The sequence below is a fragment of the Atractosteus spatula genome, chromosome 9 (assembly GCF_055471065.1).
Source record: "Atractosteus spatula isolate fAtrSpa1 chromosome 9, fAtrSpa1.hap1, whole genome shotgun sequence".
Classification (NCBI taxonomy): domain Eukaryota; kingdom Metazoa; phylum Chordata; class Actinopteri; order Semionotiformes; family Lepisosteidae; genus Atractosteus; species Atractosteus spatula.
The window spans coordinates 638,755-782,933 of record NC_142714.1 but is presented as its reverse complement, the minus strand read 5'-3'; the positions used below and the strand labels follow the sequence as shown (position 1 = coordinate 782,933).

At 37.8% G+C, this 144,179-nt stretch overlaps 4 protein-coding genes, 1 long non-coding RNA gene and 1 other non-coding gene across 8 annotated transcripts; 1 reads left to right on the top strand and 5 right to left on the bottom strand.

Moving 5' to 3' along the window:
* Window positions 1-25,821: 25,821 nt before the first annotated feature.
* On the bottom strand, window positions 25,822-56,987 carry dicer1 (dicer 1, ribonuclease III). Of its 2 annotated transcripts, XM_088925830.1 has the most exons (29): window positions 56,868-56,987; window positions 50,392-50,449; window positions 50,030-50,138; window positions 49,565-49,751; window positions 48,563-48,725; window positions 47,872-48,002; window positions 47,561-47,695; window positions 46,546-46,706; window positions 46,046-46,214; window positions 45,267-45,739; window positions 44,871-45,003; window positions 44,534-44,776; window positions 44,263-44,417; window positions 42,314-42,446; window positions 41,768-41,843; window positions 40,929-41,068; window positions 40,544-40,723; window positions 39,157-39,370; window positions 38,685-38,838; window positions 37,540-37,722; window positions 37,306-37,411; window positions 36,984-37,159; window positions 36,063-36,861; window positions 34,910-35,062; window positions 33,430-34,279; window positions 32,698-32,966; window positions 32,049-32,211; window positions 31,754-31,829; window positions 25,822-30,351 (listed from the first exon to the last, which is right to left on the bottom strand). In XM_088925830.1, exons 4-29 carry the CDS (start codon window positions 49,676-49,678, stop codon window positions 30,186-30,188), a joined length of 5,715 nt encoding a protein of 1,904 aa, XP_088781956.1. In that variant the 5' UTR covers window positions 49,679-49,751; window positions 50,030-50,138; window positions 50,392-50,449; window positions 56,868-56,987; the 3' UTR covers window positions 25,822-30,185. The 2 variants fall into 2 exon arrangements, with proteins under 2 accessions (XP_088781956.1, XP_088781957.1); XM_088925831.1 differs by lacking the exon at window positions 50,030-50,138.
* Window positions 56,988-60,020: 3,033 nt separating this feature from the next.
* Window positions 60,021-83,523, bottom strand: LOC148827912 (uncharacterized). The gene is made up of 13 exons (XM_088925473.1): window positions 83,181-83,523; window positions 71,800-71,861; window positions 70,346-70,441; window positions 70,069-70,152; window positions 69,826-69,918; window positions 69,012-69,205; window positions 67,041-67,234; window positions 66,676-66,758; window positions 64,871-66,316; window positions 64,038-64,219; window positions 63,473-63,563; window positions 63,086-63,150; window positions 60,021-61,615 (listed from the first exon to the last, which is right to left on the bottom strand). Exons 1-13 carry the CDS (start codon window positions 83,263-83,265, stop codon window positions 61,450-61,452), a joined length of 2,841 nt encoding a protein of 946 aa, XP_088781599.1. The 5' UTR covers window positions 83,266-83,523; the 3' UTR covers window positions 60,021-61,449.
* A 10,879-nt stretch (window positions 83,524-94,402) lies between these two features.
* On the bottom strand, window positions 94,403-116,930 carry syne3 (spectrin repeat containing, nuclear envelope family member 3). 2 transcript variants are annotated; one of them, XM_088925697.1, is made up of 18 exons: window positions 116,814-116,930; window positions 111,105-111,304; window positions 109,983-110,155; window positions 109,134-109,443; window positions 108,772-108,930; window positions 107,832-108,176; window positions 107,190-107,326; window positions 106,685-106,859; window positions 105,557-105,739; window positions 104,853-104,996; window positions 104,174-104,308; window positions 103,578-103,739; window positions 102,754-102,953; window positions 102,375-102,495; window positions 101,629-101,787; window positions 100,422-100,597; window positions 99,691-99,729; window positions 94,403-96,981 (listed from the first exon to the last, which is right to left on the bottom strand). In XM_088925697.1, the coding sequence occupies exons 2-18, from the start codon at window positions 111,246-111,248 to the stop codon at window positions 96,825-96,827; spliced, it is 2,919 nt and encodes a 972-aa protein (XP_088781823.1). In that variant the 5' UTR covers window positions 111,249-111,304; window positions 116,814-116,930; the 3' UTR covers window positions 94,403-96,824. The 2 variants fall into 2 exon arrangements, with proteins under 2 accessions (XP_088781823.1, XP_088781822.1); XM_088925696.1 differs by having other exon boundaries at window positions 100,427-100,597.
* A 626-nt stretch (window positions 116,931-117,556) lies between these two features.
* LOC148827909 (uncharacterized) lies at window positions 117,557-120,280 on the bottom strand. The gene is made up of 2 exons (XR_016091621.1): window positions 119,456-120,280; window positions 117,557-118,943 (listed from the first exon to the last, which is right to left on the bottom strand). It is a non-coding gene; the product is annotated as an uncharacterized LOC148827909 (long non-coding RNA).
* Window positions 119,140-119,406, bottom strand: LOC148827910 (small Cajal body-specific RNA 13). Its single transcript, XR_016091720.1, has one exon.
* A 288-nt stretch (window positions 120,281-120,568) lies between the features above and the next one.
* On the top strand, window positions 120,569-124,569 carry glrx5 (glutaredoxin 5 homolog (S. cerevisiae)). Its single transcript, XM_088925230.1, has 2 exons — window positions 120,569-121,006; window positions 122,265-124,569. The coding sequence occupies exons 1-2, from the start codon at window positions 120,745-120,747 to the stop codon at window positions 122,441-122,443; spliced, it is 441 nt and encodes a 146-aa protein (XP_088781356.1). The 5' UTR covers window positions 120,569-120,744; the 3' UTR covers window positions 122,444-124,569.
* Window positions 124,570-144,179: the final 19,610 nt, after the last annotated feature.

Genomic DNA, 144,179 nt, shown 5'->3' with positions numbered 1-144,179 from the left:
AACAGAATGCTGCCCCAACTTTGAAGCCAGGTGTAATTCTTTGAATGTATATCCGACTATAAATCCTTCAGCCTCATGTTTGCAGAATCATGCAGGTATTTTGATGCATGTACCCCGTGTGAGATTTAAGTTGTTTTTTTCATACATACATCTCTTAATTTCATATAAACCCCCTTTGGGGACTGACTGAAATATTGTTAACCCATGGACATTTTCTCCCATCTCAGCCACTGAACTCTGTAAATTTTTTCAAAGTCACTGTTGGACTTACAGTGACGTCTCTAACCAGTGTCCCCAACTGGCCAGCTGCTTAGTTTGGAGGGCCAACTTCACCTAGCCAGTGTCTGGGTGAATTCCACTTAATGATCGAATTCACCATGCTCAAAGAGATATTAAGGGTCCTTAAAATATTTTTAAATCTTTCTCCTGACCTGTGCACTGGGATAAATTTATCTTATGTACACTACTATTATGTACACTACTGATGCTTGCTCAAAGCACACTGACAAATTAGTTAATACTTAGCTTTTCAAAATACATGTTGACTACCTCTTGGTACAGGACCAACAGTGCATTAATTATCAGTCGTATGCTCTGTAGAAATAAGCATATGGAGGTAATTGGTCAAACAGAGTGCATATCAACAACCAAGAAAAAGAAATGGTGGTCATTTGGCCATCTTGCTTTACACAGAAACCCTATTTTCAACATATTTATGCTGTTTGGAGTACAGTAATATCTGTGAAATGCATAAACATATTTAAGCAGATGTAGTTTTCGTGATGGGCCATGCTTGTTTGTTTTTTTAAATGGCTTAGGGCCTGTATATAACATCACAGAATTGTGTGCCTTGTATGTAGCTGCTGGTTTTCAAAAAGTTTACTAAAAACATTACTTACTGTAGACTTTAGGCTACTTGGAAAAGGTTTTTTTCTCTTCGGTTTGCAAACATATACTTATGTTTTAACTAATACAATTTTTAAAAGCACATTTTAGTTTGCAAGTAGTTAATGATCCATTATACTGTACGTCAATGGGAACATGAAGACAAAATGTATGGAGTTTTTCCACTCCAGTCAGCCATTTGTTTTAAAATAAGATTGTGTTACAGTCACAGATGTATTGTGACTGCATTGTAAATACATATTTCATTATTCCTTTCAACTTGTCCATTCTCTGAAATGATAAGTATTCATTGTTTTAATACCATCCTATCAAATACACTGTATTTTTGAAAAGCCATGAAAAATACCAGTAGAAACCAAGTCTGAAATTCTGATCTGATTATATGGCAACAAGCCCACTGTAAACTGGCAAAAATGAGTTGATGCAGAATAAGCCATACTGTATGTGTTAAGTACAGAAACATTCATATATTTATATTTCTATACCTCATAACATAAAAAGAAACATACACCATCACAGATCCAAGAGCACATTCATCCCACTGTGTATGTTTGAATCAAACATGTTAAGTTCAGTCAGATTTCCAGATTGTAGGGATGTCTTTTTTACCCAAATCATTTCCACTGGAATTTTAATACGCTGTAATTTCTTCTTCATGAATTACAATTGACAAAACTGCTTAGGAAGTTCTCTTAAGCTGTATGGTAGACAGCTCAAGATTAAACTTTCCATCCCACCTACCAAGTGATACTCAATGTATACAATCACCCCCTGTATTTATCCTATTAAATTTATCTGGCAGGATTCAGTTTATCTCGACAAAGCAGGGTTGGAAAATTTTGATATAATGTGACCAATGTAAACTGTAGTTGTGGTATATATCAAGGCCTGCCCTCTAATTCCCTCTGATATTTCCTGCCAAGCATTCTAGACTGGCTTAATATTTTATATCAAATCCCCCCAAAGTGTATAATTTCCACTGATTGCTCACACTTGTGGGATATTTTTAAATGCAACAACATACCAACGTATGGATTTCCTCCAAAGTCTACATTTTCTGTCTCCTAATATTTCCTCAAGTTACGAATTTATTTATTTTTTCAGAATTTAAGAGGTGGCTCAAGATGATAGAAAAATGAAGTAATTTCAAAGCCTTGAGTAGAGTTAATATTTTATGTTACACTGTTAAAAAGAGAAAAATCCTAACTAGCAGAAACAGCTGAAAAGTCTTGAACCTTCTCGGTGTATTGAGATTCTGCTGAGAGGTATTCTTCTTTAAAGGACCTTGTCACATTACCAGCAGGCTTCTGTGTAACTGCTTCACCAGCTGGAAAATGTATTTTCGGAGAGATGAGGTCTTCACACACCATCACATAATAAGTCAAAGCTTAAGCAGAAATGGGTCACCAAGATTTTATAACCACAAGGTTCTACAGACAAACAGCACAGCTCAGAACAGAGGGTAAACTTAATGTCCTTATTCTAAGAAGTCTGAAAAATACTTGTTTGTGCTGGAACTTACTCTCGTGTAATATTATGGGGAAAAAAAGATTTGGCTTGTGAGAGTGAATAAACCAGCATGCTACAGTTCTGGCATTTTAAAGATTACACCAATGGGACTGAGAAGCCTTCTGATTCAAAGTTCAAGCACTTTGGGATTATTTGTGTCCACTGAAGGAAGGAAAAGGTTTAACAGAGATTATATATTTTAGGTTACAGGGACTCCCCAAGCCCTCTCCCCAGGCACAGCAGGATTAATGTCTGTTTGCTCACCTCATTAAGCTAAGTACCAATTTGTGCATCAACATTAGGTCTCTAAGGTAACACCATGCCATGCCATCCAATCAAAATTGTTTTTACATTACTAATAGTTTTAGTCCTAAGGTCTCAAAACTAATAAATACACTGGCTATTAAAATCTACCTAAAAACCTCGTCATAACCCATTAAAATAGTGCAGGGCAACTTCAAGGTTAAAAAGTCAATGCTAGCATGCTGCACAGAGTTAAGCTTGCCATTCCCATTACATCATACCAAGCAATAGTTTCAGGTTATGTGCAGAGCCAATTGGATAACTATTGCATTCTGATTTAATGACATTTTTTTCAAAGGGGTGTTCTTTATTTCCTTCTTTAATTTTATATATCCCTTAGCTGTAGATTTGGGTCTCCCTAACGTTAAATTAGTGTACTTTTCATTTTTACATTCTACTGGATTCAGTAAATAATAGCCTTACTACATTGTCAGATTATTCAAAGAAGCAATGAAATGGTATTTTTACTCATTATTTGCATTGTTGGACAGTAATTAATGTCCAGCACCCTTTATAGAATTCCTGCTTGTAAACTTTAAGGGTTTCAAGACTTTGAACAAAAAAAAAAATCAAACATCTATTATACATTCCAAGAATGACTTGGAGTTTACCTTGACACTTAACTCCAACCAGCTCTGTCCTTACAGGAAATGGTTTCAATACAGGACAGCCTTTGTTAAAAAGTTAAACCTTTTTTCTGTGTACAGTCATGTCCATAGGGGCTTTTTGTCAGACCTTGATGAAAAGCTACATTTCTAGGATATTTACCACTGTTTTTTGCTAATTACTGAAGCTAAAATAACACTGCTCATCTAACCTTGAATTAACAGACATGATAAAAACTTTCATAGGAAAAAGATCTGTGTACCATTCAGCTCAGGGGTAGTCATTTATACATGAACACTGGTCTTGCTTATAATTAAATTTTCACTCCCTCATCTGAGGGTTTTTTGGGTTTCTTTGGGGATCCATTTTTGGCTAAAAGCATCAAAATCATGCTATAAATCCAGCCACCAGCAAGCCCGTGTTTTATGAAGTCCAAGTTCAGTGAAAGTGCAGAGCAAGCTAAGGCCCAGTGTCTCTGCGTTACATCTGATTTGCGGTTGCAATAAAAAGGGCCCACATGCCGCTCTTTTTAGATGTGTTTTGGATTGAAAATAGGATTAATGTGCTAAAGTGTGATTAGAATGGTTAAACACGATTAATTGGAACAGACTAGTATTGCCAAGGGAGCTTCGCTGTAACTGGCCGGTCTCCAGTTTACCAAGTGAACAAAGCACACCAACTGTCCAAGATTTTCCATGTCTCTCCTTATGTGCCTTTTCCTTTGCATTTTCTCATAGCCAGCTTGTCTCAGAGCAGATTAAATACAGCTGAGAATGTTGGTCTAGGCCTGCAGCGTGGGATCCTGTGGGAATAGGCAGGAACCACGAGCCTAGACTTGGCTTCTCCAGCGCCGGTTGAAAACTGCCATGCACCCAGGGCAGGGGTCCAGGTGGATCGGCTGGGGAGTGGGAGTAATTTGGGGTTATTTAAAATGATCTATTAAACCCCTGAACTTTAATCAGGGTTGCTACTATACTGACAGCCATGATTTACTTACAAATCAGTAGGACAGCAATGGGGAGGGGAACAGCACAGCAAATTCTGAGAATGAAACATTTGATTTTACCTCCTTTTTCCTGTGACAGTAGTGTGTAAGCATTCGTATTCATTTAAGTAGGCTCATTAACACTTGGGACTTTATGGTTAATATGAGTTCTGCAGGCCATGGTGATCTTTAGTTTGTCACGGGACGTTCAGCCAGTCGTACGAGGCTTTGACACAGTAACGTGTTTGAAGTGTGGGTAAACAGACTTAGGCTCTAACTGACACCAGAGTCACACTGGTTTACTTTAAATGGAGCTAATCAAAAAGCAATGCCAGCTTTTCACACACAATTGCTGCTCTCCCACCAGCTAAGAAGAACTGATATTTATAAGAATGTTTTAAGGAAACCAATGACTGTTTCAATTATGTATGTTTAGTAGAGTTTTATGTGGAGAATGTTGTCTCGTGTCTCTAAAAAACAAAATTATTAAAGGATATGTGTAACTGTTTTACTTAAAATTGAGTGTTCTGAAAACATCAGGTTTAAAGCTTAATTTCAAAACAACAAAGTTAAAGAAGCACCTAGGCAGTGTGACGGACTTGGATAGAATATAACAAAAAGTGTATCACTACTTAAAACAGAAAATAAATAAAACAAGAATCTGATGTGTTTAACTACATTATCATAGCTATAGCCTGTACTTGATGACTAGCCGTTACTACTGACAGCAGAAAAATAACCTGCTATAAAGCAGTCAAAACCACTGAAAGGATATATGAATGAAGACAGAATCTGACATCTGTTAGCTGTAAACAGTTGCTAAACTCTGTTAAACATAAAATTTTTGTGGTCCCAGTTAGCAAGGAAATAGTAAGGACACTGAGCAAGAAGAACAATTAATTAATTCCTTAAAGTACAACTAGTGGAGAAAGATATAAAACAAAATTGTATCTCAAATTGATTCATTCTCTTTTGCTTCTAATGACAATTTTTCATACTTATTAAAGCTCAGTGCTTATAGACTATGACAGTAATTAGACAGTCCCAGGTACAGTATAAGACTCAAAGCACCTCTCTTTTCGGCATGTACAGTATAGGCAAGGAAGGGCAATAGCATGGGTTACCTGCAGTGCTGGAAATAGCTGCTCCAAGTTGGCAGATAGAAAAACTTTTGTAGATTCGGTTTAATTTGCCGTCTAGAATTTAGGTTTGACTGGGGAACTGTGTTGGCTGTAAAGGAACAAGTAGAAGGTGATGATTCCACACTAAGAAAAAGAAAGATTTTGGAAAAACAATGTTTTGGCTGTTAAGCCCAACATTGAGGCTAACACCTAGAGAAGGGTTAACCGCCGAAACACTGTTTTTTCTTTTGTTCTGCTTTTCAGCATGGAATTAACCTTTACGTGTTCCTGTCCAGAATTCAGGTTGTTTTTGGGAATACTTTCACAAATTTGGAGAACTGGGTTGTCATACAGTTTGCATGAGGAAAGTGTTAGCCAAATTAACAGCACAAATGGCACTAAATTTACCAGGAAACAAGTTAATCTGTCATTTTCCCAAAATATAACATGGCTCATTCGGTCAGAGATTCAGTTTAAACCCTGTTTGAAGGATGACCCATAGCTGTTCAGGACTGAAATATTTCTGGATAATAGATTTACGGCGTTCCACAGTGTCCTATAGAGCCAAGTATTAGCAAGTTATAGGCCTTGGCCTAAACCCTGTGGTTGCTATGCCCTGACAGCAAAATAATGTGCACTGTCAGGAGAATTCAGACAGAGTTCAGTAAAAAAGAGTCTTTTCTGATGCCTGTCTGTAATTGCGCAGGTCATGGCCATTGCGTCACTACAGACACTGAGGCAGGTATTATATATTATTACTCCTCCGGCAACTTCAAACAGCTGCGGAATGGAAGTATCAAGGGCATTTCTTATAGGGTTTGACTCTTGAGCCTGGATTTTGTAAAAATCAGGATCTGTCTCTCTTATACAGTGTATACATTAATTTCGACAATGGTGTGCTTCATCTGACTTAGTGAACAGTTTAAGGGAGTACAGTGAGCTGCATAGATCTTATCTATGAACATATAAAATTAAAGGTCTGAAGTAAAATAAATGACTTGAGCAACTGTTTCTACTAAAACGGATCTAATAATGAACTGCTGATGGGACCTGCCCTGAAACACAGAGTGGAACACTTGATAGATTTTTATAAGTTCATATTTTGCCAGCCGTGAGGCCTGACTGAGACCAACAGAGGCTAGAAATATAAAGTTATATCAAAAGACGTGTTACATCTCAACCGTGTTCTTAAAAGTTCGGTTTATTTTTTCATAATAACTATTAACATAAATGAGGGGGCAACACAACTGCTGCGGCTCTGAAAGTATACTTAATATTCCTGTATGTAAATAGTAGCTTTTTTAAACTATTACTGCTACTCATGTTCACACATTACAAATAGAATTTTGTTTGGCTCAAAGGACCAGTAAATACCAGTACAACTGTGCTGTCGCTGCATGAAGTATTGCCACTGCTTCAAACACAAGGAAAGACTTATTTAGTCAATTATAATAACTAAAAAGAATCCCTTGAATACATTCCACAGACACTGTTACTTAACTTTTTTCATTTTGTTATTCATGCAGAAAATATCTTCCTTTTGCTATTAAATTAGGCTTCATTTAATCTGTAGAGTCTCCACAGAAACCACATAGATTTATTTTTTTTTAAAAATATATAAATTTAAATACCTGTGAAAGGTTTATATTGATATACACAGTTGATCAATAGATTTATTCATGTTAAGCTGTTTATTTCTGCCCTGACAATGCAGAGACTGCTTCTGTAATTGTACTTCCTGTGCTCAGCAGGGAAGAGTTCCCATCTTAAACCCAGTTAGCATGCACCATGGGAGTTCGAGGTGTGATATCCATCAACAGCTCGCACTGTGAGGAAATCTTGCACTTTTATGCAGCACCCTACTAACAAACCAACCATCCATTACCAAAAAGCTGCTTGCTGAGGTCCCAGGAGCTGTGAAGCAGTTGTGCTAATCGCCCAACTGCTGTGCCTCTCACCAGCAAACCAGTAAAGCAGAGAATTCACAGCAACCTGTGAGCCACACTCAGAAAGGAAGCAAGGACCATAAAACTTTAAACCTGCAGATTTTCATCTGTAATTTTATTTCTATTTATGATAAGGATAAGTTGGATATACAATTGGTTTACAAGTTACAAATAAAGAGATGAACAAGGGATGTTCTTATCTGATCAAGGCTCTGATTTTAACAGATTTTACTTTCAGCAGAAAGTCCATGACCTAAACGTTTCTTTGGAATAGTGAACTTGCCACAGGGTAGTCACAGAAACAACCAATATTATAGAACACGTACTGTAATGATGTAATAGGAAACATCAGGAAGTTGACATCAGGAACTGGGGGAATAGTGTGTATTTTGGGGCTATACACCCCTCTTTATAAGCCAGCTCTTTATTCCAGACCCATTTTGTTTAGTGCACAGGCTCAAGCAAACATAATTCTCACATGAACATAACTGGCTCCCAGACTCATTATTGAAAACTGTATATAGTTCCCCTATGACAAAGAATGTTTATTAATCTTAAGTCAAGAACCTTATTTTTACAGTTTATATATTGACATGGCAGGTATATTTTTTAACAGTTGCATTTTCTTCTGAAAAAAGACTGAAAGTACTTTACAAAAATATTTCTAAAGCTTTTAATGTATCCAATTCTATGAAAAAACATAAAAACTTGCTTTCTGTACTCTATTTGATCTGATTAAAGGTGTATTTGTGGGAACTAGCACTAACTTCCAAATGTTTTAATGCTACAGGTCTTGATCTGCTTCACAACCTCTTCAAAAATGGTATGAGATGACCCTGTGGTTTTTTATTTTTGTTTTGTAGATTATTTTGTTAAGAAGAGACTGCACTAAATTATACTTCTGTGACCAAGTCAATAAAGTTTAGAATGACAAGTAGTTTCAGATCTTAATTCCAACTGAATAATTTTCTTCTTACTAGGTTCCAAGAGATTTATAATATGACATTCAGTTTTCTAAAGCTGTCCAGCTGCTATACTGATGTCTGTGTTAACAATATGTTTTTCTATTATTAAAGCTACAATGTTAACTGGATTAGTTAAAAAGCATTGAGCACATGTAACCTTTTCAAGGAAGTTTTAAATAAATCTACAGTATTTGCACAGAATGGCAATTAAGACATATGGAGACAGGTGTTTATAAAAAACACTCTCTGTCCTCTTCCATTTTTTTAATTTGAATTACACATTACAGATGTTTTGACTCTTTGTACTAGACCAAAACCACCTTCAATTCTTAATCAGTGTTGACAGGCTTAATTTATGTTTTACATAAACTTAATGTTAAAGCTATTGTTAAAATGACAATTGAGCACAGTGCATCGCTAAGAATGTATCTTTGTCTTTAAAAATGAAAAGTGTGTTTTCTGACTCTTAATCAAGCAAGGATATGGACTTGAATTTGAATCTAACAATCAGGTAAAAATCAAGAGACTAGATTTCCCACTGTCACGCTAAAAGGATTCCATAACCTGAGATTTGAAGATTAATTAAGATTATCAGGGCTGGGGCCATGTTCTTATCTGTTTACCCTGCTTTCTGCCCTAATAGGGAAGGCAAACACTGATCCCCCTTGTCTTACTCCCAGACAATTGCAGCTGATGAGAGGAGATAATGGAACAACCTAGAAGGAAATTGTGTGTTTCAGAGCCTTTATCTCTGCCCAGTGGGAGGCTGATGGATAAATATGAATAACAAATCAGCTTGTTTCGGATTCCGCTAATCAGCCCAAGGCAGAGGCAAAGGACCCCAGGCCAAGTCTCAACTTATCGCAAGAGTCAGAGCACTTGAACTGAGGACCCTACCCTAATTAACAACCCCGCGCAAATTAAAAGCAGCTGTGAATAATTACATAATTAAAGCGCTGTTGGGAAAGTATAATTTCTGCAGCTATTGCAATAAATCTTATGCTGTCTGAGTCTATACTTTTAACATGAACTTTTCGTAGTAGGTTAATGCATTACTCATATAAAAAAACAGTATCCCTTTGTGTTTTTATTGGACCTGTTTAATAACAAAGAGCACTTGAATGGGTGGTGCTTTCTGTGGATGTTTTTAGATTTGTGGAGCAGTGGCAGCTGACACCTCAGCCTGCCTCCACATGTGTTGAGTTTTCTTAGCTCCAGCAGGCTGATCTACCATTTGGAAGTGCTTGGTGTCTACAGAATACCTCACATTAAATCCTGGACATTCATTTTCCTTGAACTAGCAAGTGTGTTTCTACAAATTAGCTGGCTAAGATTTCCATTTTGGTTTATCTAGCTGAAAAGTCTTAATGTATGACTTGGTCAAATTTAAAGAACAATATTTTAAAGATAATTTCTATAAAAATAAATTGAGAACAGAAATTCAACGTTTTATTATTTAAATATGTTATTTTTTTCAGGAAGATTATTTCTTCTTGTAGGCCTAATTTTCTGTTTGGAGTACTGACACTCAATTTTTCACAGGAGAATATATTCACACAATCTTAGGACATCTAGGATTGTGTCGGTTTGTCATTTACTCTAGTAATGAAATGTAAGTGAAGAGAATAAAAATTCAGATATTTTGTTGTGAAATTATTGGATTTTAATTAGCAAGTAGTAGCTGTACATACAAAAGTATGACAAATATTCAAGTAGGTAGATGCTTCAGCATTTTTCAGGTGCGAGGAAGAAACATTGTTTCTTTTCTTCTCTTTTCAGCATGGAATAAACCTTTTACTTGTTCCTTTGTATGAAAAATATTTGTATCTTTCTAGGACTTCAAAATCCAATCTAATGCAACTACTGTTATTACCATATCTTATAACAGACATTACAATAATGAAAGGTTTAATTTGTTTTTAAAGCACTTAAAGGGTTAGAAAAGCCACTCAAATTACCATCATCAATCATGTGTCACTTAACAGAGTTACACTTTGTGAGTAATGAAAATAATGTAGATCTAAACAGACGCAATCAGGCAGTTTGCTTTACCTCGTGAATAATCTGTTGCTGTTTTCAATGTAAGAAAATTACATGTTAACTTGAGTCTGGAGATGCATGATAAAATAACTGCAGCCAATGACATGAATGTGAAAGGAAACAGTGATTACACTAGATTTCGATTCAGGTCAGAGACAACAATGGCTAAAATCACCATCTCTTTACGGAGGTTAAAAATGTGACAAATATGATCTCTAAAGTAAACAAAAAGATAAAAAGGAAAGAATATAGTTTCATACCAACTATATAAGGATGTAAGTGAAACAGATATTTCTCCCTTCGATCTGTCACAATGTCATCTGAAATCTAAAACAAGTAAATTTCACATTTAGGGTTATCACTGTATAAATATGCTAAAATTACAAATTTAGATTAATACAAACAGTTATAATTATTATGACTTACCAAAACAGAAAATGAGAACCAAAAAAATGGTCACCCTTTATATTACATAAATCACCGTTTCGCACTCAGAATTAAAGAACCTGAACCTCTCCGGTACTGAGAATGACCTCAGTGTCTCTGCTACTATATCTTCTGACATAGTAAACATGAAGAATACAGTGAGCCTGTAATATTCTTCCAGAGTCAGAGCTCAGCATTCACCAGCCTCGCGGTGCTGTGCTTTTTAAAACATTGAAAACAGACAGGAACCACTATGATATAGACTAAAAACATTAATAATACTACTCTTTGGAAATGTTTTTGGCTTACATTTTATACAGCTTTAATTGTAACTATTTCACTTACACCTATAGAAGGCTTAACAGTTAAAATATTATGTTTCCTCTTTCCATTTACCTTTCTATTGTAGAATTAATCTTTACATCCATCCATTTTCTAACCGCTTTATCCAGTACAGGGTTGCAGGGGAGCAGGAGCCTATCCTGGCAAGCAACAGGTGCAGGACACACCATGGAAGGGATGTCAGTCTTCCCAGAAGCCAATTAACCTACCAGTCTTCGCACAGTCTTTGAACTGTGCAAAGAACCCGGAGCACCTGTAGGAAACTGTTGTGAAGACAGGGAGAATACTCAAACTCCACACAGATAGCAGGGAATTGAACCCAGGGCCAAGGTACTGTGAGGCAGTAATGATAACCACTGCACCCCCATGCTGCCCTAATTTTACATATTTATTCTAATCTGTGTCAAGGTTTATGATAGGGATGCCAGGCAACTGCTTCATTTTTAGGTTATGGACATCCTTCTGTTAGGATAACAGGACCTGGTGTTTGCAAAAAAAAGTCTGATTATCACTGACAGTTCAGCAGAAAAGGGAATAGCAGTCTGAGCACAAGATCAATGAGTACAGAGAGACTGGCAGCCCTGGCAGTATTATGAGTTCAAATGAGAGATATCATCAGATATTGACTTCACAATCGAAAGGCATCTTCACTTAAACCCTCCCTGCCAGGCTGCATCAAAACTGTTGGATCACCCTGTTAGGTGGGTTTGATATAATTCTCTTATAATGTCAGAAGTTTCCACAGGAAATGTATTACCTTAATACTTCTTGTTAGCAAAAGCAACTATTCATACCAATAATCTAAAAAGGAAAACGCAGTAAAAAATCAAACACTGCACAGAAATCCTAAAGTACTCTTGATTTTGAAGTAATTCAGGTGTTGAAACATTTGACCATATCAACATTATGTTTACAAATCAAATGTGGCTATTCAGTTTAATAAGCTTAAAAAGTATAAAATAAAGTATTATCCAGAAATAATATATAAGACAAGTAGGTAAAATAACAAATAGCCTACATGTCTTGAACAGCAAAGGAAATATGAGCAGTTTCAAACTGTTAAATTCCTTCATTTAAGCCTTTCATGCCCTTTAGCTAAAAGCCTTGGGTAGCTTATTCTGCTCTTTCTTGAACCTGCTACAAGTTACAGTATATCTAGAAATATCCTGTTTGTTAACTTTAACTGTGCTTGTAGTTGTAGGTGATGTTCAAATTGAAAAGAAGTTTGAATAGTTATAAAACTACTGAGACAAGTAAAAAGCTATGAGAGTGTCCTACATTAAAGGTAATCACGTGAGCAAGGACAAATCTGAAGCAGATTTTTGTATTTATGTTATATTCTGTGACTTTAAACAACAGCATTCTGTAATTACAAGCCCTATACATTTTCCCCACAAGGCTGTTGAGGCTGTTACTGCGTGCTGTAAATTAGTTTTCTATGCTTGAAAAGACCTGTTTTTATAAGCACTCTTGTTGACACATCAACCTGATGCCACACAGAGTAGTGATTGGGACCATAGATTCACTTCTTGCAGTTCCAGCGTATTTCAAGCCTCTGACAGGCGGAGGGTTAAGATGTTCTGAATTAGATTTGAATTACAACCACTAAATGCCCCTGTCAAAGCTAATTATACTTGACACTAGCCATATACATTTAGCTGACTTGGTCTTATAGAAGGCAAACAGCTTAAACAAAGACATACTCCAAAGAACTACCCTAAATTGTCAAAGTATAATAGACTAATAGAAAGGCAAGTCTAACCTAAGATGGCTAATCCACGTTTTTCCTTCTACTTTTACTTGCAAATAAAGCCAATGGAACATTTTAGTAGGGTTTAAATAAAAACCATGCACACTACTTAAGTTTAAGAAGACTATGTTTTTCTCTGAGTAAATTGGTCAGCACATCATCCATATAAATTATACTAATTTAAAATGCAATATACAGTGAAATAATTATGTAACACAAGTATTTCTCCCTTATTTTAGACAAAAAAATCACACTTCTTAGTGTTCTGGTTTCCAAAAGGCTTTATTCTGCAGTTTCACTTTGACAATGTAACTTGTTACTAAAGCATTCCAGGATAATGCAAATTTTGAAACTCTAGACAAAAGTACTATATAAATGTTTATTGTTTGAAGTGCTTTGAGGTTATGATACACTGTCTTAAGTAAAATACATTTGTATGGATAAGCTGTCTGACTGTTGGGTTTTGAATCCATAGCTGCGGTCATGTAAATGTAAAGTTAAAAGTCACAACACTGGTACTGTGATCCCTGGTCAACATCAGATTTTCAATTAATGCAGTCAGACTTGGTCAAATTGAGTTTTCTTGGATAAAATACCCAGAGCATGACTGGCTTTCCAATATCATCATCCAAATAAGCGGTTACGGATTGTTTCTTAGCTTCTTTTTGAAAAAGGATATATTTTTTAAACCTTTCCATTTCAAATTTTAATCCACAAATATTAAAACATAAATATTCACAACAAATATGAAAACATTTTGTGGATACAAAACAGCTTTTTTAACATTATTATTTACAGATAACATGATTGCTTATTCAATAATATTTTAATAAAATCACATTTTACCTATATTGCTTATATTTTATTCAGCAATAAAATAAAACAGCCACAAAAACTGTTACTTCCCGATTTTATTCAGTATTGGAATGCATGTTTGTATCATATAGTTATCAGACAAAATCATATTGAACCATTTTCAAACAGTATTACCAGAGAAGAGATATTAATATTCATGAACTGTCCATCAGACTAGAATCAGCCTCTGGTCACATTAATGACATTAACAGGTTCAAAAGTCCAACTAAAACTAGTTATAAATCACAGAACCCTGAAATTATCTTCTCATATTTCAGTATGGTTAACATATTTCTTCCAATCAAATGTGAAGAAATGAATTGCTTTTACTAAACGGTTACAGTAACTAATAATTTAAATATACGTTCACAAATAGTGTGGAAAAAGTTTTTTTTGTCAAGGTTGTTGTCATTCTTGAATGCCTCAAGATGCAAATCATTTAGCTTCAGTGAGCTGCTGACACTATGACTTGGAAACCAAATTTTGACACAATAATTAGGGGGGAGGCAGGGGCTCAAAAGTATCCTTTTGCATTGCAGAATAAAACACTCATTAAATTAAAATTCTTGCATGAAATCATGAAAATAAACAGTGCGCCTGGGCTGGCATCAACAACTCACAAGGAGGCTTCTGCATTTTCTCAGAGCTGGGCTCCCAACAGAGCCTCAGTAAAGCCCTTCTCTCACACTGCCAGGTGTGAGAGGGTCACCTTTGCTGGAACGCTCCCTTGTGCTTATTTTTGAAATGAGTCCTTTTAATAGCCTTTACAGCTCACACAGTTTGGAGCTATTACACGGTAAGGGATGGGAAACACTCACATACAGAGCCTTATTATACAGTTCAGAGTGTGAGGTTAATAAAACACCTCTTTCTTCTGCATATCTAAATCAAAGAGGGATTCTGACAACAGCTAGGTTGACTTCCTTTAATGGCAATAATAAGAAATATGTTTGCTTTTCTCATGCACTAGCAATTTAAGCTCCATTCTTGTTAATCATAGAGAAATAGCATTTCAGATCATAAGCTTATTAAATCGTGAAATTACTTTTTAATGTTTTGCGCAGCACTTTGCTGTTAATGGTACCAAACAAATTTTAAAGGTTATTATACAGACAAATGGCCTTTCACAAACTAATGGACACTTCAAAAAAGATAAGGAGACAAATAACAAAGTGACAAAAGTAAATATAACTACTACAATACTTCTATGGGGGACCGTACAACTGATCTAAAAATACTTTTTTTCCACAGTTTTCAAACTGATCATTTTTTTCAACCCAATACTCAACACATAATTTCTAAATGATGAGCTCATAAGTCACAATACAAGCAAAGCTGAAATGTTCCTGTTGCACACTGTTGTGCTCCCTCTAGACTGACCCAGAGAACTGGCGTTCTCACTCTATTTATAGGTATACATTACATACCAAGTGTAAATTAGGTTATTCAGTAATATATACAGAGCAGTGGCCCTGGGGTTTTATCAGGAGTATGAAGTATGCATAACAAAACAGTTACTAAGCTTAATGCATAGTGGTCACTATCAAGAGCGGCCTTGGGTTTTGCAGCCTTGAAATAAATATACCAGGTCTTCATGGAGCATGGAGAAGACTTTAACATTTATTCAATCGGAGAAAAATAAGCTCTTTGTCAACAGGGTTGCTCTGTATTTGTTGAAGTTGATCACGGTTTGAACATAAGTCATTGTCTGGAAAAACCACAGCCGAAATCACTTAATTAGGTATCTGAAACTCCTGTGAGCCCTGTACACTGTGGCTTAGAAGAGCTGAAATTGTGAGCGAGTTGAGTCTGTTGAGACAGAATAGAAGTGCTTGTGAGTTCTATCATTCTATCATCAGCTGCTGTGGTTTCTGCTTACAATACTGCTTGAGAGCACTGGTGCCCCTAATTAACTTTGATGTATTTTATAAGTATTCTAAAAACAACCAATTATGAGTTAGGCGGGATTACCGTGTCTAGAGCACTTCTTTTGAAAAAAAATATCACTGCTACCAATAAAGGCAGCTATTTAAAAATGAGTTTGCTGCCATAAACTAATTTTCTACCCTTCAAATCTGTAATTCAGATTTTGAAAACAAATTAAAATGTGTTTTTGTTGGTATTTTTTATATATATTTCCCGTTAGCTCAAAATAAAACTTTTATTTTCTCTAAAGTGAAAAATATACTGTCAGGATAATATAATGATCTAACCTTTTCAGAATAGCATAGTGTGCCCATATATAACACTAGGTTTTCATTCCATTCTGTAAACACCAAGCACTACTTTGATTCTTCCAATGTCAGGCACTTTATATAACTAAAAGTAGACTTTTCATAAGTTCCTTTAACCTGAACTCCAACATAAGTGGACCCTTTCAGTAACTAATGCAGCGCCAGTCAGTCCAAAAATTGACTTGTAATGCATAGTTATGAAACCTTTTTAAATATTTTTAAAAACAAATTCTAATAGGAATGCGCATTTACACAACTGATTATTTTTCTTTGAATGCAATGTATGTGTTCTATAAAATTCGCTTTTAAAATGGTTATGGGGGATATCTGATTGTACAGTATATCCATGTCTGGACTGAAAACAGACACTCAAAATCCAACCCAGGTTTTTCAAATTGCAGCATTTCAATTTACAAATTCAATTAAAAATAAAAAAATAGGAAAGACTTAAAGATCAGATCATCAAGTAGCACAAGATCCCCCACATTCTATAAAAGATTGGGGTATTAAATCTCTGCTTCAAAGAAGCTAATTATGCTAAATCCTGATTTCATGGTTACAGCTGTGATGTATTACCAATCACAGCATCTATACATAGACAGCTGTGGTTCTTTTAAGGACAGGGAGTGTATTCTGTGGCTTATCTTTAAAATATTGATGTCACTGACGCCATACATAAACGCACTGTGCTGAGCACTCCAGGAAAAAAAGAAAAAGCTCTCCAAGACTGACAGATTACAATTTCCAGTCAAGCTGCAGGATAAAAACAAGTTTGCTTCTCCAGTCATTTGTCTTAAATTTCATTACAGCTTCCTGTTGGCAGAGGAGGAATACTGTCACTAATGGCTAGGTATAAAAAAACAAATACATATTCAAGAAAAATGAATGTTGCACCCAATAATCAGCTATTCAGATTATTTAGATGGGCTTTTTCTGGATGTGATTCACAATTCCCTCAGACGGCATGAGTCCTAACCCTCGTGTGGCCGAACTCAGTCATGTGGTTATCCACAACTGGTGGCACGAACCTGATACCCTGCAACACAATGTGAAGTTATCAATTTCTAATTGAAGCAGACACCACAATTACTGCAGTCTAATATTCGAAGCGTTCAACATGATTATTTATTTTTTTAATCATGTGCAACATCTGAACGGACTGTATTTAAGAAGGGTAAGAGTAATAGAGTCAATTTTCATTTTATGATTCATAGTTTAAAAACCAACAACAACTGAAATCAATAAGAGCTGATCGTGCTGCAGCAGCTAAGGAATGATAAGCATTACAATATGAGAAAAGGGTTCGTCTTTGTTTTTTCAAGTTTTCAAGTACTTAAAGAGGCTTGTTTTCTCTATCGTTTTTTGCTTCAAGTGCTGGATGGCTAAATGAACAAGGCATTTTCCATTTCATCCAGACCTTTCCAAAAGCACAAGCCGGAAGTGTCCTTCCCATCGAGCTTTGGAACTCTGAGTGAATGCACATGCGGTTTAGCTGGGGAAAAAATAGAAACAAAACTAAAAAATCTTTGATAATTCAGTTACAATGCCACTGAAAAGCAGATTGAAAAATGATAACGTGGGTAAATTTATATTCCACTGACCACCTTTTCAAAACAACTGTAGCCAAGACTCCACTCAGGCCTTTTTGAAATAAGCGCTTGCCATAGGTCGCCATTTACAGGCTATGAAAACCCCCACTTATACCAGCACCTGACTGCTTCACAGAGAAAACAAACCACAATGCAGCACACAGGCCTGGTGGAGTCAGTGACGAATATCTTTAGGTGTAAAATAGTTTGTGCATTCCGATGCTGCTCAGTAAAGAAAGATGTTCTATCCCACTGACTTCACTTTTACTTTTTATTTCAGAAAATTGGTTTTATATGTAATCTCTTCTCTTAGAATGGCAGTAGCTCGCTTGGGAAATAATGTAATCATTCATTGGTGTGGTGAATCTCCTTATGAACAGCTCTTGATAATGTCCACTACTCTTGATTTTAAAGGAGTCAAGTACAGAAAAAGGATAAATTCCCATTTATTTTAAATTTCAAATCTCTAAAGACATGCTATGTACTTTTTTTCCTTTTGAAGGATTAGCTATTTGCTTCTTTCAATGTATTTTCTAAAGTGCTGGGGTATGCAGATTCCTTTATGGTACTGTTAGGCTGTGCAGGACTGCAGCAAATCAGTCAGCGAGCGGACATGCTCTTGGGCAGGAAGGATCATGAAGTCTTGTTTAAACACAAACAAATCCGTTATTCTCGTTTCTTCCCTCTCAGCCACATCTGGACTGAATGAACACAAGATCAACACTTTCTACAGAGCTGACAGCTGTATGGACCAACATGATGTACCTCCACATTACTATTTTTAAATCAAACATAAAAGGAGAAATAAAGCTGGGCTTCTCTTAACCATAAGGCTCTCCTCGGTTTGAGAGACTATAGCATAACTGTACCTTTTATTTTTAAGTACCTAAAATACCAAACAAAATGACAGGTTTTGAACAGGATGAACTGAAAATTATTTATTAACAATCTAACCCAGGAGCTTTCAGGCCTTTTCAGGACTGCTTGTTCTGAAGACAAACATCTAACACTGCTGACTCCCCACACTCCTGTGCTTACAGACCAGTATGGCACACTCCGCCAGGGTCTGCTGGTTTGTGTCACTCCTGCAGATGCTGGACACTTTCAGCCTTGAATTACAGCACTTTTACGTTTCACATAATCACATAATTGCAGACTGACATGGCAAAAACAATGAAAACAGCGAAAGGGGGGAAAAGAATCAAAGCTGACGGTGTGAAACTGGTTAAGTGTGATCGGAGTGGGTGGACCTGTCCATCCAGGACTTCAGAGGCAGTCCTGCCAGACTGTGGCGTTCATGTGGGCCACAGCTACAGGCACAGCTGTTCTGCATCATTGGTCAAAAACCCCTCATTGCTTGTGTTTCGATAAAGAAAAACCAAACTGATAATTAATCAAGCTTAAATGGAAATGTCTTTTTTATATAGATACCTGGTATAGCAAAAAAGATAAACACCCTGACAACTTTTTACAGCACTAAAGATGATTATCAGAGAAAGGTAGGATACCTTTACTGGATTTACTGACTCAATAGCAAATGTTCTGAGAACACATTCTAATTATTAGAGCACATTTCTCAGACAATCTCATCAGACTTTTCAGGTCACAGATAATTCATTGTACTGCAGAACGTCAACACCACATATCATATCTTGTCTCATAACAAGCACTCCCTAGTTTGGAAGAGGCTTCACAATCAAGAATATTTATCTGACACATTTGAAATAAGAAAAATAGCAATCCATGTAAACATGATCCTTTTCAATATAAAATAATATATTGACAATATTATCCTACATGTCATTATTTTTACATCCTTTTTAAACATACTAATCCGTAACAGTACTGCTCAGGTTTTTACCTCTTCCTATTCATGAATTACTTAAGTGCAATGATTCTGCCCCCAGTTACACAGTAAGGTCCTCCAGGACAATTCCAAAAGTCTGGAGGCTCCTAATTTAAATTTTGGCTATACCATTTTCCAACAGCATCCGTGCTCTTCTGATGTCATCTGATTGGCAGATTTCTGCTGAGAGTAAGCAGGTCGTACTTGACGAAGGGACTACATCAATAGATCCTGTCTTTGGCAGAAGTAAACGTTATTCTTAAGAGCTGCAACCTCCCTCACTGCGCATGACCACAGGTGGCACGAGGCACTGGACTGTGGACAGCCCTGGGCTTGGAGGAAGCACCCACCTCACATGCATGGGGTGGCTATGGTATTTAGTAGGCAATAGGTAGGTTTCTGTTTTGTTTCTGTAAGTTCACAAACTGTAGAATTATAGAACATATTTTTAAAAATTATACAGCATAATTCTCTAAAAATAAAAAACTAATAATTTTTATGGGATTACATCAGCATTTTAGCATCTTTGTTATGTTATTGAGAATTATGCTATAGAGAGGCTTCAACCTTTTAATAGCATACTAAACATTGTGGTAAAAAAACACCAGTCTTTTAATCTAAGGGTTAACATTAATTTAATGAACCACAAAAGCTATGTGAAACACAAGGACTTGAAATTCAAGAGTTTAGCACTTACAACTATTGTCATGTTTCAAAGCACAAAACAGTCACCCACGTATGGACCTTTAACTCCATAAAGATCATCTTTGATTCACCAATCTTCAAAAACTTGATTGCAACAGCTCAAACTATACACGAGAAGCCATTACAAACTATTGTAGTGTCTAATCCATCACATATAGGCATCAAGTCAGACCGATATAGTGTCAGGTAATCCTCCTCATTACCATCATTTGTTTCTACACATGTATTATGCTAAAAGTTTACTTTGAGCCCTACAAAATATAAACATACTTATGAGCACCTTTCAAGACACTCAGGGCTCTGATGTCACAGATATTTGTACAGCAGTTTACCTGTTTGACTTCCACTGAATATCCCATTATTCAAGCCTGGAGCAAAACAAGGTGAAAAGGGCAGCATTTAACTGCTTGCTGATGATTCTTTGACTCCCATTTCTAACACTATGCATTTTAGTCCTTTATAACACATAGTCCTTAGTCCTTTGATTCAACACATATGTATATACTGTTTTTTGGTCCAGCTGAATTCACTCTCAAGTGTAAACTGAAGATTTTAATTGAGTTGCTATTTGAAGGGCACCTTTTCCAATACTATCAGCACACAGAACATTAAGCAGCGTCTACTTAAGTTGCTCAACATTATCTCTTACTACTCGCCTCCTAAAAGGTGATCAGTTTTTGATGAATAAACTCAAGAGAAGGAATGACAAAATATCAGACTTCCACAGTGCACACTTGTTTTGCTTCTTGCATACACCTGAATGCAGACAGTTGTGAAATTCAATATCAATCACAAATTACTACTGACCTTTAAGAGCTGAAAGCGCATTTAAAAATATGCCCCACATAGAAAACTGAACTCAATCAGTTTGTGATTATGTTCTGGGCAGGAGCAAAAACCAGAAAAGGCAGAGTTTCCCCAGGACCATGGCTGGGAATCACTGCTTAGCACACAAAGCAAGGGCTTCAGAGAAGTCTTGGCCTCCAGGATTTGAACTGTGAATGCTGCAGGAAAGCACTGAAGAAGGCGATAGAAATTAAAAAATATAACTATATGAAATCTTAATTGCTTAATTAATCCAGGATTCTCAGATCACTTCAATGATTAAGGATTAGCTGGAGCAAAGACTTAAATTGCATTGGAGCCAGCTATCCTCCCCTAATGCTGCCAATGCAAGAAAACAGAAAAATAACAGCACTACATTTCTATGAAACATTAATTTGCACAGATTGCAGTCTATTCCTTATTTATTTCCCCATTTAATTTTTTAATAAGAAATATATTGGCAAAGTCTGGATGTCCAGGACGTTTTGATCCTAATTATTTCTTTTTACAGCAGATGCTCTTATAAACATTACAAAATCTGAGGTTCCACACACTTCACTATTAGAAAAGGTGTTTTATTTTCTGAATATAGGTACACATTGCCATGCCTTCCTGTTTACCTAACTGCTGTGTTTGTGTATATATTTGAACAAACTTATATATGAAAGCAAATAATCTGCTGACAAAACAACTAATCATGCAGATGTTAGAACTACTGTGATGAAAAGGTTTGTGCTGGGCTAGGCTTGAAACCAAATTCCCCAGAATCAATCTCAGAGATGCCGTGGTAGAGAGATTTGACACTGCATGAATCCTAATGAAGGCTGAAGTCGAACCATGTGGTTTTTAAACTGTGTGTTTGTGATACATCAGAACCGTCTGTTTCTATCAGAAGAGCAGAGAAGGGCCAGAATGGCCTTGCAGCGTTCCACCCGGCGGGGGGCTCCTAGTTCCCTCCCTGTGGCCAAGCTGTCGTTCTCAGCCAAGTGAGTTCATGTCTTATCTGTGTCTCAAGTTGCTCACTTACTAAAATGCTTATTTCCAGGGTTAGTCCAAAGCTACTGAAAACCACAGAGAATGAATATTCATTCCTGTTCTGTTGCTGCAACAGTTTAATGTGTTTTATGGTGAAAAAGTTTTCCCTGGCTCAGGAGAAGTCCTTATCATGTTTGCTTTTTTCATTGACTTTTTTTAATCAAAATAGTCAGTGAGATGAGCAGGAAAAGAGATTTGTTAAATTTCTTGTTTTTACAACATGTTTGCTCCCACTACTACTAGAAATAAAGTACGTGTGAATTTGCACTACTCTGGAACAGCAATGCCCTCAGTTAGATTGCGCCAGGAAAAACCTGCATTGTTTCATTGCCTGCTGTCATATTTCAGCCATTCAATGCACAGCACATGATTAAGAATATTATGCTACTGATTTACAGTGTTTCTTGGCTTAGGGGTCTCATTTAATCAACTTCTTCACTTGGAAAAAAGTAGTCAACACACAATCTGGGCAACATGCCTAACTGCACAATGTGTCAAGTTGTGTCTCACCACGTTCTGTAATGAGACGTTCTGCTGGCTTAAAAATGTTACTCCTGAAACAAAAATATAAAAAATACAAAAATATTTGTATAAAACTAATATTCTCAACTTCCTCTCCAGCCAAAAATTCTAAGATTGTCCAGTGAAGCCCAAACCAAATCTGGCATGAATGATTTGTACCAAATAACAGAGGACTGTGCACATAACCACATCAATAAATAATTTTTTACTAGGGCAGAATCCTGCCCACTAAATGGAACATGTTATAAAGTAAAAACAATCACGAAGTTTCCAGTTCTGCACAGCCTCAAGAAGTTTTCAGAACAGAATGACTTAAATGCTTTCAGGTTTGCGTGAAAAAGGTAACAAAAGAACGGAAGGAAAACGAATGGCACTCTTGTATTCCTTGAGCTGCATCAGTTCCCAAACAAGAAACAAGTAGAGTTTAATAAAGAAGAGTCCTCTTCCCACACTCACCTGAAGAAGGCTCCACAGCTGAAACATGTTTTTCTTCTTTTTACTTCTTAGTGTGATTATTTTCTTGTTAATAGATGTACAAATATATGTTAATATACAGTATGTACAAGTAATTGACACACCATCACAGGACACAGTTTATACATAGAGATACCAAATTACTTTATGCCATTTGCTAATAGTGAGAACAGCAAGAAGAGCACAACCCAGTTAAGAGTTACTTCCCATAAGTCCACACTTCGCAGGATAACGGATAGCTATATAATTTAATGCAACATCAACGCTAAGTATTCAGTGAAAATCTTTTATGTGCTGAGACAGTTAAACTTTTCACACTCCTTGATAAATACACTGAATTAATGATGATATCTGCTAAAGTATGTTTAAGTATTTACTCAACTACACAAGTACAGTGTGGTACAACAGCACTATGGCAGTATGTTGTCACAACAGAGTACAAATATTGTACCATCAGTAATTTTTTAATCTCTGCTTTCCATCTCGCGAGAAAAAAAAAATACTTCTCCTGCCTAGACCAGCAGCCAGTATTAAAACCACCTGTACTCTCCTGTTGGCTGAATTATTTGATGTCAATCGACATGGGTATCTTAAGCCAATACAAGTCATTAAGTAAAAAGGGCATTATTGCTTTAAACAAAGGTATCTGATAGATGATATGATCAATTAAAATCTTCCCTTTTGATAGAGTGAATTTCCATATTCTGCTCCATAAGTTATCTAAATAGGCCAAGAGAGCTGGATCTAATTACAAGTGAGAAACAGCAGGCCTTACCCTGTGTTGAAAGGCCATCAGTAAGCTGAACCATTAATAACCTGTCTGTGTGCTGTACATTGTAATTGTCAGGCTGCAATTTACTGTAATCCTTGAATGAAAAAAAATAAGAACTGAAAAATAGCTCCAGCCGATTTAAAATTCTTACAACTAGTTGAAAGAGAGAAAAACAAGATGCACAGGTCAGGAGGGCAAGTTGTGTAAGCGCAAGTGCTGAGTGACAGACATTTTAGTACTAGCAAGGGACCCAGGCTTGAAAGGTCAGTGAAAAGTTTTGGCAAAGACCGACTGAGAAACAATGAACTTTCTGCATATTTATTCGTCATCTCTTTGTTTTTACAGCAAGGAGAATAAATGACTTAAATGACGCTGGGGCGAGCCTGCACATTGTCAACACAGGTTATAAGTCATTATTAAACTCCCCCTCCCAGCCCCCAACAAATCAGACTAACCTGGTCTAGGCAAGGAGACTAGAAGTTATTTGCATTCCTCTTGTCAAAAGAAATCATATCCCCTTTCCTATGACTTTCCTTCTCTTTTATTAAGTTTAGTCGCAAAGGTATTTTATTGCAGGCTCTCCACTGGCACTGTTAAGTGCAATAGAGCTGCAAGAAACCAATTCCACTAAAATGTCCCAGGTGATTCTCCCTGGGCACTTAATCAGGGAGGAATATTACTTTTAAATAAGATTAGTCTTCAGCTCTCACTGTTTAACTTTAAGCTTTCCCCCTCCCTGCTGATGCCACCCAGTAAATACATCACATTGTTTTAGTGCGAGTTTCCTGCGACTGCCATACATATTGGAACATGCTCTCCTCTCCATACCCAGGGCTCTTGTCCCAGCAATATGTGTGGTGCCACTGACAAGCTCCAGAATATGTAAATGACTCCCTTTTACTTTATGAGTAAACATCATTCTATTAAACACACATGCACTGTCAGAAACCAAAGGTTGCCTGTAAATAGTGACCTATTGGTTGCAGTACATGAGGAGAAACTTTTAAATCTTGAGGAGTGACATTTCAAAACTTTAGTCATTTGCTCCAAATGTTCACCAACTCTACTAGCATAAAATAGATCTGTGTCGGCTTCTTTATACTAGAAACATGCTGACAATGAATTCAGTTAATGAAATTAGGAACATATAGGAACATATCTAACTCATTTAAATTTTTGAAGGAGAAAAAAAAGAGATGCACTGTTCCTAAAGGTAAATTCCCATTTAATTTGACAAAATATTGTATAAACAATTTATTAAATAAGAAAAAGGGCAAATAAGGGAATCAAAGTTCTATAACAGTAGACTGCAATACTACCGTCAGACCTGCAGTCATCTGGTGTCCTTATTAGCTTGATTATCACTTGAACAATTTCCAGAGGTCTTCAGCTTTGATAACTGACAGATCTGTGCTAAATTTTTAAGGCTTAACAAAAAATTTTAGACTTAAGAAAAGTAACATTTTTACATTTTTTGTAACGAGACCTGAAAAGGTTTGGCTTCACTAACTCAATCATGGAAGTGTTGTACTTACAAAAAAAAATGGAAAAATAAAAAGGATTGCAAGGCAACAGGTTTCAGTAAATGCTCCAGTCTGAAAAGTGAATTTTTTTTCTTATTGTTACAAAGCTACAATTTAGTAAGAATATCTAAGAAAAAAACGTTTCACTCCCATTGCAAAGGAACTCGGTTCCTAAGAATTCTAATCTGCAGTTTACTCTTATGCTTACGCACAAAACATCGATTAGTTTTAGACTTGTAACATGGAAAATAAGAAAGCTATTTCATGTGTAAGTGTAATGCAGGTAAAACACAGGGCATGTTCACTCCCTGGACAGCAGCTCAAGATATTAAGTTATTACCGACATCATAAACAACAGCCTGATCTTTGATACAGCAGGACAAAAAGAATTTCATTCCTGCTAATTTGTAATTTGATCCTTATCTTATATTTCATGGCATACATGTTTCCAAACCATTAAAATGAGACTTAAAAAAGTGCAGTTAAGGTTTTTAAAACACATACAAAAACTCAAGTTAAAAATAAAAATACAAAAACACCAATGAACAACCAGACCATTACTTTATTGTAGATATACTCAGCTACAATTACAAAAAAAATAATAAAAGTATTTGTGATCCATAAGGTGCAGACCGCAAACCTCTGCAGCATGATTACAGTATGAATGAAATATTTAATGTCCCTTACAGACTGCTGCAGAATGTGATGGCCCATTATTCCCCATTTAATTCACTGTACAATGCATTGCATTCTTCAGCTAGCCTCTGAAATCAACTGATTTACAGTACAGTACTCCTGTAGTACTCACAGACTCACATGTGTAAATCTCATATTACTATTTAGTTTGTGACAAAACAGCTTGCTGCTGATATGAGTGCATTTGTTTTCAGGTAACATCTGATATATGGGTCTGATCTTTTAAATTTGTGAGGGTTTGTTTTTTAAAAAAAAACAACAGGATTTCTGTTACATAACTGAAAATTCTGGTAGCTCATGAATCACTTCTGTGCATCTTTTATCACAAGTTATTTAAGTGGAAGAAGTTAAACTGGATTGTTTAAATTTAGTGGGCGATCTGGAAAGAAACTGCCTTACGAAGCATGATGTAAGTTACATCAGTAATAATCTGACCATCAAAACAATATAACTGAATACTACTGGGCAAGGAAGTCCCGCACCATCAACATGCATGTGCAGGTTATCTGCAAATGTAAAGTTCTTGAAGAGAAAGGTGCAGGAAAGATTTCAAGCCATGCATGTTGCCAACTTGAGTTTTAGGGGAATGTTACAGTTTGAGAAGTGAAATACTGTATTAAGGCAGGACATTACTTGATATACAATACAAATGTTTCACCCCAGATTGTACAGATCCCCTAGGTCTGTTCTACAGTGTATTTAACAGATACTATCCTGCAGGCACATTATGTCTTAAAGATTACCCTTAAAAATAAACAAAAAAATCAGCAATTTAAACAGCAGCAAGGCCAAAACCACATGTTCCTCCTCTAAATATATCGGCAGATTTTTCTTTTTCTTGAAATGAGGTAAAGCGTGGTGCCCAAGTGCAATGCTTATTTGTGCTACATGTACAAAAACAAAACAATTATCTGCCTGTAAGAAAAAGATTTCAAAAGAAGTCTGCAGCATATAAAGGAGGACTACCTTACATCAAACATTTAAAAAGGTAAATAGACTTTTTTTAAAAAGCGTAAGAGGTTCATGCCAACAAAATTCAGCCTGGTTAATCGTGTTAATTCACTTAAATACAGTCCTTTTATTCAATGAAAAGAATTCACTAAGTGTGGCACCAAAAAGTGATTTCACATTCTTCAAAGTAAACCTCCAAAATATTTTTAAATTAATGTTTATGCCCAGCTTTCTAAGTTTGGGGGGGGAAAGGGTTAAAGTGAAAAAATGCATACAGTGTGAAGTCTAGGATCTTAATGAACCCTTGGTGTTGTGATGCACACTGCAATGAGGTCACGTTAGAGAACATTACACAGCCGTTACAAGCGGCGATAGTGAAATTAAACATGTACACAATAACAGATACTCATTTTAAATACACCAGGTTTCATGTAACAATGTACTGTATAGGGTCACTTAATTCACCTGCATAAGATAACCAGATTGCACCACATACAGGATAAAAACAAAATTAAACATTGACAATGGCTAAAAGAAATAGTAAAACCAATGTTTTGGTATCATTGGCCTTACGATTTGACAACCTGAGGTTAATAGCACAGTTTACCAAGGTTTGTATGAAGAAACAGACTATACTCTCACCAGTACATCAGGGAATGGAAGGAGAAAAAGTGTAAGATCTTTCACGTGTGTACACAGCTGGATTTCCAAACGACAATACAGGATTGTGAACTTACAGTATTGTGTAGTAATTTTTGTTAAGCCAACTAACCCAATAAAAACTATAAACCCACATGGCACATGGATATTGCAACTTTTTTTATTTAAGATCTATCAAGCTCTTGCAACACATTAGGAAATCAGAATTGCAAGATGTGTAACCGGGAGTTTTATATGTAAGACAAAAAAGGCACTGTTTTCATATCTTCTAGTTTAAAAATATATCAAATTGGTGCAGTTCATGGGAATGTTCATCTAGTGCAAAGTATAAATATGACAAGTTGCAGATTATCACAGTAAACACTGTATTGCATTATAATCATTAATATTTTTTCAGGTTAAAGTCTTACTGAGGAATTAAGTATGCACATTTTAAAAGATATATTTGAATAAGACAGTTACTGTCATTGAAAAAAACAGCGCAAAGACGCTTTTGAGGTAGCAGCACGCTAACTTGAACTACTGATGTATCTGCAAAGAATGTACTGGTAGCTCAGTTTTTACATAGCAGATATTTAAGATGATATACTGACAAGTATAAAAATATTCCTTGTTAAGTTTTGATCTTACCCTTCTTGTTCATTGCAATATTACTCACATGCAAATTTAATAATCTAGCTCTGAATGAAAAAAAACATGTAGACATTCTTAAAACACAGCTCAGATTAACCCCTGTATTAAGATCCTCTAAGAAGGAAAAAAAGAAAAGTGAAAATCACAATGACTTCACACTTGCAAAATACTACATGGCCAGTTTTCTGTATGCAAAAGAGCTGAAATAATGCTGAAAACAAAAAAAAAACAGTTCTCATACTGAAATTTAAATTTGCTTAACATAAAATTCAAAAAGCAATATTGCAGATACGGAATGCAATCTGTTTACTTTAACAAAACATTAAGTGACCCTTTTAAATTAGTTACAAAGATCATTTTCAAATTTTATCGCAAGAGAAAACAAAGCAATACAAACGAGCATCTACCTCAGGTTTATGTGCAGAGAATATACTCTCTCTCAGCCTCCCCTCAAAACTTCAAGCATAAATCAAAAGGGGAAATATTAAACAAAATGCAGCTAACCTCTACTGATTCACTGCTGGCAGTAAGGATAACCAATCCAACAGATTTAAAGGTCAATTAAAGAGGTATTATAGTTACAGTGCAAAAAAAAGGAAAATAATTCAAGCTTAATACATAAAACATAGCACCAAAAAAAACAGAAAACAATGCATGCAAATAACTGAGGTATTCAAGTGAAGAGTGCCTAATGCTAGATAACTAAAACAAACATTTGGGCTGTAAGCCAAGAATCATAATCACAAATGAGCTTAAACTAAGCGAAGACTGGTTTTCATCCCCTTGATCACAGAGTTATGAAAGTATACCTCACAAATGCAATTCTGTGGCATTGTGACAGTGGTAACTTTGGTAAGTGAAGTACAAATGCAATCTAGGAGAACTACAGTAAGAATCTTGTGTATGCAAAGAATGTAAAGGTGCTCCATTTCTTAAAGAAGTGACCAATTTCTTATAAAATCTGCAGCATATTTCCCAGGTGATATGTCTTTTCTATTATTGTTAAATTTATCAAAACTAAACATCAGTCAATGGAGACATCTGATGCTCTCTTTCAGGACCATTCATTTAGAATGTAATTGTTCTTGGTATAAAAAACATTAAATGAAACCTAAGCATACATTTAATTAATCACGTTGATATCTTTTTTCTATGTATATACTGGTAGCTGTATATGCAAATAGAATCCTGCAGGTAGTCTTATAATAAATGGCTACAAAAACAGGCATTCTGGAGTGTGATAAAAACAATTTATATTTCTGTGAACGGGAATGTAAAAATCCTATTTTCTATAGCAGAGAAACACACAAAGGTGAATCATTTTCAGGCTGGAGAAGACAAAAAGGTTCCAATCAGTCTTGGTTGTGTGTCTACTCCATATGCACTTCCATTGCCCAGCTGAACCTCAATGAAGTGGACTCTAGCAGTAAGTGCAATCGGGATTAAGAAAGCCATCTCAAGATTGAGATAACAGGGAATGAAGGACTATACTGGCACCCGCTCAAGCTTCTCCTCACCAGCTTGTCCACCACTGTATCTTTAACCGCTTTAGAACTGGCACTAGTGCACAGACTGAGGAATTCAAAGTTTCTTTCCTTTCTTGTATATTGTTTTAAACTATATACAGACTAATAATTAAATGTTAAGCACAAGCTTCCTAACCCACTTACACGAAGCAGAGCTTTTTTTAAAAGAAAGTAAAACAGAACAAGACAGACCTGACCTTTTTTCTTTTTCTTAACACTTGCTAACGTTATAAAGCACTCTTGTGATTAAACATAGCAGAAAAAAAGAAAAGATTGTGTTTGCGCAAAAAAACCATAATAGTTCCTTTTTTTCTTTACAAATGCTTACAGCTTTTTTTTTTTTACTTACTCGACTAAGTTATATTTCTACCTCTCAATAAAACCCATCGCCTTTTGCTCGCTTCTATTTTGTCGTTTCAGGAAGTGGGGAACGTTCCTGCTCAGCTGGTCTGAACCTGAGGTTGATTTGCCTTGAGACTCCGCAGGGCTCTCCTGGCAGCTGCTGATTTGGCGATCCTGTAGCTTCGGCCAACTCCTTTAAATTTTCCCTTTCCAACCACTTCCACAGTGACCCGGACTTTCCCATCATATGTCCTCTCAGCAGGGCTACAGAGGAAGCAACAGCAAAGCAAATGGAACACATTTCAAGATTTGTGAAGCAGAAAGAAATCCTTATCAAATTAAACTGGGGATGGGGAATAGAGGATCTGGCAGGTTCGCTTGCATTGATTCACGTCAGGAATAACACACTCAAGCCAAACAACACAATTCGTTATCCAGTAAAATTGTTAATATGAACTATATCACAAACTATCCTAAACTTTATTTTTTTTAAAAAAAAGTACAAGTGTTGTAAGAGTTTCCTCAAGAACACTGACATCTGCAGAAGAGATTTAAATGATTTTCTGAAAACACATTTTTGAACTGGAGCCTAGAGCTTGAAGATACTAAGACTGAGATGTATACTTGCCCCACAGTACGAAAGTATTTAAATGGACAGCACAGGATTGAGAGTGGTACACTTGCATTATACCTTGGAAAGCAAATGTCCTTCAAGTGGCAGAAACACATTTAAGAACATAAAGGTTGCAAAAGAGAGGAGGCCACACGGCCCAACCTGCCCACCAGATAACAATTAGCTTATTGAACCCTGTATCTCATCCAGCCATTTCCTGAAGGAAGCCAAGCTCTACGTGTACACTTCAACCACATGGCGGGGCAGCTTGTTACACACTCCCCCTATGCATCAGGATATTTACTGGTAAGAAAATAAAGCTCTTCTTGACAGATCACAGCAACTATATCTGTGTACCTTCTGTGCTTTTGAAGAAGAAAGCATTATCAGACAGAACAGAAAATATGTAAAATGTTAAAATAATTTTACATTATGTTTAAAAAAAAAATAGATCAATATGATCTCTTGGGAACACATAACCAAAGATCTTGAGGCCCTACTTGGTTGATTATAAGCCAATTGTGATTGCTAACTCAAGGTGGTTGTAAGTTAAAAAGTGCCTTTTCTGCTCGCAGAGATGGAATAAGTACTGATTAAAATCTATGGATCACAATTCAGACATTTTAGATTTATTTATATTCTGATTTATTACTCTGTTTGCTTTTGTTTATAAACCACTGCAGCTATCGAGTGCCAAAATTTTGCTGATTACTTAAACTCAACAGCAAACCTACCATACAGGATCATTAGCACTAACGAGAAGTACAATTTCAGAAACACCTGTGAATATCTCAGAATATTTCCAACATCTTTACTGCATCATTCTTCCAGATGACCTGATTTAACTATGTTTTAAACTTGTGCCTTTTGTATCAGAATATCCACGTAAATGAATGACCGTGGCACGAGAACTTAAGATAAACCACGCATTTATTTGCCCTTAAAATTATGAGATAATCCTATTTATGAAATAATCAAATGTTCAAATTATAAGCACATTCTGTTTACATCAAGGGTCATAAAGTGCACTCTTAATTGATCTAGAGCACCCACCTGAATTTGGCCGTCTCTGGCTCCATTTCTAACAACTCACGCACAGGAGAACGAGGAACATTTGCTGAGAATTTTTCTAAAGACAAAAACATTTCACTTTTAAAAAAATGTGCTACTGAAGTACAAAAACAGAATATTCAGAATATGATGTTTGATGTTTTATTATAAGTACACAGTAACTCAATATGACATTTTCTATTAATGGTGAATTGTAGCGTTCTGAAGACTGCTTGTCTAATGAACAGTGCGATTTGGTTCTTAACATCATCAAGTTTAATTGGGTTTAATTTCTTACCTATCAGGGGCCTCATCATTGGATAGTACACTTGCCAAACTGTCTCCAAAGACATCCCACTATCCATGTAAATGGCACCAGCAAGTGACTCAAAGATATCACCCATTGCTTTTGGAACTTCAATGTCCTCTTCTTTTTCCTCATCTTCTTCAGATCGTCTGAGCTAAAGTTTGGAAAATGCAAAATGTAAACATCACATTTTGAAAAATTGCCTCCAACACGTCTACAGGGACATCAAGAAAAAACACTATTTACAGATTTTTGCCATTTATTTTTAGTAGTCTCAAATGGTGTCCCTTAGGCATAACAAAAATTTGCTAGTCAAAAAAAAGAAGGTTCATTGCCAAGATAACAATTTCAAACAAATTAAATCCAACTGTATTTTACAACACTTGAAATCACAAAAATACAAAACAGATTTTATAATAACTGAATATCCTGCATTGAGGACACAGCTGTATGTTAATAAGAAAAAAAAAATCCATGAACACACTGTTTAATGAGATATACACACACACAACTGAATTACCTATACCTGGAAGCCACTAAAAGAAAAGCCCAAGATATTAAAATGCAAAAGTCTTGTTTCTAAGTTCTAAACTACAGTCACATGTTTGACGAAGCTGCCTATGCAGGACAAACCACTAACCTCAGAATCCATCCCTTGCATTTCATTTTTTTCAAGTTGAAACTGCACAAAGTCATCAATCACGTGGAACAGCTCTGGTGAGACGGCTTTGAAGTACTTATGGTAGTCGTACTTGACCGCCAGAGAAGCGAAGATGGTGTTGTTGACAAGGGCAGATCGCAGGTCAGTCAGCACTCCAGGAGAGTGCTGCCGCGGATCTTCATAAAGGTGCTTTGTAATGAGGTAGTCCAAAATTGCATCCCCAAGGAACTCCAGCCGCTGGTAACAATCTTTCAGACCAAGGACAAAATGGTAACTATCATTCAATGGCCTGAGAACAGTAGCAGTCACATAAAGAAATGTGCTGGGTTTCTACATAGGACATTGCAGTCTTTCTATAAGAGCAACAGTTAAATTCCATCTTAAGCTTTCCCCCCCAATATTTAATACTTTTCTACCACTAGATGTCAGCACAGTCCAAATAAATCCTAACAATTAAAGGTAATAAGGAACAAGTAAAGGTTTATTCCATGCTGAAAAGAGAAGAAACACAACATTGTGTTTCTTTTCTTCTCTTTTCAGCATGGAATAAACCTTTACTTGTTCCTTTGCAGCCTAACCATGCTGACGCAGCTACCTAATTGAACTAATTAAAGGTGATGCCCATTTTAAAGAAATACGGCTTACACAGCACAATCTACAATGAAGTGGATGATGCCGACAGAGTAGAACAGAAGCAGCAGCTGTGCTTACCTGTGATGGTGTTGTAGTGGTAAGAAGCATGAGTGAAGGCTTGTAGAAGGTAGGCCTTGTTGTGAAAGGTGTAGTTGATCTTCTCTTCAAAGTTTTCAAAACCTGAAATCAGGTGGTTGAGGGTTCGTTCAGCATCTGGATGGTCAAACATGCATCTGGGTGGGATTTTCAGCCAACCATACTCCACGTCTTTAGTGTGATCCTTGCCAAGCTCAGCCTGAAGGCTGGTGTTCCTGATGTCTCTGCAAGCCTTCTTCTCCACAGGCAGTACTTTTAAACCTAGGGAGCACAGGAACAGCTGGGCGGCTCTCTCACCACAGCTGGTGAGATAGCAGCCCAGCAGGGCCTCCACACAGTCAGCGATGCTCTTGTCCGCGATGCACTGCTCAGTGTGCAGGTCGTAGGAGATGGACTGCTTGCCGGTGTCTGCCCCACAGTTCTCTTCAGATGGATTCCAAAATCCCACCACAAAGTCATCCTCATCGCCGGCCTTGCTGGGGTCGAGGTAGCACATGGCATCCCATGAGCTGTAATCAAACTCATCTATATCAGAAGAGAACTGCACGTTTGCCAGAGAAGTCTTTTTGGGTGCTTTCCATTCATAGTTGGGCTCTGCAGGTGGGAAAGATGCAAGAGATATCTTCTTTCCAAAGGCTCCGGAACCAATCAGCATATTATCAATGAATTTTATGTGCTCCTGGTAATATTCCAGATCATCCTCGACATTGACCTCATCTTTCGGCTCCTTCCACATCAGGTCATCATCATCTTCATCAACATCGTCAACATCCTCCTCATCATCATCATAGTCTTCCTCAGATCTTCCGTTAGCTAATGGATTCTCTTTGTTCTAAAAAATAATTTTTGCAAGTTAAATCTGTAAAAATCTTTAACGAACAAACAGAAGAGATTAAACTAGATTAATTATAAAGAAGAGCGTGAACTGGACACGTCCTTGCCGCAATGATTTGGTTAAGCTTTCTAATACAATAAATAGGAGAGCTACATAAAAGCTGTTTATAAAACTGCATAAATTACTACCACTGAAATGGGAACACAAAGCCCTTCCAAAGGAATAAAGCAATGCCCTCTTGTGGCAAAGGTTTGAAAATGCAAAATAAGGCAGTATTAACTTTTAAAAAACACTAATGATGAAAACAAAATCAAGAAACTGCAATACAAGACTGAAGTCTGGAAATAATCTGTCATGGTATAAAATACTACTAAAAAAGGCTCTTAATTTTGTAATGTCACAGTTGTAAAATTCACTGTGGTTTAACACAAGTTTGTACTTCTATACAGTTATATACTGTAAGTGCTTTCCTCTAATATAGACAAGCAATGCATCTGCTGTGTTATGCGTGTTTATTCATTCTTCATCACAGACACTAACAGATATAAATTAATGGAAACACTCTAGTCTAATTGTAACATAATGGACTTAGTGTTTAGCTTTATTACGAGCTTTAGCTCTGCCTACCTCTTCTGAATCCCACTTGTCTGTACTGCTTTTGTCTTGATTCACCACATATCCAGGAGGAAGCCAGTTCACAGGTGGATCAAAAATTGAAACCACCATTCGACTAGGGAGGCCCTTCTTCTTCCCAAGGCGGTACAGATTGCAATTACTAACCTGAAAAAACGCAAAAAAAAGTTGTGTATATAAGTTTTAATTTACACTCACAAGTATTTTAAACAACTATGCTCACCTTTCCAACACCTATTCTAGCTTATTCCACATCAAAAGAGGAATCAAAGCCAACAAACAAGTGTGAGATACTAAAAATTTCACCAGTTGTTGGCAACGCACCTCTGCTGCTTATAAATGGAAAGAACCCACACGATCGGATGACAGCACTTTACTTCTTAACTGAACTTTACTTCTCTTTCAGTGCAAAAAACTTTAGTGACCCAGAAACAGCATCAGGTTCTTTAACAGATACACAGCAATGTATTTTTCCAATGGGTTTCCTGAACAGCATTAACCTGGAACGTTTACTTAAAGCACTTGACCAAAGATATCCAACATTCCCAAATCTATTTAAACCCCTGGTTTATAAGATACGATATATATGAGGTGCCTCAGGAGAAGGACTGCTCTTAATGGCAGTCACCAACCCTGGAAGTAAGCTTGCAGACAGAAGCTGAATCACCACTCTACCATCAGTAAAGGAGTTTAATACAGATAGATTACACAAGGGACAACTACTATTGATCTGGAAATCCAATCTTCCAGATCCAAATTGATTTTCAGCACTACAATTAAATCAAAAGCGGTACATTTATTTAGATTTGACTGGCAGACCTTAGCGTGCAAAACCTTGACAAGATCAGAATGAGAAGTCGTATGAATTTTGCTCTTAATTCTGTTTCAGTTAAGCTCAGCCACAACTTGACTTTTTTAAATGACAATCTGAATATCTGCCACGGCACTACAAAACAGTTAAAAGCCTTCCTGTCAAAGAAGACAACAGTCTGAAATTTCCCTGTCATGACACAATTCTGTTGCACATAATTTATATGCTAAAATGTTTAATAAGTATTTCATTACCAGTGAAACCTGCTGCCTGTCTTTTGAGAGATACTGTCCCGCTTTTGTTTCTAAGGCAGAGAGGTTCAGCACTGTACCTCACCTTTTTGCTTCTCATGTAGGAAAGACGGCCTTCATGAGCGTCAGGATAGGTACAAAACAAATAGGTGGTAATTGCATGCTTAAGGAAGGAGTCTCCTAGCATCTCCAGCCGCTCCAGATTGAACCCATCGCTGGCGTTTGAAAGGGTCAAGGCCTGTAAAATAAGACCGGGGTTTGGGCCAAGGGTTTTGGGGGAGTCGCTGCAGACAGGGCTGGTAGCAAGTTTTGAAACGTGTGAAGCATCTGATAAAGGTGCTGCTGAGGAACTGGCTGTTGCAGTCACTGCCACTGCCAGGCAACCATCTGAGGTAGATTTTATAGCATGTCCATCAAATTTATTACTCCCTGGAGTACATTCAATGCTGGGCATGGGCTGGTTCTCAATGCTCCGTGAGTTCGGCATGGGAACTGAGGTAGTCGATTGCAAAGGTATGTCACTCTTGCAGGAGTTCAGTGGATGACATTGGCAATTGCTGCCTCCACTAAGGTCATTAGCAGTGCCATTCATGAGGTTCTCAGCACAAAGACAGTTCCTGCTAGCTCTGCTCCTTTGTGAGGGGTTGGGTGCATGTAGCTTATCGGGTGACTTCTCAACAGGTGTGGTGCAGTTCACAGATGGCTGAGTCCCCCTCGGTGGTGAGGAGTCTTCTAGTTTAGCACCTTGATGTGCAGCATTTTCAGGGGCTACAGTTCTGCTGTGCTTACAGTAATTTTCACCTTCTTCTATGCAAGAGCTGGGACTTGAGATGAAAGCCTTGCTGTCTATAGATTTCTTCCATCCAAAATCCAAGTTAGGGTACCTGAGACAAATTAAACACAAACGCTTTACTGCTATTCAGAGACTGAAGTTAAGGACAAGCTGATTCTGCTTTAGCAGTTTAGATAACACAGCATGACTGGAAAACCAAAGGAAGCTGCAGACCTAAACTCTGGAGGCAGAGCTTTGACCCCAACACCTGCATCACTGGCTGTCTGGGCTCGGAGCTCCTCTGCAGTTAGAAGGCAGTGTAGACGATAGAGGATGCTGGGCAGACAGACTGCTTTTCTCCACAAGGAAGCTGGAATGGGGTGGATGGCGCAAAGCTCAGGAACTAAAATCTGAAAAATGTGCAAAAGAATGTCCATTTCTCGTTTTATCTGAAGTTAAAAAACATACACATAAGGATCTACATGCAATTCTCAGCAGCAAATCTAATAACTGTGATGATCAATTGAATGAAATGTCCTAACGGCAGACTACCCACCTGTTTATTTTGCAGGCTTTCCCATTTTGCTTTTCTCTTCTCAGCACTGCTCAAAGGAAGGGCTTTACCTTTTTGATTAAGGTGTCGTGGGGTTAAAAGGTTCAATCTAAAGAGAAAGGATAGTAAAAGATATTGTGCATTTAAATTTCCCTTCTATTTAAATAAACAAGAAAATCCAAAAGCCTTCATGCAACCATGTATACATCAATGTTTTCCTTTTCTTTAACTGCATACCTTGAGGATGTGTGATCTACATCCAGAAGAGGCTGGTTTAAGTTGGACAGATCAAGGTTGTACTTGGTTTTGTAGTACTCTGCAAAAGTTTCATACTCCGGAGATGGAAATTTACTCAAGGGTGTAAGATCAGTGTAGACATCTGCTACATAGAAACGATGAGGCTGGTCAAAATTGCGATACCTGATAGTAGGAAAAGAGAGAAAACATGCAAATGATTCTTTTATTAAATTTAGAAAGCCAATGGCACTTGGTTTTAAAACAAGACCAATTTGCTTCATTACTCTACTCTCCACCCCACTGATATGTGGTGAGTGTTCTGGTGCACTATGGCTGCTGTCGTATCATCCAGTTTGGGCTGCACATTGGTGGTGGAGGTGGAGGGAGTCCCCACTACCTGTAAAGCGCTTTGAGTGGAGTGTCCAGAAAAGCACTATATACTGTAAGTGAAAGCAATTACTATTATTTGTTAAAGTTAAATACAATACAGAGAAAGAAGGTTCAATCAGCCCTTTGACATGGGAAGTAATTCCCCACAATGTTGGTATTTATTTTGAGTCACCAAATGCGTCTAGGTTGAATGGCTATGAACACCACAACCATGCATGGGGAACAAAGATGAGTCTGCCTTCACCTCCATAGACTAGCCCACCTTCAAGCCACTTGTCTTCTGACATGTAAGAGGAAACACAGCCCCATGCAGTAAATTCAGCTCAGGTGCGTCCCTCACCACCCTAATCCCACGCTGCCCCGCTGGGAATCCTGGTCCCAGGCTGCAAGCAAGGCAACCCTCAAAGCCTGGATCACAGAGCTTAGCCTCCAGTCGGCAAAGCAAATTTACCAGCTAAGCCACTCCCACTGACCTCAGGGGCCTTGTATTCTCCCGTGAAGGGAGGCTAGCTTTTGGTGTAGAGCAACTCGCAGCTGTCTGAGGAAGCTCTGTATGGCTCAGCTGGAAAGTGCCAGCCTGATCCCAGCAGGGCATAGGCAGTGTGCCTTCTCAGACAGAGGAGAACTCGGCTATACCTAAAAGCCAGAGAAATCAAGGCCATCGGGGTTCCTGGGCAATTGCAACACTAAACGTCATTCTCATGGACAGAATAAGCCAATCTGGAAAAAATAGACTTTCTATACATTCTGCCTACCTTGGAATGATAACTGCGTCTTGGTAGTCCTCCAGTCTGAAAGTGAAAGGGTTCTGCTTTGTGTACTGTGTGCTAGGAATGCCAATACGTGCTTCAGAGTTTTCAATATCTTCCATGAACTTGAAGTCCAAGTCCAAAGTGTTAGAGTTATCAACTGATGGAAAAAACACAAAATTCAAAACTTACTAAAAATGTGCATCAGGTAACCAGCTAATATATACCATTCTCTCAACAGTCTGTTATTCAGATCTAGAAAAAAAAGAAAATGCTGTTTCACAAGTATCTGCTATGCTTGAACATTATTTTCTATCTCCCAAAAAGCAGGTAAGCTGTTCTATAATGTCAAAATGCAAGACGGGTATCTGACTGAACCTCGGAGCTTATTCAGATACTCACAGGGACAAAAGGAAAACAGACCCGTTAACTCCAAGGAAGAGGTTAGGCTCCACTTTATTTTATTCCAAGCACTTACCAACATTAAGAGGTAGAACACAATAGGCTGAATCAGCTTCTGTAGGTTTAAACTCTAGTGCAGGTTTCTCGAGACGAAGAATGTGGGAGAAAATGTACTGGTGGAGCCTGGTAATGAGCTGCAGCTGCTGGGCACTGAGGGTGAAGCCAGACTTCTGCAGCTCAATGGATATGGTGACTTCTCCTGAACGAGTATAGACTGGGAAGTGAGGGATCTGAACAGGACAACAACAACACACTTTGAGGATTCTCCTACGAACAACAATTTCAAGTAAAGACGTAGGCTTAAGTGATCCTTTTACTTCAAACCACAGTAATGTCTCCACTTAAAAAAAACCAATACAAGGGTAATTTGAAGCCATCTGTGAATCAAGTGGAGAAAACATAGAAGGTATTCATCATCTTATAACTTTAAAAACTGTTGTCTATATTGTTCAAGTAAACTCTGCAACTTTGAAATATTTCTCACATTCAGAAATCTAAAGTTAGAATGGACTGGAAAGCTGCCATGTTTCCTATAATGATACGACCCTACATATGTTTATCTGTTTCTTTGGGTCATGTTACACAATATGGTATTTAGACAGTTATGCAGCCTGTCATTTATGTTTAATTTTGTGTATTGTTCCACTCTGGTATATTCTTGGTCATTGACAACAGATTAAAGTATGGCAGAAATGTGTCATTTAGATACACATTACACTTCTTGGAAAATTCAATTTCTGATACATGGAAGGGAGAAGTTTCCTTTTTGGAAGGAATAAAAATCAGAACTTGTGAAGGCCCACATCAGCTGAGTAGGAATGTTATGCTGAAACATTAGAAGGTACTGACAGATGCTGACTGTAGAACTGCAGCTAATCCAGGCAAGCCTGTCCCTGGAAAATAGGTTTTCAGAAGTGGTGTGTGAAGGATTTAAAATGTGCTAAACTAATCCAACATCAGCTCCAGAAGAAGAAAAACATTTCATTCAATAGCAACTGCTAACCTATTTAAATCACTACACACACAAAATACTAATGAGCCTTAAAGTCTTTTCAGTACTTATACAGAAGCTAAAAATGCTGAATACTGAACCACCTAATCAGTGCTTGTTAAACTATACCACTGGAGTACTACGAGTCCTGGAGTGGCAGGTTTGTGCCAGTGTTAGAGACAAGTTTCAATTCTGACTAACACAGAACACTGGTGCTCACTTCGTATTCACTTTAGTAGTTCAATTAAGTTATTAACATATAAGCCGTCTACTGAAAACCAGAAACAAACCTGCCTCCTTAGCACCAGACTTGGACTGTCTTGGACTAACATTTAAATGTATAACTGAATTCTGTGATTTAAGCTACAAGGTATAATGTAATAGCAATAATAAAATGAAATGTAATAGTTACCCGAGGTATTGGTTTGGCTGTTAATATTCCGAAACACCTGGTGGTGTCTTCTGGAGGATAGAGCTTCCTCCTACGGAAGTTGAGCTCATCAGGAAGAGGAGTGGTGAGAACCATCCCTATCACATACAGGTAGCAGGGTTGCTCAGGAACTGGGTAACTGGCTCTCAGACACTCTGGAATCTGTTTGGACGGTAGGGGAAAAAAGGTTACAAGCAATTTTTCTCAAGACGCTGAAAAATAAATTGGATACACAATCAGTTTCTAGCCATTTCGTTCATTTAAAGTTTTAACGACAACAAATTCCTGCCAAAGCTGAAACCCCAGGTAGTATGAAGTAATCATAAGAAGCTTGAAAATGTGCAGAAATACAGCTAACTGTACTAACAGCTTTCGGATAACACTGCCTCCTCTTGGTGGATCCTGGCCTCCCTGGAACACTTGTCTCCTCCTCATCGTGTAAATCCAGTTCTTCCTCGTACTTCACAGTCTCCTTCCCCACCGGCATCAGATGGTCATCCAGCTCACCTTGTGCAAAAGAGAGGCACATGGATATACTCAGTGACTCCGCCGAACAAGAGTAACTCATGGCAGTGCAGTCAGAGGGAATAGTTATTCTTTCATTACCCCAAAGGAGTCCAATGGAGTTTTGCACTTTTAAAGCTGAGATCACACAGTGCAAGACTCAAACCCAATGCTACAGTTTGAACAATGGAATACTATTACAGCTATTGAAAAGTTCTTTCTTGCTACCTGATAAAAGCACATAGCCCAGGATTAACCGTGCTAAACAGGTCTGAACAGGTCACAAACTGTTCCTGGTCATCTCAGAAGACAACTGCAATGCATTACTCTATTAGGGATATTAGCAAAGCGAAATTAGGAGAGGAACTCTAAAAGCCTTTTTATGCTTGTACTGTCTTCATTCACAACAGATATAAAGCCACTGTTTATTTCAGTATATGTTGATGGAAAATGTAATATCAAAATAAGCACCATTCACTACTTTGCTAAATGGGTACTGCACATTTCATAAATAGGCAATATAAATGTTAGTGTATATAAGTCTGTATCTGGACAATACTAAGGAACACCACTCATCTACTTTTAAACAAATCTGGTCTTTCGCAGATTCATATCATTGACATTTTTGCATAATCATTTATACATGATAAAAATATATTAATCATCATTACCAACAATTAATACTCCCAGATGTCTGTTTACCTATTTTGTGTAATTTTTCACAGCAGACAAGGGCAACTGCTTTCTCAGCTAGTCTTGCACAATACATTTTGGGCCCCTAGGAAGAACATTAGAAAATATCAGCAGCTGAAACACAGGTATTCCTCTACTGCATACAGAATTACACCAACGAAAAGATATTTTTTATAAGTTTATATAAACTATCAACAGAGATACTGACAGTTTAAGTTTCAAGAGTCAGACTTAGATATTAAGTGGAAAGTTCAAACACTTGAAAACCCTTTTAAAAAGGTAAAAGTATAATGTTTAAGTAATGAACTAGAAATCTGCTGAGATTTTTTAAAAAGAATTTGCACAAGCTCAGTTAGTGCATCAGTGAATGGCAGCCTGCAGCTCAGTTCACTCACCAGGCACTGGGCAATAGTCATTGTTAATTTCAAACCTGATAGTTTAAAGGCTATGGAAATAGACTTAAAACAAATCTTACTTAAACATTGTATTCCACTTCTAAAAACTGTTAAGGCAAGGACAGATTGCATACAGTAATTTGTGAAGCTTGGCACTCACAGCAACTGGAACTCTGAGAGGAGAGTTGATGGGAAGGTAAAGAGTAGACTGATACATCCCATCCTGGAGCTCCACTGTTTTACACTTTGGTGCCAGGTGAGTGAATGGATCACTAGGTAACCTGGCACAGTACCTATTAAAGAAAAGAACAGAAGCACATCAGTTCAGTTACTGTTGATAATCACATGCACAAACTCCTTACACAATTTAACTGTAAAGGGCAAACAGCAGAATCACTACACGGTCTATTTCAATATGATGGAACTACTCAGTATGTGAGTTTGAGCAAAATGTTTGCTTGTTTGAACAAGGCAGAGCTGCCCCCAGAGTTGTCTGGCAGACACATACACTTTAATCACAGCTTTTAAAACACATGTCCACATTAATTTATTTTAAGTAGTGAACTGTTTAGATTGAGGGAAAAAAATGTGAAAAAGATTGAAAGACTGAAAAAGATAAAGACTGAAGGTCCGCTTATAATATACTTACAGAGAAAGCCATTTAAAATAGATGGGCAGAGGGGAGAAACTTGAGTAAATGTGCAAGAGAGATACATCGGGAGTAGAGTCAAAAAGAGAACCCCAGGGAAAACAAAGTATCAAAGAACCTGATATTAAGTACTTATATCTAAAACCAACAAGTATTTAGGGAACAATCAAGCTACTCAAGCAATTAAAAGCTACTACTTTAACAGGAGATTACAATGTAATTGGAAACATAAAAACCTGACAAAAAGAGAGAAAGGATATCTAATAAAAATTTTTTTTCTTCTTGCACTGCTTGTCCGATTTGTATTTTTTAAGTTCTATATTGTTTTGGAGTTTCCTTAATGTCTGTTTCGGAGCATACATGCAAATAAGCATTTCACTGCACTTGTGTACATGACAAATACACTGAACAACACACAAGGGCACAAAGCATTGATTTTGCAGTTTCAAACAACTAACAGAGTGAGGAAAGTACAGACAAAATTTTACAGGTAGAGTCAAAAGAAAAGTTTACAATTTCAGGAATGTAGACCATGAATAAGTGTGGAACACTTTACTAAGAGGCTTAGTAAAAAGAAAGACAAAAACATGTTTGGCTGGAAGCTTCCTCGCACCTGAAGAGGCTTCACAGCCAAAATGTTTTCTTGCGCAAAGACAAAGGTCAATGTTAAATGACATTAGCATAGAAGAGGCAGAAGTGTTACAAAGAATAGAAGCACTTCAGATAAACAAATCTCCAACACTCTTAGGTGTTTATCTTGACATCTTCATCTTTAAACAATGTGGGAAACTATACAAAACGGGAAATGGAAGAGTATGTTATATAGATAAAAGCAAAAAACTTAAACTGATGGATGCAATATTAAGATTTACTTATAGTACTCAATGCTGGTCACCATGTTAAGAAATAAATGCTGCATTAGAATCCATGAAAAGAGAAGTACAGCAACAACAGCATAGCAGTCTTTGAACCGAGAAGACTATCAGGAGACCCAATTCAATTATTCAACATCCTCAATGGCACTGAGGAAGTCAACCCCGTGGTCTGCATTAGGAACAGTGGAAGACAAAACAGGTGTCTGGAAGCCAAAAATTTCAAGAAGCTGCTAAATGAGATCCTTAGATCAGTTGTTTTCCATCTTCAAGTTTGCTTATATTCTTAAACATCAAACTTAGTCTTTGTTCATGATATAGATGGGAACAATTTAAACAAATCTAATATAGTATAACATGTAACTAAGGTGAATAGCTGAATATTCACTACGGTGAATTCATTTTATTATTAACCACAGTGCCAACACTGTATAATATTTTTAGCTTATAATTGTCAATGTGATCATTTTAAAGATTAAAAACAACGTTTAATCATTTTCTTCTTTCAATTTGTAGATACACATCTATGGTTACAAATATTTCTGTTTGGTTTCTGAATGATGTTAGAAGGAATAATGTGAATATTACCTGTTGATGTGACCAATGGCTGTGTTAATAGTAACTCTTGGGCCTCCATCTTCAGATCTCAGCACATAAGGGGGCAAAATGTTATCATCATCCAGGACAGGTTCCATTTCAAACTCGCTGCAATCTGCTGACTTTGAGCACTTATTCCTCAGAATCTGAGAATTGGAAACAGGCATTTTACACTCACGTTCTATGTGCAAACCAGAAATCACTCTCCCCTGCAAGTCAATTAACCTCCTTAAGAACAAAAGGAATCTCGGACACTTTTTACCTTTTCTATAGCTTTGTAGGTTTTGAGATCCTCTTCAAATGTTTCAGTTTTCTCGGTGTCTGCCAACATTATGTAGTTGGAGACAGGAGCCCTCGCTCTGCCTTTAGACTGCACATAGGAGCGGTACTCTGTTGGCAAGTCAAAGCGAACCACCAAATTGCACTTCGGAATATCAACACCCTCCTCCACAATACTGGTTGCAATGAGCAAGTTGGTCTCATGAGCGCGAAATTTCCGAAGAACCTAATAAAACAACAAAGAATTGGGTAAACTGGATCATCCAGTTACGATAAGCACATTTCTGGATCAGCATGCCTATGGGGCACAGCCTTCTTACCTCTTCTTGCTTTCTGAACTCCACCTCCATCTGTTTATTTCGAGGTTGGTTCTTGCCAATGCTGTGCCCAGTTATGAAATTGCTACTGATGTAGGCAAGCTCTGGATCCTGCTTGCCAGCTTCCTTTATGAGCCTGGGAAGAAGAAAACAGCAATCCACATCTCACTGCCACAAAGGACTCGTGCATAACACAAACATGCTATAAGGACCTGAAAAAAGATCCTGATGACAGGAACATTACAAGAGTAACCAAAGCAGCAGGTCACATTTAAAACTCAGAACACCCAGATCATAATCACAGTTAGATCTGTATTCATCCATGTGTTGTGACTTGGTTTAAATACCATAAGCATATATAGCAAAACAGTTCTTGCACCATTTTTCAAACAGTCTCACCTGTTTAAGACAACCGCAGTGTAGCGCCTTTCTACAAAAATGATCCCACAGAGAATGTTGGTGAAAGGGGAAGGAAAATTGGCCTCGGGTTTCTCTTTATCTTCAATCTCATCATCCTCGTCCTCATCTTCAGAATCGCTCCAGGAAACATAGTTATCCTGGTTCCTGTTGTTGTACCACTCTACGCTCTCAAACTGCTGCCGCTCGAAGGGCTTGTACTCATGCAAGATTTCAAGCAGCTTAATTACTTTTGGGGTCACAAACTTCAGGTCAAGTGAGGCAGGTGAGAAATGCTCTTCGCAGAGTGCATGGATTTTCCGCAAAATAGTGTCTGTAAACAATAAGAATTTCCGGTTCAAGTCCTCTTGCTCATGCTTAATGTATTTCTGGAGCTCCCGCACCATGATTCCAGCTGCTTTATCTGCACACCACGGCCCCAAAACCGTCAGCACTGCTCGACAGTCACTCAACACCTGGACACAGACACAATGGCACAAAGGGCACCCATGAATAAAATACCCCAGACGATGGAAAGACAGATTATTTCGACTATAACCTCTCATATATAAGGACAGGACAGAAATTTTCATGTGCATAGCAAATTGTTCCACTTTTCCATAATTATAGTACTTTATTTCAGGATCATATCACAAGTCACCTAATATGAACATTATTAAAGATTAAGGAAATCATTAAATGTGCAGAAAAAAATAATTGTTATTGTGCTAATAATGTGCTAAAACTAACTAACAGAGAACCTAAATTTTGAGGAATCTGACCTGTTTTGAAATGAAGGTTGGATCTCGGTCTTCACGATGCACAGATATGTTGCAGTCATTAAGAAAATTAAGTGCTTCATCCAATTCATTCAAGAGTTTCTCACACAGCCCACTTTTGTCCACATATGGTCCACAATCCAATACAACTTCACGAGGTTGAGACGAGTATCTAAAAGGGGAACAAACAGGTGAAAAACCGCTTGCTGTGCCTTTGCAGAAAAAGCACTGGGTGACTCTTTCACACATTTGGGTGGTTAGTTGCACCTTCAAATGAGTTTCCTTCAGCACATATAATTTAAGAGGATAAAGAATAATTACAACGTTTTTATACTACAATACATTTCCTGAAGTACTAATTATCTCAGGTACACATGTTTAGACAGTTACTGTACTTTTCTGTAATTCTACCAAGCTACAACAAAATAAAACATCAGAGCTTATTATTTATATGTACTCCCTGTACAATTTAAAACAGCATTTAAAAATAGCAGTCTACCTACCTGTCTAAGACAACCAGGTCCGTAGCAGTTTCTGCACTGCTTTTCAAGATCCTTTCCAGATTCTGAATCTTCTCCTCCAGTTCAGACGGATCACACTTGCCATTTAAGATGGAGGCAGTGAGACCCAGGATTCGAGGACATGATGGGCAGTTCTCACACATCTGCAGTGTAAAAAACAGAAATGGTAATTGTATTTACACAAAACTACTACAGAACAGCTGTCAAGGGAAAAAGTGTTCAATTTAGTTTGAAGACACCATCTTCCTAGCACAAGAGATTTATTATAGCAGATTTAAATTAATCTTAAGGGTGGCCTTGTAGCACAATGGTTAGCATTGCTGCCTCACAGCACTGGGACACTGGGTTCAAACACTATCTCCGTGGAGTCTGTGTGTGGTCTGTGGTTTGCGCCGATTTCCTCCCATAGCCCAAAGACATTCTGGCAGGTTAATTGGCTTCTGGAAAAACTGGCCCTGGTGTGAGAGCGTGTACGTCTGTGTGCCATGCGATGGATTCGTGTGCTGTCCAGCGTGCATCCTGCATTGCACCCGCTGCTTGCTGGGATAGGCTCCGGCGCGCCCGCAACCCTTCATAGGGTAAAGCAGTTAGAAAATTAAAGGATGGAAGTTAATCTTATTGCAATGTAATTTCTTTCAAAACACAAAGTCAAACCTTTGTGCTAAGCACACACTTCCCATGGTTTATTAGTTGTTTTAAACTTAGAGCTACCAGGAATAACCCCCATGGTGAGATTCAGGAAGTGCAGAGCCAGAGCTGGAAGTAGCAGGAAGGGGTTATTTTGTTGGGAACCCAGTGAGCCCTACCTGACCAATCTCAACCTCAGCCCTGGCAATGCTAAGGCTAATCTGCAACAACGCACGGGGAATCCCAGCCACAAGTGTTCAACATCTGGAGCAGTACCGGCGGTGCCACTCCAAAAGCACATTTACAGACTTGTTAATGATGTATTCTTCCTTTCATTTTATCATCTCAAAAGGCGACACCTTGAACTCACCTTCATGATCTCCCGATAGGGATGGTCCATGATTGCAAGATGACACTCATCAAACACCAGCAGGTTGATTTTAGATAGTGGCAAGAATTCATTTCTCAAAACATGCAGAAAGACGTGGCAAGTCATAACAAGCACCTGCAAAAAAAAAAACTTGCTTGTAAACCTTGCTATATAAACCAGGTCAAAGAAAAATAATGCAATGATAAGCAGGAATTATCTCTATGAAGAAAGCAGTCTTCCCCAAAGACTTTCTTTAATGGACATAAGGGCAATTTCTGCAAACCTATAAGAAAAAAACACTTTAATCTTACCTGGTTTTCAGTCATTTCTTGATTCCACTTCTCTTCTGTCCATGGCAAAGTGTCTTCAAGACTGCTGTACTCTCCAACGTGAAGATCTGAATGTGTTCGAACTGTGGCTGCTTGCTGAATCACATATGAGGCTTTGAAAAGAGAAACATACATGCTCTACAGATGTATGGGACTCATGACAGCCCTGGCAGCACCCTAACCAGGTAAAACGTACTATAATCCAGACTCAGCAAAAAGGAAGCAATATTAAAGCGCACTCTTCTTGAGTAGAAAATCACTCCAGTGTCTAAATTCCAACTTAGCCTATGAGCCACATGGGACAGATGACACTATGCTTGATAGCAGCATTTTATGTTCCAATGCTTCTTACATCTGAAGGATACCTACTAACAAGTACTGAGTTCATGATGCTGGGGTTTCACTTCTATTTGTAACACATTTAGCTGCATGCCTAAAACATATAATACTTCATACAGTGACTATGAGCATATTTTGCACACACCTAACTATGTATTTACTTTAGATTTATTTTGTATTACTGGGCGTATTTTAATTTTTCGTTTATTCTGATGTCTGTTTTTGCTTGTCTTGGGCTCGGCTGCTGTAGCACATCAATTTCCCTTCGGGATCAATAAAGTCTTATCTTATATGGTACTACTACAAGATAAACAAGGCTCATTTACAGTCTTACCTGCATTAACTAAGAAAATTGTTCTCTTCCCAGATTTTCTGAAGTCACCCCGGATTTGATGGGAGAGTTCCTTTGTTAGAAGTACTGCAATAAATGTCTTCCCTGAGCCAGTATTTAAGCAGACGATAGTATTGTGTTCAAGAGCTGCTTCAAGAAGTTCAACCTATCAAATTAAAAGTCATAATTAACTCTAAACAGAACAATATTTACAAATATACAAGTCCCGCCTTGTACTCAAGGTATGCCAGGACAGAGTACAGGTTCCCGCCACAGGAACCAAACACCTTTGGAAGGATAAACTAAACTCTAGGATTGTGCCCTGGTCACACAGTAAAACTGATAATTAAGGAAGAAAAACTAAAAACCTCAGGGCTGTGTAAAATTACTATATAGTCTTTGGAAAAGAAAACCACCCATAAAGCAATACAGATAGGCAATAAAACAGGAGCACATGGCATGATATATTTATATTTAGGCTTCCAGTAAGCTTTTGATAAGGTCTCTTATAAAAGGTTGCTTCTCAGATTAAAAGTAATCTACTCAAATTCTGATTTAATTAGCAAATAAGTTAAAACTGATGATAAAAAATAGTGGGAGTGGCAAACAGAAAAAATAGTAACAAAGAAAATGCAGAATGAAGGAGTGAACAGACAAATGAAAAATTAAATTCAGCAGAGATGCAATATGATCTACAATGGTACTAAAACATTTGGTACAGATATTACATGAGCAATTCGACGTGACGGTTTGTCAACATTGTTGCAAAAGGCAGGCTTTCCAACCACCAAAACCACAACTTTTAAACAGCAAACGATACAGGATTATACTTTCTTATACACTACTTAAATATCATGCAAGCACAAAATGCCTATGGAAATGAAAGCCGATCTTATCCTTAAAATGGGAAACCAAAAAGCAGACAAATACTGGTTTTCTGTGCTGGTTCCAGAAAACAGAAAACAACCATTTTTCCATATGCTTTTCCAATCAATGTACAGGTACCTGATATTTCCTTGGTGTATAAATGTTATCATGGATTGCTTCTTGTTGCCATGGGAGTCCGAAGAAGGGACCCATTGGCGATGAAGCAGGGGTCACCAGCTGTAGTCCCGCCATGCTTAGGAATTGCAAAGCAAGGGCTTCTACTCTCCAGTGTTTATCTCATTCCGTTCTGTCCTCATGAAGCTTACTGGAAAGAAATAACACCAAGATATAGGCCACTCACACACTTTCTTAAAAACACAACTACAGTAGCAGGCCCACAATGGAGAAAGATAAAAAATATTTTTTTACAATACAGAAAATAGAAATGTACAATCATTCATATGTAAAGTTATGATTTAAATGGGTCTTTATTTAATCGGAATTTTAAATTACACTCACATGACTGTAATTAAAACATCTATATTAATTTACTTTCAGATATGTTGTTGGTTTGAACGATATTCAGAGTAACTGTTTACTTACAGTTTCTGTTTTAGAGACTTCAATATGCGACCAGTTAGTGAGAATTTTTGGCTTCATGTTCAGCTGCTTCAAGTCAGCTCATATTAATCTTCAATATTATATTAGCCTCCTGAAAGATTCACAGGAAGTAAATACCAAAACAAGAAAATGAATAATAAATGAAACTACTTGAAACTGCTGTTAGTCTGTAAAGGTGGGACTCACTGAACTGTTTACAACATCCAAAGTTAATATTTTAAATCAGAGAACAAAACAGTAGTGTGTGTTTGAAGCTCAGGGACTTCCCGGGGAACTCCAAACAGCTGTGAGAAATGAGAACAAATACAACATATCAGGAAAAGGTGCAAGAAAACCATTCTTACCTTTTAATCTCTTGTTCCACACTGGTCCAGCCTGAGAAGTTGGTACACTTTTCTTGCACTGCAGAGAAACAGTAGAAAAGAATCAGCACAGCAGAGAATCAAACACATTCAGTAGTAAAGTTTCCATCAAGCAACTTTTTACTGCTGAAACACAGCAGCCTTTGTTTTTGCTTTAGCTAATGTTAATCATTAAAAGCCTGGGCAGTTGTGATACAGTTCATAACTTGCAAAAACACAGCCTAAACAGCAACCATTTTTTTCCCCACTTTGCTCTGTAATTGCTTAATCAAGTTTTCCCTGCCTTGTATGTTAATTAAAAGAAGATTTTAAACATTTAGAATAAAGTTATTTTTTTAACCGAATGACTATATACAAGAAAATAAATATTAGATTTCTCCCTTTCTAGCTGTTGGTTCTTTACGTGTAAAACAAACTACTCATTTTGCAATCAGAAATGCATACATATGCAGTACAAAAACACTTCTCCACAGAAAAGTTACCTTTGCACTCTGCCAAATGTGATGTTTAAAACTAATGTAACTAATGAACTGGAAAACCTCTTCCAGATCACTTCTTTTTTTTCTCCTTTTAGCTCAGCAATGTAAAAAAAATTCATATTCTGCAATGTCCTGGCATTTAATAGGTAATTTACTTACAGGCAAATAGAATACACAGAAAATTGAACTGGGCTAGAAAAAAAGACGTACAAAATTCTCTTATACAGGACAATGACAACAGATTTAAACACTGCTGTTTAACACAAAATGTAAACTTCACTGAGATCTCCCTAAAATATTCTGAATTCTGGATGGAAGGTTAAGATTTTAAGCAAATTTTGATCTTAACCTCTGAAGTCTGTAATGGAGCAGAAAGCTGTGCAAGACTACTGTCACCAGAGCTTTCTGCAGAGAACAGCGGCCATTGTTGTGCCATGCTCCTACGTCTGTAAGGAGAAAGTGCATCGACATGTATATGCAGTGAGAGATCATAACCATCGACCGCACAAAAAAATGGAAAAAGAAATAACGTGCCTCTTTTCTAATTAAAAAAAAAAATCACTCCATTTTTGACACCTACAAGTCCCCTTTTTCTTTTCACGCCACTAATTGCAATCACTAAAAGTATTATGGGCCGTTTAAATCCTGAGGATAACTTTTAGCCAGACAGGCCACATACCGCAGACCCAGTCAAGTTCTACAACAAAACAGCGAGTTTAACCGGGTTCAACCCACATTTGCATTTCAATTGTTCCAAGCAAGACATCGGACAAAGGCTCTCCAGTGCAGACAGGCGACTCTCGGTGTCTGGAGGCCAAAGCCAGCCGAGATTTTGCTGCCTGCTTCTCACCCCACGATGGTGCTGACAGGGAACAGCTACCGCAGCACCGAACATGACCCTGCGCAGCCATTTCTGTTGTCAACTACGGCAAGGCCAGCCTCACGCACAGACACACAAACAGAAAATAACACTCTGCCAAGGGCAAAGAATGCACACAGGGCTGGGAGAGAGCGAGGCAGGAAGGTGGAAACGATGAGGAGGAATTATTCACGCAATCACTTCTGAGCTGCATGATGCTCAAAATATGCTCCACGCCAGGAATCTGAATGCAATCGAATCCGAATGCAAGCAAGAATGCACGAAGAAAACACGAAAAGCAACAATTTTGTCTGGCTTATGTATCCTCAAACCATTTTCAGCTCCTTTTTTGCATGAGGTGTGGAAAGTAAAGCACTACATCCACCACACTGCTACCAGCCCCAGCTAGAAGACGAGGATGCAGACAGAATCATACACAAGATGACAGAGGAAAGCTTTTGTTTTCAGCAGTGAAAATGGTGGCGGAGAAAACACCTTCCGCCTCTCTCTCCTTGTCCACACATTCACCACAACTGCACAGCTTCTCACTAGTAAGACATTTCTACATCTACACACCACAGCTCAAAAACAAATTCTAGAAACACCATCTCACAACAAGCTTAAATCAGAATCTGCTACAGGAAAACAAAAATTCTGAGACAGACTGAGCTCTGACACTAAAGCATTTTATTTCTATCTCAAGATCAGCTAAGGGAAAAATCACTTCAAATAAACCTGATGGCCAGAAATACATTCAGCTGCAGCAGAGACGTACTACTCAAAAAGCAACAGGGGCAGACTGATTTTGTAAACTTATGAGCTGTACTAGTAGTTATTTCTCCCCAGTCTAAATCCCCAGCTTCCAAAGGAATAAATATATTCAGGAAAAATACATCACACCTGCTCAGCCCATCTGCCAGACAGGTTAGTCTTAACTGACTTCCACACTTTTTCCTTTGCTGATTTTTCCAGTGTTGCATTAAACTTAAGTGTATCTGAATAGTCATTTTGAGCTAGAGCTTGACTAGTAATTATATGTAAATTTTCACTCATTTCCAGTTATGATGTTCATCCAACCTTGATACAAATGTGCCATTTTTAAAGTCCACTTAATATACAGCACTTCCAATGCAAAACAACTATATACATATACAACGGTTGTATATATTTACTTAAAATAGGGTAGTTTAATTGCTGCTTAATTCCCAAAAAATCAAATTAATGTAAATTCAGGATTTCACCAAATCAATTTGTGAAGAAAATAACATTTTGTAGGAAAGATTATTAGCTCAGTAAATGATACTCACAAACACGCAGCTAAAGGAAAACAGTGTGGTGCAGGGGTCAGGGTTCTGGTTATGGATTCAAATCCCCAGTGACAGTGTTGTTCAGCATTAAGCAAGGTAATTGTTCTAGTAAATTGTTCTAGTAAAATACCCAGCTGTTTAAATGAGTGCAAATGTAAGATGCCATGGATAAAAACATCAGCTCACGAAAAGTATGAGATGGAGCACAACCTTCTTTAAAGAAAAATAATTTCCTACTCATAAATTCAACAAGTTTAACACCTAAATATACTTAGGTGTGAACATGTCTTAGACTGCCTGATCTCTTAATAAAGCTCAATGCTTAAATGGTCCCCAGTAAGCACAGACTGGCTGTCAGTAGGTGTAACAATGCACAATTTTCCAATGATGTTCATCAATACAGTGAGCTGCTGCTAATATAGCCTCTCAGGAAGGAAGAAAATGTTGCAGAGCTTCCTCCACAACCCAGCTCTCCAGCTCTTCAACAGCAACACCCACAGCAGAAGACGCCAGTGTCAGTTTCTTTTCTGGTATTATAATGACATTTTTATCAGGAATGTGCAGATTTCAATGACTCCTATTACAGCCTCACTGGAGTTTCAGATGGGTAAAGAATTTCTAAGCAATTCTGGTAAAGTAAAAGGGTTAACCAGCACGTCTTATAATAACTCAGGTGGGTAGCTGCGTCAGCATGCGTAGGCTCTAAAGGAACAAGTAATAGGTTTATTCCATGCTGAAAAAAGATGAAAGAAAACACTACGTTTCGGCTGTGGAGCCTTCTTCAGGTGTGAAGCCTTCCTCAGACACCTGAAGAGGGCTCCATGGCCGAAACATTGTTTTTTTTTCTTTTTTCAGCATGGAATAAACCTATTACTTGTTCCTTTGCTGCTTATAATAACTTTCAGTTCAGATGCAACCAACAATTTGGTCAGGTTGGACTTCCGTTCAGCTAGGAAATCGTGATTAAAGTACTTGTCTGAGTAGATTATTTTACATCATATCCCTCCTTTCTGGCAAAAGTATTTAAAAAAAAGAATGAAAAAGCCTTGATTGAGAAGAAAAGGAATTAACCTTTCCTTTTTTCCCCATGGAAAAAAAGGCTTACTTGCACTACGTAGAACACATATACACATCTAAGTTATTCCAATAAATATTTTAATGTCAGGAATAAAATAGCTCCACTGAACTCAGCAACATTTGCTTGACATATGTTTCCTTTCACCCTCCATACCAGCACTCTTTTGATTAAACTGACAGCTGTTCATGAAACCAACAGAAATAATTACAAATGACTGAGTAATGTTTTAATTACACAAAGTCAAATATCATTAGCTCAAGCTTTAAAATGCGTACTGCATTTGCTGATTTCATCTGAATGATATTAAAGACATTTCTAAAGGCACTTTCATTGGTAAGAAAAATATTAAGGTCAACTACAACTATGATATACTGTGGTAAGCTAGCTCCACAGAGTCAAATGCCAGATAGGACAAGAAAGAGCACATGCTTTACAAGTGTAACTAACACTTGCAGTACTCATTCAGCTAAGTACTTTTACCTCTAAGCAGGTGCTTTTGTTTGCACTAAAGAAAAAGACTTGATTCTTTTATATCCTGAATGTTTATGAAAACACAGAGTTTACAATCCAATTTAGACATTTACCCATCTCTAGCAGAAAAGGTAAATCCAGGCAAGATGCAATTCCACATTTTAAAGGGCTTTAAGGGGACACGTTACAATGCTACTTAAATGTTTATAGCGCTTATTGTAATTAAAGACTGAGATTTGTAACGTTCTTGTTTGTAGAACAATATTTAGAAGTGCAGTTGTAAAGACTACGTCTTGTCAGAAGACCACTGGAGTTAGTTACCAGAATGGCGAGAGGAGTAGTGGAGACAGAACGAGTAAGAAAACAGCTATGCTATACTCCTTGCTTGTATTTTGCTTTTATATTAACTGTGTATTTTTATAATTGAGAAAATAAATAAAATCTTCTTTTTGGAACACTACATTGTGCAAGATTCCTTTTTTTATAATGCTTTCATCTATCTTAATAACTACTATGACCATATTATCATACTTTCATCCAGACACCACTCAGAGTCTAAGTGTCACTGGGGAGTGAACTTTTTCTGGCTGTTTATGTACTTTTGCCCCCAGTGAAGCACACCCACAACAAACTTGCCCTGCAAAGTGTTACAAAACCAGGATGACTGTGCTTGGAGTCACTTCTTGATGAAGCATGGCAGATACAATGCCACCTGCGTTGTGGGGTAAAAAGAACCTAAACAAGATCTCAGCCAAAAACGTCCAAGTAAGTAAATCCAGATCAAGGGATGAGATGCAGATCCGAATCCACAAAACAGGGTTGTCAAAATCTGTTTCATCTTAAGCCTGCAGTTGGCTGACTGTGTGTTTATCTGAACAGAAAACGTCTTTGTTTTGGGTCTGGTGAAGCTCATCATAACAGACACTCCTGATTCCAGACACACCACTGTACCTGGAAAACATTTCTGAGGGGGTAATGTAACTCACCAATTTAGGCACTTTCATCTCAAGTTTCTCAGCAGGGAGGAAAAGTCGAAGTCACTTAGCTCCTGAAGACATGAGCTAGAAATCTGATCATCATTCTTTTTTTAACAAAGAATATTAACGCACATGGCTCCATACAACATACTCTCCTCACTAAGAAAAAAACAGACAAAGAAATAAACTATTTCCATATCCAGATAACCGAGAAACCCACATGGTTTCGTGAATACCTGTGGAGAAGGTAAGGACCAGCATTCTGATTTTTTCCACAACTGATTGCACTCTACACACCACAAGGTAAACACAAACTTTCAAAAATAACAACTATTTCAACGTTACCTGTTAAAAGAGCCGGGGCAGCATGAAAATACTGAGCGAGCATTGGTACAAAGTACTGTATAAACATTCCTGAGTACATTATGCTTCCCAACACGTCTGGAAGCAATACAGTAAAAACGTCCAAGCTCCGTTTACTACGACGTCTATCCGGTTTTGTTACGGACATACATAGCTTGACAAACTATTTGAAAAATTGGCTTTGAGGTACTCCCTATATTAAAAACTGAGAAAAGCCTCTTTAAAACAAAGTTCCATTAACGTGGCTTGAAAGTGCAGAGGAAAAACGGAAAATGCTCTTATCACCAACCAGTGAAAAAGCGATTAGGGACCGAGACTCCACATTCATACCGTTGGGTGATAGTTAAATATCTGACACAGCAGATCGGCTGCGTTATCATCCAGAAAAAGAAATACAAAAAATACATAGAAATGGTAAAGCAGACTAGGCCTCAACGCGACCTTGGCCTTTTAAAACAACGTATATCACTATTTTATACAGATTTAATAAAAAAAAACTGTTATAGACTTGGGAACATAGGCTTCCTATTGTAAAAGAATCTTAGTCTTTAAAAATAATATATATATTATTTTTAAAGTCTGTTAACCTGAAGATATGAACACAATAACGCCATGTGTTGGAGGAAAGAAAGCTGGCCTGATCAGTCTGTGGTCCCCGGAAGGCGGTCTGGAGATTATAACTGCATGTTTGCGTTGATGGGACGACCTAGTCCCTCAAATAAAGTGATAAGAGACAGACGTGCAAAACGAGCAAGGAGTCCAGACCACCTCGACGTGTGTTTACACTCTGTTTTTACAGGCACGACTGCATTCTGATTCTTTGTGTGTGCGAGCAAACATTTCACCTTTCCGTGCAAACGACGCAAAAACACTCGAAACAGCACTCAAACCCAATCCCCTTTCCAGAAATACTCTCTTGCTTACCTAATGAAACGCCCTTAGTTCAGCGCCTTGCAGAAAAACGTCTGTCGTGTGTTTACTCTTTTCGCCATTCCCTCCTGCCGCTGTCAGATTAATCCACGATACTCCCATTCACCTGGGCCCGAGACTGCACTGACAACCGCTACGCATATTACGTTAACTGCCCCCATTTCCACAGCGCATCAGTGCCATCCGGACATTGCGCACAAGAAGTTACGAATACGAAATCTAGCTTTGTCGCCGCGGAAGAAACACATGAAACGAGAGATTCGATTGGTGATTTTACTGGGGGCAAAGGTTATACATGGCATACTGTCCAATCAGAGCGCGCCTTGTACACTGCGTCCCCCTCGCTCATCTGTGCGTGTTAAATTCCCTGCAGAACGTCTCCCGCGTCATTTTTTTCCAGAAACTGTCTGGCGACACGCCCAGTTTGGGCTGTCTAGGGGGCGAGCGGGTGTGGTCTCAGCAGAGAGTGCGCGGTGATTGGATACGGCCTGAGAGGCGGGGAGTCTGCCGTGCTTAGGAAACGCCCCGTCTGTGACGTGTGTCGTGAGACACGAAAGTGTCGGCTATGCGAGGGAGGGACTGATGGTCAGTCCAAGAGGAGAAACTGTATATGCTCGACATATTTAGAAGGGCAGAATTTTACACGGTAACACAGCTAACACCTCGTTTAGAATATTGTGCACATATTTAGTCACGAAAATACGGAAAAAAAGATATAACTGCCCCGGAATCAGTGCCGGAAAGAGCAGTCATATACACATTTAGCTCAAAGCTGGAAAAATTAACCTTTTAGTCTTGAGCAAAGAAGACAGCAACGGGACCAGCTTCAGGTATAACACAATCCTCAAAGGCTCCGACAAAATCAACCCAGTTGACTTTTTCAGAAGCAATAATGAGAACAGGAGAACTTCACACGGGGCTGTGGGTGTGTGCAGCAAGCTGATCTGCCATGCTGCTGAGGACGATGCTCTATAAAGAAATAGCTGGATGAAATCCTCGGATCAGTTAGTTTCTGATCAAAACAAATGCTCCAGATCGGCCGGATGTCCTCTCATTTGTAACCGTTGTTGGGTTAGAAACGAATTTATTCCAGAATCACGAATAAAGTAAAATTAAAAGGAATACATACTTAACTCAATTAAAAAAACGATCTTGTCCCCTGCAGCATTTGTAACTACGAGTTAAAGATACTTTTTTTTAGTTACAGCTCAATAACGTTCTCATCCTAGTCACAGTCGCACACCAAGATGGCCATTTACAAACACCTCACACGCCCACGTACTCGGTGTTAGGTAATATATTAAGCATTTTTCATCAGACTTTCACCTCTTCGTCAGAGCTGAAGGAGCTGAGACAGGTGATATGTGTAGTGAGCTCGTTAGCAGTGGGCTGCTGGTGCAAACCTACTACAACTCTCTTCCTGAGATCACTGGACACAAAATGGTTTTCTTTTGTGACAGTAAAAGAAAGTGTGCTGAAGATTAATCACGCCAACCTGAATCTTCTGTTTAACTGTTCAATAGTATGCAGTGGAAACCTCGTGTATTTCACGCCTGCACTAAAGACAGACGGTTTCCATTTTGATTTCCCTTCGTAGTGGAACCACAGTAATTACATATTTTCTAGTACTGGCGACGGAAGATCAAAAACCGTAGATTTTCCGTTAGAAAGACTGGAAAAATTATGGGTAAAATAAAGTATTACCTGTTTGCCTCAGCGTATATCCACTAGATGTCACTGTACACAAAAATTACGGTTTTTCTTTATTCCACATCGCAATTTGTTCGATTTTGTTTTTCCTTAAGCCTTCACATTTCCTTAAAAGTGACAACTTTCAGTCAGTTCCCGTTAGTAACGTATGTTAGAAGATGTACTAGTTTGGAAATAACTTTGTTATAATTTTGTCATTCTTAAAGAATTGTTACACTATCAAAATGTGTGGTGTCACATAACGAGGATGACATCAGAGGTTTCTACTCATTCTGCGCCTGGCGGAGCTGGGACAGTAGGGATGAGCTGAGGGTGGGCTGGAAGTATTCAGGGTGGCGACTAGGCAATGACAGAGCTTTGATGGCCTGAATCTGCCTTTTGACTAGCCATCGTTTGCTGTGTGTGCATGCAATCAGATGTGCAGCTTGTATTGCTCCCAGCATAGGCCACACATGCTACTAGCCCCCTGAGCTGATCAGCCAAGATGATGACAAATATTAATCAGCATAAATAATCTACTGATCTGATCTGTTCAATAAAATGTCTGTGTCTGTGCTAGAAAAGATTGTCACTTTCCTAATAATTTTGTATGTTAATATATTAATAATAATAATAATAATAATTGCTTACACTTACATAGCCCTTTTCTGGACACTCCACTCAAAGCGCTTTACAGGTAATGGGGACTCCCCTCCACCACCACCAATGTGCAGCCCCACCTGGATGATGCGACGGCAGCCATAGTGCACCAGAACGCTCACCACACATCAGCTATCAGTGGGGAGGAGAGCAGAGTAATGTAGCCAATTCATAGGTGGGGATTATTAGGAGGCCATGATTGGTAAGGGCCAATGGGAATTTTGGCCAGGACGTCGGGGTTACACCCCTATTCTTTTCGAGAAACACCCTGGGATTTTTAATGACCACAGAGAGTCAGGACCTCGGTTTTGTCTCATCCTTTGGATGAGACGTATTAACATACTATATACTGTACTAGAATGTACTATATTAATTATGTGACTAATTATAATTAATCCACACTTTATACATTTCCCTTTTAGCTTTCAAATTTGAATCAGGATTTTGTCATGTTATTTAAAAAATAATCTGGCAAAATCACTGTGACGTTTGCGATTTACACCCCTGGAGGATCCTTCGGCATAGAAAATCGTGCACCATATGAAACCACAGCTTCCTGTCCTTCAGTGTGTGTCCTGTATTACAATGAACTCCACTGTGTATATGATGTGAGGACAATTAACAGCCATTATGGCACTAAGTATTGTCTCATAATTACCGATATCCAGGAGAGTCCAAAGAATCAGATGCTTTCTCATGGGTGTCTAGCTTGTTAAGATTGTGAGGAATTTAGTTATAAATGATGTAAAATCACATTATGATGTTGAACTGAAAAAAAAAACACTACATTGGGCATAGGACATTTACATAATTTATTGCACTTGACGTGACTGATACAAGTGGAGCAGCCTGTCACTTCCTATACAAAAGCATGATGCAGGTATTTGCAATTACTAGGTCTCTCCTTTTGGAATTAGACCAATTGTATTACATGTGTAAAACAAACCATATAACGTGAAGATCGGACTTCAGTAAAACCTCAACTTTTATATTTAAAAAATTATATATACGTGTTAAAATTGCATTAACAGTGACAGTAAAAATACAGTCAGGTTACTAAATAATGCAAAAGCTAAACAGTACTTACACCTAAATAATAATAATGTTCGCTATAAACAAGTCAATTTCTCTACAAACCCATAGTTTAAAAATTAATCGTTCGGGTAACAGTAAAAAATCTACCATTTTATACAGTTTAATTAGAACTCATTTGTATGAAAATTTAGTGTTTTTCAGATTACGTGTAAAGCACTATATTGAAACCTTTTAACATCCTTTAACAAAAGAAATACAATTAATATATGATCCATTATAAAACCTTTAAAGTTCTGTAATTCCATTCTCTTTAATATAAATTGTACAAAAACAATTTTAAAGCCTGACAATTTTTTAAATATTACCAATGTAATTATACGTAAATAAGTGCATTTTTAGATGTTTAAATATCCCAAGAATTCTGAAATCAAGATTTTATAAACCTTATGACGAAAGAAACAATAAAAAAAGAAATGAATACAGTATTCATTCTATATATTTACATTTTATGTAAAATTATTTGTGACACAAAAAGTTCCATTATTTTCTTCATGTTTGGCAAAAAAGCAATTTTAAATTAAACACTCTCTCACACTACAACTTGCTTGCCTAATTTAAAATGCAAAAGAATGCACAGACCAAGACTGTATTTACTTTGTAAGCAAAAGCAAAAGAAGAGGCCCAGCCTTTCTCCACTCTAAATACTGTACTGTATCTTTGGCTGTTTCTGTCTGTATAAAATGTAAGTAGCACAAGTATAGGAACACAGAGACTGATGTGGAGTCCATAGATTAATGCTTTAAAGTGGCACAAGGTGAAATAACACCTTGCATATTTCAAAACCGAAACTACTGCTGCAATATCCACTGGTGAAAAAAACTGTACCATCCTTCCACTTAGAATGACTGGCTCTTTTACAAGCAGTAAGAATTATTTATAAGCTACAGCACATTGGAATAAAAGACTTTCTAAAGGCAGTAAACCGTGTGCAGCGCTGTTACCATCTAGTGACTCCTTGCAGTCTAGTGTCCTTTCAGATTCCAGTCAGGCTACGAAGTCAGTAATAAGTTAAAAAGTAAAAATAAAACAAAAATGCATATGTACAAACATGAGTAGATTAACATTCTGTGCTCTTGATTGTCCTCTGTCGATTGTGACCTTCCGTGAAGCCAGTAACATGTAACAGAGCTCCTCATTTCTTCAGTGCAAAGAGAGCATGTGGCAGAGCTTCAAGGTCCAGCTGGGGGATGAGAAAAAGGCAATAGAGGAGGATCCACAGGAAGAGCAGCAGCTGCATGCAGTCCTCTGAAGAGCTGACAGGCATCTCTGGCAAGCTCTCTGAACCGCTGTACTCCTCTCTGCAAGACAAGAGAGCTGCCGTTCAGGCAATGTCCAGGGGTTCATTCACTCTTCAGCAGGAAGGAGGTGATAAGCCTCTGACTCAAGCATGGTGATTGCAACACCATGAGGCAGTGCAGACCTCTGTATCTGAGATCCTCCAGCAGCACAGTGAGAACTTTAACTTAAAAGTGGTTGTCATGGGAAAAAAAGAAAGCAGACAACACCTGGTAATAACTCATTTGTCGAGTGTACAATATTAACACACACAGAAAGCTTGTGGAACAGAACAAAAGGCTCACTGAATGTGAGCACAAGGTGAGTAACGACGATTTCTTCAGGCTCTAAGAGCTACTTCCAGATCCAGGACACCTGTAAGTGTACGAGTCACATTTTTCAATACAGAATTGCAGAATTCACTTACCGAGTTAAGAGTACTGGATTTGTTGAGATTCTCTGAGCTGTTAATACCACAGAGCCTATTATGTCATTCTGTATTCATCCTGACCTGCTTCATGACACTGCGTTCTGCTGGAAGACTGTCTTTGTGTGCTCCCACTACAAGGGGCACAACCGGCCTCTTAGGCTTCCTTGGTGAACCCCGTGCTCTCTAGCTTTGCCTTAATCCTTAACTGTGACTGACTGGACCTTTCTAGCCTCTACTGTTGGAAAAAGATACAGATAAACTGTTCATCTTCTTACTATATCCTTCAAGGTCCAATTTGTTTTTTACTCCAAACTAGTTCCATGCATGACCAAGCCTATAAAACTGAGTATTTGACCACAGCAATGAAAGTGTAATAGACCCGCATGTTATATTGTTAATGTGTAAAGTGCTCTGTGACAAACTATTGCAAAGGCAATTAAAGCAAATAAAAGATTGTTTGACTGATTAATTAATACAGCAGCCATTTTGCACTTCTGGATCTGAACATTAAGGTGGCATCTAGATAAGTTAATATATATATATAGATATATAGATAAGTTAATAATATATTTAAAATAAGATGAAATATTTAATAAAATGTATAAATTATGTGAAAAGCCTTACAATAATCATAAATCAATCAATAATCATGATGTAATTGTAATATTTGTCTCATGATTTTTAGTATTTGTTTCAGCAACAGTCTACAACAGGCGGAGTGGTGGCTCTGTGGCTAAGGATCTGTGCCAGTGGCTGGAAGGCTGCCGGTTCAAATCCCGTGGCCGACAGAGGAAATCTACTCCGTTAGGCCCCTGAGCAAGGCCCTTTACCCCAACTGCTCCAGGGGTGCTGTACAATGGCTGACCCTGTGCTCTGACCCCAAGCTCCTTTCCCTGTCTGTGTGTCTGTGTCTCATGGAGAGCAAGCTGGGGTATGTGAGAAGATGAATTCCTAATGCAAGACAATTGTATGTGGCTAATAAAGTGAGGTGATACAGTATATAATGATCAACACATGTGGGCAGAATTACAGTACAATGTTTAGGTGTCTTCATATAAAATACCTGATATCAGAACTAACTGTCTGAATCCTCTCACACCCTTTCGCCTTGATCTTCATGCTTGTCTCCTGTTCATAAGATAAAGAAAACACTTGTTAATTTCCTGTTGTCATACCTTTGCATGCTTCGTGTTAAATGGAGACAACTTGGCACAGATGTGTTGGGTTTTTCCAAGTCTGAGACTGTACAGGTAGATAAAACAACTGCAATATGTTCTAGATTTAATCTCCACACAAGCCAATGAAATGGTTAACCTTTCTAAAAAACTAATTTCTACATTCAAACATTTAAACATTCTTCATCACACATTGCTTAAATTGCACATTATAGGGAGATATTTTAAAATGACTTTGAATTCTTTCTTAAAGGCTGGGTTTCTTATTAACTTGCCTTTATGTCCTCACTGTCATCAAGCTTCCTCAGGTACAGCATGTGAGAAAGGTGGCTTTCTCTCAGTGAATCATCGCACGGTGCTGCTGTGCTGCTCAGAGAGAATGAATTTATTTAATGTTTTCCACCACTTTACTGAACTACTTTTTCATTTTTACTGAAGGGGGAAATGGGAGCAAATGCTGCTTTCGACAAAAGGCTAAAAAAAGTATCCTGTTGACTGTGACTGATTCCGGTAAAAACCCTGACATGAATATCAACAGACCGCAGCAGCTGTCACACAGCATGAGCCAAAGGCGCAGAGCAGTAGAGTAACACCTGCTGGTGTGTCCAGCATGCACACTCAGATTAAGGCCATGAGCTCGTGTGGCACAGACCAAATTTTCAGTTCCAAGTAGACCATAAAATTCAAAGTATCTTAATAACTAAATGTCATTTTAAGGCACAGCTAATATAATGAAATATTACCTTATCTTTATATTCATCAATCAACAGTGAGACATTTCTTATTTATACCATGTAGGAGAATACTACTTGTATGTGTTACATCAGATAACTGTGGTACCTCGGTAAGTCTGTGCTTTCTCCAGCGGCAGTATGTTCTTTTGTGGCAGTAATAAATTCACAGCTGCTCTCAGACACATCTGATTCTACATCTTCTAAATCCCAGAAGTCCTCCTTCTGTTGCTCCTTCTTATCAGAATCCACTACTCCTGGTATTTTATTCTCAATCTGTTCTCCTGCATCCTGGCCAGGAATAAAGAGAGAGCAATCACAGCCTGCAAGGACTCAGGCAGAGGGCAAGGGAATTAAGTTAGGTAAAGAAGCGAAACAGCACAGGTCTCGCACAGGCTACATAATCGAACTGACATACCTCAACACTGAAGCTTCAAGAACATCAGTTTAAATTTACAATGCATGTTGTGATGAATTATTAGCTACCAAAAAGCTTTACCACCATTTTCAGTAAATTTCAGCAGTAAAAAAGGCTGGTTGGTGATAGTCAGGAATTCATACAGTATTATTAAGTAAACAGTACAACCCTTCTAGTTTTATAACAGCCTGCTTAAGAGAATACAACTTTCATATAATACCACTCTTGTTCCCCACTAAAGGAAAGATACATATGAATGAAAATGTGTAAAAATTCAAAGATACATTTAAAAATATTTAACTTAACTAAGTAAACTAAGGCATCTGTTACTCATTTGTTACAATACATTCATCCTTTGAATATTCCCCTAAATAAGTGAGCTTAACAGGTAGCTGATTAATAATAAATCATTTTTGAATAAAAAGTCAGACAAATCTTTAAAACAAACTGCAGCACATTAACAAAATGTAATCCTATTCCCTATTTCAATAATAATATATACTTAATTCCAAATCTCTGCATACCTGATACTGACTGGAGCCTTGGCTTTGCTCTGCAAGACAGTCTCTGTTAAGCCCTTTGGAGTCTGACAGCCTGTCTGTGGATGCTTCCCCGTCAGTACTGACCACATACTCACAGTGGTCCTCTGTCCCCCTGTCTTGCTGTGCAGTCACAGACCCATGACAAGTCCTTTCTGTGACTCTGTTAAGGTGCTCCAGATCAGCATGAAGTTCTGTTTCTAGCAAGTCTGGGTGATTCCCTGTGCAGGCTTCTGTGTTTCCATGGTGATCGGACTGTGCTGGAGCACTGTCAGAACCTAAAGAAGGACCAGATGGAAGCTGCTTTCTTTCAGTGACCGGCTTTGAGAATGCTCCAGAAACATTTGATACGGCTTCTTCATAGCAAGGGTAGTACACCATGTTCACAGGTAAAATACCATTTTGTCTGGCATTATATACCACACTTCCATTCATTTCACCAGGTTCATTGATGCAAAGCAGCTGGGTGGTGCATTGAGTTTCAGGTCTGGTGCATGCATCTAGTTTCAGTCCTTCCTGATTCCTTTCTTTGTCCTGCTCTGAAGGGACAGTATTGCCACACAAGTCAGCGCTGGACGAAGCCATAAATGAAGGGACTATCTCCTCTAAACTGTGATGCAACAGGCAATTCTGCTTTAGCGCAGTCTCCAGTCTGTCCTGGGCTTCACTGGGTGTGCTAATCTCCTCTTGACCACTACAGCACTCTGACTGACTTGCATTTTCAGCATCATTCAAATCCAAGATGTATCTGTATGCATCTTCTTCCTCAGACAGAAGCTTGGATTTCATGTGAAAGCTATCCACAGAACTTTGTGAGAAAGTGCCTTCATCGATAAAAAGGTCAGAAAAAACGTTGTCTTCTGCAGCATTGTCTTCTAGTGGAGTTTCCGTGCCCTGGATGTAATCTTTCTTTACAGTTTTTATTGACTTCTCAGGGGAGCACTCGCCATTGGGATCAAAAGGAGGATCGCTTTCATTGAGGGAGCTGCTGCTTCTGCTATCGGAAGACTGTCCTTCTCCATCCAGCGGCATGGACTCACTCGCAATCTCACTCAGCGAGTCCGGAGAGTCAAGCACTGAGTCCACGAAGGAGGGTTGCGGAGAGCTCGAGCTGGACACTAGGAAGGACATCTCGGAGCACAGCTCCAGGGGCAGTTTTCCATTCCCGGCAGATACTGCGGAGCTGGAGGTGGACTCCGAGGAGTCGTCTCCGTGGGCCCAGGGCTGACAGCGCCCATCTCTGTCGGGAGATGTGTGTTCTGGATCGTCTGATGCAGAGGAGATGAATATCTTTGGTGGGAGCTGGACCCAATCAGTTCTCGCGACACAGGAGCGCTTCCCACTCTTGACTCCATTTATTCTCTCTTCCTTCAGCGCAGAGCTGTCTGTTGCAGCGGAAACCGATATTTCAACCAATTCAGAAACCTCCTCCTGTGAAAAGAAAAAATACATTTTTAAAATTATTTTTAAAAAATCACATTATGCCTTTGACAAGAAGACACTCAGACATGTCGAATTGAAACCATTTGCAAAGAAACAGTTTAAAAGCTTTAACAAGAAATATCGTGGGTGGCAGAAAAAATAAAACTGCTCTTTACTGTGAGTTAACTAATGTTTATAGTAAATTTCCAAACAATTAATTATCTTTTATGTCAAACTACTATTATGGTATTTTTCTCAATCATTATGAAATTTAAAGCAAAAGTTTATGTACAAAAAGTTAAAGACTTTCTTAAATATATTGTCTATACTCTTCCTTAAATTTGTCTGCTATAGTCAGGATTACTCACATCTTCATGCTCTGGAAAATGTTCAAGGAACTGAGAGACATATGTCATAATGGACTGTTCATCTGGTGAATTAACTGTAACATCTGTAAAGACAAAAGTTTTTTTTTACATGCTGTTTAATGAATAACTTCCATGATAAATCTGCCTGGTGTTTTTTTAAATCAAAAACATATAAAGTAAGAGAGATATCTTTAACCAGTTTGCCTAAGTCAAGAAGATACCTAATTAAATACATGAATTAAAAAAATAATTTATTTTTTTCACAAAATTTAAAAAATACAATAAAATATTTTCAAAATCCCACAATAATGTTCAACAGCACGTTGTATAATAGTTCAGGCTGCAGCATAATTTTGCAGTTTCACCTTCTGGGTCCAGTAGTCTGGGAATGCCCAGGCTGTAGTGTGCTATTCTGAAGGCATCTTCAATGTTCTGTCTCTGAGATTTCTCCAGAGCTCTCCTCATGTCCACCAAGCTGGGGTCAATTGCCTTGATAATGGCAAGAAAGGCAAGGCCACTTGTCCAGCTCTTTCCAAAGTCCTGAACAGCCACACCATACCTATCAAAGACAAGATCAGTGGAACTCTACATCAGTACAGCAGGTTTTAAAGATGAACCGCAAGACATCTAAATAGAGGAGCATATTAATTGCTAAATGATTCTGTATCATCAAAATAATTTGGAAGGTTTCCATATTTCATACATCTGGCCTAAATAAAGGAGCACACTTAAAACAGATTAGTTTCCATTTGCTCTTTCTGTTCTTGTCTGTAATTCAATTACAAGTTCTTAACTAACAGTTTTTAACAGTTTGGCTCATGCGGTGTGACTAACTAAGGATTTAGCCTTTTAATTTCTTGTGCTTTAATGAATTATTGTTGTCTAGAAAATTAATTTATTAAAATATTGACATACACTAAAACAAAAAAATATATGATTCTCAGTAATTTAGTGTGTTTTTCAAAGAAAATGAAAATGCAAAAGCAAAAGGCTGGATAATTACACACTGAAAAGAGAAGGTATTTGGCCTCTTCATAACCATAGAGGAAAGTCAGAAACAAGCAGGAGGAGACCAAACTTTCTTTGCGCATATTTTTGCTCTCTCTTCCACATGCCTGAAGAGGCTCTACAGCCCAAACATTGTGTGTTTCAACTGCCTTTTCAGAGAGGAATTAACTACCACTTTTTGTTTTTGCAGCCCACATACTGACATAATTGACAGCAGTTTCGCAGTTAGCAAAGCAAAACACACTAAATTTCAAACTTTCATCTTTAAATTGCAGTTCTTGTTAACTAAGGACCTAAAATAAACCATGTTTCGTATGTTCACACAATTATATTTTAAGCAAATGTAAAGTCTTGTAGTGATATAACTTAAGTATCCAGGGTGTTGCCATCAATTATATTGAATATTATTACAAGCCTAGTACAGTACATGCATATCTTAAGAGTCATCCACTACGAATCAGAACCTCCTAATTAAGACATGAAACACTAGGAAAACAGTCATTCATTTTAACGTTACTGTTTCTGCCAGATAAAAAAAATGTTTTGAATTGTAGTATTGTATCAATTAATAATAATAATAATTGCTTACACTTATATAGTGCTTTTCTGGCTTCCACTCCACTCAAAGCGCTTTACAGGTATTAGGGACTCCCCTCCACCACCACCAATGTGCAGCATCCACCTGGATGATGTGACGGCAGCCATAATGCACCAGAACACTCACCACACATCAGCTATCAGTGGGGAGCAGAGCAGAGTAATGAAGCCAATTCATAGGTGGGGATTATTAGGAAGCCATGATTGTTAAGGGCCAATGGGAAATTTGGCCAGGACACCAGGGTTACACCCCTACTCTTTTCGAGAAACACCCTGGGATTTTTAATGACCACAGAGAGTCAGGACCTCGGTTTTACATCTCATCCGAAGGACGGCACCTGTTTACAGTATAGTGTCCCCGTCACTATACTGGGGCATTAGGACCCACATGGACTGCAGGGTGAGCACCCCCTGCTGGCCCCACTAACACCTCTTAAAGCAGCAACCTTAGTTTTTCCCAGGAGGTCTCCCATCCAGGTACTGACCAGGCTCACACCTGCTTAGCTTCAGTGGGCTGCCAGCTATGAGTTGAAGAGTGATATGGCTGCTGGCTATTTCTCAAACATATTTATTTTGTAGTTTTGCATTATTAGCCATAACTTCCCAAGGCTTTAACGCACTGTGCTTTCACAATGGAAATACCCCAGTGCACTTTTCCAAGCGTGCTTTCATACCCCGATGCACAACAGATTGAGCTCCTGCAGCTACAGCAGGCACACCAGGCATCTTACTTCCGTGTTCGTCGCTGCACCCAGTGCAGGAGTGTTTTGATAGCTCTCCCATGGTCCTTCGGGGTCTTGGGCAGGCGCTGCTCCTCACAGGGCGTGCTGGGGTGTGAGGTGTCTGAATCAGTGCTGTTGGGCAGAGAGGATAGGCTAGAGGAGGAAGGAAACCTGTTCTTGATATTTCCTGTTAGTTCTTTGATCTGTAAAAGTAGGAGACAAAGGTACTGCGTGTTAGATGAACAAGTCTCCGGAACTGGCTTTGCACTGGACCATCTTTGTTTTACTCTCCTGTATTGTGGGTTTAATAGCGAGTTTTAAAAGACATAAGGATTTTTGAATGGCCATTCATAAAGATATGGGATCATTAATGCAACAAAATTGAAACAAAAATAGGCTCACAATTCAAATTATATGTGGACCTATGCAGAGTATTTTTGTGGTCTTGTTCACTCGTCCACTGGTTTCATTTTCACATCAAATGGCCTGTTTTAGTGAAAACCCCTTTCGCAACAGTGCCACAAGGACCACATCCCAGCAGGGACAAAGCTTTCAGTGAAATTGCAGCTCACATCCAGATTGAAATCATGCTGGATTGTATTTCTCTGCTACTTCTGTAGGTTCTGTTTTTTTTAAACACATTTGAATCTTTCAGCACATAAGCCCAAGAAAGTTCTACACTGTAGTTCAAACTCACACTAACTGAGGGCAACAAAGATGTATTTTTTCTCTCATCTGAAGGAGAATGTATCCTGCAGACAAGACTGGATGCAGAGAATAACTAATAGCAGCAAGAGCTACTGAGGTTATGTAAATATTTTACCTGGAAAAACAGAATTATGTTCCATATCAGTCCAAGGACAATGGAAGAATTGCCATCTGCAATATCAGCAGCATCAATGCTGACCAACTTCACCTGAATTTCATAGAAATAAGCAAATTATTGCAAAACAAGAGTAGTAGATGATTTTAATCCAGTTCTCAGTGTATACAGTATATACGGTATATAAGTGGAAAGCTCATAGAAGACTTTAACTGCACCTGAATTGAAGTTTAGAATGCTTACATTTCTTTCCTCCAAGAAAGTCAAGACCTTTGCTATATTGTTCAGCCTGAATATGCGATGTGTTGATGGTTTAAATCCATGAAGCTGGAAGACATAAGAAGCTATTAAAAATTGGTGGTGAACTAACATTTAGAATAACAGTACTATAAGTTAACAAAGGACTGAATTATATACACATTAAGTATGCTTAACTTAATTTAAAACCTAACCATCAAAGAAAAATACTGCAAATAAGCATGTATAAAAGTATAAAAGTAAAAAACATGCGGGAGCTCACCAATTTACAGCCTGAGAGCTCTTCTAAAAGAGCCATCAAGATCCGCCCATCCTGAATGTCTGTAAATAAATCGCTCACTTCCAATGGTGGTTTGCACTGTTATAAATAAATTAGTTTAATTAGAGTTAGTCGTTAAAGTTCTTTAACCATTGTATAAAAACTTTAAAGAGAAGATAGAAATACAAGGTGTTCTGCTGTCCTGCTCAGTTTTAATCATAGGCTGATTTAGAGCTTTTTAGCGTGAACAATCCTTATCAAGTCAATTTTTAAATGCAAATTGCTGTACTCATTAAGACTAGCATCGTGCAGGTCTGGATCAAGAAAACCAGACACCTTGATCCAGAATAGAATTTCTAAGTTCTAAAACTGAAAGCAATTAATGAAAAAAACTAAGCACTAGATGTTTACTGAATGTTAATGGCTAATTATGTGTAATCCTATTATCAGTTTGAGAAAAGTAAGAAACTATTTACTTTTAAAAGCTGGCTTTAATAATCTAGTAAAAACTAATCCAATTCCCTAGTTTAACCGACATCTGCGTCAAATAATATCTGCTCTTAGTGTATTCAGTCACAGGACCTATGGACATAACCAGATCGACACAGAAGGCGATATTATAAAGCAATGAGAAATTTGAAATGTAAAAAAAAGTTTAAAAAAAGTAAAAGTACTTATACATTTATTATTGACTATTTTATTATTAGGCTCCATTTAAGTAATTACCACCTACATATAGTTTTATCGATTATTGATTTCACTCACTGAGAAATTCCCAAATCATGCTCTGTCTGATTTTAACTAGTCCAAAGTCATTTTGAACTATCAGTTTCTTTGTCTGCTTTAGAATAAAACCTGAATCTAAGAAACAAATAGTTAAAATTTTAAGAAATAGCATATTGCACAGAGGATAGATTCAAATATCTACGGTAAGTTAAAAAGCTACAATCTGCTATCCATAACTGCATATTTTATCAGTTTTGAGGAAAAGAAATGTTGCCCTTTAAAAAAACTTCTATAAACACTATTTTCCCTTTTACTTGGATTTAAATAGAATAAAAAAGTGAAATCTGTAATTATAGCTGTGCATTCCTAAACTTTAAAAATTAAAAAATGTATCTCTGACATGCACCATTAAACTGCGCTTAATATGAAACAGAGGTAACTGATATTTTCATTAACAGCAAAACTGTATTTTCCTTTCTACATAGGTGCTATTGCAATAGGCAGTCTCTACATTGAAACTTATTCAGGGTATAACATATACTAGTTGCTCATGAAACAAATATATCTATTAATTTTTATTGATTTCCAACAATTCTGACTGATTCAGGTGCTGTAGTTATTTATGACTTATTTTGTAACAGAGTTGTGGTTTTTCAAACTGAGGTGTTCATCACTTTCACTCTTGTATTTAAAATGTTGAACAATTTCATTTATAAGAGTCTGATAGTCACCTTCTCTAAATGCAAATTCATCCACCTAGTAAATGTTCTCTTCTGAACAACTTCTCTTTCAACTGTAAGAAAAAAATAAAATGTTAATTGCAAAGTGCTGAATAATGCATGGTATTATGAACCAATCTACTGACATGTTATGAACAACAGTAACCCCCTCTTACCATTGACCAAGCTTAGCCTTCAGCAGCAATGCACAGTTAGAACAATAAAATATTTCAATGGAGTAGCTAGGAAAGCGGCTGGTGCACAAACACCAATTAAAGCATACAGCACATACGAGTTACAGTCAAGGCTTCACAGAAACCAGCATTTTCCTTAATCCTAATTAGCATTCACAGCCACTCCAACCACTCAGATGTACAATGGTAGAGTCTGCACATTCACCCACCAGGTATAATAATATGCATTATATTTGCAACGATGGCGAAGCCATTGTAATGTATTAAACAATGAATAAAATTGCCTGCAATTACATTTAGAGGTCGCTGATTTTTGTTTAACTTGGCTAATGTTCAATCAGCAGCAAGTCAGCTTTAGTGGGACTCCTCTCAGGGACAAAGTCCGCTTGTTTCTGAAATGGGGGCAATGCGAGACCCTCATTCATAGCAAAATAGGCCACACAAGCACCACCTCACTGACTGTGAGGTGAGATTATGCTGTCCTATTCCCACACAGATAGTGCCTTCAGTTCCTTGTGTCTTTTTGGCAGTGTATCATACGGTCTTACAGCTGACATCCAAATTCATCCCAAAGATGTTCATTCTCAATGACATGTGGCATCCAGGCTGGTAAGAGAAATATTTTTGCTCAGATGCTGGCACAGACTGGAGTGTCAGGAGAAGCTGCACTGTTACTGGGAGATCTGATGTTATCTCTTCTACAAATCAGGCTGCTGGTATAAGAGATGGAGGTGGATGACGATCAGACTCAGCGCTGTGTGTAGGAGATGTCAGATGAGAAAGACTGACTAGGTAGGTTCAGTAGGTACTTTATTAATCCCATGCAGGAAACTCAAGTGCTACAGCAACCAGGCACAATCAACACAGTACAGTAGAAATATAGAAATACAATACAATAAATGCTGATATCCACAGCAAAAAAAAGTAAGAACCTTGTCAAGGAAGCACTCATGACAATCCTTTTCAATTTGTTATATTTCACACTATACTCCCCTGTGCCATTTATTCAATCCTACTCTATTTCACCTCTTCTACAGATAAGGAGCCACACTACACCAAAGGGCTTTCAGCTGCCATAAGGGATAAGTCTACTTAATGAGAAGACTTTTTTTCAGAAAGAAACACATGACACGAGTGGCCACAGAGAAACAAAGAGACTAGCCCGTGCAGTGGGACCCTTTCAAGCACTCTTGTATGATGAGGCAATACTCTGGCCTAATGAGTTTGTTAAGAGCAGAAAGTGAAGGCAGAATTTGTTTATGCCCCTGGGAGAGTTTGTTTTATTTAAAGCCATTATTTTTTAACATTTCATATATCCTTTATTTTGTTTCATCAGGGAACAAGATTTCTATCATTGTGTAATACCTAACCTTATACAAACACTGCATTCCACTGTTACAAATCATACCGTGCAAAGGCCATGCAAAGGAAATGTTATACACTGTATTTGTAAAGAAAAATATTTTAATTGGCATTCCTCAGACGGTATCCAGCACAAACAGAGGTGCTGTCTACACTGTGCTTCCCATCAGCAAGGCCTTCAAGAGGCTGCTGAACCTGCTCCAGCAGCAGGCCAAGGATCTGACAGGCCAGGATTATAAACAATTACCTCCTGAGTGGCTCAATCAGGAACAGTGTTTACTCAAGAGCAAGTTGAGCTCTATGATCATGGGTTCGAGCCTGTGTCAGGTCACTAGCTGACTGTGACTGGGATTCTCCAGCTGGGTGAGACTAGTTGACCGGTACTCTCGACCCCTGTAGTCACCCTGGCGTGCACAGGCATGTAGGAATACACTCCTTCACCAACTGGCAATGCACCTCCGGTACAGGCTGTGGTGCCCATGATGTGTTAAAACATGAGTGGCTTGAAGGTGGGCAGCTGGAGCGATCTTCCTCCACATCCTCGTTCTTCCCTGTGAACATTACAGAACTGGCTATTAAAAATTGAGTTGGTACAACAAAAATAACTGACCATTCCATTTGCACATCAGCTCAGCAACAATATGTGTTCCTGAACAGAACAGAAATTTAACGATGGCTCCACAAACCTCTTGCTGGACCTGTCACAGTGGCACTGGCTTCAGGCCTGCAGCTTCTTTATGCACATTGCAAGCCTCTTGGTCTGTCCTCTTGCAATTGCAAAGCTAACAATAGTGTTTAATATAGAATGTGGGGATCCTATGCTAAACGATATTTGTATATGAGTTATCAGATAACATTGATTGTTTGTTGGCATTATCTAATAGACCACTGAAGAGTCATTTAAAAAAATTACAAGTCAATAATAAAGGCCATTTGAATTTTAAAAAAGGACCGCCTGTACAAACTGGTTTAATTTTTCTACAACAGAAGGTAGAGGCTACCAACAAGCCTGACATTCTGAATTGCATTCAACACAAAAACTGAGCACAGTTCAGCCAAACAGGCAGCTTTTGTTAAATAATCTGAGATGTGATCCTACAAACAGTTTATCCATCAAGCATTCATAAAATGAATAGACATAGCAGAACCCCTGACTGTTCACTAGAAAAGCAAAAAAGCTAAATGACACTTAACGGTCACTTAACAGAATACAAATTCTAATCAATTGCCTGTTTTAGCCATCTTTGTGCCCTGTTTAGCTCCACTGGATTTCCAACACACAAGGCCATTAGGATAAAAAAATATCTGAAATAATCTTTTCATGGTGGAATTCTCAAGTAAACGCTATAATTGTTCAAAATACATGTTAACAAGGATCGTGAGTCAGAGTTCACATCATTTTCATTTTTTCCTGTTTGGTCTGAATCATTGTTTTTGATAGGTTGTTTCAGGAGTCAGATGCCGAGAGGCTGGAGGCCTGTCATGTGATATTTATTTGCTTGACATGCAAAGAGCAGCAAAGCCTGCAGAAGAAAGTGACCTGCCCCGAAGCAGAAATATTCCAGGCAGGACCAAACCAGGGGTTATCTGCACTGGGAAAAATTTATTTAAAAGTGCTGTTTCCCATATTATCAACAAACCAATTTTATTGAAATACATTTTTGCTTTTTCAGAAGTATCAAAGAAATAAAATACCTCCATGCTTTGTACCAGATCTATTCCAATTGAACAGCTGCTCCAGTTTTACAAGAGTGTCCTCTTTTTATTTGCTAACTTGTGGGAAATTATATGAGCTACTTGTCCTGGAACGAAATGCAAAACAGAAGCAACAGGCCCTTACAAACATGAAACTGCTGGCTGTTTTCACAGCAACAAATTGTTGCATAATTTCTGAATTGAGATGACTCAGTCATTATGGCAAAAACATCCCCCAAGATTGCTCAGAATCAGGGTACATTCAAAGCTAGTGGAGAACTGCAAAGAAATCTGCACTTGCTATATAAATGGACAGAAAGTTAAACATTTTCTACATACAAATACCCTATGACAACTCCCCAGTTAACTAGCCATGATTCATTTTGCCTATATCTGGTATATATATTTTGGCTATATCTGTACAAAGCTGAAACCACACAACTGCCAAGACAAGGTCTTCTCTGGCCAAGAATTTGAGCTCAACATAAAAAAAATGCAGAAAAGGTAAAGATTGAGGCCTTACTTCTGCGAATGCCAGTTCAGTATTCGAAACCCTCCTGATAAAGTCAACACAATGGACTTCTTCAGAAACAGTGAAACACAAACCAGATGACACAACACAAGCAGAAACTACTTGTGCTTGAAACCATGAACAGGAGGTAATTTTTTTTAAACATTTGTTGGAGTTTAGAATAATTTGTAGTATCTACAAGATCTTTGGATTTATTACCTACTGAAAACCTAAAAGAGGCAAATTCCAAACTATTGGAAGAATATCAATTTCCATAGAAACAGATTTCTATGAAGATAATTTTCATTAGAAGGAAAAATTTAAAGAAAGAAAGACAAAAATGTAAAACACCATCATAGCAAATAAAAAAAATAACATCAAATTAGTGCATTACAGGCAAGGTCACAACAACATTGTAGTTATTACTAAATTATGAAAATATCACTTTCCAGAGCACAGAATATTACCTTTGGTTTCCAATAATTTAGAACAAAAAGTAAATCAATTTAAAAGGAAAGAACAGAAAAAGTTAAAAGCTCAACCAATTATTTGCAAGAAAAACTTATTAACACAGCCTTTTTGTCTTTATCATTACTTTAAGAATCTAATAGGTTAGCCATCTGAGATGGGTGCAGACCTGTAAATCATTAAACTACGTACACTTTGTTTGCCCTCGGGTTTCACCACATAATGAGTTTACTGAATGAACCAAACACTGAAACTATTAAATTACCCACTTATGCTTTCAGAGAAGGAAAGTCTGTGTAGTACTGTCATTCTGAGAATTATTAAAGTCTTCCAAAACAATTTAAACTATTTCTGAAGAGACTGGGATGATTAACTTAACATTCAAAAAGAGAAAAAAAACAATTACTCAAACTAACAGACATGCTAGTCTTCTACATGCTAGTCAACTACAAATACCATAGAAACCAAATGAAACCCTTTTCTGAATAACTCCTTTATAGGTTAAGTCATTGTAATACCAAGTCCCACCTACTGCTGAAATTTAGAGCACACTGTAATGGACCCAAATCAGGTACATGGATCATACACACTGGCCTTCAAATAACTGTACACCATAAGTAAAAACACAGACTAAAATCTCTTCACTCTAAATTCTTTTGCGTACATCACTTTCGTTTACTAAAAAATAAAAATGAAAGACAGTGATTTAAATATTTATGAACACAGACGAAGGCAGTATTTAGTATAAAAAATTATGACAAAATTATATTTGTATTTAGTTTTTTTATTGAATCAAAAAATGGAAATGGTGCTACAGGCGACAAAAAGGCACTCAAATCTCATAAGTAAGGATGGCATTCAACTATTTACAGTTACTACAGATGTAATGGCATCTTGACAGTGTGTAAGTTAATAAATGAGAGAGTAAGGGAGGGAGTAAAATGTTTGCAGTATTGCACAAAACTGCCACTGTCACTGCCAGTGAAGACAAATAAAAACAACATCAATGCAGCTCCACCACAGCAGCAGTACTGCATACTTCATTTCCACATCCAACGTGAACAAACACCAGGATGGGTTTGCAGGTTTAATAAATGACTAAGCACAGAGGTAAAGATTTTTCTACATAAACAGCAGCACAATTCTAGTCAAGAAACAGGTTACAGATCAAGGTTACTGCAAGGCACAGAGCCTCAGAAAACAAATCATATTATTCAGCTTTCAGGAGTGACATGCTGCATATGTAATTGAGAAGGGAGTGTAAATGTAGTGTACAATCTAGTCAATGAGTAGTGATAGCAGGGTTCCCTAAAAACTATTTTTAGTTTTTGCCGGTGCAAGCAATGCATGATAGGCAGCTCCATGTCTTCAATAAAGTGAGTGCCTTTTTTACTATTAAATGGTTTCTTCAAGTACTAGGATTTTTGCAGTTTACTTGTATGCATTTGTAAATATTATATAGGTCCCTTAATCCATCCATTTTCTAACCGCTTCAACCATTTCAGGGTCGCGGGGCACCCGGAGCCTCTCCCAGCTAGCAGCATACACCCTGGACACCAGTCCATTGCAGGTAGACCCTATAATGTCATGGATATTTCTATGCATAGAATATCCTCATAAAAGTTCCTACCAGTGCTTAGACAAAAACTTTAAAAACTGATCATGACACTTCCAGGAATTGGGTACTATACGGACTACACTAAGTGCTGTCCAACTGTTTCTGTAGAAACACAGTTCTAGTGCAGAAAGAGAGGGCTGAAGTATTCCATCATCAAATAGCTGCATAAATTTAATTTGTTGAGGGCGGATTAATTTGTGCTTTTTTCACTAGAGCTAAAATCTCCCCAGCAGTTAACAATTACAATGCTCCTTTAAAACATGCTTTACTCTGAAGGAAAATACATTTTAAATTAAAATGTACTTTACCCAATTTTCTGGAATTTGCTCTGAGGCTGCCCTACTAACCCAGAATGTCAACAACTCTTCTGCATTTGAAATTGATAAAGTTCAGAATTTGAATGTATTACCATACAAGATAATTTTGCTGCTGTGATTTCTTTTCATTAAAAATGCAAGCAAAATTTCCCTTTAAATTCTATTTGTACTTATCTGTCAACCTTCTAAAAGAAAGTGTCAAAAAGATCATCTAATTTAAAAAATCAAAGTTATAGGTATATTCTCACAGAAATTTAGTCATGTGTTTTAACATCTGGTCTAACGGCCACTTTGTTTAAATGAAATGTTCTCTCTTGATGGTGATTATAAATACTCTCACAGAAGACATTTTGTTTGCATAATCCACTCAGGCTTCTTCCTGCACTCTTCCCAGCTCGTCTTCACATCAACATGGAGTGAGCAGCCAAAAAAGCTGGAATACATTTCTCTTTTGAAAATAGGTGAAACTGACCTACACTGGGACTGTCAGCTGAACATGCCTCCTTCAAATCATGTTGTGTACATACATGTATACATCAATAAATAGGCTTCAGAAATGAAGAGCATCATAACAACTAAAATCCTTGTTAGTAAAATTGAAGTGCACTTTTTACAAAGCTTGTTTCCAGTAGCAGCACACATCTCACACTCAAGGTACATCACTGTCTGCATAATGTCTCGGACAATCTCAGAGCAGAGAGCTCGTGACTGGATGCAGCACAACTACATGTGTAGAACCTACTGGGACAAATTGGATGGTTGAGCTTTTAAACCTATTTTTGATGTTTTATCCACAGGACCATCATTAAGAAATGGGTATCAGAGAAGGAAGGTGGGCTTTCCCCAACCTCAAGAAACTAAGATTCTCTGCATGGCAGTATTTTTAAAGTGGAAATTAAAAATCAAACACTACCAACAACCTAACTCATAAAATAACCCTACCATCTGTTACTTCCACATTGACTGATGTAGGCACAAACGATCTAAAGAAAGGTTAGTCCTACGCAAAGAAGTAGGAGTCATGCAAATCATTGCAGAGAGATGCTGGAATTGCTAAGTAGTTGTGACTCCAAACTGACAATATAGGGTTTCTTTGTGCTCTCTCTGAAAACATTCTTGTTAATAATGTGAAACTCCACTGAGAAAGGCTGCTCAAATATCAAAATATATATAAAATATCAAATATGTTTTATATTTTATAAAATATAAATATCTATAAAATAAAAATGTAAATATAAAATATAAAAATCAGAAAATGTTACTTTATTTTCAGAAAATATACTCTGTATATGCCTTCTCTCTATTACAAATCCTACTTGTTCTTACACTGTAATATTATAGAATATTGTTACGCTACCCATAACATGAGCTCTGGAGTGAATGAATGAAGGATAGACAAATAAAAAGACAAAAAATACAGTCACAGAGAAATTGTAGCTTATTAAAAATTATAATACATTTCTGCTTTTGTAAAAAAAAATGATAAAGCAACTTCCTGAATAAGCAAATTTGGCAAAGGAAGATAAACAGTGGAGAGTTTGAGCTGAAAGGCAGGGACACATTTACTCATTGTTCCGTGTTACTGGCACACAGTCAACTAGGAGAAAAAGAACAGTACCTCCAAACACACTGGAGCAGCTTACAGTGCTTGGTTTCTCAATTCACACATTCTTAAAAGGCCCTGTGATACACAATACTAGATTTTTTGTTTGTAAGAACTAGTTAACTGGACAGAAGCCATTGTTAGCCAGTCCAACATATATCACACTACAAACAATCCTAACACTGACGTCCTTTAACTTGAAGATCTTGTAGCCTTACTTGTCCAAGTGCTGTGTAAATATTGTTAGTTCTGGTCCATGTTTTCCCTTTGAACTGGCAGCCTAAACACACTCTGAGTTTCTGTTCTCAGGCAACAGACACACATTATATGAAGCTGTCTGGCAGTGTCTGAAAGGGCAGATAAGTCTTAGAAAATTCTTAGTAATAGGAACAAAATACAAGAGATGGAAACTGCAGCAGTAGCATGCAATTATGATGGAATTAGAATCACTGAAATGTAAGAGAGAATAGTGGTGACAAACGCAAGATTACTGAATACACAACTTAAAAATGTAAAAAAGGTTTTCAGGCTTTTGATAAGGTTTCTAAGAAAGATTAACTGTCAAATTGCAGGTTGTAAGCATTCATTCAGATGTACTGTATGTGTCTGGAGTAAGAACTGGTTAGATAGATAGATACTTTATTGATCCCGTGAGGGAAATTGCAGTGCAACAGCAGCTTAACACACACAACACAGCCACAGTGTAACGAATTATATAATAATAGTACAATACATACAATACAATACAAGAGTTACTCACAGTCCGGACACACAAGAACAAACTAGAACAGAACAGTACACAGAAAATCGTATCGCACTCATATCACACATATGAATATAAATATAGATGTAACTATAGATATAAATATAAATGTATTGCACAGGTCCCTGGCATATATTGCACAAAAAGTGGTTGTAAACGGGAAAAAGAAAAAGAAAAAGAAAGAGATCAGGTAGAAAAAAATCAGTAAGGATAAGGGAATGTGAATATTCAAATTATGATGATGTAATTAGCAGAAGATCTTTTGCAGACCAGTTTACAAATGACATCAAAACAGAAGGTATTAACTAACACACTAGAAGGAGATTCAAAGATTCTAGACAGAAATTGCCAAAACACGGGGATAAGTGGAGAGTGACACATGCAGATTGCAAAGAGCAAAAACAAATAAGAAGCAAAAGATGGGAAACATTGACCTCGTAGAAACTCTGTTTCCATCTTCTAATCTAGACAATGTAGGGAAGCAAAAACGGAAAACTAAAATGTTTGGATATATAGTTAAAAGTGGATTTTAATGTTAAAATTGTACTATGCACTAGTTAGGCCTCACTTATGTTCAGTTATAGTGGCAATGTTGGAAAAAAAAATATTGCTGCTCTGGAATCAGTCCAGAGAAGACAGATCAGACACATTCCTGGGCTTGAAGACATGTCCTATCTGAATCTTTTTAGTTTTAAACAGAGAAGATCCAGTCAAGCTCATTTCAGGTTTCTGCAAACTCCGACTACGCGGCAGAAAATGGCAGCCAACCTGCTAGTAGACAGATCTGCACGCACTGTGCTTTTTTATCTTTCCTACACAGCATTTGTAGTAGTGCCTCAGGATTTGTATCATTAGAATAAGTGTAAGAACAGAATTAAGAACAGGAGGAGGGTATCTGACCTGTCTCACTCATTTGGTTGCCAGTAGGTTTATGATCTACAAAGCCTGTAAAGTCTTTTCTCAAAGGGTCATACAGCAACACCTTCAACCATGTGGCTAGAAAGCTGATTCCAGGCTCTCACAACCCTGTGTGTAAAGTAGTGTCTCCATTTGCTGCTCTGAATTGTCCTAAACCTCATTTGCCTTAACTTCCACCTGTGCGCTCAGGCAGGACCTGCTGTTGGTGCTGATCCTGAAAAAGTCCCCAGTACCTGAATCAAGTCCTCAGACAAAGTTCTGCATTTGAAATGCATGATTGAATGGCTTATATAACAAAGAAAATAAGCCTTTTTATATGGGTCATTTTTCCAGATTAAAAATGTAGTCAAACATTAAGTTACACTGCCAGTGGAATGGAAGTTTTAATTAAAGGATATTTGATAGAAAGAAATTTTAATAAAAACCTAAACTGGCACAAAGTGATAATTCTGCAGAATAAGGAAGAGTGCAACCTAACTTTCACCTATCTTTGTCCTTTTCAAGAGCATGAAACGCGTGGGAATTTATGGGAATAAAGTTGCTGTGTCTAATACCGAAGGGTATGTATTATTGCTTCACTGATAAGGTGATGCATTTTTCTTTAGGCCTGCAGAGACCTGTTTTCTACAGTAGGGCTCAGTGCACATATCTGCCACAAGTCAAGGTACAAGTAGCAGAAAGAAATACATAGCTTATGGCAGCATTTATATGGAGCCTAAATCTCTTTTTCTCAGTGGTCTGATTATAGTTTATTGCCATATTTCATTGGAGCACTGGTAGCTGTTACCTTCACTTACACTTCAATACTTACTATCCTGGTAAATTCATGTGTTTAATCCTACATTTCAGTAATTACTTCAACAGACTTTCTGCTGAAACACCACAAACTTAATATTTTGTAACACTGTGCCTGCCATACATATGTCAACAACAATTGTTACAATTGTTTTGGATATTGCAACAAGCACTAATCACACCTTTACTTCCATTCTACTTGACTGAACCCACACATATTACACACAGTAGCTACAGCTATCCGATTTTTTTGTTTATTGTAAACATGTCACAAAAAGGAACTATTGTTCATTGTTATTTGTTTTGGCAACACTTTGTGTTCTTGGTCATACCAGTGAAGCACTCTGAATTCCAAAAAAATACAGTGTTTGGTTACGTGTTGCTCTGTATTCTGTCATAATACTTGTTCTGTCAAATCTAAGTTTTCCAGTACCGCAGTTCGTCTCGACTGATGCAAAAACCCAAAACATGATCAAGAGAATTACCTGTTGCTCCTAGCTTTTATTAGCCCAAGCGAGCTCTCATCTTTTCAGTCTGAAACAAGCATAATGACTTTGATAATGATAATGAATTTGTATTTTTAAGCCATGACCATGGCAGCTGTAATTTGCAACGTCGCGTTATTAATGAGGACTGTCATAATTTACATATTGCCTCATATCCTAGGACGCTAGAACATTATTTGTATGTTGCATTTTGTATGACAGATTTAGGAAAATATTTGCAAACAGCCCTCTTAAATATTTCTGCTGTACCATGGATGCTCGTCGTCTGCAAACGGGATAAATCACCTCCTCACAAAACCTGTAATATTCTTCGCTTCATCTTAGACGCCCTGTTACACACATGAAGGAAGAGGCACTCCCTCGCCAATCACCTGAATGCTGAATATGGGCTCATTTTTTACTTTAATTTTCCGACCATTAACGAAACAAGTTAAATAATCTAGACCACCACCGTGTTTACGCGTTACGTCTTCACGAAGACCTTAAACTTCTTGTAATTCAAGAATCCGAGTCGGGGAGTAACGGGAGGTTGAACTTTCTGTGCCCCCATCCACCAAAGAGCCTGGATACACAGTTAATGGACACGAACGAAACATCACAGCAGCAGCCCCTCCGTCCACATGGCAGGCAGCTCGCGCCTTACCTTGCAGATTCTGCACTCTGATGTCGCTGATCTGCCCGATCAGCTCCTCGCGTTCAAACCAGTCGTCCCATTCGTGTCCTGCCATTTAGACCCCTTTAAAAGTTGCGATGTCGAAACTCGCGATGAACCGGCACACTTTCTCCTAAAACCTTTGCAGTTTCCTTAGTAGCTGTAGTACGAGTTGAAAGGCACAGACGAGAGAGAAAAGCAATCTCCTCAGCGCTTTCCTGGTGGAGAGGCTGGACTGTTGCTGTGCATTGTGATCGTGAAGTTGAGTTTTCCCTGTGACGCAGACAGCAGGCACAACAGGCTCACCGGGGGAGAGGCAGAATGAGAGGGAAGAGGAAGAAAGGGCACCTGGTTAATATTTATTGGAAAAGCCAGCACACGCCCATTTAACAGCCACCTTACCGATACAGTAACGAGGAGTGAAGGAGGTTGGCGATCATTATCCAGAAACTGCAGAGGCGGAGAAGGGCGAGATCCTGGGTTCAGTATAGTGATGGGTTCCATTTGCGTGCATTTGGCACTACTTCCACATGCAAAACGCCGAGATTTGTCACTTCAGCTTCAGGATGTTTTAACTATCTCTATCCCAGGGCGTGTGCAAGCGATGCTAATTCATGATTCTCAAGACCTGTGATAAAATGTCTTTTGACCAACCACAGAAGTCCCGTTTGAAACCTAATATCTATTTTATTATTGTATGTATCATATATCCAAACTTAAAGTCTTGTAAATTAATTTAATAATATCAATTATAAAAATTGAAACAGATCATGGAAGCAAAAATAATCTGAACGTTTAGTTAAGTGCTCTTTTATGGTGCTGTGAGCCTATACGTTTAGTTTTTATGCCATTTTTTGGAATAGATTGTGCTTTACTGATTTCTATTTCTCCATCTCCATCATCTTTTTGAAGACGGTGGTAGCAGGTTCTACCGCTCTCTCTGGTCTTCTTGCCCACCAGCCCTCTAATGTCTATGAGCTTCCCACCCCGCTCCCGACTTCTGGGGGATTTCTAAATTGCCCTTTGTCTTTATGTATTTTAGAAAAGATCCATCTTTTTCTGACAACGCACACATTGCTCTCTGCTTTCATCCTTCTCTTTAGCGTTCAACTCTGCCAAATATTCAGATTTTCGATCTATCTTTTTCAAAATCTCTAACATTTTCTACATAAGAATATAAAGATACATGAGAAGTTACAAACAAGAGGAGGCCATTCTGCCCAGCCTGCTCATTTGGCTGATAGTAGTTTGATTATCTGATCTGTGGATCTTGTCTCTTCCAATCGCTTCTTGATTCTACTTTATCTGCCCCCTCACCCACCCTCAGCCTGTTCACTTTTCTGAACTCCTCCCACGTGTTTCCTTTCCTTTACGCCTTTCTCTGGTTCAGACATCTCCTCCTTGATCAGAAACCTACCACTTGAACTCAGGACCCTCCTCAGGACTCACCTCTTGCAGGTTTCTGGTCCTGATTACCTTCAGCATTGTCTTGTTAACACCTCTGGTTTTAAACAGTCTTACACTTGTCCTAAAAAACACACCGCCGATCCTTCTTTCAGAGCTGCCATCCTGTCTGCTTCCTCCCCTTTCTTTCTAACGTTCTGCTGGAGCGAGTGACACAGGTTGAAGTCTAGTATGTTCCTGCTGCTTCTACCCGAGTATGTTTTGCTGCTTTGTTCCTCCAGTCCTTGCACAGACTCCCTGCTCTGGCATACATCCGATTCAAGACCCTGGTCCTCACCTACCACTATCTGTGACTCTGCAGCTGCCTGTCTTCAGTCTCTTGCCTTCCCCAACACCTTTGTCTTCCCCAACACCTCCCACCTTCTCTATGGCCCGAAAATATCAGCGACAATCAGAGTACCGGAATTTATGAAAATTTATTAAGTTAGTTGTTAATAAGGAATGAAGACTGGTATACTGTGTATACAAGTTGTTTTTGTGTGTTTCCAACAACTGCTTCGTAAAACTGTACACTGTGGTTCATGTACAAATTGGGCAATGGGGACTTGTCTCTCTAAGCCATCGTTGACACAGTGAACAATGTAGATGCCCTGGTGTGCATCGTCATTGTGAAGATGTGCACCTGGACATACAGTATACAACCGATTTTGTGAATATTATGTGTCATGTTATTCTACTTTCCAAAGAATGGAAATGGGATAATGCCAAGTTATTGTTCTTGCAGTTTCTTATCTGATACTGCTACGATTTATTTCTGTTTATCTAACAGTAATATTTTTTATCCAGAAATCCCCTAATTTTTATTATTTATATGAGATAACATGAAACAAGCCAAATCAAGGGAAAACACAAATATGAAACAGCAAAATTCTGATGAAAATTAATTTTTAAATTTATTTTCAAGGCATGTGTCCAACAGAAAGGACAATTTCTGGCTCAGCTAAGATTATTTCATACTTTTTTACAACCAACAGCATTGTGACTCAGCAGGCTGTTTATTAAAGTTATCGCTCATGCAGTGCAAATATGAACATGAAACTCACAAATGAATAACACTAGTAAAATACCTGTATGGTGTCAAATATTATACATCTTGTAGAACTGTATTTGATTCATTGCACTGGCCTGTGTGCTACAATAATTATTTTAAGATGTATAAAAAAAGTTGTAAACAGAATTTACATGTTTTAAAAGCTTATTTACCATTCTCAAATATTTTCTCTAACTTAGTTTGTATGCAAAGTTTATGTAACACTGTAATATCATAACATATTGCCCATCCTTTCTTTTTTGCTTTATAGAAGTCACAATGTATAACATGTAATACCAACTACAGAACTCATAATGCTTTCAGCATGTTAATTTTAATTTTATTATGTCAAATTCAAATGTACTTTTAATAACTGATTTGATCTTGCCATCAAGAATGATTTTGTGGTGAACTGTCATTTATACTTCTACATCCATCCATCCATTTTCTAAACACTTTATCCAACAAAGGATCACGGGAGAGCTGGAGCCTATCCTGGCAAGTAATGGGCGCCAGGCAGGGTTCAGTCGGAATGGGACACCAGTCCATCACAGTGTACATAGACACACACACAAACATGCACACACTGACACCAAGGCTCATTTTCCCAGAAGCCAGCTAAGCCAGTTAGTAGTATGCCTTTGGAGTGTGGGAGGAAACTTGAGCACCCAGAGGAAACCCACACAAACACAGGGAGAACATACAGACTCCAAACAGACAGCACACCAGGTCTGGAATTGAATCTGGGGCCTCAGAGCTCCAACACAGTAATGCTAACCACTGCGCCACTGTGTCACCCTATACTGTTACAATATATAGTTAATCAGACTATAAACAATCAGCTGTGCTGGGAGCTCTACTGACCCAACAGTAAGATGTTGAAATAAAGCTGAGAAATTGATATTCCATATCTTAAATGTGTAGTCACTGGTCTGAAAAAATGCTTAATTGGGTTACTTATCTGTTATTATGAAAACTGCACTGACCCTCATTACCAGCATGATGTTTTCAAAAACTCCAACATTAAAAGAAAACACCAACAGAGAAAAAGAAATGGTGAGGGAGATCAACACTGTAGTCATTCAGTTCAGACAGGTGAGGGGTGGGACTGGATTCTACCTGTAAACAGAGTTTTCAGAAAAGAATCTAACAAAGTGACGCATTAAACTCCAGGCTTCCACAAACTATGACTGACCCTATGGGCTCCACTTCAACTACACAAACCAGAGAGAGTAATCAATTAATAATATGATTTGGTATGTTTCAGATGAGCAGAAAACAATGAAGCACCTGAACAAAATTAAAATTAGCACTCTCACTACTGAATACAGCCTGCAAAAACGATCAGAATTTATTAAAAAATGACTCTAACAGGCTGTAAAGAAGTTAATGTCTGTTTTGAACTCAGTCATCAAACCTGTAATGGGAATGTAGTATTGATGTACAGCAGTTGTCATTATTGACACTCAGAATTATAAATAAGCTGTGGATAAACATCAGGCCATTGGACTATATTAAGACGAGTATATATTTACATCAGATATATGCCACTTCAAAAGTACAATATTTTATAGAAAGCTTTACAAAAAAGTCAAATAAGACTTAATCCAATGTTTGTAAAACAACAGGTCTGATTCAGCAAGTGTCTACAATGCGGGAAAGATTGACAGCATTTTAACATGTTAGAAATAGAGGCTGCTTAGAGTATCAACAGATCTTGACTGCTGACCTGTTGATGTAACCCAGAAATACAAGCTTTATGGTTTAAGCCAGTTTCTGGTAAAACTGGAAAATATTTGCAGGATCCAGTTTTATAGCAAACCGCTCTTAATAAGCTTTTATTATTTTAATGTAACTCAGCTGCCCAATTTAACCTTTATGAAAAACAAGGAAATAGCATGTGTTTCGGAATGGTATTAGCTTTCTTTTCCCTGTTAATTTTAACATGAGTCATGTTAAGATGTCTGTTAAGAACATACATTAAACAAGAAGATTAAAGATCTCTCCAAGCCCATTGTTTCTCATTTCACCTCTGACGGCCATGACCACTCTAATCTCTCTGTCTGTGTTCTCAAAGACGGTTTTCCTAACTCATACATCAGAAAGACTACAGAAACCAAAATTATCCTGCAGCTAGGATCACACCTTCCCCCTTCTCTTAACAACAGACTACTTTTAGTCTAAATTTTCTCCATTCATTGGTAGTTTAACACCTCTTGATTGGCCTCTCTTTCTGTCCCCTGCTCCCACCCCTCGCTCCTCCTCTCTCCCAGCTTTTGTTCTCCTGCTACATTACCTTTGCTTACTGCCTTGTCTTTCTCACACCTGAAGAAGGCTCCACGGTCGAAACGTTGTGTTTTCTCTCTTCTTTTTTTCAGCATGGAATAAACCTATTACTTGTTCCTTTACATTAAACAACGTTGATGATCCCATTAAGAGTGTCCAGAGCCAACAAATAATCTGTCATTTAAAGGGTGAGGTAGAATGATGTACTGTTTACATCAAGGACAGATCACAGCAGCACAAAAGAAATGCAGGTGTGAGGAACAAGCCCGCCTCACCTTATCCACGGGTCTTTTCAATACATGTACAGTGTGTGACAGGAACAAACCTGACATACCCGTTCTTTAGCAGAGCACCATTCCAACAACAGGCAATTGCTGTTAAATACTGCTCACCTGTCTGGAAATACTGTACTTAACTGCTGTACCTCTGAATCTGGAACTTCAGTTCACTTCAAGTTAATTGTTTGCTTTGGGCCAATTACTACCTGTCCAGAAAATTAATTTGCTCTACTAACCGACTGAAAATAAAAGTGCTTAGCTCAGCCTTTTTTAGAATATTTTATCTACTTTTAAAAATGTGACCTAATGTCATTTACATAGGTCAAAGAAACCCATTAATTTTATGATGTTACATGAACTGCGTATTTTTATTTTGTTAAAGCAAAAGATGTCTCCTGCTTTCACCATATTAATGCAGCATACATCCCCTGAAGAAGTGTATTGCTGCCAAACATTGGTATTAATATGCTTTCAGTTTTACTGTTTGGTTCTAAGCATTAAATGATTTGAACAGTTCTCATCACTTTTGTTACAACTGTGTTTGGTAAACTCAATTCATGTCAGAGCTCACCTTAAATCTTTAAAAAATCCATTCATGTTCACTTGGGTTTGTTTGCTATGTTTTCATTCCCAGCACGTAAGATCTATGTGATGCCTGAAGGACTTTGTTGAGGGACTATCTCTAGACTATCTGGAAATCTTCCAGGAAAATAGTCCCTTGGCATATTAAGGCATTCATGTAATTTAGGGGTAGGAGAGCACATGACCAGTTCCTGCTTTTTAAATTTAAAAAAATACTTCATATGCAGAAAACAAGACCATTTGAATCAATGGACAGTGTTTTTTTATGTACTGATGCTTTGGAATATGTATTTTACACTAATTGTGTAATGTAATTTAGAACTGTCCCACAAAGTCAGTAGTTCTAATTCAAATGTGCATTTTATGGAAGATCTCCAGTCTGTACAGAAAGTGAATTACCATACCCAGATCATGACTCCACGTCAGATTATTTAGAGTTTATGCCACACCAACAATGTGATAATGTTGCACACTCATTCGGTGTTTTGAACAGCTTCAAAATACTTTACAGTAGGAGGGCAGTTGAACAACAGACACGTTGGCAAGTTTTCTGGGGCTGTGACTCCAGAGGGCACAGAGGAGCATGAGAAAAACGTTTCATTTTCTGTAGGACGGGACACGTGCTCTTATGGGAAAGCAGTGATTTTAAAAATAAAAGTACAGCATTAAGATTAATTCTATCTCTATTGGATATGATTGTGACATTTTATTTTCCAATATGTTACAATTTGTAGAGAAAAATGTCATTGTTCTGTATAATTTTCAATGGTTCAGGGGAAAGTGAGGAAAGAGCTGGGCAGTGTGGCACACGGAGACCCACACACAGAAAGTGTACTGTCATCTTAGCGCTGGAATCTCATTAAACACACACGTCACATGCAAATGCAGAGAAAAGCGAATCCTGTATTTTGTAGTAAAAGCAGGTAAATAATGCATAGGACATGATTTGAAAAGTAGGTCAGCATATTTTCCTCAGGTGCATGAGGCAGAAGTCATTCCCTTCCTTTTTCAGGGATCGTATCAAAATCGGACCATCTGCTGTTCTTGAATGTCCACTCAGTAATAATGGGGATTCACACAAATACTGTTTAACACAACGTGCTTGACTGTGGCAGCTCTACAATACTCCTTTTCTGTTCATAGCTTTCCAGCTGAGCCTTGTTGTTTCTCTTTCACTTACACCTGTCAGACACTGAACCCTACTGGGCCAGATCTTGTCTTCTTTGAATAATTGCTGTTTAAAAAATGTATTTAGATTATGCAACATTTTTAAATATCAAATTTTCTAAAAGCACTGAACTGCCAGCTGTTTTACTTTCTATAGTTATACCTTTTATACTGTGTTAACTGTGTCAGAACCCCATGTTTTCCTTGAAGTAAAACTATGAATTTTTCAGTTATGGTATGGTTCATTTTTTATTGAAATTATATTAAAGAGAATGTGAAAAGTAAATAGTGAAACCCATCTCTTTGACTTCTTATCCATGTGGAATAATTTGTAATAAATAGTAAACTTTCTAAAAAACCTTTTGTTGGCATTTTATATAATAATATAAACAATTCACATAAAGCCTCATGTTGCTACATTTTTTACTCTTCAATCCAACAACACCTTACCAGAATGCTCTCTTCAATCCAGGACATTACCATAGCTACTGACTATCTGACTCATCTAAACAGATAAATACCCTAAAAATAGCTTCTGGGAGCTTTCAGGTTTACCTCCTGCAGAAGATGAATCTAGTCCCTGGGAAAAAAAAGCAAGGCCAGAGGTCACATTCTAACTGGACAGGGCTAATACATCACAGCTCTCTCATGTCACTCCCTCCTCCCCTGAAAGACAAAACATGAAAATAGCCAAACCTAGCCTACGAAATGCTATACAAAATTGATACATTCTAGCAAAATGCTATAGATAGATTAAGATCTAGACAGAAACAAACACCTACAAATGTATATATAAAGATCTGAGAAAAAAAGATTAAAAGTCAAATCCGGAAAACTGGTTCTGAAATACACCTTGCTGGCTATGTATATATGAAGTAAAAAAGTAATCCATCATATCCAAATGATAATGTTTTAAATTACTTTCTTCTGTTATGCATTTAACTCAAAATGAACAACATCAACTCCTTCTCACTCTTCCAGAAATAAACATTAGTGAGAAACAAACATCTTAGCTGAACAAGATGATGATTTCCGTACGCTTCGGCAGCAGCTAGTTTTGAAACATTTAAACCTACAGGGAGGGTTTGTGGCAGCTGAGCTGAGTTGTCATGGTGACATTTTAAAGGATTAAATATTTACCACACAGTGGGCAAAGCGCATGAAAAGCCCATTATTTCTTGCAGCCCAACAGTAGTGAAGGCATTGGATACAGGTATAAGTATCACTTGGCAGGAGGCAGGTATCAGTAGGGGAGTTCCTACTGTTTACTTAAAATAAGAAGGCACAGCACTGGGGTCTGTGCATGACGGCGAGCACAGCAAGCAGCATGGTTTCTGTAACCTACCATTACAAAGGCTATTTTTCGTAGATGTGTGGGCTTAGAAGACTTGGGTATGCTTTGAATTATGTGTTGTTAAATGAGTGCAGAGAATGATCATTTCCTTTTTCTGGAAAGATTTGTGCTTGCCAGCACGCTTGCTCCCTGGAGGCTTCTCGGATGTCATGAGAAGCAGCCCTGCCCCTACCTGAGCCCTGGCAGAGGCAAACAGCACCGCGCCTCTCTGAGCACCGGCTCCAAAGGAGGGCGCTCCGCAGTGACCGAGAGCTGGAATTCTGTGGACACCAGAGGGTTTATTTGGAAAAGATGCATCTTGCTCCGACAACATACACAAAGTAATTACATGGTAGTTTTCACATATATCTCATGCATTTTCCTGTGTGATTCACATAGACACAAATGATTCATAGCTTATTCGTCTTATGTGAGATGTATGTGTTATAATGACAAAAGCACAGAGAATACAGCAGGGCTCTCCCAAGAGTTGTAGGACTGTCTATTTAACTGTGACAATGCAGTTAAATTTATAATTTCAGTCATACAACCAGGAAAACCTACAGTAAGTGAGCATTAAAAAAGCTTTGGGACAAATACAGCACAAACTATATACAATTATATTGTTTATAAATACACTTTAATTATAGTTTAGCATTGCTATGAAAACAATGAAGATGTATTTTTAGAACCTGTTCTTCATTGTTTTTGCTTATTATAATAACTTCATTATAAAAGAACTAAGGTACACAGCCATGTTTTGACATTTTTATAATAATCATTGCATAATTTTCAACTGTGATGTGTCCACATCACTGTGTTCCGATGAGATTAAGGAAAAGGGAAAAATTAACAAATACATTTTTTTGCTCCTTCAGTTTTAAAAAATATCATGACAGGCCAGGTACAACTCCTTTGAAACCCAAGAGTATACAAGGCACTGACAGGCAATACATTCCAATCTAAATAAATTTATTAGCACATGTTGATATTCATTTTGAGAAACCATCATTACGAAAGGCCATATCAATTATGTACTGTAGGGGCTAAACCACCTTTCAGTCCTGCGTTTCTCACCTGCCCTGCTCTGCTAAATGCATGTGTTCAACAAGCATTTTAAGAATCATTAAAGTAAACAGTAATTTCAGAGCAAGAGAAGAAAACAATCAAATAAAATGCAGATAAAACACACAAAAGCCCAGAAAAAAATATAAGAGGTGTCCAATTGCTGGGTGTATTTTTCACAGTTTTGTTCATAGATTGAGATAACATATAGACCCTCACCAAATACTGATTCTCACTTATGAAGGGAACGAGGGCAGTCTGTGGAAGTGGTGCCCTTTTCAACACGTGTGGGAGTGCACTGCAGGCACAGTGCTTTCCAAGAGCTGGGATCCAGTTTAAATACATCACATAAGAGCACTTCCTGTGCTGAACAGCATTAATGGCTACAGAACACTAACAGGTAATTGTTTCATGTTCATGAGTGATCTGTTTTTAAAATTTTTAGCTACACTTGAAAGCACACAAAATTCCTTTGTTATCATATTCTAAAAAGTTTACCGTACAGTATGTTTTGGGTGCACAAATATACCATAGTGGACAATAATCAATTTTCTATACAGTAGATCTAAGCATGAGGTTACTGTTTGGCAAGATCTAACCCACTTCCCACTCTGTTTGTTTTGTACTGTATATGACGCCCTCTCACTCTCTTATTACACAAGATTTAAAGGCAACTTGCTCTACTCATCCTCCCGAAAAGACGTTATCTATTCATGAAAACTTTAGATCACGAATCTTTGATTTTGTGTCCATTTTACTTTGCTGTTTGGGAAGGAGTAGGGTTCTACTTAAGTCCTCACTACAGACACTTCTGATGTACCCCAGTGGTTTCAGCCCACCCAGCTGTATCAGTGGTGACCAGCACTGATGGGGGTCATCCCTGTGCTGGACTGGTTTCCCAACCTGGGGGACTCATTCTCTCCAGACCCTTTAACACTACGGAAACCAGGATGAGCTCTGGCCCAATATACGTCTGTGGATCCAGTATCTACTTTAGCTTTTTTAGCTCCTTGTTCTCAATAACAAAGCACATTATTGGTCTCCCTTAATGCTATCACATTTTGTACTTCTCTGTACAACAGTTTCCAGCAATGTTTTTTTTAAGCTAATGAAAACCTACCCTGAAAAAGACACAACAGTTCTGTACAGGGTAAGCCTTCAGAATCCCAAGGACAACACAAATAGAATGATTATAATGATGAATCCAAATAAAAATAAATGTATTTAGGTCAGTTGTTTATGGCTTAGTTTTAACAGTAATGTCATCTCAGATATTACTGATAAAACAAAACAATGACAACTTCTGGTTTAACTTTTCAGTTGATAATACAAAACGATTTAGGATCTCTATAATGCATTTATTGCACAATTTATCTGGCTTACATTACGCTTTACTACCCCATCAGATACAATGCAGTATTTTTATGTGAACATTGATCCATTTAATCAATTAAATCACATTAACTATTAAAGCCCTGCACATTCCTCTGCTTCCACCTCAGGGAAAAATAATTCCTTGTTTTGTACATTTTTGTTTTGTTTCATTGTTATTATAATCTTTCAAAACAGAAAGTGATAAATAAAAAATAGAAAAGATATTTCTTAACATTGTTTTTAGTTACACTGTTGAAACAACAGGTTTCATGCATTCAAGTGAAATGAAACCCTCCCTTACTTACAAGCGGAAGAGGTTAGATTTTTGGTTTCAGATTCAATGCCTGAGGAACGTCACCCTGTCAGACTTGTTTTATTCTTGTTTTGTTTTTAAAACTCCTCTTTCCATTGAACTAAATGAGGTGACTATTCCTGAGCAAGACGATCAGAACATACATGTTTCATGGTCAAGCAGAAGCACCTTTAAAGTGCTTCTCTTTCACTTCATAATTTACTACCATAGTAAAACAGGTAAGCAATCACAGACGAGGAACTAATCTGCATTCAAGCATGACCTTCTCTTGGTACATTAAATTCATGAGACATTCATGACAGCTGAAACAACAGGCAAATATTTGTGGCACACCATCATTTAATTGAAGCAGTCTGGATTTATACACACATACTGCATATTTATTATCTTTGAAAGTATCATATAAAAATACGAGTTAAATACATATTCTGGTTATACATTTTTAAAAGTGTTCTGCTAACAGTGCTTCAGTTTTTAGTTAATAGAATAGTAAAATATAATATTTGACAAAAAAATTACATTTTGAAACTCCTTGATTGTGCGAATAATGACATATATATTCATGTCATGGTAAACATGTATCACCAATATCTACAGACACTGGTACAGAATATCCATTCTCTAAAAACATGGCTTACTCCATAATCCACAGTTTTCAACAGCAGTTCTTCATATAGGAGGATTTGCTAAACAAATCCCTAGTGAAGTTAAGAAGAAGTTGTTTCCATGAATATCAAATCAAAATGATTACACAGAACAAACTGCAGTAATACACATATGCAATTCTTCATGAGAGTAACAACAGATTTTCCTTAAAAATGGATCTGCTAAATAAATATGAATTATCATGTTAGACAAACTATTACAGTGCTGTATATCATGTAAGCTCTGCAGAACTACCTGAACTAAGGTACAACTATATTTAATATTTTCATAAAGCTCCATGCAGAAATTGATAATGAACAAGACAGTAAATGAGGAAGAAGAACATGAAAGAACAAGAATGAGTGTAGTTAATGGTGGTGACTACAAGACAGGCAATTGTCACATGAGGGGAAAAAAGTCAACAGAGGTCTGAAGTTCATTTGTCACTTAAACCCATCTTTGCAGAAAAGATGTCATACCTCCTGCATTAGGTATACTGCAGTATGCTGTTATCTAATTCAGAAGTCATTTTTATACAACAGAAAGCTCTATCGAGTGAATTTTATCAAAGTCAAAAATTCAAATTCTTGAATTTTCCTTGACTACCACCACCCTTCAATAACCACATTACAGGAGAACTGATACATTTTTTTAATGACTTGTTTCCCCAAGACAAATAAGTATTTGTTGAAACCAGTACTGGAGACTCAGTATCCCAGTAATTATCATGACAAGCTGGGTTATAGAACATGGGGAGAAATATCAAAAGGCCTCATAAAAATTGGTCAAAAACGAAATTCTTTCGTTATTTTTTTGTCATAACTATACTTATACAGTACCTTAGTCAAGAACAGATTACACAAAGACCTTCACTTCTATACAACAACAAACAAAATACATCTAGGAGATGCGTTACTACCAGGAGTGTTTCATGACACAATATTTTCAAAAATAATATTTTGCTTGGTGAATGTAAAGTGAAAACTTTTCAAGATAAACTTATAAAATTATAAAGGCTATTAAGATATAAAACACAAAGCAATGCCTTCATCTGGTCTTTCTGACAATGTTTAGAATGATAAGAATACAAAGTGAAATGTAAAAGAATAAAAAAACATAAAAATTAAAGTAATGTTGATTTCATTTATCCCACCTATGTGGGACAACAATTTAGCAAACTATTTAAAGGCATATCACATGTATAGTTACTTATGCATACGTTTCAAGATGGCATTAGTCATGAAGCATGCTGTGTGTTGCTTATTTATGAATGAGCTCTGCTTGTTCTAACTCATTAAAAGTAGGAGTACGTTCTTTGGGACTATAGCTTATCCTGTGCAATTCACTTTGTAATTTATTCACTTTAACAGTGTCAAAGATACATATGATTAATGAATACTCCATCAATGATGCCAAAATTAAAAAAAAAAAATCAATGAATGTAATATAGTTAGAATATTATGTTGCTTAAATTAGTAAAATTGTCATGGTTATTTATCACAAGGACCTATATACTGTACTTCATTAGTTCTCTGAATACTGCATATGGGTTTTCTTATCCATAGCATAGCATATCAACAGCACAGTTAAAGATCAAAATAACAAAAAGTTGTATTTCTGTACATTCTAAGTCTCAACCTCTCTGAAATTAGCATTTCAATTTTGTTGTGTATAGAAAAAGTGTGAACATTAGAGCTATGTTCTGTAATGTAGCTGTTCTTACAGCTAAGCCAGAGAATGTGGCCTCTACTATGGTTTTAGTTAAAAATGTTGTATTCAGTTCTCGTGAACCCTGTTCTTGTCAGCAGTCAACTTGCAGCACACATGCTTTGCTTTATCAGGAAAGACCAAAACATACATGACGTGCAGGTGGCCTATTGCTCAGTTCCATTAACTGAGTGCTGCTGATGCATATTACATTTCTGGCTTCATGACTAATGTAGTTTTCAGAAGAAAAATTCAAATATGAAATACAAATATGAAAGCATTTTTCTATGTTCTGACTGGCTGCTTTATCTAAGATCAGTGCATAATGTTTGGAGATCAGCCATGACTGTGATACTCCCTTATGTTGGAGGAGGTCCTTCGTATCTCAGCATCAAGTTGAAGGATCGGGCAAAGTTGTTGGCCAGGGAGCAGCTGCTGGCAGTTTCGTCACCCCAGGGCAGCAGGAACGCCAGCAGGAGCAGGGAAAGGAGCAGGAGCTGCAGGGGTAGGGCAGCACAGCACACCCTGTACAAGAACCCAGAGCGCTTCTGCAAAACGGCAGGCAGAGGCTACAGTCAGAGAACCTTCAAAAAGCACTGAGCGCTCTGAGAGCAGTTCAGATTAATCATCCCTTGTTCAATAAAGACAGCTCCCTCACATTTTCTCTGCGGGTTTGTAGATGTATACTAGTCTTAGTAAATTCCATGAGAAATTATAAGAAATATCATATATAGAATTTTAAAAAAGAACAGATTAAAAACATTTGCCAGTGTTACAACACTAGTTAACTTTATTTCTCCATGATAAATATCCTTCCAAGTTTCTATCTGAGGTTTTGTAAAATACATACTATTAGCAAAGTTCTAGAAACATTTTTGCAATTTAGAAACATATTTCTATATAAAATCAATAATGTACATATCAGTGCACCAAAGTGTGCAAGACTCAGATACTTTTAAGCCAGTAAAAATTATATTTGCAACGATTTACGCCTACATAAAACTATTACCAGTCCATGATTTCACAAGGTAAAATTGAATGCAAAGAGTGCAATTTCCTTGGATAATATCATGAGCCACTTTCCATCAACGCCTCTGCTATAGCTGTGCATTATGTAGGACATTTGTGAGGGGGCGGCAGATCTGCAGTGAGCAAAAGCTCTGTGAAATGCATTAATTTTATTCAGTGACTGCACTTCAGCTAAAATATTCACTTGACTTGCATTTATATGATAAACCACGAGAAAAATAACTAACCACTTGCAAAATTACAGATTAACAGGTTTCCAGGTTTATGTTTTAAAGATTCAAAAGAAGTGTGTCCCTTATTTTGCAGTCCTCAGCTCATTTAAACTTAATTGTTTAGTTAACAAAATAAGCGTTTGAATTTGCAAATTATTAAGGCAAACAACCACAATACAAAAAAAATAAAAGTTAAAATTAAATAACTAGTTATATATTAATAGCTGTTCTAGCTGAGCAGTGCTTGTAGTAAATCATTAAATGTCTTTTTCAGACAGAAAATATTAGTAGATATAAATATATAATCCAAGGCAGAATAATAGATAGAAAATGCACCAATACAAGCAATAATACCTTGAAAGTGCGCTTTCAAAACAAAGCTATTCAGATCTCATCTGTTGAACGAAAACTTAAGGATTCCTACGCTGTATATTACAAAGACTTGCATTAGCAAAAAAAGGAATAGTTACCTACTCCAAAATCTACTCTTCAAAAAGCACACACAAAAATGGCAGTTGATTTTGTACAGAACTTCTTTTCTTCAGAAACTTAATAAAAGTAAAATCGGACGATATTGGACCAGGGCAGAGTGGTGGCTCTGTGGCTAAGGATCTGCACCTGTGGCTGGAAGGTTGCTAGTTCAAATCCTGCAGCCAGCAGAGGAATCCTACTCCTTTGGGCCCCTGAGCAAGACCCTTAACCCCAACTGCTCTGGGGCACTGTACAATGGATGACCCTGTGCTCTGACCCCAAGCATCTCTCCCTGTCTGTGTCTCATAGAGAGCAAGCTGGGGTATGTGAAAAGACAAATTCCTAATGCAAGAAATTGTATAGGGCTAGAAAAGTGATGTTATATTTAAACTATTCTATTTTTAAACTGCTAGACTCCTGCTGAAGTGCCCTGACTGGCTGTTGGGAGAGCATGAGACTCATAATCTCAGGGTAGTGGGTTCATGTCCCACATCGGGTGCCATGTGGGCACAAGGCTAACAACCATGTCCCGTAAAACAATGTTACGGAAACAGCAACAGGATGTTGCTGCCCCTACATGCCAGAAGGCATAACAGGCAAATATCCACATCCAGACCCCTGCTGATCCAGGTGGAAAGTTAATATGGCACTTTGATTATTTTAATGATTGACAGATGGATTATTGAAGTGTATAACATGATGCAAACTCTCAAGAATTCTTGCATCAACACAAGTAACCTGCCATGAATGGCTTTTACACTGCCTGTTGTGAGCACTGAGCGAATACTTCTGGAAGGCTTTAGAATTAACGCAGAGCTTTGACATTTCCTAATCCTAAGCTGCCCACTGTGCCTTTAAATTAAGTTTATTTTCTACTGGACAGCAGACTGCATGACCTCCCACAAGTGTCAACAACCTGAAAGTAGGCAGCGGACATTAACTTTGAAACCGTCTGCTTTCATGTGTTCTATATAAATACAATTTCTTGGCCTCATGCATTGGCACTCTGACTTAAATTCACCTAAATTTGGTGTGGCTTTTTAAAAAAAATGTCAAACATGTATTTTATTTTTATGTAATAACAAAACATAACTCTAAAAACGTGCAACAAGGACCCGTAAGTGCAGATAATGGAATAAAAACACTGTGACTCCCTATTGGGCTTCAGCTACGAGCCCACAGCGGGGTACGGGGTCAGCCCCACACGCTGGCTGCCATGGGTCTGAACCAGGCGGCGGCCAGAGCACCCTATCCAGGCTCTGCACAACGCCCAGCCCCTGTGGAGTCCTGGCTCACCGCAGGAGTGGGTGACGTCAGTGGGAACTGCGCCAGACAACCGGCTGGCAAAGTGGAACGGGTCACTGGCCCAGAAGAACTCCCACTCCGGAGGGCACCGCGACTGCAAGGCCAGTGACCCCTGCCAGATTTGTGCAAACAAAACCCCATGGGCCAGTGAAGCGTTCACTCCACTACTGAATTCATTGCATGCTCTGGTATCAGTCCCATACAGGAATGACTGTATTTATTCAAACTGGTTCACTCTACCTTGTGAATGCTGATCGGTTCATCAAGAGCACCAACATCCTGTAAAACAACGTTCAGGCTATTCAGTAGATCTCCAAGAGAAAACACAGAAGTATTCAAAATGGAAAAGACAATGTTAAACACAAGGCCAGCATCTTATGCATGGATTAAAGCTGACCTCGATTTGATCATTAGAGCAGTGTGATATGGTGCCACCTTGTGGCTGTGAAATGGCTCCTAAGCATTAGAACAGGACTGCCAGCAAATATTTGATCACTTTAAAATTTCAACTACTACAAAAACTGGGACATTGTATCATTGGTAATAATATATTACAATTAAATAAATCACATTCTGTAAGGACATGACAGGATACCCAATATTGTGATTACACTCACATCTGTGTATAAAGTAAACACTGAAAGACTTGTGCTCTTATAATCATCAAGTATTATGGTTGATATTATGCTACTTGTTCTTTTTTTTATTTGGCAATGTATAAAACAAAAATTAGCAGCAGTGTTTTTTTAATATATTTTTGTTCTGAGAACCCCACTTCCAATTACTTGACGACAGACCCCAGACTGAGACAGTGATTTCTTCGCTGTCCAGGACACACTGCACTCGGAACTGAGTTCTCTGCAAACCAAGCCTCTTCGCCATCAAAGTAAAAAAGTAAGAACTTCCATATCTATATTAAAACAATATATTACAAATGTAACCCAAAGGAAAGGGGTTCTCTGTTTTTGTACTTGACCTTGGGCCCGACACTTGCTGTCAAGTTTCGTGAATCTTTCAGTTTTGACTTGTAGAGCATCCAGCGATACCGCAGCTCCTCCAGCTCTGTGTCCCCCACACCTCTGCTGCCCGAGGACTTCATTAGCTGCTGGAAGAGGCTCTGCCCATGAGCGATATGAGAATGCAAATCCTGCGTGTGGAAAACAGACGTCTGTACTGAGGACGCATGACAAGGGAAGGCAGCGACGCAGGACTTTCAGTTTCAGATTGGGACGCTGCCTTCATCCAGAGCTGGGGTTCCTAAACTGTGTTTTCTAATCCACAGGGATGACCTAGCATCCTTATTTTGAAATGTCGAAGTACATTTCTGCTTTTCATTCCAAAATAACAATTTAGTTTTTACTTAAGTTCAAGTTCAAGTTTATTGTCATTATACTCATATACAGGTATATAGTATAACGAAATGCTATTTAGCTAGCTCTCAGATGATAAGTAGTACAAAAAACAACAACAATACAATTGTATAGTAAAAGAAAGACAGAGACAACAGGCAGTGTGCAAAACAACAACAGTCAATGTGCAAAACAATAAAAGGTAACAGGTAATGTGCAAAAACATCAGATGTGCAAAAACATACATCAACTGAATGAAATAAAGGATAGAAAATTATGGGGAGTAAGCTTTTTGACATGTGAGGTAGAGGTAGATTTCAATGTGTGTTTGAGTTTTTGGTAAGAAAGAAGGCACTGTGAGGTTCAGATCATAGGTGAGAGAGGCTGGGAGTTTAATAGTTTGATAGTGCGGGAGTAAAAACTGTCTCTGAGTCTAGTAGTCCTGGCCCTAATGCTCCGGTACCATTTTCCAGATGGTAGAGGTTCATACAGTCTGTAGCTGGGGTGTGTGGGGTCTTTGATGATGCTTAGAACTTTCCTCAAGCACCGCCTGTCATAAATGTCCTGTATGGATGGGAGGGCAACCCCAGTGATGGACTGGGCAGTTTTCACCACTTAGACGGAACGGTTGTCACTAACTTATTGAATGACCTTCCAGAATGAGTATGGTTTTAGAAAATAATAATAGATTATTTTAGAAAAAATCATTCAGTAAAATTTAGATAGCCATAGATACAAAAACTAACTTAAATCCTAATGCTATATTTTTGTTCGAAAGAACACACTAGTCTTTAAGCACATTCACCTGAGGACTGGGAAACTGGCTTACCTTAAGACCCTTTTGCCTGATTTTCAATTCTTTACCACTCAAAAAACTTCCTCGACTTAAAATCCTGGTTAGTTTATGGTTTTCACCCTGCAGCCATACTTCAAACTTTTTCTGTAGTTTAATAAAGTCAACATTTCTTGGGGTTTCTTGTGAGACCTCCTGAAAAACATCATATGAAACACAGTAAAAAGAATCATCAGACTTGAGCCATCAATCTCTCTAATATATCTGTTTTGCATATTTTTTAAGTGTGTGCTATATTTGGTGTTATTACGATTATAGGGTTTTAAAACATTTTTTTATTCAGCATTATTTCTCTTCTCTTCCCCTATATGCATGGGGAAGCTCTCAACCTCCTGGACTGCAAGCTGCTACTACATTCAGTCTCTCTCAGCACACACACCCTTTAACCATTAAAGGACAATAAACCCTGATGAACCCGAGTTCTGCTCTTCTGCGCCACCTTCCTACATCGCAGCCACAACCAAATAAAGGAGGGTCATGAAAGGTAATTCTCATATAAATGTCCACGCAGCAGCTAAGAAAGGGCCATTGCCGACAAACATAAGATCGGGGCAATATAAAGACTTTCTGACCCACACCCTTATGCAACCCAGGCAGTGAGTGGAAATAAAGGTCTGCGAAGAGCACCTGCAACAGTGAAAACTATCACAAAATAAAGTTTTTAAATACCACAATATCATTACCACCTTGTCTTTTTTGACTGCTCCCATAGCATATTGTACCTCTTGGCCATTGTTTGAAGGTGATGGCGCTGAAAGATACTTCTGATCTATTGGCCTTGCTCCATCAGGGCTCTCTCTCCCTGGAGCCATTCTTCTTGCGGGTGCAAGCAAATCACTTATTCTGGAAATGCAGTCAGGAGTAGCAGATGTAAGAATCTTGCAATTTCAGTATTGATTTTACCTTATTTTTGAGCCTCCTGAATGGTAAACTGAGACAAATACAGTACTCGTCATTCAGAAAAAATGGGCATCCAGTGAGTAGGTTAAGACATAACGTCCCAGTTTCATTCCAAAATTACTTAAGTTTTAATTACACACATTCTTGGAGAAACTCCATATCAGTGAATCATTCTGAAAGGAACCGGGACAGTATGATAACCTCAGAGAAGAAGCAGAGCCATCCTGCCTGCTGAGGGTCATGCTCGGTGTGTGGAGGATTCTCCAGGATTCCTTCAGCCGCTCCAGATCACTCCAGATGAGCTCTCTGCCGGCAGGTGAGGTCTTTGCTAGAACAGATTCTCCTTGTGCCTCAAGGTGGTGGAGCTCAATCTCCCTCTCGGGGAATTCAGCAAGGACTTTCTGAGAAGACAAAAGCACACCAGCCTAAACCAGCTGCTGCAGCCTGCACTGAACAGCTCTGAAGGACTACACAACTAACCATAAATTATCAATTATTTGTTATACAATACACAGAGCTACAGACAGAGAGCTAAGCCTCTAGCCAGAGGGTTATGGGTTCTCATCCTGACACTTGAGTAGTGTGCTCTCCCTCAGGTTCGGCACTTAACCCAACTGCTACCCGCCCAAGTCACTCCTGGTCTCCTTGTCACCAAAGAAACCTGGAAAATCTCAAGCTCGTGCTGCCAGTCATGACTGGGTTTAACAGACAACAACAAATATAAGATGCTCACAGTTTAACTACAAAGACAATTTGTTTGAGACTGTTAATTATGAACCACTGCAACAACAATTTGAAATTGACCACAAGACTGTACATCGTGGATTCAAACACCAATATACTCAGGAAACAATGGGAAAAATGTATGCATTGCTTTCAAAATCGAAACAAGACAAAGTCTCTGTCATAATTACAGCTGAAGTCTATTTTCCTTTTATTTACACAATATTCAAATAGAATAAACAAACAAGATGAATATTAAGTTTGTTCGGTATCATGTGAACCTCACAGTGAGACCGGCTGACCTCTGTTTCGGCTCTGTGGTGGTCAGCACTCCAGTGCTCCTCCGTGTTGCCGTGCGACTCCAGTTTCTGCCTGGTTATCATCAACCACTTTTCTAGACTCTGTAGATTCTCATGGAAATTTTTATGCTCCCAAATATTTTGCCTACTTGCCAAAATCCTATCCTGAAAAGAATTACAGGAAATATAATGCAGGAGTCAACAACTTAGAATTTCCTAGGTTTCCAAAACAGTTAAAATCAGACATATTTTGATACAAAGACACTTGTATGTCTTGTGAGTATAAAGACACCTGTAAATAATTACATCAGAAGAGAAGATCAATGATAACCTTTCTTAACTGAAGACTAACTTTAGTATTTTAATATACAGAATAAATTATAAAACTATATAAATGCAACCTGTTTTTTAAATTCAGTTTTGTATAAAACCTTGAGTTTGTAATGTAAGTCTGGTTCTGGTTAGGAACCTAGCTCAGTGCCAATTTGCTGTTTTATGTTTTGATATGTGATCTCATTCAATTGCACATGCTTTCCCTTTTAAGTTGACCCTTGATAAATGCTGAAAGGCTAGGTTAGTAAACCTGTGACAGGTCCTACCTGCAGAGCTATAGAAAGAGCCTTGTTTTCTGCTAAAAGCTGGCTGATCTTGTTTTTGTCACCTGGGTTTGAGGAAGACTGGCTCTTTAATGCTTCAATATGTGTTTTGACGTCTTCTAAATCCTCTTGGATTGCCTGTAATTAAATTTACATTTTTTTCCATGAATTTAAAATGTAAAACTGAATAAGCAGTAACCAAAAACTATACAATAAAATGGATGCAAATAAGACACATCTGATTTTGCTGAGATATTATGTTGCACAAACTTGAGGAAAATAATCCACTGATTGTATGGAAGTGTATAGCCCACAATTTACTGAGTTTACACCTCACTAACAGATCTGGTTTTATTGCTGAGCATGTTAATTGTTTTATTAGACTAATATGGCAGCTGAATTAATGATGGCACTACATGGTCTAATTGTAAGCTTGTCTTTAAGTAAGTAAACATGGAAAAAAGTGAAAGAAGACCACACTTAAAAAGATGTTTTTTATTTGTGATGGCACATTATACAAAGAGGTATTTTTCTCAAAACAGGGAAATTTTTCCTGCAAAATAATTCACTCAAGAGATATTTGTGTGAAAATAAGTGAATGGAAAACATGATTTATTCATATCTCATGCTACATAATAACACAGAAAACTGATTTGAAATGAAAAGTGACATAAAAGCTCACCTGTAACTGGTTGTGTTGTCTTGTTTTGGCCTGTACATCAGGCTGCAGCTCATCTCCAATAGCAAGTTTTACTCTGATATCAGCCTGCTTTTGCAGAATAATCCCATAATTATCATCAATATCTTTTGTTCTCAACATTAAACCCTTCAAAAGAAATATTGAATAATTTAACATTAAAAAGACAAAAATGCTATAAACAGAACAATCGTGACATTTTCAATGATTTATAAAACAATCAGGAATTCAATTCTGATAGACTGAAAATGTCAGCAACACTTTTTTTAAGTGCTTTACATAACTACCAGCTCTCTTATCAAGCTCAACTGTTGATAACAGTTCTTTAAAATTACCAAATGTACGACCTATTTCACTAATCCCCACAATCAATGTCCTGAGAAAATGTTACATACTGTACATATAGTATTTTCCACTTAATAATTAAAACAACTATGTAGACAAGAAAACGTTATCCTTCTTCCAAATGCATTTATATCTCAGGAATGCTGTTTCTGGCCCTCAAAGAAACGTGTACATATCTCAGCCAAGGTAATGTGATCTGAAAATGTCTGGCCTGAAATGGTCTGAAATGTTCATTCCAGGAAATGTGAACACATGAGGGCGCTCTTGGTAAAAACAATGCTCTAATCTTGAGACTTTTTTCAGAGATGAGGCTATAGGATACAATTGTGGCTGCTTTCCTCTACCTGAAGCTCGCTGTTTCTCTGAAGCAGTTTATTGTGAAGATGCTCTCTCTCCTTCACAGCCTCACTGAGCTCCAGTCGCAGGCTGTCTGCCTTCTCTTCACTGAAGACACTGCTCAGCAAGTCTTGCTTACTGTGCAGGAGACGCAGCTGCTGCTGGAGCAGGCTGCTTTGTAACAACAGCTCCTGTATGGAATAAAAGGAGCCATTCATTTATGTTAACAGTAGTCTTGTTTTTTTATTCCTTGTGTTTTTTGCAGTTGCAGTGGCTAAAAAACATTGTTTTAGGTTTACAGCTTTTTTACGTCAAGAAAACACTGTATTACAAAGTTTTAAAGTCCTGATTCTCCTGTTTCAATAAAAAAAGCTGCTCTTTTATTGAGAAAACTTTCACAACTTATGCAAAGAAGATCGAGAGTGTTACATATTGCAGTATAGCAAAAACATCCTGCAATCTAAACTTCTATAGACAAAATAGTCTCCAGAAATTACAGTAATTTCCCTTAGGAAAGTTTTCCAGGGACAAAAATGCTTATTTTAAATGACAGAAGGCTAGATCAAGTTTCAAAAGTGCTGGGAGTCTGTCATGCCTGCGTGTAAACAGTCTGCTGATGTTTTTCTTCTCAGAAATAATCTTCTTATACTTAAGCTGCTCAACTAGACTGAACATGCTCAATCAGATACAGAACAAAAAACAATTCTGAACATTTACAAGCCTCTCCCATAAATTTCCATTCACAAAACAAATTTGCTTTAATATTATTTACACCGAGCAGTCTATATTTGAAAGAATTATTTAAAAAAAACATGAAAAACACAGTTCAGAAGGAAAATCTGCAGGGTGCCTAATTAACCCAAAACATTTTTAAAACTTCAAATAGAGCTAGAAAAGGAGATAAGATACAGTAGAATTATCTTGATGTGAGGTCAATTAAAGAAAATCTCAATGAGTACAGAAAGGGAATGATGTGCAACACATGCCTGAGGACATATGTTAATACAGTACATTGGAAGGTATCATTAGACTGCATTCCATTCAGTGCATCTCCAGCATTCCTGTTCCTGTAGCACACAGCTCCTGGACTGCATTCCCATGAGCTGACAGACTGAGAAGGGTGCGGAAATCTCTACCTCAATGTTCCGCAAGTGCACACTGATGAGAGAGCTGTCAGCAACATCTGCGGATGCATCCAGAGTCCTGGTCACCGAGGGACTCCACTGACTAAAGTCCCGGAGAGGGTTCTGGAGAACGTGCCTCAGGCTGGCCTCCATCTCCAAGGACAGCCGGAACGCCTTGCTCTTCACGCTGAAAGGATCCCACAAATCAGAGGCTTAAAGCAGGCAGTGTGGATAACCACATCATCAGATATGCACATAATGGAAAAAACACTTAAAAAATAAACATTAAAGCATTAACCATTTAACCATTTTGAACAGTTTCATGGAATAATCTTAAATGTTCCATTCCAAAAATAGAAGAAAACTGATTGCAGATCTTCATTTCTAAAACTAGATGAAGAGTCATGAAGAAACAGAATGTAAAAAGTGATGTAGTAGTGCAGTATATTTTTCCTGAACTGTACATCTGAGCCAAGAGGTGATCCTGAGTCTGTATCCTTCACAGACAACTGTTCACCTTTGATATTCCTTCACCACAGCCAGGACTTCGTCAGACAGGGGTTTTGTGTCTTGGGAGAGCCTGAACAACCCCTTCAACTGGGCCTTCAGCCTTTCAATACTGGGCTCCTCCTCCGCCAGAGCCATTCTGGTGGCCTGGGAATCAATTAACAACAGGGTTGAGCTAAAGAACACAAGAAAAACTAAAAAAATACACAGTGAAGAACTAAATTAGAATAATTTCTTCAGAATTTCACATACATCTAACCATTTTTGAAAATATAATGAAAAGACAATCAAGATTGATTAAGTTTACACTTCTTGTGAGTTCTGTTCCAAAAGTGAATAACCTTAACTGGTCCTCACAAAACATCTTACTTTTTGCATATGTTGTAATATTTTGATAAATTGTTAATTTTGTGTTGGGCTGCAAAAAAATCCAACTTTATCTCATTGCACATTCAGTATAGTACTACCATAATGCTCCTTTTTTCCCTTGGGGATTTAAACATGGTGCTGTTTTACCCTGAAACAACATCCCTGGTAACACCTGCATGCGTTCAACTTGACAGCTAAAAAACTGAAATTCCAAGAATTTATGGCACCGAAGAGAGAGAGGAAAAAAAGCTATAAATCAAAAACACTATTCCATAAAATGCACCGTATATCTTCTCCACGTGACCATCATCTGCTCTTCGGATCTTTCACCATCCTGGGTTTCCAGTTGCCGACTGAGTTCCAGCACCCGATTCCAGAGCTCTGCGATGTTCTCTCTAAGCTGGCTGGCCATAGCCATGTGTTCCACCTGCGACTGCAGGGTGACCTTCGCTCTCTCCTGCTTGTGGACACAGCTCTGCAGTAGCCTCTCCCAGGACTGGCGCAGGTCCTCCACCTCTTCGGCGATCCTCCTGGAGCCCTGCGGAGAAGTGTTGGCCTGCACAGACTCAGCTAACGTTTCGATCTTTTGCACAGTTTTCTCTTCCCTGTTGACACTTCTGTAAAGCTCCTATGAAATAAAATAAAAAAATAACAAAGAGGGACATCAGCCTGCTTGGCCACTCAAGGAAGACAACGATGTATAAATGATTTCAATCTGAGCTTCAGAAGGTGGAAGCCTGCTCAAGAATACAAAAAAACAACAAATGATGACACTGAGATGTAATGATTTTTAAGAAAGTGGCTAGAAGTCCTAGCCCAATAAAGCCCAATCCATCATTTAGGATCCCAACCATCCCAGCCACAAACTGTTCTTCCCCCTGCACTCTGGCGAGTGGTACCGCACTATTAAAGCACAGACCACTAGACTCAAGAGCAGCTTCTAACCTACTGCAGTGCACATCCTCAACAGACTAACTGCAATGACTCAGACTCAATGCACCTCTGCACTATGCACTTTTTGCATGGTCTAATGTTTTTTTCTTTTACTTTCTTTATTGTTCTGATTGTATTATTTATTATGTTGCAATATACTGTCTACACTGTGTGGTGATGTCTGCTGTACTGTGTATGTCCCGAGAGATCAGAGCGAATAAGAATTCCAATGTGCACGTACATACGGCAATGAAGTCCTCTACCTTTACTACTACTTTAATCAGGTATACCTCCAGTTCCTTAAGCTTTTCTTCTGTCCCATCCTCTGTCTTTTCATTGCAGCAGCTGAGTTCTTCACACTTAGATAACAGCCACATCCGAAACTTTTCTGCCAGGCTTTGATAGAGCTGGTGCTCTTCTACCACTTTCGTAAGTAGCAGCACTCTTTCCTGAAGGAAAGAAGAAGCAACACAAGTAAAACCATGAGAACAATTTCAAAATCAACAATAACACAGGGACTGTTCAGTGGAGTACTTCTGCAGCACTGGTTATAGTTAAAATTAAATTTACACTGCATTAATGTAGTGTAAATACTTTTTACCAACTGTACTTTCAAGCAGACTAAGAAAATAAATGGCCTGTCAGTACTGACCTGAGCTCTGGTTCTGATGTCTTCATAGCTGGTCTTCAGGCCCTTCAGGACCTCTTCTCCCACGGTGGGGTCCTGGGTGCGGCTGTGTAGGGTGGCTGCCTCTTCCATCAGCCTCTCCAGAAGGAGGGCCTGGTTCTCAGTGTCGCTGAGCAGGACCCTGTGGTGGTCCAGCTGCCACAGCTTCTCCTGGACACCTAGCTGCACCTCCAGCTGGCACTCCAGGGCACTGCTGGTCTTCGCCAACCACTGTCTGAACTCCTCGAGAGCCTTTAGGTACTCACTCCAGTGCAGCCACACCCACTCGATACGGCTGCAAGCAGCAGGACAGGACAGCACTGGGTGAGCAAGACACACCACCTCCTTCACTGGTCTGTACGAGTGCTTTGGCGGGTCAGAGAAATTCCTCTTTAAACGTCAATATCCCTTCTAGTTTTAGAACTGTGAAAATAAAGCCTACAAGATTCCATCTGAGATTGTATGGCCAGCTCTTGCTTTGTGCTTGCATGAGTGTTTAGACAATCCTTTTTTTGGCCTTAGAGATATTAAAAAATAAATTCAGTTCAGGCATGATTTAGTATGTAGAAGTGACCGCTGTTTATGTGCTTAAAAAGGACATGATACATTTAAATATGTTTATCCAAAACTGAAAACCTACTCTACTGGCCTTAGCACAGTACAGCTGTGCTATACCTAAGTATAGCATCCAGTTAAAAACTAGTTTATCACCAACACATCATCCATTATTACTGCAACAAGATTCTGAGAATTTTGTTTTCCAAACACATTTTGTAGCCTCACTGAAAAAAGGATTTTTGGTACAGAGTAGAATAACAGTATTTGCTACAGTACCTGTGACAGTGGATGATATATGTGTATGTTTCCTCCCACAGGTCTTTGACTTCCTTCAGCTTGGTGAAGGTTTCCTGCTTTGTGTTTTCATCCCCACACTGCAGAAGAGCCTCTCCTGCCACCAGTACCCTGTCCATCTTCATCCTGCCTTCATGCTGCGACTCATATATTCTCTGTTACAACAAATACATAAGTACCTTAGCAAGCTAATTAAACTGCCATCTAAAGACAAGTGCTGAGATAAAGGATGTGTTGTTATATACAGCCCATGTAAGAAGTGCTAGAAATTGAGTACTGGACAACAAAAAAGAAACACTTCAGTAAATGAGGGACACTAAGTATATTGAAAGTAAGGGCTTCCACACAGGTCTGGCTCAAATGCCACTGCAGTGCTTTGCATCTTAGGCTACTTAGAGTATGATTAAGGCTTACATAGCTGAAAGAGAAGACCTTGGTGACGTTGAGAGAGGAGTGATTGTTGGGCGCTTTTGGCAGGAGTTTAAATAACTGAAACAGCTCAGCTGGCTTGTGTCTCAGGTGATAATCCAAGCGAAAGATATGGACGGTGGGCAGAACTGAGTACTCTAGGATTATAAGATCCGTGCATTAATTTGAAAAAAAAACAGGAGAACAACTGCAGATTAATCGACACACTCAACCTCAGGTACGATCAGCTCGTTTCATCAGAATTGTCCACTGAGAACTCCACAGAACGGGATCCTATAGTCAGGCTGCAGTGCACAAACTGCTCATCACACCAGCAATGCACATTTGTAACCCCAGTGGTTCATATATGCAGTAAGGTTAAAAAATTTGTGTCTATAAACAATACCGTTTAAAATATCATTAATATATAATATATTTTGAAACTCACCTTACTGACAATTATGGGAAGAGAGTGGACAATGAAAAACAAAAATATCAGAAGAACGGTAAAAGGTGCTAATTAAGACATATTCACAAATAAATTTAAATCTCACTGAAGGGTAATGTTTAATTGTCCATGCCCAGCTCTTTTAGATCACAGTCTTTATGCGACAGGGAACACCTCAGTATTACGGTAGGTCAGGAAGAGGCGATATTGATTTCTGCCCACTCTGGGGAACCCCAATATTTCCTCACCTCCGTTTCTCTGAGCCTGGCTTCCAGCTCTGTCCTGGGGCCCTGGGTGTTGTCACTGATCTGTAGCCTCTCCTGGATAGCCTGCATCCAGGCCTGGGCGCTCTCCAGGCTCTCTCCAAACTCATCCCACTCCTGCTGGGTCATGGCAACGCACACAAGAGCTTGACAGGAGGCCCTGCTCTGTCAGTCAGCCTGGGAATCTGCAATGCAATCAATTGGAAACAATTGGTACTGTAATGATCATTGTCGCACAGCGGCCATATCACCCTGCAGCTCTCAACTGGCTACTCATTGGAGCCCAGCAGGGCTGAGCATGGTCAGTACCTGGATGGCTATGGTTGCTGCTGGAAGTGGTGTTAGTGGGACCAGCAGAGGGCACCCACCCTGTGGTCTGTGTGGGTCCCGATGCCCGGAATAGTAGTGAGGACCTTATACTGTAGTGGGCGCCATCTTTCGGATGAGACGTTAAACCGAGGTCCTGATTTCTTGATAAAAGTAGGGAGTTATCCCGTTGTCCGGGCCAAATTTCCCTCCTCGGCCTTTACCGTGGCCTCCAAACTGTCCCCATGTGTGATTGTCTTACCCTTGCCCTGCGATGGACTGGTGTCCTGTCCAGGGTGAACCCTGCCTTGTGCTCGTTACTTGCTGGGTAGGCTCCGGCATTCCATCACACCGTATGGTATAAAGCGGTTTGGCAAATGACATGACATGACATGATCATTGACATGATCAGCTATTGAAATAACAAACAGCTTTCTGGTTGACTTTACCAGGTCTTCATTGGTGGCTGTTATTTAGGAAAACTGCCTGAACACTCCCTAAATTTATTTAGAGGAATCCAAAGGGATTCAGAGAAATGCTCTCATAATACCTGATTTAAAAGTCCTCTTAAATTGCCCCCCCATGGATGAATGCAGTATGTTTAATTGAATTGAATTAAATACTGGGTTAAATTAAACCTAAAATATTCCTAATGCAGCAAGCTATACCACTATGGATTACTAATTTATGAATAAACAGTGTGGTTTATTCATAACACACACATCAAATGTCACTAGGTACAATTACATGACTTTTTACAAAAACGGGTTTATAGAGAGAGACATTTTTACGTTTTATTCTATTTGGTTTAGTAGGTAGATTATCTCTATTTTTGTGCCTGTTAGGTATTATATAGGATTCTGGTTGGTCAGGACATAAAGTAGGCCTTCGAGACACCTTGTTTGTAAATAGTGTAACTTGGATGTTGTATGTTTATGTTGTTTGTTGTTTAGTTTGTGTTGTGTTAATATTAATACGTATTTGTTTAATCCAGTGTGTCTGATTTATTACTCTTTTCACCAAAGCTGTGCCAGAGAACTAAGAACTCAGGGCCTCTAACTGGTAATACCAGCCACTCAGAGGTATTCTTGGCAAAATCTTTACAATTTGGGGGTTATGGTTTTTATTTTAATTACTGATTATCATGCTCTGTCTATTCCTTGTATTCTCTATTTTCATAATGCCTATTTCCAATAGTATATTTTTCATTGTTATTTATACAAATTACTGTTGAACTGTATTATATTACGGTTAAAGTCATCTGAAAAAAAAGATCTAAAGGTATATGACAAACTATAAGTGTTTATCCTAAGAATTACTAAAACTTAATAAGATGACTGATAAAAGTCTATACTGTGACCAATAAACAGTTCTAGTCCTGCATTTGAACAAAAATGTAGCGTATACACAGTAGCACATACGCACATGTAGTGTTAAGATTTGGGTCACCTCTCGACAAGAAGCTCGGGCCTTCCTAAATATAAGCTGTTGTCAGTCACAAAAGAGTCCCTTTTATTCTATGTGGATGGAAACCACACGGACTCTGGAACCTTGAGATGGTGTAGAGAGCACAGGCTGACCTGTAGCGATCCTATGACACATTATGGTTGTATAAGACTCAGCAATAATTGGTGGTCCCTGTCCACTTTTTGCTGAGAGTGGCCTCCTTACCTGACACACAACAGTCTAGTGCACAACAGCACTTGTAAGCACATGGTTACATGGGAGAAATAGCTACACCTGAAGCACAAAGCTGCTGTGGGATCTAGTTCCCAACAAGTCTTTTTTTTTCTTTGGAAATAACACCTCAGAAAATCAATGAATAACACTAAAGTGTCTTCTCCGGCAAAATGCACATGTAAAACATGTAAAATCCCCATGTCTGATTTTGTAACTAGAAAGGATTAGTCATTAGAAAGGGTGTGTACAGCAGAAGGCTGGGCGTGGCTGACTCCCTCTGGCTACAAAGCAAGCACGCATTATGGAAGATGGAGGGTAGTGTTTTGCAGAGCACGTGAGAAGTCACAAAAAAACTGCCCAAAAAAACCCAACACCAAACTTATTGTCTTAAAGAGAGATCTCTCCTTGCAATCACCTTAAGAAAGCCTGAGAATTTTCTTTTATCTTGTTGAGAAGAACTATGATAAGTGTTATATTGAAAAATGAAAACATGTCTGAAATAGTTCCCTAGCATTTCTGCAAGCCACAGAAGGGAGTGGAAAGATTAAAATCATCAGTTGTAAACTCCTGGGGAGGACAGGCTCACTGAGCCAACAGTGTGAAAAGAGCCTGAAGCAAAACTGCAAAAGCTTGAGTTTTTGTTTTAATTCTGAAGTGCTACATTAAGTAGGCCTTGTCTGTAAAACACTTAAATATCATTAACAAAAACGGCTCTTTTCATCAGGAATGGGATTCAAATAGAAGGGTTTTCTTTCATTTGACAAACAGACATCTTCTCTCACAAAACTTGTAACACTTTTCTTGGGAATAATCACTTTTTCGAATCTGCCTTTTAGACCTTTAAGTTAACAAACCACTGGTCTTGACTATGGAATAAAACACAATAAATCTGAACTAACTGAACTAAATAATAAGTAAATTAAATTCTGAACTTAAAAGTTCATATTTATTGCTTTCCTGGAATCACACTAGCATTCAGATACACTGAAGGATTGTCCTAAAGGACACTATTATTCTTAGTCTAAAGCAAAAAATAATATTAGCTTAAATAAAAAGAAATGAGCTAGGTGGGAAAAATGGCCTCCTCCTGTTTGAAACCCTTCTTATATTCTCAATGTGCATGGGCATGTTTGCCTCATATAATAGATAACTATACAGGGAATTACTGCAAAATTCACATTTGCTTTCAACTGCCATCAGGTAAGTAGTTTTTATTCGGTTGAGCCAGGTGGTTTCTTTTTTCTAAATTATTTGCATACACACCTATCCAAGGCTTATGATACACAAAGCACTTTATTAATCTTCTTTGTCCCAACTAGGAATACTCATGCAGTTTTGTATTACAGATTATGGAATAATTTACTTATTGAAATGTCATGTATTCAGCAACCCACCTTCTTTCTCACAATATCTAGCAAACAAACCTATTTCTCTTCAGTCCATAACACATTTTGGTGAATCATCTGATAACAAAAACATTTTGACTGTCTAGTCTACCTACATACCTTATGCTAAGGAAGTTCTCTCACATTTTTGTTTACTATCAGTGGCATTGTTTTTTACCATAGCCTAACAATCTTTAGACTATAATTCTCAATGCTTAAACATCTTATTGGCAAATCAAAACATTAAAATACTGTAACAAACATGAGGCTATGAGAAAAAAAATAGATATCTAATACCAGGCCCTAATGCCAGCAAAAGCTATGGAAAAATATGGACAAGATGTTTCACTTTATTACTTTACCATTTAAAAGAGACAGACAAGGCCATTCTTTGATGTTCTGTTCTTTTTAAAGGTAGTTCTATACAATTGCACTAGTAAAAAATCATTAAGATTCAACTGCATCAAAACACAAAACACCTCTACTTCAATCTCTGGGAAAAAAATATTTAAAAATATATTAACTAATAAATAAAAAAAATAGCATCTATAAAACACACATTTAAAATTCTAAAGCCATCCAGATTATGACAAAGACACTTTATTAAAACCCATGTTTTTTAAAACTTAATTAGAATTACTTTAACTCAACTGGATTGACAGTTAGAATCTTATTCTTTTTAAATATATAATAATTTCTTTAAGTTTACAATTTGTTAATGAGTATGACATAGCCATTCAGCTGCAACAAATAAAATATCGGCATGTTTCAACTGCAATTCCTAGACATATGACATACTGCAGCAGTGAAATAGATCTATGCCTAACAGTTCAATTACCCTTTATTTTTTTTTGTTTTTAATCAGAGCCAGACAGCATTTTTTATCCAAATTACTCAAGTAAATACATATGAAATGCTATAAACTGAATTACAATTTTAGTAGTGTGCCAGTTCTTGAACACAGTGAACATTTTCCTGTATGACTCATTCTAACCAGCCACAGTTTTTTTCCATGGTTGCTCGGCCAACTATCTTGGTTTTTACGGATGTTCTGCCAGTTTTGAACAAAGTAGTTCACTACTTAAAAAAGTTTACATATCACAAAAAACATTTACTGATAATTTCAAACACACACCTACCTGAAGAAATCATTCTGATACGACGTCCTCTCTCATATGTACCATGCCATAATCAACATCAGAAAGCATGGTCATTAAGAAACAATTTTATAGCTGACTCAGAGGCTCACTTTATCCATTTATTTTTAATACCTGTGTATTGCTTTGTCCTGCTGTGTCACAGCCTAACCCAGCAGGGCACAAGGCAGGACCACTCCTGGACAGGATGCCAGTCAATCACTGGGCACATACAGACACACATCCTGGTAGCATTGTGAAGAGAGCAATTAACTGGCCAGCAAGCCTTTAAACTGCAGAAGGAACCCGGAGCACTTAATTAAAACGCACAGTGCCAATTGTGGGAATAATATGCAAACTCATCTTGTGTCCCAAGCTGGAACTGAACCCAAACTAAGAGCAGGACTGACCTCCATCCCACAAGATGCTTACTTTTTGTCCCTATGAAATGGATTCTGCTTTTAAAACCTGTCATATTCACCTTCTGAGTGTACCTGATGCAACGTTTAAAAAGTGTATTGGTATTGCAGTTTAAACATTTTATTATGAAACATTACCAGCATACTGAGGTGCTGTGTAAACAGAACACGATAAAACTGCATGCTACAGTACGTTACTACAATGGCAGTTCTGCCCTTCAAAATGGTAAATCCAAATGTCAGACCCTTATAGACTGTCGACGTACACCATAAACGAAAAACAAGATTGATCGATGAAAATAGAACTTAATCTATCCACTATAGTATTTTAGTTGATGTCCACAGTACTTTAATTTAAACCTTGCCCATGATGATGCACCTCATAAATGGTGTAACTTGATTTTGGGACGTTTTTAAACGATCACTTGCCAAGAGAAAGTTCCTCTAGTCCCTCCCAGTCCTTGCTGTTAGGACAGATGAAGGGACGTGAATACACAACTTTCTCGTTTTAGTCTTCGCTTTGCAAAATATTTTACAATTGCGGAAAACACATTCCAGAAATGACGGGCTTTGTCGCAGCAAAAGCACGTAACTGAGTTTAAATCTGAACGTTTCGGACTGGTTACAGTATGAATGGAAATTCAAGGAATGCACTGAACGTTTTAGCTCACGTTGTTTTAATGTGGAGTCTCATGCCCAAGGGCTGCGTCTTTTTTAAAATAAACTGGACCTCATATGACTATTCTAAGTGCAAGCAGATTGTCTTACCTTACTACCTGGACATCTATACTGCGCTATGATTGGCGTGTCGCAGACCGAAAATAATCCCCAGCGCAACGAGGTCGCTCTCGCCCACCCGTGAGCAAGGGCAGGAAGTGAGTGTCCTGCCCTGCTGAACACAGACCCGGGTCTGAGCACAGCGCCACATTTCCAACAGCAGGCATGCCCAGTAGATCAAAGCACACCGCAATACTGTACTTCTGTCGTACAGACAAGATCAATAGCCGCAGAGCAACCGATCGCCTTTCAGTGTTGTTGATTTTAGGACCGTGTTTTGAGTCCCAACAAAATGCAGGAACTGTAACATCGTGAGGTATAGTCTGCACCGAAAAGTGTTGCGTAGTTGTCCAAATATAGGGTTCATTAGTGGAAAAAACTGGATACTGTTTGAACTAGAGCTTAAATTTGCATTACTCATTGAATCCCTGTTGCTAAATTATCAGATAAAGAGAGAAATATAATTTGAAAGCTGTAAGCCTTACCTTTGTCGTGATATATATAAGAAGGGCTAACATCCACTTTCAAGTAACGAAATGTATGCCGTACCAGATGTAAGCTATATAATGCTGTAAGTCAGATCTCAAATCTAGGATCCAGAAGCACACATTCAGCAACAGCACAGCTCAGGACACGACCAGATGACATTAAAATTAAGAAGGTTTACAACCACTGGGAGGATAATAACCGGTGAACCGGAACAAAAACTCTGGGAAAAACTACAGTGAAATGAATTAACTGATTAAATAAATGCTTTAATTCCTTAAACTGGCCAAGATAAAAAAATAAGACTTTTATTCACAAATTTCAAAGATGACATAATATCAGCAAATACACAAACAAGAGATAGTAAATAAAATACACCACAGCACCCATAGGTGATCAAACAGTGAGAAACATGAAGGTCAATGTAGAGCCTCAGACGATAACCCTTCTGTCCCCAAAGCACTACTGTGAAACCACTGCTGGGGACCAGAAACTCTCTGGTACTGGTGTGAAACTCAAGGCCAACCAATATGGGAGAAAGCTGTGAACAAAGACTCGCTGGAGAACATGACAAGATCACTGATGCACTATACAGTGCTGATGATACGTACAACACTTTGTTCCTGTCGGGATGCAAGTTATTTAGTGATTAGTATACCGCTTAGCTAATTAAGTGATTTCACACTGTCTGGGTGGTCACTCCCGTAGCCAATTCTGTGGCATTCAGGTACCTGAATTACCACTAGTTGTGACTGGACGCAGGCTTTGACACATGGACACCCACTATGAGGCAAATCCATCATGTCTGGTTTGTCTATTCTATTCTACAGCCAACTAAAAAACACAAAGCCCTGAAATGTCTGGCTGAGTTCCTCATCAAGAGATTGATTTTAAATTCAATTTTATCATGAAAAAAGGCTACATCAGAACTATTAATGCTACTAAACCTTCCCCGGTGTCATCATTCTGATTTTTTCCACTAGCACTTGGAACAACCGTATCCACCTATTAACAAAAATAAACAACCTTGTGTTAAACTTAACCTTGAATACTTACAGAGGTGCAAGCCACACAACTTCAGACTTTAGTTATTAAAATGAACATGTAAAGGTTTATTCTGTGCTGAAGAGAGACGTTTCAGCTGTGGAGCCTTCGATACCCAAAGAAGGCTCCACAGCCGAAACGTTGCGTTTCTTTTCTCTTCAGCACAGAACAAGCCTTTACATGTTCCTTGCAGCCTACGCATGCTGAGGCAGCTACGTATTTGATCTACTTTAATAATTAGTTTAACAAGACCTAATATGGGTCTTTTCAAGATTTACAGAATACAGGCTTATCTTAGGAATGATTCTAGTTTTGGTTCCATGTGCAAATACACCATGCAAACCTAGAGCTTCCAGTAACAGATTACAACAGAGACAGACAACATGCTTGCAAATGATTTAACGTACCGCTAATGAATATTGTTTGTAAACTTCAGTCATGTGAAAAGTGATATGCATGCATCTTAAATATGTTGTGATACAGTACATTTTTTCAAATCTTTCCTGATGTACTTCAGGAATAAAATCCCATGTGTCCTTCGATCTAAAGGTGTCCAACATACAGTGTCACTTTGGAGATGCCTTTATCTTCCTGTTAAAATAAAAAGAGGTTGAAATTAATTTGTATGACAACTCTTAGACATCATGTATTATCCTTTACATAAATAAAGGACTCATGATGATTATTTATGTAACTTTACCTCTAGTGTGGAATTAAACTAAACCATTTACAGCAATTCCTTTTCCTAACCTTCACTGCACAAGACTGCAGACAAGGGGTTTGACAGTTTTATAGCAGCTTTGAGTATCTGGTAGAAAGAGCTCGCTTCACCGAACAATATCAAGCTGCAGCTGTCTTTGCTCTGCCTGTCTGCAGATCGATGACAGAACTGGACTATCCGCCATCTCCGTGGAAACAGGGCTCGAGTGTAGGGAGAACATCGCACGTGGGGCTGCGAGTCTCGAGCAGTCACGCCTTAGCTTCTCCCACTGCTATCCGCCATCCTGACAAGCCCCAGGCTCAGACTCCAGGGGCGCCAGCAGGACGGCAGGGGAACCGGGGCAGCACAGCACCAGGCCCACAGCAGCCCTTCACACACCCACCTGCATGCCGTCCGGCTCAGCCTCGTGGGTCAACCGCAGCGAGCCCGCAGAGGCGCCTGCGAGAACACACCGCGGCCTCGGGGTCCAGCTCCAAAGAACACCACCTGTGGACCAAAGGGAGAGACCAGCTGATCCCGCTCCTGTCATAAGCGGCATGTGTGTGCAGTCCGTCAGAAGACAGCGTTCTGCTGGTGTCTGGTTAAGCCTGTGTATCTTAGAGCCATGCCGAGACTGTGGAATGGGTAGTTGTCCACAGCTTTGCTGTTAACTGGAACAAATCAGTGTCCAGGACGCTCGACTCACAACGGGTTATAACTGGAACACAAGAGGTAGACTGAGTAGCGGTCAGAAACCGTTCCAGAATTCATTCAAAAAACCGATAAGAGCGCCATCTTTAAAATGCCCCTGCGTTTTCAAGCATAAACCAACATTTTATCCACCTTTGACTCTTACCAGATCTAGTAATTTAGTACAGCAATTCACACTATCTACGGAACCATCGTTAGTTAAACGCTGTCTTCAACTTGTTGCAACTGACTGCGGTAAAAGCTCAGCAAATGCATATAAATGTAATCAATACCAGTTCTGATTATAAGCAAAACATATTACACACTTAAAACCTAGTCTGAGTATACGACTAAGAAGCTAATCTTAAATATCCAAAAGACGTTAATTTTAGAGTTCGCATCATTCGATATAACCAATTCACAAACAAAGCACATTGCATTCTAACGATAGACAATCCGGCATCGCAATGCACCAGCAGTACGAAACACGGAGCTCCCGGACTCCTCTCCTCCACGACACACGCGCACAGCCCCTGCGGGAGCACGCGGAAGTGACCCCGCAGCCTCTGACGTTTAACCGCGATTACCGGAAGCGCCTTTGCGAGTTTTCATTCCTGGATTTTAGTTTCTAAATTAAAAAAATCATTGCAAGATTAAAATTATTAAATATCGTTAAACGCAATACGTTTGGAAAAATAACCGGTTACAGTTAATTCGCACATATCAGTATTTTCTGTACTAAGGAAACTTCAGCCCTGATTGATCGCGGGCACAGCGAATCAGGACCCAGGGAGTCCGGCGGCAGCCAATCAGCGCCCGGCGCTGCGGCGGAGCTTCCCTGCGTGGCCCGCCCTGCGTGACCTGCTGTGGCTCTGCTCTGCGGGAGGCTTGTTGTTATAAAATAGGGAGGTGCGGGCTGCCGGTTGTTAATTAGAGAATCTGGTGTGATTGCCTATCCCTGGGGGAAGCCACCGGCACGAAGGAGAGCCCGTCCCCTCGACAATGAACAGTCTCGTTCGGTTGTCCGGCAGGTGTCTGCGGCAGCGGGCCCTGGTCCCAGCCCTGCCCCGGCGCCTGTGCACCCGGCCGGGGAACGTGGAGCTGGGCGAGCTGGTGAAGAAGGACAAGGTGGTGGTGTTCATGAAGGGCACCCCGGCGCAGCCCATGTGCGGCTTCAGCAATGCGGTGGTCCAGATTCTGCGGATGCACGGCGTGGACGAGTATGCATCTTACAACGTGTTGGAGGACCAAGACCTGAGACAAGGTCAGCAGCTGCTTCAGTCGCAGGCAATGCGAGTCGGAGCACGACCCTTAGAGATGCTGCCGGTGTTGCTGGAAAACAACGTACAGATGTCTGGCTGTATGCAGTGTGAAGTTTCACTGAGCTTTTCCCAAATTCGGTCTTTGACGGCTTTGTCATATTAATTTAAAAATGGTTCAGGTTACATTGAGGCGAGGCAGCCATTCATGGAAAACTTTATCAGTCAGGACAGCTCTGTCAATGAAACTACAGACTCTCCTCTGTTCTTATCACTGAGGGACAGCTTGGAGAACAGGGCAGGTCCCTAACTCCTTATGAGATAAACGGCGTTTTGTCTCTGCAAGTAATGGTGATGGACGTCTGCTTTCTAAGCTTCTGTTGGTGTGTAACTAACAATCCTGACTTTCGGCAAATGTGCAGTGGTGATCCTAGCCCAGTTATTTTAAGCTTTTGCCGTTAACTTTTTTATCCAAAGTAATATGTTGTTGTTTTCCCACAGTGCCTGGTATTTCAGTTTTGAAACGAATCGGGTTTGCTCTCGTTAAAACATTAATTCGATGAGAAGTTATCAGTGTGCATGGCAACTATAACTGTTAAAAACACACCAAAGGTGAAAAACTCTTAAAATTCTTAGCAGATTCTTGTATTTCATCCAGGTTGTGTCAGCAGTGTTTACATTTTTGTATTAAACACTCCCCAGGAAACTGAACGCCTGTCTGTGAGGGGCACTGCTGAGTGTACCCATTCTGGCAATGTAATCTGTGCCTAGAACTGAGGTCAGGCTTACAGCAGGGGCACATAGTAACAGCCTCAGTCTGTAGCCAAGGCAGCCTAAGCTAAGTGATGGTAGACAGCAGTTTTGTTTTGTCAGTAATGAAACCTTAATTTTGACTTTTCATTTTTTAATGAGCTAAACAGGTTGAGGTAATTCTATGCAGTGTCTTGTATATTTACGCTTAAATCAATACATATTAAAATTGTCCGAAAGCATTCTATGCTTTTAGAAAAGATTCCTATAGAAGTGGTATTTCTGAATGAACAGTCCTTGTATGGCTAATCAGTTGCCTATAACTTTCTTTATGATAAAAAAACATGATGTTATGAACATTATTATTAGTTTTTTGCAAAGCAATTTATGTTTGTACCTATTTGCACAGCTGCGCTGTTTACAGGTTGGTGACTCAGTGTTGTTGGCTTTAACTTGCTGTGTGGTTGCTGTTATTCCAAATCTCACCTCCTCTCTGTGCCTGTGCTCTGGCAGGAGTCAAAAGCTTCTCCAACTGGCCCACGATCCCCCAGGTGTTCTTCAACGGCGAGTTTGTGGGCGGCTGTGACATCCTGCTCCAGATGCACCAGAATGGGGACCTTGTGGAAGAGCTGCAGAAACTGGGGATCCGATCAGCTCTACTAGATTCAGCGAAAGATGAAAATAAAAAGTAGCTCTAGAGATATGGGCTGGGCTGGCATTGTGCCCAACATGGCTTTCCTCTGAATAGTGAGATGGATGTGCTTATGTCTTGAAAAGCATTTTGTTTTCAGTAAGTAATGTCAAGTTACCAAAGTGCTATATATGAACAATCATACTAAAAAGCAGGTATCCTGCACCTGATTTTCTACTACATACTTCTTACTATTTTAGAAATACTGGTTCAGTAAAATTAAAAAAATAAAATAAAGAATATATCTCATTATGAAATATATTTCAAAAGAAGAATAGTGTAAAGAAGTAAACCCTTTATATATAAATAAAGATTTTAATGCATTTTTGCTTTGCAAGTAGCATCCTCGATTATGTTGGTACTTTAAACTCAGATGTAGAAACTGGAAACTTGGATTTTTGGTTCTGAAATCTGATTGAATGTACAATAAAATAAGTAAGGTTGTTTTTTTGGTAAATGAAGTCCCATGTAAGGGTGACAAAAAAAACAAAACAAAGCAGCACAGTGTTAGGACAAGATGTTAGGACTGGTTTAAAATTTATAGTGACTGAGAAAAATGCATGAATTCTGTAAGTTAAGAAAGGTGAAGTAAAATAAAATTAGATTTTGCTTTCAAATATGATTTAAATCTGTTATGCTTGATAAAACAGTACTATAAGAAATACTGTTTTTAAAGATGTACTATTTGTCTTCTACAGGATTGTCCATAATAGTCAAGAAAACTAATCTTGCAGGTAAGAGTACTGCAAGTGTAGATGTAGACAGATTACCAAGAGTGAACAGAAATAGACCCATGTTTCCAGAAATCCGATGGTACTCTACTGGGGCACCTGCTTGAGAGAGATAATATACAACATATAGTGTAGTACAGTATAGTGTATGTCCTGAGACATCTGATATTTGTAGCACTAAAATGAGTGAGGTACAAAGAGAGCCATTTAAAAAATGTGGAAAAAATAAGAGAATACACACGCTGATCAGTGGGGAAACTGTTTTACCTGGTTACTAAAAAATTGAAACATCTGTTTAGTTTAAGCATGTGTAGTACATGTTTAATTCTACTGAATCTTGTTGGCAATAGGTGCACATGACAGGCTGGGAAATTCAAGTGTTTCCTGAGGCAGGGGTTCCCAGTCCTTGTCCTGGTGGGCCACACTCCTGCTGGTGCTCATTCCAGCTGAACTAAATTTCCCAAGTGAAACATTAATTGAGTAATGTCTGATTGGAACATTTTCCAATGTTCTTCTAGTCAAAAGTTTGGAATTCTATAAAATACAGTAGAAGACAACCTCCACCATGTTTATAGAGCTGAAAACACTCAAACAGCTCCAACTTAGTCATTATTAATTCAGTTAAGGATTCAATAGTGTAACTGGGAGCTCAGCTGGAACAGAATCCAGCAGGCGTGTGGGGCTGTGGGACACAGGATGTTCTCTGGTGGGTCTCAGCAGAGGTTGAGGAGGTTAAGGGAAATGGGAGTTTTGTGCCTGAGAGCATGGGTGTTGCCCTGTGTTCTTCTCCACCTGACCTGCTGTGTGGTGCAGTCTGGCCAGGTGCGCTTCAGCGGCAGATGGAGCGAGACCCCTCCTATACTGTTTGTGAAGCTGCAAAGGAACATGTTCTGGATAATTCTAGAGTTGGCAAAGTCTAATTTTAAGGCACATATCTTCATATGTATTTATTGTGAGAGTCTGGAAAAGCGTAATGAAACACTAGGATTTAAACTGGAGCATTTTAAACTAAATAATTTGCATACTCTTCAACAGCAGTGAAAGGATTCATTGAGCAAACCAGTGGGGAGGCATGGAGTTGCTTTGTAATGAGTTAGTTTTCCATGGGTAGGGATGTCAATGAAAATGGGCAGCAGCCATATCACTCTGCAGCTCACAACTGGCAGCCCACTGAAGCTAAGGAGGTGTGAGCCTGGTCAGTACCTGGATGGGAGACCTGGGAAAACTAAGGTTGCTGCTAGAAGAAGAAGGGGTCAGTAGAGGGTGCTCACCCTGCAGTCTGTGTGGGTCCTAATGCCCCAGTATAGTGACAGGGACACTACACTGTAAAAATGTGCTGACCTTTGGATGAGCCATAATCTCTGTGGTCATTAAAAATCCCAGTGTTTGTTGAAAAGAGTATGGGTGTTACTCTGGTGTCCTTCCCAAATTTCCCATTGTATAGCAAGTATAATAATAATTATTATTAAAAGGTAACTTGCTAAAGGTTTTATAAGGGAGTTGACATTAACCATTGGGGGAAAACTGGATTGCCAAAGCTCAAATTGTCCACACTTTAAATAAAAGTGATTCAGAACTGACACTTTTTCCACTGTGATTGCCTTAAAGGGGAACGGTATTTTTACATTTTGGGGTTATAAAGAATCAGCATTGATGAGTGCATTTCAAACAGTAATGTAAAACCTCCAATTTGCGTCATAAAATAGACTACATTTCCAGGTTTGTGCAGCTCCATTTTGCCATCATTGAGACTCAGAACGAAAAAACAAAACTGGTGACTTGAAAACGACCGTAATTACATTGTAAACAAGCTGGCTTGTGAATACATCTCTTTTAATCCAATAGAAATACAGCTATTAGTGGTACAACACAGTGCTACACACGAGTTAAAACACATCTTTACTTGGATCTTGTTGAGAGAGTCATACTGAACTGGATTGGAAGAATGCTGAACACAAGGACTACTATGTAATTCTATACTGTTATATAGGAATGCATGCTACAAACCTAAGTAACCAATTGTGTTAAAAGAAGAGGAAGATGTGTGTGATTTTGGAACACTGCCAATCTGCTAAGCACAGGGAAGTGTGATAGCAGAAACATATTCAAGGACAGTTCTAGTTTAATTACTTTGAGAAAAATACATCAAGTGTGTGTTTCACTCCCATGCACATGACATAAAACTTCTTTTAACTCCTGAGACAGATTTCTGACTGTCTTTTAAGGGGAAGAGGGAAAATTTCTCCAACAGTCTTAAACATAACTATGATAAAAAGGATCACTCAAATCATGAAGATGATTTTTTCTATTTTTTCTCTCAAGCAATGAGATCACCCTCTTGCTGCATTCTCTTTCCATGCATTGGTATTAATGGGTAAAAATGGTAGGAATAGCATTTAGTTTGAGAACAAGTTTTGGTTCAGTAAATAAAATGAAAATGTATTTCATTTTATAAACTGTCATGTTTCATAATCATCTAAACTCCAAAGCAGAGAAAATTTCAGTGCACATCCTATCCCTAATTGACAATATTTGAAAAACAATCATTTTCTGTTGCAATAAAGCGCGTGCTTTTGACCAAGCGAATTTTACTACCGTACTAATTTATGGAAGAGGTGTTAGTGGGACCAGCAGGGGGCGCTCACCCTGCGGTCCATGTGGGTCCTAATGCCCCAATATAGTGATGGGGCCACTGTACTGTAAACAGGCGCTGTGCTTCGGATGAGACGTAAAACCGAGGTCCTGACTCTCCGTGGTCATTAAAAATCCCAGGGCGTTTCTCGAAAAGAGTAGGGGTGTAACCCAGGCGTCCTGGCCAAATTTCCCATTGGCCCTTATCAGTCAAGGCCTCCTAATAATCCCCATCTATGAATTGGCTTCATTACTCTGTTCTCCTCCCCACTGATAGCTGATGTGTGGTGAGCGTTCTGGCGCACTATGGCTGCCGTCGCATCATCCAGGTGGATGCTGCACATTGGTGGTGGTGGAGGGGAGTCCCCATTACCTGTAAAGCGCTTTGAGTGGAGTGTCCAGAAAAGCGCTATATAAGTGTAAGCAATTATTATTATTATTATTATTATTATTATTATTATTATTATATATAATGTTATGAAACCGACACATACAAGATGACGTGTTTAGATACTTTAACTAGGCTGCTGATTGAATGAGTGAATTGAACTCTCGCTCTCACCCCTGGTGAGACCAGTGGTTTGCGACAATGTGGGCACCGTACAGTACTTTCAGACAGTTGACAGTTCCAAATTTCACAATTTTGTTTATAATTCATGATTTGCAAAATTTTGTGATCCCATCAACTAATTTATTTTGTTACCTAGACTTAATAACTGGTCTGAGGTCATGGGGCTCAAAAGGCCTTTAGCTATACAATCATTATAGAGCCTAGACAGTTTTATGTCCACATTTTTGGCATTTTATAGATGCCTTTAATAGTTACGTTTCAAAGTGTGATTTTAATGAAATGACTGAGACATGATTTAAAAATGACACTGTTTTGGTTTGTTGTGCTCTGGCATAATAAAAATTCCTGTTTCTCAGGCTGTACTGATGTTCAGATAACTTTGATTGAACTATGAGTAGTGAATACAAACACTAGGGGGCAGTAGTAGTTCATTCCCAATACTGAACTGAGCCACAGTCTGAACCATTGCTTGTTAAAACTGTACATCTCCCTCCTGACATGAATGACGGAAAAATATCAGCTTCAATCACTATACTAGTTCTGGGGAGAGGTTGCTAGGGGGACACTCCTGGCTGCCAGTGGAGGCTTGTGTGTTGTGTTCATCTGGCACAGTTCAGCTCTACAGATGGACTGAGCTATATTGGCTCATTGGCGTGTTAGGTCTCAGTGGCCAGGTTTATTCCATAGCTCAGCTTACTGAGCTCCAGCACAGACACATATAAGATAAATATGTGATGCTAAATTTAAAGTTGCAAATCTTATTTTTGAATATATTTATTAAAAGCATTACTTTTCTGCTTTTTCGGTATTATACCACAGAGGACTGTGATGCCAGGGATGAGGCTCAGTCAGCTTTGTGGAACACATTTTTCATTTACCCAAGTATTTCCAAGAATAATCAGTGGCATGAACATTGAAATATCTTTAAAAAACTGATCTCTTTAAGTGGTTGAGTCTGCATTATTAAGCAGATTTTGTAATTAGTTATTACACAGCACACAGCTGTGAGACAAGAGTGTGCTATGTGGTTCATAAAATAATGATACTCTTTCGCAGTTAGCAGCATTAGTCAACTTCTCTATTTTTAATTGTTTGTTTTCCTTCTCTGTCCTCCTATTTTCTTTAGTGTTTTATACATTTTGTTGCTTTAGAACAGTGTTTTATTTACACTGACACAAAAGCTATCTGCAATGATGTTACCTCTGAAGCAATTATTGCAAAAGCTAAATTGTCATTTCAACTCATCTTTTACCAGCTTTGCTTTTGGAAAGTTAGTAGACCGAGAGATCTAAGAAGTGCAGTCTGATTCTCACAATTTTTTCATTCATTGTTAGAGTACTTTGCCTGTCTCAGTCTAGATTCAATACAGTACCTCTATAGCAGGCAAGAATCAAGGATGAGACAATGTGCATGCTGTTTAATCTTATAATGATGCCCTTATTTCTATTCCCTTTATTCAGAGGTATGGGATTGAGCAAATAGCTTTCTGAGTAGAAAGTCTGAAGACCAAGATAAAGTTAAGCTAAGCCTTTAGGAACCCATCATTCTTCATTAGATTGTGCAATTGATTCTTGAGAAAGATCCATTTTGCCTCCTGAATGAGCAAGTCATGCATAGCATGTAAAGTTCTTCTGTTTAAACACTGGATGGTGCTGTAAATCTAATCAAGTAGAATGCAGAGATTGCCATTTCTACAACAGTAGAATTTTAATTTATCATTTATAGATCTGCATAGAGCAAATAAAAGATGAAGGGGTGGATTTGATATGATAGAGATTTCATTGATATATTCCCTCAAGAAATATCTTGTTATGAATTTCAAGATTTTGTGCTTAATTCTAATCTGTAATAAAACAGCAGATGGGGAAGGGATTAGAGAGACTTCATTTGGTGAAATCCAACTTGGTATTTTACGGTGTTGGTCTTCATTTCAAAAGGATGAACTTTTAAAGGCGACATTTATTCTGATTTTGGAAAAAAAGCGGTTCAGTTTTTGAGGGGCTTATAAAATTGGAAATTTTGTAATTTAGTTTTGTTCTTCGTTGTTAATTATAAGCACAACTATGCAAATAAAATACTGAGATGAATAATATTTTCTCCAGGATTCTTAGCCAGCATCCAAGTTCTTTAATCTATGCACCAGAATAACCCTTTCTTTCATATGATAATAAAGTAATTAATTTTTCATAATCAATAAAGAATGTATTGAACAATTTTGTTTCCTTGCTTTGAGTTCCAAATTTACTGTGCTTACCAATGGTTTTACTTTAGAAGATATACTCAGTAGAATTAGAATTAACTCTGGATTTTAATTAGTGACTAATTATATAGTTATATATATATATGAATATATATCCAGTTAATTTAAAAAGTCAAAGTAACGATTTTACTTTGAAAGAGAAACACAAAATAATCTTAGCTGAAAATGGCTTTTTTATTGTAGTAATATTATAGTAATCATTAAAAAATTGTAAAATGGAATTAGTTAGGAACAGAAAATATACTTGAATTTAAATTAGTGCAGATGTAAGTACTTGCATTTATCACACTAATGCCATACCTATTTAACTTGAACATTTCTGATTAAGTAAGTTTTGCCAGTTATTTTACACAGCTTGTTTGCAACCTTTATAGGTCAAAACAAAAAACAAAACAAAACAAATACTAGTAGTTTGAGCACTGCTGAATAACTAAAGCATTAAAGAAATTGAAAGATTGTTGTTAACAATGAACTTTTATTTGTTCATTCTCTGGATAATCATCTGCATCCTCCTGTGTTTGCTTTAATTGTCTATATAATAGCATTGCTTCATTATTATTTAGCATTTCTGCAGTTCATAAAAATAGTATGCTTTAAAGAATTGAAACCTTCTGGAGGTTTTAATGAAACAGAAGCCTCTTCCTTCTGTTTCTGGGGTAATGTGACTCCTGAGACATTCTGAACTACAGTTAGAAACTACACAGTTGGAGAGTTTTACATGTTATGTAACTGAGAGTGGATGACAAATCTAATCATGCAGGAAATGCATAGTCCTCTTTGGAAACGGATTTACAGGTATGAGATCTAATGGAATATTGCAAGTTGAAGTCTTCAGGCATAAGACCTAGATAGACACCCAGAGTATTTTTGTTTTAATACTTTAACAGTTTTTTTAAAAATCATTTTTTAATTTTCATTCGTGTATTGTGTTCACCATGTTCTTTGCTTGGATTGTTGGTAGCCAAAAGGTGTGGAGACCACAGCACCCCAAGCTGCTGCGCTGCTAGACACTTTCTCATATTCAGTGAAATTGCAAATTGCTTAATCATGGTCTTCCTTCTCATCAAGCTTGGCTTGCTGTCCTGTTGTGATGAGGTTATCGCACTCCTCTTGGGTCAATATACTGTACACCTCACAAAAACAGCATTTCTGACTGGGTTTTTGCAAACCCTGAAATCCAGTTTGTACAATGTGAGAAAACAGTTCCTATTAGCTCACTGGTATCTCAAACAAGCTTTCCTACCAGTCTGTGGTTTCAATGTGGATTTATGAACTACTGCATTTACATTCTAAATTAAAATATAAAATATACACACATAAAAGGGATCAGAATATTGTATAGCATTTTTAGGGGCTTATTTTTTTCCATAATGATCCTAAGGTCACACATTACCCTCAGTGTATTTTTTATGTTAGGGAGAACCTGAATTGAATACAGAGCAACTAGTCCAAATTACAGGCTGAATGTTTTTTTTTTTACATACATCTTAACCAGGCACTTGATGTGTATATCTTTTGAGTCTGCAGTTGGATGAAAACTTACAGAAAACCTTGTGCAATATGTCAGATAGACCAATCAGCCAGCCTGTTGAAAGAGAAATGAAACAACATTACAAATTATAATCCTAAGAAATCGTTAAATATTTGTATGTACTGTACATGACAAATTGAGTTAATGGATTTCAATGCATGGAGATGTCATTTAGATTTTAAAGGTTTTTTATTTCTCTGAAGGGGACCATACCCGAAGAAAGCTCCACAGCCGAAATTTGTTTGTTTTCTTTTCTTTTCAGCATGGAATAAACCTTTACTTGTTGCTTTACTGTTAAGTAATAACACCAACATTTCTGTATCTCATCCTTGGATCTTTTCTGTCTACATTTAATAATGGAACTCAAAATGACTTCTGATGTTTAATTTAAGCTTGTAATTCCAGGTTCTTCACACTGATCACTCTGAGTGAGAGGGCCTTAAAGCTGGCCATGTACTGTGCTGTTTGAGTTTGGGTAACTGACTAGACATTTGTTTAGAATGAAATGAGACAATCAAAATTATAATTTAGGTTTTTAATTATGAGTTAATTGCAATGATAAAGTTCATTATCAGCATCTGAAGTAGAAGTATTGAACAAAATCTACAGTTATCTATAACTTCAAAAAGCCAAAGCAATGTTATTACACTTGGCTACAGCAACTCAGCTTTCATTTTATTGCTATTCAGTTAGTACTGAATATATAAAGCTGTGCTGATCAAAGTTCAATATTAAATGGATTATCCAAGGGAAGGATGTATTTGCATTTCCTCATCTTTTTCAATTTTGCTTCATAATGAATAAGTAAAGACAATGGGCCACAGCACATCCCCTGAAGTATTCATCTCGTCAGGTATGTTTACTCTGAGCCCCCACAGGAAATAGTAACATAGGCAGCCAAAGCCAAATAGGAAATACATTTGCAGTCACAATTCCAACTTTAATTACTTTCCGCAGTGTTAAAATAATTCCTACATGAAGTAATTACACTGAAAGATAATAAGCTTTTCTATAATTCCATTCTACTTGTAGAGCATGGTTCTCCTGTGTGATTTCTTCCTATAAGAAGGCAGAGACCTCCTTTTTCCTGAATGTTGCGATACTTATCCCATGGGATAAGGTCATATTGCACTATGAATTAGGGTCATTAGTGTAGAGCCATAATACATCATTTCTCAGTAAAACCCTTGCAGTAAAGTTAAACTTTGTTCGTCAAACAGTTTTGAAGTGGCTTTCAGTATTTTCAATATTGTTTGTTGTTGTATTTTGTTGTGCAAAGACTCAGCAAATATAAATGTGTCGATGGATAATTGCAATGCAACAAAAATGTTACTTGTCCACAATACACACAATACGGAATGATCTACTGTAATTCACTGTAAAGGATGTGACAGAATTGCTTAAGCTTTATTTTTTTATTTTCAATTTTTTACTAGAAGGAAAGCAATTCTTTTTCATGGGAAACGTTTTTTTTCTCAATTTTGTATCCTTCATTTTATATCTAAAGGGTCTCTTGGGTGTTACTGACCTTTGCTCATGAACTCACAGCTAAACCCCAGTCTTATGATGATGCCTATAATCATCCTGCCCATTATGAATTTTCAATTACCTGGCATTAACTCCTTCACTGTCACAGTGGCAGAGCTCATTGTTCCAGATAGACGGAGAAAGCTGCAGGTCTCCTGTGCTGTTCGGGCGATGCCTGTTTCTCCTCAGCAGACGGAGGTCATGCTCCATCAGCAGGTTCTAATCAACATGTCATTTTACTGCAGTTTTTAGAGGAAGAAGAGACATTTGTATCATGAAGTTTCTGAAGTTGTTTTTGTTTATTTTTTAAAAATCAATAATTCAGCACAATTTATAGCAGCAGCTAGAAATCAGACCAAGGAGAACGTACAGAATATAAGCATGCCTACCCAATTTATCATTCTAAGCATATTTATAGTTCAATGTGCAGTGTATGTCACATAAGGTTTGTAGCTGTTGATGCTTTTGTCTGAATCTGTGTTTTTATGTTCTTGAAAAGCCAATTCTAGGGTAACGGCATAAAGCATGAAATCAAGATAGTCACATTTGGATAAATTAACAAAACTAAATTCAGAATAGTTTCCATTACATATTTTAGGAATTCTTGTTACACAAATAAGGCTCCACTGTTAAAAAGCTAATGTAATCTGATGTGTTTATTCCCTAACCCACAACATTTTCTTTAACCAAGTCCTGAATTTTATCATTGAAAATTTAAATTCATTTAAATTGAAAATACTTTATTTATCCCCAAGGGGGTGGGGGGAAGGCAATTTTGAGAAGCAAGCAATGCAAACATTCCTTGTAAAGACCTCTAAGAATAACTAGTAAGAAGATAAAAAATAATCAAAAACAGCCAAAGGTCTGTTAAAATTATTATGAAAGTAAAGAGTTAGAGAAAAAGAGTGCACGTGCATTGTAAGGACTCTGTCCTGTTCTACAAAATATAATAATACTCAGGTCATTATATATTTACGAAAGTATTGAAGATACATGTACAATACATTTGTAGAGGGGTTTCTGATGACAAAGAATGACAGTGATGACAGAGAAGGCAAAAGTTCCTGAAAGCAAAAATTCAGAAGGCTGAGATGAATCTTCACTGATGGCAATGATGGCCTTCCTCAGGGTCTGATGGACATAATGCTGTGCCAGGGGTCTCAGAGGCTCACCAATGATTTTATATACGTGGCATCACTAACTTCACAAACAAGGATGCAATTAATGTGGATAATGAATAACTCATAAAAAACAACATTCTTATAAAGTATTATTCACCTTCAGAGATTATTTGACTTTTACTGCACTGAATGGCCAAATAAGCAAAATCGATGTACATCTCATTCTATACATACTTTTCTTCACTATTTTTGGGATGTGGATTGTCCACACTGCTATGGCATACTATAGAAGGACTGTTCTATTAATGTGTAACAGTTTGAGATATGATTTCTTATTTTCACTCACCCATAACCATTAGGTAAAAATAACAGAAACTGTCTAGCCTTTGTAGGATAGCATAGCTCAATTTAGCATTTAGCACTTCTTTGAGATCATTAATTTTTAATCAAAGCTGTTGTGTTGTTTTTGTAAAATAATGTAAGAATGGTTACACACAAGAGGAGGCTACTCCACCCATCTAGCCCACTAAGCACTTAGTAGCTTAATGATCTGAGGTTTTTATCCAGATATTTATTGAAAGTGGCCTCAGTGAGTATTGGCTTAAACAACATAGCTGCATAGCTTATTCCAGACTCCTACAACCCTTATGTTTTCAGTTACCTCCTTTTATTTCTGTACAGTCTTTCCTTCAAGGAATAACCCTCTGCATCCTTTCTTTCCAAGACTGTCACACTTGCAAGACATCTTATACTCACAGAAGATTTCCAAAAGCTGTGTTTACCACAGCTTTTCATTGCAAGAGGCTCAGCAAATGTTTCAGTCTCTGGTCTGCACATGCTGCTCACTGTGTGCGCACTGCTTCTGAGCTGCCTGTCACAGTTTGCCTCCCAGCTCACAGTCACAGAGGACCACTCTTCCTTGTCCTGAGGCATTGGTGGCATGCTACATCTGTTCTTACAATGAGTCTTTCATGTCCTACATTTATGAGACAGTATGCCTTGAAAGAAAACCTAAGTATAATTTACTGTAAAACACAACCATTTACTACTGTTATAACAACCTTATTTATAGGGGCAAGAGGCACTTTTGACACTAACAAGAACAAAGTCATGTTTATTGGCTCTACTTAACAACTCCAGACTTAGCAGTTTGACTATTGATGGTACTGGAATCAGTCCAAGTACTCAAATAAGGAATCTTTGGCTTATTTTTTACTTGAAAATGTAATGTTCACAGTATACTGTAGCTGTCTTTTTTTATCTTTGTAACCTTCCTGGTATCTGTGCACATGTCTCCCAGTCTAATGCATGCTTTTATCTTTTTAAGCTTTGATAATTGTATTGCAATGCTGTTGGGTGTATCCAAACATGTTCTTAACAAGCAGCAGCATGTTCAGAACTAAGATGTCCGGATTTTAAAACTAACAATGCATGAGCACATATCACTCGTTTTGCACTTCTATGAATTCGGAATAAAACCTACTGCACTGCTGCTTACCTAGAAAGGCTTGAATGCTTTGTCTTCTGACTATATCAGTGAAAAGCTAATCCCCTACATATCTCCGAGCTATTTGTGCTCTCCTTAACTTATTTCAGTTAGTTATACAAGGATCCAAACACTGAAAGGCCACATATTTTGAGAGGTTTATTTATTTCTAAAACAAAGGCTGATAATCATGGAGCGCATGATGTAAAATGAGCAACATCATCACAAGGAAAATTTGCCTCTGGGAGAATTGTATTAAGAGTAGAAAAAAACAGAGAAATGACCGTAGATAGAGTGACAAATAAAATATCATACAAACCACAAAAACTAAATAAACAGAGGTGAAACTAAACAAAATGCCATGCCAACATACTGTGAGTTTGTCTATTAGAAAATAACTGTTATTTGAATTCAGAAAAAGCTCTTACAAAAGACAATAAGAATTAATAGAACAGACAATTTGCCTGTGAAAGAAATGGGAATTGGCAGTCTCAGGAAGCAAAAGTCAAGGTTAAGGAAACACAACAAAGCAATGGAGCATTTTGCATTGGAAATCAATACTTACCTTCTCATTAAAACACTCACAGTCTTTCATAGATGACAGCTGAGCCAGTAGAGACAGAAGAAAAGTTTTTCTTTCCACAAACAAAATTAAAATAATTAAAAAACAGGCTAAAAACAAATTTCCAAAGAGGTGTTAAACTCTTCTATATATCTATATGCAGGAAGTAATTGTTAGGGCTCTGGAGTAAGATTAGGAAGATGGTGGGTCTTAAACCAAAGTCCTTTACTCATAATTCTCCAGTCAGTGGCCTGCTTTATAAATATGTACAAATATACGTTTATTTGAATAAAAGCTTTAGCCAAGTCAATAGGTGATAATATAGCATATATAAAAATAATGTGAAAATAATGTGAGTATTTTTGATTTAGAAAAAAGTATTCCTATATGAATATTTTATATTGTAGTGTACACTAATGTATCTAATACAGTATGTACACAGTGTGACACCATGCTCTACACAAAATAAATATACTCCATAAATTTGTGAGTTGCACCAAAATTATTTTCTTAATTAAATACTTAAAACTAATGTATTCCTCAAAAAGCTTTAGCAATAGAATTAAACTATTTGCAATAAAATGTAACTTATCTTAATCGACATGACTTGAGTTTTTTCTGCTTGTTATACTGTATGTGCAGCCCATTTTAATTGGTCTCTTTTAGTATTTCCTATTTTGTGTTCATTCTGAAGCACAAAAGTTGTGTCTTTAAGTAAGTAAAAGCTGGGCACTGCAGCTGTCAACTTTGCAGAATTGCTGCTTTGTACTCACGAATTCTGATGTGGGTCTTTTGCTTATTCCCTGAGCTAAGTAGTCCAGAGGGCAAAAGAGCTATCAGCTGCTACGCAGTACTGTATGTTTTCAGAATTGTTCTCTTTTCAGATACAAATTTTGATTCTGTTTTATTTTACATCTTTTTTTTAAAACATACATTATAGTCCTTTATTATCATCATTCTTCTCACCTAAATCCAATCCAATTATCTTGTTCTTTAGACCAGAATGGCAATACATAGAATCATCAGGCAGACAGTACAAAGCTAATAATGTATTGAAATCGTCTGTTTTCACTTAAATGTTTGTATGGAGACATCTTAATGGAATAACATTCGCCAATTCATTATATTTTTACAAACTTTGTATCTTTACAGACTGCTATACATAATTGCAAATGATCTGAGCTTTTGGTTTCAGAAACAGCCAAAACTGAAATGAAATAAAGATTTTTATTGATTTATTAGGAGATACTGATTTCTTCTAATCAGGGATAACAAAAAGAGTCTCTTACAAGACATTTAAACTTCAGAAGATTAAGCTTGATTTCTAAAATAATGCATATAAATAACATAGCTATATGTGTACTGTACAAGTAAAATATTAACTATTAAATGCAATTGTCAGATACAGTATGCATTAAAATTCCAATGAAGAAGCAGAGGCATTCTTAAAATCTCATGACTGTATATGGTATTAAATAGTTCTAGCTATCATCCAGACCTGACTTTCAGATTAAAATATAAGAGAGGACTTCTACCTATAATTGTTCTTAATAAATTGAATTCCATATTTTAATCACATCTTTTGCTATGCCAAGCAGACTTTAAGTCCTTGTAGGTTTCAATTCATTTACATTGAAGCTAAGGCAAAATAACTGGCTTATGCTTATGTTCTTATATATTCCTTAAGACCTAAAATTTTTTTTTGCTAAAATATATCAAACAGAAAGAGAAAAAAATATATCAGCATTTTGTTTCTCAGCCTAGACATAAGCTTAAATTTATTGTTGTGCGTCAGACACCATCATAGAAGACAAGAATGAACTCGCTTGTTGAACATCTAGAGTCATGACATTTACTGAACAATTTAAATGTTACTCTGTAAGATGAAGTAAACAAACTAATTGTGGTCATTTTATTTGTCAATATAAAATTGTGTATATGGAATTTTAGCTATGTTCCCCAGGAATTACAATTCAGAATTTAAATTCTAGTGTTCATTTCTAGTATTAAAAGCTTTCATTTTTGGTTTGTATCAAAACATCTCTTGAAACTTTTAAAAGTAAAAGGAAAATGAAATAAAATGTTGTTAATTTCCACAAGCATTCTTATTTCATGACCGTAGTTTCATGCCCAGAAAACCTGACAACAGAAGAAGAAAATCTTCTTTAGGAACCAGACTTTGACATCCTAGAGTAATGACTGTTTTTAAAATATGTAAATGTATTTATTTCAGTATTAATTATCTAATTATTAAGCACATTTGGGTTTCAGCTTCTCTGGCCAATATAACTGCTTGTAATGGAGAAGGATGCTGCTCTGATGTTATGGGAGATGAACTGCTGGGATGAGTGCACGGTGCTGCTTGTCACTTGGGTGTTTTACACACCGAGGCCATGAAGACCTGCCAGTGCATCAAGAATTCACACTATAGTTTAGGTGATAACAAAAACATTATTAGCAAGAGTTTTTATAGCTGTGGTTTTTATGATTCAGTTTTTGATGGCACACATGACTTCATATTAATGTGTAAAGTCCATAAAAAGTTTGACATGGGTCTTAAGGTGGAAACTCCCTGTTAATTTTGTAGTCCCACTTAGACATCTCAGTTGTCTCATTGAAAGTCTGATGGTTGGTAACAGCTTGCCCCTGACCAAGTTAAAAATCTTGCTACACTACCAGTCTAGCTCTGGTGAACTGAACTCTCATGCTATGATATACTCTCACGCTATGTATATCAGAGAGGTTATTACCATATAAATGTGATAAAATCTTTGATTGCAGACAGCAAGTAGGGCAAATAGCCTTGCATTATAGAAACTCATATCTCCAGAGGCACACACATCCCATTTTTACTGTTGTTTAACACTTTAATTTTGTTCTAAAATGGTAACAGCTTTTAAATGTCTGCCATTTTATATCCACACTACATTAGGATAGAGTACCACATGCCTGATATTCTCCAATGTAAATAAAGAAAAATAACTTGTCTAAATCACACACAATACAACCCTCCTTCCATAGTTCCTTAAGCACTAATCTGCTAAAAGAGACTCATTTATATTTTTACCACTGTCTTCATAGTTTAAGAGGGTGGTAGGTTCTGACAACATGGAGATCCTTGTCTGAACCACATTGACCATTCAATGCAGTGGAATTGTGAGTTTTTGGTGAGTACATTGGAAGTTAGTTTTAGAGAGATACTTAGTTTTGAGAAGAGTAATTAAAGAGAAGGAGAGTAAAAGTGTAAAAGAGACCTTATTGAGGAAGCTGGTAAACAGCTTAGGGGTCTAGCATGAATAGTGAGAGGAAGTTAATTAGGAAAGAGAAACTTTGCATTTTGTGTTTGATGGTTTTGATTATTTTCCCACACTATACATAAAGTACAGTAGTTTTGTACCTTATGACTGCAATTATGTGGGTTTTACCTTAACCCACCTCCTTAAAAATCCCTTGTTTTTGCACCCCAGGCATTATGTCATAATAAAAAGCAACGATGTGTTTCCCTGCGTGATGCATTCATTTTTCATTAATATGCTGAAATGAGTTTTAGAGATTTGTAATTGAACTCATGATAATGTGCATGAACACTTAGTTCTCGTTCTCCACAAATGGAGGACCTCTGTCTCAACCAAAAAGGAGAGGTGAATTTGGACAAAAGCACATTTTCCTAGGGCGTGATGACAGTCTTTTCTTTTCTAAATAGTTTTTAATGAATTCATGTCTGCATGTGAAAATTGAAAAATAATTTCAGAATTAGAGTAAAACAGCTGAAACTTATACTCTTTTAAGACTTTGGCTAAAGAATGTTGTGTGGAATGCACTAATACACAATATTGTTAGTCTTTTTACTCTTATATTCCTGTAATAATGAGTTAATTTTACAATTCCTTTAATGACAGTTCTACGCAAAGATAATGACATTTATCTGCTGATAAAAGTGCACACTTTGAGCGAGAGTGTGACAGAGATGACAGCACTGCTGGGACACAATTACTGTACTCTGTATATCAGCATGTTGAGGGCAGTCTGTCATTTCATGGTTCATTTATGAAAAATATTTTAATTAGAATTGAGCATTTTTTGTAATAACAGTAAAGTGATGTTTATATAACTCAGACGTTATTGTAAATATATTGTGCATTGTCCAACATTGCATGCATTTGGCTCATAGGATGAACATGCATTTTGCCCAGGCTCCCTTTTCATTTTTTCCTTAAATATTCTTAAGTTGAACATGTATACAATATATATTATATCTTTAACATTTAATAAAAATAGTAGAAACATATATTTAAAAACATTAATAAAGCGAGTCAGGTGTCCATAAATTTCCTTATACTGTTTCATGTCACCCTTCCTGTGCAGAAAGTGAAGTTACTCAATTCTTCTGTTTGAACAAAGCTTTAAATGAAAAATAAAAAGTAACAAAAAAGGCTAAGAGAGCAAATTTTGCACTTTCTTTTACAATTAAAACAGCCCTTGAAACTATATTTTGATGTAGTTGCAGAACATTATATATGTAATGCAAGCATTAGTTAACATCTCCCTGCCCATGATATATATTGCTCTATTACATATATTAATATATATATATCTGCTTTTTTAAAAGACATGTAGAAAATTAACAACACTCTGAAACAATTACTTATACAATGTATAGAAAATAAATAAAAACAGTTTTGTTTTGACATTAGTAAGAGCTGTAGGCTTTGGCCCAATCATACAATGTTTTCTAATTTTTAATAAACACATTAATGGCTTTTTGCAGTATATAAAAATCCTATCACATATGAGGTATGTCTTTGGAGAATGTTGTAAAATAATGACATTGTTTCAGACAAATTATGGTCCTGAAGCATTCTTTTATTACAGGGAAAGAAATTGCTACATTATTTTTTGTAATTAGATGTTAAACATTCATCAGGAAACAGCAAGCAATGAAATGAAAATGAATGATTAAAGAAGAGCTTTCCCTCATCCCTAAAGGATTGAGTCTTGAACTGGTGAAGTTTTGATATTTTATTTTTTTAATAACATACTCCAGATTTGATCATCTACTGTTACATTTTTTTGTGAGTGAATGAAGTTGGGCTAAAGCCAGTTGTCTAGTTCCTGGCTTTTGCAGGTATTGTAACTCATCCTTAGTCTTAGCTTCATCTCTTGATAGAAATGGGGAGATGTATGTGGAAATTCCTTCTTTATTTTTAAATGTTTGCCACCAAGGTGGTTGCAAGATTCTAAAAAGTCCACTGTGGACTTCTGAGTTAACTGACTAGATACAAGATAATACCAATATTCAAAACTGAATTTATTGTTTAAGAAAATTAATTTTTACTTTTAAAGATATATAAAAAACATCTTTCATTTACAGGAATGGGAAGGGAATGCTCGTCAAGACTGAACATATGTAACAAATATGCAGATCTGGCAGATCTTATAGGAAAATTTACTTCAGACCTAAAACTGGAATAAAAATTCCAGTTCAAGTTCTTGCTTGAATCTTGCAGAGAACCTGTGGAAGGACTTGAGAACCGCTTTTTAAAACCACACACCAAGCAACTTGACTAAGCTTTAACAGATCTGAAGAATGCACCAAGCCAGTGAATATAATTGGTAGAGACCAACCCAAAAAGACTTGCGGCTCTAAATACTGCCAAAGAGGCTTCCTTTAACGAATATTGAGTTCACAGGACTGAATTTATGCAGTCAGCATATTTCATTTTTTCTCTCTAGATTTAGCTGACATTTACTATAACCTGTCTTACCCTTGGAACAATATTCTAAGGGCTGACATTGTAAAACGCCTGTTTGTTTATTGTTGTCCTGTACACTGATTGTTTCCCATTTTCCTGTGCTTTAGTCTTCACAGCCTAGTCTGGTTATGTATTCAATGCATCAATAGTTTTTTAAACCATTATTGGCTGTTTTATCGTAAACTGCTGAGGTGGAGCACGGCCATTCTAAAATGGAAGACAAGCAGCGACAAGAGATTGTTTGTTAATTTGTCAGGCTGATGACAGATTAATCACTGCATCCCAATGATTAGAACTTTCAGGGGGATTCTGATTCTGAGGTGTTCAGTCATAATCCCACAGATGGGATCTTCACACTATTGGCTCCACAGCCAAGCACAGACACCACATGGAGTCGTGTACTTATCATTTACACTGACTGAGACAAGCAATGCTGAGAGCATTGACTCGTGTGCAAACTTTTATCCAGGACTAAGTGATGACTTCATATTTTTCTTCAGAAAATCTCTTTAATGCAATATTAACCCTTTTTCTAAACAGATTATATTTGTTCTCCGCTGGACAATTAAACTGTATTAATTGGGTTGTGTATTGACCTTTTTGTAGATGAGTGAAAACCCTTAGAGTGGTGAGATCTTTTTCTTGTTCAGAATGCCAGTGAATGTAAGGTCACTGTGGCCCAGAACTGTTCATCCTTGAAAAGGTATCATGAGTGACCTTTAATGTTGGTTGACACATAAAGAGACAAGAGCTGTAAAAAGTCACTGGTATTTAGAACAAGATTGCATAGCACTAAAATTGCTGCATCCATCTGTATACTTATTATTTCCCAAAAGAACAACATTAATAAATGTATTGTGCTTATTTAACAATGAGGCAGGCACGGATTAATGGTCAGTTTCAGATTTACTACTGGTTTGCGCTAGTATTTAAACTGACAAACCCAAGGCAGATATCCTACCTCACATAACACCTCAGACTTGGCTGTCTGTGATTGGTCTACTTCTTCCCTCTTGGTTGAAAGAGCTGAAGCAGCTCCTGAAAGGCAATAAAGCAAGATGCAGTGGAGGATGCTTTTTCACAACTCCAGTGTCCAAATGCTGTAGCTGGTAATGCCAGTGTCCTGTGATTTTGATAACATACACAAATTTAAACTAAAAAGCCTGAACTCAATTTCAACCAACATTGCTATTATAGTAATATAGTAAGTTATATTGCTGGATGGTGGCACAGTGGTTAGCATTACTTCCTCACATTTCTGGGGCCCTGGGTTCAATTCTGGACCTGAGGTGCTGTCTGTGTGGAGTTTGTATGTTCTCACCATGTTCATGTTAGTTTCCTCTTGGTTTTCTGATTTCTTTCTACAGCCTAAACACATACTGGTAGATTAATTGGCTACTGGGAATACTGGCCCTGGTGTGACTCTGTGTGTGTCTGTGTCTGCCCTGTGATGGACTGGTGTCTTGCTCAGGGTGTATCCTGTTTTGGGCCCGTTGCTTGCTGGGATTGGCTCCGACTCCTCTGCGATCCTGAATTGGAAGAAGTGGTTACACAATGGAAGAGCATTACTAGATCACTTTTTGTTACAAAAAATGTTTTTTTTAGCAGTGTACACATTTAATTGAATTATTCTTGGTTATTAGTGTTTTCTAGAAATTCAAATGTCAGGGTGCTAACTTAGAAATGCTTTCAGTACAGTAAGTAAATATGGGTTTCTCACAGTATGCCCATTAGATGTACTGTACTGAACAGAACACACTTGCTGTTCTATTGGTTTCCCAAAGTTTGCATCATGAATTGCACCCTATCTTAATTATTCTTCTTGTAGTGATTTTGAGTCAGGACTTCTTTTGCTCCTGAATGATCCTTAGCATTAGCAGTTCTGCAGAAGTAATGGTCCATGTCTACAATTACCATTCTAGGGAAGTCTTAATTATTTAAAAACAACTAAATCTATGGGTGCACAGAAGCATGGTGAATACCACTTCCTCCACACAGCATGTGGCTTTTGGTTTTGTTCTGGCCTTCAGCGGCTGTTGGGTGGAAGTATGCCCCAGTGACATGTAGCTTTGATTGGACTAATCTCCTGTCTGATGTTAAGAGGGCAGCAGAGCTCCTTGCTGGTAGAACTACCATTGATACCACCAGGTTTTTTTGCTTGTTGCTCTCCTGTGACCATCTGGTTACATACATAGACAAGAATAAACCTGTATCATCTGAGTTTCATTTAAACAAACAAAAGTAAAAACTTCAAGAAATTATGTTTATGAATAAAAGAGCACAGAAAACATAGCTTTTAAAATCTGCTTGGTATTTTTCAGAGTGGTGGCTTGGTTTGTTTTTAACAAGTGTACTACTTCCCTCAAAGAAACAAACTAAATTCCCCAAACAAGTCAAAAGAACAGACAGCTTGATTTTTATTACATTTGGCATGTAGCACTTACTGTATATAGCAGCCTCAATAGCATGAAAAAGATCAAGTTTTAAGTGCTAGCAAAGCGGATTTCCATACATTTTATTCCAAGACAACACCCTACTGTCAAGTGGCTACAGACTCACAGTTTTGTTTCAAGGCTTCATCAGATCAAGTGAGCAAAAATCACAAATTGACATCTTTCTGTCATTCAGTATTACAACAACTGCATTCAATGGCCACACTGCTGCTGAGGTATAGAAATCCCTACCTCATTCTCTTATAAATGTTGAAGGTAGCAGAAAAATTAATAATATCACTGAGTGGAAACTATTTCTGTGGTGAATTATGTTATTAATTTTAGTATTGTTTTTTCCATAGTGAAAAATACATTTAAAAAGTATGAATTACACATAAAGGCATCTGAACATTTTCACCTTTCACTGATCTTACAATATTAATTATTTTCTGAATACATTGCATTATTACTGTGAGAATGTTTAAAATTACATTCTCACAGTAATATATCTCAGTATTTGAATTCACATGTTAAAACTTTTTTTTAAACAAAAGGTTACTTCCATTGAGCTAAATATCATGAAATGCATGATGACTTAGATTTTGACTATTAGAAATGACCTTTGTCCTTCTTGGATAAAATCAGAATGATTTGCATGAAAACTAGATGAGAATCAACCCAGGTATTAAATAGACTGAGAGGTTAGCAAACTCCACATTTCTTTAATGATATTTTAAAGAATTTTAAAGAACAACAAACTTTATAAATGAAAGAAGGCTGTTCAACCCAGTTAGCTTATTTTGTTTTTAATATCTAATTGATCTGAGAATCTATAATTTCTTCTCAAAAATCTTATCATCTTAAGTAAAAGATTAACACTTTAACATATTCTTAAACCTTTCTGCTCCACTCTTAAATTATCAATACTTTTCATTTTCTAAAAATCACTTATATTCACACCAAAAAATTTGTGCAATCATGTAAAAATAAGTCACAAAACCCCCAAAACTCGAAAGATAAAAGCACCCTTCTGTTTATTACCTCAGCCTGCTATTTTCCCCAATTACCCAGGACACCTTGAGCAGCAGGCAATCAGGGCTTTTAACTTTTGCAAATGAAAGAATACGTTTGG

What these genes read in the sequence shown, in the direction of transcription:
- dicer1 (XM_088925830.1), bottom strand. Translation starts at nt 49,678, where the DNA reads ATGGCGGGACTACAGCTGGTGACCCCTGCTTCATCGCCAATGGGTCCC. An exon ending in ACTGCGGTTGTCTTAAACAG is followed by an intron (nt 45,004 to 45,266) that starts GTGAGACTGTTT and finishes TCTTCTTCCCAG; the next exon opens with GCTCATAAAGGAAGCTGGCA. An exon ending in ACAAGTGGGATTCAGAAGAG is followed by an intron (nt 34,280 to 34,909) that starts GTAGGCAGAGCT and finishes ATTATTTTTTAG; the next exon opens with AACAAAGAGAATCCATTAGC.
- LOC148827912 (XM_088925473.1), bottom strand. Translation starts at nt 83,265, where the DNA reads ATGGCAGGACACGAATGGGACGACTGGTTTGAACGCGAGGAGCTGATC. An exon ending in CAGACTACTGGACCCAGAAG is followed by an intron (nt 66,759 to 67,040) that starts GTGAAACTGCAA and finishes TTGTCTTTACAG; the next exon opens with ATGTTACAGTTAATTCACCA. An exon ending in ATTTTCCAGAGCATGAAGAT is followed by an intron (nt 66,317 to 66,675) that starts GTGAGTAATCCT and finishes TTCTTTTCACAG; the next exon opens with GAGGAGGTTTCTGAATTGGT.
- syne3 (XM_088925696.1), bottom strand. Translation starts at nt 111,248, where the DNA reads ATGACCCAGCAGGAGTGGGATGAGTTTGGAGAGAGCCTGGAGAGCGCC. An exon ending in TATATCATCCACTGTCACAG is followed by an intron (nt 109,444 to 109,982) that starts GTACTGTAGCAA and finishes TGCTGCTTGCAG; the next exon opens with CCGTATCGAGTGGGTGTGGC. An exon ending in GGCTCTGCTTCTTCTCTGAG is followed by an intron (nt 102,496 to 102,753) that starts GTTATCATACTG and finishes CTGCATTTCCAG; the next exon opens with AATAAGTGATTTGCTTGCAC.
- glrx5 (XM_088925230.1), top strand. Translation starts at nt 120,745, where the DNA reads ATGAACAGTCTCGTTCGGTTGTCCGGCAGGTGTCTGCGGCAGCGGGCC. An exon ending in GGACCAAGACCTGAGACAAG is followed by an intron (nt 121,007 to 122,264) that starts GTCAGCAGCTGC and finishes GTGCTCTGGCAG; the next exon opens with GAGTCAAAAGCTTCTCCAAC.